Raw genomic sequence first — 110,211 nt, 5'->3', positions numbered from 1 at the left:
AAACACTTGTAACTCTAGGACATCCTTTTGTACACAGAGTTAGTGTGTGACTGATTTTGTTGTTGTTGTGAGATATATCATTTACTGTACCTTCACGAGTTAGTGGACTCCGAGCGGCCTGTGCTACAACTGGCGTAGTCGACACTACTGGCTGACCAGATCAACCACTAAGCTTAAACGTTGTGGTACCGTGACAGATAGTTTGATAACGGTACCTGTTGAGGTCAGCCATTTCACCTGCTAAGTTCTACTGTTCTCGCCGTACTGTTTCTTGTAGAAAATCACTAATCAACTGTACTTGAACCACCGGAATGTCTACTGGATCTAATAGCGTCGTCACTGGCGATGGTGCCCAAGATCAAGAAGGTACTCGTAACCCTGTTAGTCGTCCACTTATAATGCCTGAAGCTTATAATGGGGATCAGAGTACCCGCTGGGACCAATGGATTGCCCACTTCGACAGCGTGGCGCAGATAAACGGGTGGAATGAAGGAACAAAGCTCCTCTGGTTACAAGTCCGGCTGACGGGAAAAGCCCAGACTGCGTGGGAACGTCTCAATCAAGACGCCAAGTCCACTTATGAAAACGCCAAAATAGCTCTCCGTGAGCGGTTTGAACCCAGCTGTAAGCAAGATCTCTATGCTGCCGAATTTCATGCCAGGAAACATCTGGACAAAGAATCGTGGGGTGACTTGGCGGACAACCTCCATAGCCTAGCAGACAGAGCTTTCCCTGATCTGGATGATAAGGCAAGGGAGCAACTGTCACTAAGCCGATTTCTCAGCCTTATTGACAAGCCAACGATCGCCTTATCAGTTCGCCAACGACGTCCAAAAAATTTGAATGAAGCCGTAACGTATACGCTGGAGGCGGAGACTCATCTCTCATTAACACCTGGCCTCAAAGTTGCAGCAGTGACGTCATCATCTGATAACGTGGACGCCAACATAAAAGACGGAAACCATGCTTCTATCGCAACGATCCAAGCAAGACAGGACGCTGTAGTGGAGTTGTTGAAATCCCTATCATTGAGGATGGAGCATCTTGAGAATACAATCGCCTCTCATGTGGAATACAAAAGTCGCGACAAAAGTTCTCTCCCGTACCTGCCACCGACCGCGAACACATCCAAGAAGCAAGAAGCAACAGGTCCACGGCAGCCAATCATATGCAGGAAATGTGGAGTGGAAGGCCATTATGCTAGGGGGTGTGCTACCGGCCGTACGTCGGGAAACTAGCAGCCCTCAGTGCTAAGGGTCAGGCACACGAGGGCTCTGAATTGACCCATAAACCTGATATAGATAACTATAGCATAGATAGTAATGTAGAATTTTCACTTAGTACTGTGTGTAACAATGACGTCATTAATTTGTTGGCGGTGAACCCCGCCAAAGCGTACCATATTGTTGGTATTGTTTCGAAGGTACGTGTTAGTTTCATGTTAGATACGGGTGCTTCTGTGAGCTTGCTTAATAATGAAACGTGGAAGCAGCTATCGGTGAACAACAGTGGCGAAGCAACCGCGCTACAACCTTGGGGAGGAAGCCAGTTAGTAGGCGTAGAAGGCAGCCCCATCGTAGTACAGGGAGTGGCAACCATAGACATCATACTTCCAGGCCAAGTAGTCAGCACCGACATTTTGGTGGCGCGAGGATTAAACATGCAAGCGATACTTGGGCTCGACTTTTTGGAAAAACACCAGTGCGTCATCAATACGGAGCAACGAATACTACACATGCACGGACGTGCCATACCACTGCAAAGTAAGATGAACGAGCAGCTACAACCGGACTCTGGTGTATCCACAATCACAGTTGCACTGCAAAGGACAGTAGAACTCCCACCACTGAGCGAGCTAGAAGTGATGACAGTGACGTCCAGCCCTACTAACAGTGCGCCTACATGGCTAGTGGAAGCATTGCCAAGAGAAAGTCCTATAGTAGTAGCTTCCTCCGTAGTGACACCAGTCAGCGATGGACACCATACAACCATCCCAATGAGAATAGCAAATTTCTCAACAGAGGCTGTTACACTTTACAAGGGTAGCAAGATTGGTAAGGCTTCTCCCCTGGATGATAAAGTTAATATTTCGAGCGTGAAACCAGACTCAGATAGCCATGTCTCCTCCACAGATGAGGATGAGATCCCTCTTCACAAACAAGAGCTCCTGTGGGATTTGGTGACCAAGAGTGGAGATTCACTTACCACAGAGCAGCAGCATGAATTATATAACGCTCTTCTAGGGTATGCAGATGTCTTTACAGCTAATGAAGATGACTTGGGGAGGACTGACGTGCTAAAACATACAATCTCCGTGGGTGATGCTTCACCAATCCGCCAGCCACCAAGAAGGGCGCCACCTTACCATAAGGAAACGGTGCGAAATTTGCTGAGTAGTATGTTGTTGAAAGGTGTTATCCAACCTTCTAAAAGCCCGTGGGCGTCCCCAGTTGTATTAGTAAAGAAAAAGGATGGCACAGTGCGTTTCTGCGTGGATTATCGCAAGGTGAATGCAGTTACTACAAAGGACGCTTTTCCTCTACCCCGTATTGATGATACATTGGATACACTCAGCGGATCCCAATGGTTTAGTACCTTGGATATGTTAAGTGGCTACTGGCAAGTCGAGATGGATGAAAAGGACAGAGAAAAGACAGCTTTTACTACTCACGAAGGGCTTTTCGAATTTAAAGTAATGCCCTTCGGTCTTTGTAATGCACCTGCCACTTTCCAAAGGCTAATGAATGTGGTGTTAGCAGGAGTACAGTGGTCCAAATGCTTGGTGTATCTCGATGACATTATAATTGTGGGAAGAACATTCAACGAACATCTCAAAAACCTTGGAATAGTTCTGCAACGCTTACGAGAAGCCAACTTGCGGCTTAAGCCTAATAAATGCACCCTATGTAGAGATGAAGTTCTCTATTTAGGGCATGTGGTATCAAGACATGGAGTGGCAACTGATCCTACAAAAACAGACAAGGTATCAAAATGGCCAGCACCTAACTCAGTGAAAGAGGTGCAACAATTCTTAGGGTTGGCTTCATATTACCGCCGTTTTGTCCGCAACTTTGCAGTTATAGCAAAGCCACTCTATAGACTGACAGAAAGGGGACGTCAATTCCAATGGACTAAAGAATGCTCCGAAGCGTTTGCAGTGTTGAAACACCGATTAACTACATCACCAGTCCTGTCTTACCCAGACTTTGCCAAGCCGTTCATTCTGGACACGGACGCTAGCTATGATGGTATTGATGCTGTGCTCTCCCAGCAGCATGAAGGGAAGGAGGTTGTAGTTGCCTATGCCAGCCGTACCTTAAGTAAGTCAGAGAGGAAGTATTGCGTCACGAGGAAAGAACTGCTGGCAGCAGTGAAATTCATCCAGCACTTCCGTCCCTACCTACTTGGTAATCCATTTGTGCTTCGAACTGACCATGGATCATTAACATGGTTGCAGAATTTCAAGGAACCAGAGGGCCAATTAGCACGCTGGATTGAGCAACTGCAAGAATATCACTTCGAAATTGTGCATCGCCCTGGAAAACGCCACTCAAATGCCGATTCTCTGTCACGTCGGCCGTGCAACCAATGCCACCGACTTGAGTCACACTGTGGCAATGAAGGAACACATCAGGTGGCAGCAACCAGTATAGCTGAGAGGGAGCGGTCAACTACAGACATCGATCTGCAAACAGCACAGTCACAAGATGACATCATTGGGCCAGTGCTACAGGCTAAAGAAGCAGGTTGTAAACCTATAGCTGACACTCTCAAGGGACATCGTAGAGAAGTAACCCAGCTCACACAACAGTGGGACCAGCTAGTGCTCCAACATGGTGTTCTATACAGAAAGTTTGAGAAGGCTGGCCAGGGTCAACTACACTTCCAATTAGTAGTCCCCAAGGACCACCAGGCCTCAGTTTTACAGGAAATACATGGAGGAAGGATGGGTGGGCACCTGGGCGAAGACAGGACATTTAAGAAACTGCAAGAACGGTTCTATTGGCCAGGTTACTTTCAAAGCTCCAAAGAATGGTGCCAGAACTGCCCACACTGCGCTGCAAAGAAAGGACCAACCCAGAAGCACAGAGGCCCACTACAAAACATCAGATGTGGATACCCCATGCAAATGGTGGCCGCAGATATTGTTGGTCCATTCCCTAGAAATAGCAATGGCAACCGGTACATCCTAGTAGTCTCCGACTATTTTACACGATGGGCTGAGGCCTATGCAATTCCCAACCAAGAGGCCAAAACAATAGCTAATAGGCTGGTTGATAACATGTTCTGTCGATTTGGGATCCCCGAACAGCTGCATACAGACAAAGGGGCACAATTTGAGTCCACCTTGGTAAAGGAAGTAAGCAAGCTGTTAAAAATCAACAAGACACACACCACCGCCTACCACCCACAGGGTGATGGCCTTGTGGAGAGGCTCAACAGAACTATTCTGGCTATGTTGGCTACAGTTACAGATGAACAGGGTGAGGACTGGGAAAGCCACTTAGCAAAGGTGTGTTTTGCATATAACACAAGCGAGCATGTTTCCACTGGGTATTCCCCTTTCTATATGATGTATGGAAGGAAAGCAAAGATACCACTTGACATCATTTATGGGAATCCCAACACTCCTCCAGTCACCCCATTAGAGTATGTGAGCACACTCCGCCAGTCATTAGAGCAAAGTTATCAACTTGCACGAAAGCACTCCCTAGGGGCTGCCTGCAGACAGAAAGAACACTATGACAAAAAGGTACACGGTGAACCATATGAAAAGGGAGATCTGGTTTGGTTATTTACCCCAGTGGTAGGAAAACATAAAGCAAAGAAACTACACTGCCCATGGACTGGCCCGTATAGAATCATAAAGAGGATCTCAGATCTGGTATACCGCATTCAGGACACGGGCAGTAGAAGACGCCAAGTAGTGAACTTTGAACGTTTGAAACCATGTCCTCAGCAAATGCGAGATAGAAGCCAACCTGGCAGTGGAACCCAAGATAGTCAAGTGCAAAATACAATAGAAGAAGACAGCATCAACACACCTCCAGGAACTGTCCTACAACTGGTAGATGACTATGAGGAAGAGGAAGTTGAGGCACCAGAAGTACTGCTGTACCCACAAAGTGAGGACAGAAATAACTTGAGAAGATACCCGCAACGCAGAAATCGACGTAAGCCACTTCGCTATCAAGATGGGGTTCCTTGACATGGGACATGTACTTACAAGGAGGGGACATGTGTAATACTGTGATTACTATAATATTATGCACTACAGTAATGTTGTAACTAACAGATCTTTGTATAGGTATTAACAACTTGCATGCCACTAATAAACACTTGTAACTCTAGGACATCCTTTTGTACACAGAGTTAGTGTGTGACTGATTTTGTTGTTGTTGTGAGATATATCATTTACTGTACCTTCACGAGTTAGTGGACTCCGAGCGGCCTGTGCTACATAATTATATGTAAGTAATTATCAAACGGTACAGTAGTACCAATTACAACAGAAACTCCTCCACAGTTACATGTCCAATCTGCAACGGACATAAACCCTATCATAGTTGACACTAATGGCGTTTCTGAGCTGCTGCAATCTTTGGATATCCATAAACTTGTGGACCTGATGGAATACCAGCCCGTCTACTGAAAGAAACTAGAGAAATTATTTCTCCCTCCTTAGCCTTCATTTTTCAAGCCTCATTACAACAATGTTCGCTACCTTTAGATTGGAAAAGGGCAAATATTGTACCACTCTTTAAAAAAGGGTGATCGTTTTCTTCCTAGCAATTATAGGCCTGTTTCATTAACATGTATCTGTTCAAAACTGTTAGAGCACATTGTGTATTCACATATTTACTCCCATTTTGTTAAATATAATCTTCTGTGTGATCAACAACATGGGTTTAGACAAGGTCGCTCATGTGAAACTCAGCTACTATTGACAATCAATGACTTTGCCGAAAGTTTAAATAACAATGATCAAACCGATGTTGTACTACTAGATTTTTCAAAGGCATTCAACAAAGTGTCCCATCAACACCTGTTCCATAAACTCCACCATTACGGTATCCGAGATAATTTACTTGACTGGATTAAAGACTTTGTATTGCAGAGATCTCAGTGTGTGGTGGTTGAAGGTCAACAGAGCCACTTAACAGCAGTTACCTCTGGTGTTCCTCAAGGTACTGTCCTTGCTCCACTTTTGTTTCTCTGTTTCATAAATGATTTACCAAATAACATATCATCCAAAATCAAGTTATACGCTGACGATGTGTTACTTTATGCCACCATTCGCACAGAACAGGACTGCAATCAGTTGCAGAAGGATTTAGATGTACTGGGAAAATGGGCAGACGATTGGAAAATGGTGTTTAACCCACAAAAATGCGAATTTCTTAGGATAGCTAACAAGAAACACACAATACTAGCTCAGTATAATATTCAAAATAAGCCAATCAAGGAAGTCAACCATGCCAAATACTTGGGTGTAACAATAAGCCAAAATCTATCCTGACATAAAACAAATAACTTCCAAGGCTAACAGAACTAAAGGTTTTCTTCAGCGTAACCTCCACAATTGTACACCAACAATTAAGGATAGGTTGTACAAAGCAATGGTTAAGCCAATTATAGAGTATGCAGCTGTTGTCTGGGCACCTCATACTAAGAGGGATATTGATATGATTGAGAGAACACAACGACAAGCAGCTAGATTTGTGACCAGCAACTACTCCCGTTACGCTAGTGTCACGCAAATGCTTACAGACCTTAATTGGCCTACACTTGCACGGTGCAGAGATGAACTGAAAGCCATAATGATGTTTAAAATAATTAACCACCTTGTTGATATTCCAGCAAATCCGTTTCTGACACCCATATCCACTGCACATAGTACCAGAGGTCATAATATGAGATTTATGCAACCAATGACACGGATTGATTCTTATATGTACTCCTTTTTCCCTTCAGCAGTCAAAATCTGGAATGATCTACCCCAAAATGTGATTGACTCCAATGATATTGATCAGTTCAAACAAAAACTAGCAATTATTTAATTTGTATACTTGTATGTATGTTGTGACCTGTGCACTATACTCTAATAGAGGTCTGCACAGTATTACCATAGATAATATTATCTATGGTATTACCAATAATAATAATAATAATAATACCGTCAGGCGTTTAAGTAGGGATAGTGTTGCAGTGAAATTTTCGCGCGCCGCCCAAGCATAATGGAAGTTAATAGCTTAACTGTGGTTAGCACAAAAAGAATCACGCACGCCTCCAGCCAGTTACGCACGTGATGCAGAAGGCGCCATTTGTTGGCTCGTGTGATCGAACTTCAACTCGTCGTGCGTAAAAGTGCGAGACGGAGAGCAATGATATTTCATCTCTACCTCAAACGGAATGATATCGTGATGAATAATAGGGTATCAACTTCTACTTTTACCCCGCGAACCACAGTGATAACCGTCAGAATGTGACCAGGAAGATTTTCAAGAAAGTTTCCGGCACTAGTTTGATCAATAGTGCTCTAGCCGCGGTGGCACACACAGATCACAACTGATTCTATCGGTAGATGCTCCAGTATCGTCTCGCCGAGTGAGTTATCACCTACCACCGGAAGTCCCCACTAACCAGTCATCGATTTTATACTCATTCTCCTCCCTTCACACAGGAAGGGAGTGAAATATAGTACATCCTGGAGGTAGGCGTAGAGGGTACCTGACCTTTTTAGGGTAAGGTTGCTGCGAGGGTTGCTGGAATTTTCTTTTGAAAGGGATTTATGGATTGGTTGACCGCAAATTAAGCTGGTTGGATTCCATTTTAAAGTATAGTCCCTAGTAGGGAGGGAAAAGGGAAATGATAGCTAGGCCTGGTTCAGTTGGGGACAGGTGGATTGGCAGCTACATCAGTAGCACTCAAACATCAGCTACGTCGGTAGCACTCACATCAGCTACGTCGGTAGCACTCACATCAGCTACATCAGTAGCACTCAAACATCAGTTACGTCGGTAGCACTCAAACATCAGCTACGTCGGTAGCACTCACATCAGCTACGTTGGTAGCACTCAAACATCAGCTACATCGGTAGCACTCAAACATCAGCTACATCGGTAGCACTCAAACATCAGCTACTTCAGTAGCACTCGCATCAGCTACGTCGGTAGCACTCAAACATCAGCTACGTCAGTAGCATTCACATTAGCTACGTTGGTAGCACTCAAACTTCAGTAGCATTCACATCAGCTACTTCAGTAGCACTCGCATCAGCTACGTCGGTAGCACTCAAACATCAGCTACGTCAGTAGCATTCACATCAGCTACTTCAGTAGCACTCAAACATCAGCTACATTAATTGGTATAGATCCTCTGCGCCTTGTCTTTTTTTAAATCTTCAATCACGCTGCTTGTCTTCTTTTTCATCCAACGAAACCATATTGAGGTGTTAATTTCCGTATCAACGCTTTCTTTCAGCAGCATATTTAGACGCCATAGAATTATTTCAGAGCTGGATTTCAGAAACGCTTCAGTCCTGGCGCTACTATGAGAGGTACACTTGCTAGGTATCGTCTGCTACTTCACGATTGTGATCCGGTTCACGATAGGTTTGCGACCACGCCCACTAGGGACCAGCCGATTAGGTATAATTATAAGCATAATAGGTGCCTGAAAGCATTGAGCATAATGCTATAGCATGCATAATAGGAAGAATATTTGAGCCATACTACAAACCCTTGATGGTCAAAATACATATCACAGAAAAAGATTGATATACTCTAACAACAGTCAATAACTCTAATAGAACAATCAGGCAGCTGACTGTTCTATTAGAGTATATCGATTTTCCCTGTCAAATACATATTTTGAAGAGCAAAGATGTTATTTAGCCACTTATTATGTACCCATAACTGCAAATTTATTAGCAAAACATAAGAAATGAGGCATAACTAAGCTTGAGCATAATTTGAGTCAGTATATAAGGCCACTCCAATTGGTAATTATGTTTCTGGTCCACCGCCCGCATCCTTCTTTACATAAAGTGAAATTTCAGAAATACATGGGGAATACGCCCGCATCAGATTTTTGAAAAAGCTGGATTTCAGAAACAAATATTGGGCTGCTACAAACATGCTAAATCTAACTGCTTACGTGTCACTATATGTCTTTTGTCAGTGAAAACCTGCAAGAAATGAACACAGTGCATAGTACAGATCGATATACTCTATAATAAAACAGTCAGAAAATCACTCTAATTGGCAGTCACTTCATTATTGCTTTGTTGCTGAATTCCGCCCGCCCGCATCTAAAACTAAATTTCAGATGACCAGAAACATAAAAACAAATTGGAGTGGCCTAAAATAGGTAAAATTTTTTAGCAGTGCAGTGCAGCATAGCATAATAGGTAAAAGTTTGAGCATAATAGGCGAGTCCCTAACGCCCACCAAAATAAAGATCTATAATAGCGAAAGAGTACTGAGGCCCGACCTCTTAACAATCTAGCTAGCTAGCTATATATTTAACAATAAACAAGATCACCTCAGGTCTAGCTAGCTGCACACCCCTTAGCTGACTCGAGATATATACTCTAACGCAACAGTAACTCTAATACAACAGTCATGTATGATAGAACAGTTCCAAGTTACATTGTTATGGTAGACATAGTTATTTATATAAGAAAAAGAAGCAAGCACAATATAAAATTAAGGAGAACTCCAAACTACAGTGAAGCCTGCCCATCACCACAGAATATGGGAACTCCACTTCTCATTGAGCAAAAGGGCAAGCTGTTTATAAGTGATGGTATCTACCTTTCCCATACCTACAGATGTGGAAAATAAAGTGGACTAATACAAGTTACATTGTAGCTAACTGAAGTAGGGACTTCCCACTGAACTATGCTGTAACACCACCATTCATTTCTTGTTTCACTACTTCTCTTGCTAATAATAAGTAACTTAACTTCACTGTAAGTCTGGTTCTTGTGTTACCAGATAGCGTTTAACATCACTGGCATGCATTAATTGAGTTTCAGCACTAGAAATGATACAGGACCTGTATTTCACCAGATTTTTACTTTTTGTGAAAGGGTGGGCAGCACCAAACTAGGTATCAGCTTTATACATGTTATAGCTGCCCAACCCCAACCCATGGATCCTTTTCCGTGCAGGCGCTTATAATTGGTAATGCATAAACAATAGCAGATGTCCCTGCAACATAATATTTTGCATTACGTTAAGATATAAATGGACATTTTAAAGTTCGTAGTTAGCATATTCCCATTTTGATACATGTGAGGACCACCCTTTCAATTAGAAATGAAGGCATTTCTAATCAAAGGAGTAGCCACGGCAGTCAGAATATGTATGGAAAAATCACAAAATTGAAAAACATCTCGATTTTAGTATATAGGGTGGGTGTGAATGTCTTCAAGTTTTAAGAAGAGACAGCTATAGATCATGTGGTTTACCCATACATACAATCATTAACTATATAAGGGTAACCCTTTCAAATTATAGTTGGGAAAGTAATAATTTTAAAAATGTCAGATATCCTTTTAAAATGTGGAAGAGTTACTTTAAATATTCACATATATAAAGTTGCTAGGGGAAATGGTATTATTATGGAATTTGTCTATTAATTCCATACATAAAACATACAGTTAGGTTTGAGTCTATTATGTTGCATAATCTCTGTCATATTAATGAGGTTATTAGCTAAAGCACTAACCATACTACAGGACTGAGACTCAGTCTGGCATATACCTATACAAAAACACCAATCAATAGCTAGCTAACTATTAAAAAGCCAAGAATCAATCCCAGAATTGAAACTAGATTAATTAACTGTCATTACAAAACATTTTATAGCTACATACTTTGATTCTGCATGGCTATCAATTTACAATTGATAGCTATGCAGAATTAAAGTACGTAGCTATTCGTAGTTCATTGACTACGAATATGGTGAACTACGTTGTTATTCGTAGTTTATTGACTACTAATATAAAGAGTCACATATTGCCATGCAGCTATCAGATACAAACTACGAATATGGTACTATCTCATTTAGTGCAAACCTGTTACCCCTCAGTCTGATGTGGCATTAGCCTAGATACAAGCATTTTTGCAACTTAGTGATCAACTGATCAAAAAAGCAGTAGCATATATTGGATGGACTACACACTGCTGCTACAGTATGTATGTACATGTAGCATAAGCCATAGGTATAATGCAGCTACAGAATTGAGCTTATTCAGCAAATATACTTATTTTAAAAAAATCAAACTTATACAGCTAGTTAATTATTAAATATGTTTTACAAAAAATTGATCACAGCTAGTTTGCATCAAATGAGCTCACATGCAAGTTGAAGTACAAATGCTGTAGTGTTATTAATTGACCAAATTTGAACAGTTTTGTGTGCTGGGATGAGAGAGCAAAGAAAATTGATACAGTGAGTGGCAGACTGACTTATTTTCTGTGCAGATGATAAAGTACTCATGCACTCAATTTTTTTATTCAGATTTCAAAAATCAGATTTCTTTCCATAATATTATGACCAACCTGGAATTGCCAGACTATCCATATTGCCATGGAAAAGAAACCTGAACCCTTTCTGATTTGGCTATATATAGTAGACAATGCCAGTTCTTTTAATGCCAGATCACCTTTGCTAGATTCCTGACAGCTATTAGTAGGAGGAAAGGCACCAGGTCCACTCATCTGATCCATTGCTGAAGCATTCATGGCTGCATGCGCTCCAACAATAATTCCTGCAGTCTAGCTATGTACTGACAGTACCTTTGATCTGGTCAAGGAGTCTGCACACCTCCACAATTTTTTTAATGGGGTTACCAGCACCACCTTTAGTAGCCAAAAAAACGGTAAAAATGACTGATTTTTTTCTTTTGTGTGGGGGTGGAAAAGGGTCTACAACTTTAGGGATTGTTGATTAGTGCTCATGAATAGCAAAAGACTTGCTAATGAATGAAAATGGGAAAATGGTACTTTGACAAGCAAACATGCACTGTTTTCCAGTTTTTTTTTTTTGACAGGCTTTGCTATTATTCATCACCACTAACCAATGCTTGAATCAATGGTTCCCAAAAGTTGTAGATCCGGATACACAATAGGGAGATCCACCAGACCCCTTTTCCTGCCACCACACAAAAGAAAAAAAAAGCGGTCTGGGCATGAGACTAGAAACATACCCCACATCTCCACTGCTATCCTACTTCAACTTTCAACAAGCCTACGTATACACAGCTAGATATGCTACTTACAATACAAAAATTAAGAATCTTAAGTTTGATTATAGGGATCATAGAAATACAAAGTAATGAAACTAGGGAGGAGGTTGCCTACATGTGAAGAAGTGAAGGTGTACTAGTGGACATTAACAGTGGCGTAGCTAGCCCTGAAGGATTGGTTGGGCACCTACAGCAATCATGATGTGCAAAGCACACAGTATGCTTTTGTATGCTATTGCTAGGAGATTTTAGGGCATGCCCCTCCCCCCCAAGGAAAATTTTTGAAGTTAGGTCCTCTAAAGTTGAATTTTTGATAGTTGATCATTTACTGTTGTATTAGGGTGACTGCTCTATTAGGGTATTTTGATCTCGTTTGAATAATTTCTGCAAACTGAGTTGGTAGGGCACTGAAGCTGATTGGTTGGGCCTGTGCTCTACCAGTCCCACCTTAGCTACGCCTCTGGACATTAAATCTCTACTTCAGTCTATACCCACAACTGAATTAGGGATTAAATATCCACTAGTATATCTTCAGGTGTAGGCAATCTCCCTTGTTTCTCTAATCAAACTAAACTTCCAATTTTCCTTATATATTTTTTGTAACATTATTATGACTGGTGAACCCACAAATATGGAAAAATGGCACCCAGCTTATTGTTTTCACCTGAAAATGCACCCCAGATATCAATAATAACTGAAATAGAGACCATTGCGCTTCATATTCAGCTATGTTCACTAATCCCATTACACAGCGTTACAAACGAAGAAGCACTAGGAGAAGGACCTCTGCAATCAATCAGTCACAATGATAAACTTGGCAATTCCCATCAAACGTAGGGAAGCCATCATGTGGCGCTACCATGAATCAACACTTTGCACTGTCAGCAAAGATAAATGGGACAGACACTGGCAAGTCCATGAAGCATGCATGCATTGTGTGTACTGTGGTATGCATGCCAAAAGGCACCAGTCGGGCTGACACAACATCGAACAGTGAAAAAATCAAGCCCATAGCCTTAGCTCAGTGTTATCAAGTTATGCTTGTCCGAAGGCATCAGTCAGTCAGTCAGTCAGTCAGAAAATTCTACTAAATAATTTTTTAGCAACTTTGGAAAGTGTTTCAGGTCATACTGAAGGCTTGGTTATACCTAACCAATACTGCCAAGACACCATGAACGTATTCTGAGGCTGGTTTTAGGGTGATATTTTTGGCCAGAAAAGCCCAAACCTTCATGATCCCCTAAAATACAGTATGATGATTACAGTACTATTGAGCTGTGTGATTATGCTGTCAGATAGTGAAAAAGATATGCTGCAATAAGATGAAGATGCAACAAAAAGATGCAACAAAAAGATATGCTGAACATGGCAATCTCCATTATGAAACACTATCATATTTCCTCATAATAATTTGGCTCACGTGAACGGAAATTCTCGAGGAAATTCCAATCCATCCCGCCCATTTTGTGTGCAGTGGGGTCTTCATAATCTTCTACTCTGATCATTTTAAACTAGATTCTGTACCAAATCGATAATAATGGAAAGACGATTGCAGAAACTCTCTAATTTCAAGAAAGATATAACAGGTGAGCTTCGTTTATATTGAAATATTTCTGCCTACGGAGACTATATTCTATGTAGAATATACCATCTATGGGCAAACCTATCGTGACTGTTGGCCCCAGTTGCAACACGGGGATTTACTCGGGATTTGACATAGCATAGAAAGTTAGTACATAGATAATAGTCTATTATCTATGGTTAGTACAACAACAAAAAAACCCCGAAAAAATCACTTGGGCGCTTAATGAACGGTCGTCATAGTGGGGCAGCAGTTCTACTCTGGTACCCTGTACACCTACTATACCAAAACAACCACCATCACTTGACGGGGGTTGATCACTATATAGTTGTGTTAATGCACCTATCAATATTATGCCCCCTCCCGGGCAAGGGTGGGGGAAAGGTGGGGATTTGACTTTTTCAAAAATCAAATTCCCCACCCGTGGGGTATGACGAGTAGTCAAATCCCCACGTAATGTACTTTGGGAAAGTAGGTTATTCTTGCAGGAGGTGCATAGCTTATAAAGTCAAGCAAGTGCTAAAGTTTTTGAACAGTCAAATGCCCCACTGGTAGGGCGATTTAAAAGGTCAAATCGGATCAAATTCCCCCATGTACGCCCGGGAGGGGGGTAGTGGGGCTTAATATTGATAGGTGCATAAAGTGAGCTACGTTAAACTACCACGGTACCACAACATTTGTGTAGTGGTTTAGTTATGCACCTATCAATGTAATGCCCGACTACTACTGATACGGGCTGAGGGTGGGAAAAGGTCGGGGATTACATTGATAGGTGCATAAGGGCTAAGACAAATAATGGGGTGGCAGTGATAGTATAGTAACCTTCTACAGCAGTCCATGTTGGGGATTATTTCACCCTTCACAGATAAGGGTCGAGAAGCACACAACACATCTACATTCACTGCACACACTAATGTTTGATCATTACTACATTACACCATATACTAGAAATAGTCTAAATGCTAAATCAATCTGCGACATACGCCAGGGTCCTGTACCAAAGTGGTAGTTTCTAGCTACTCTGGTTTTCATAACAACACAATATGATTGAAGTAGTGTAGCACAATAACTTCAGTTCTGTGCCAAAACATTGCTACAGCTAAGTCTCTAGCCATTTCTTTCAAGTGCAGCACTGCTTAGTTCTCGTAGTTCACAGCCAACAAGTGCATAAATCTAGGCCCTGGCAACTAGTACTTTGAATGATTGTGCATTGAAATTGCCTTGAAACCACCCGGGGAAACCACCTTATTTTCTAACAAGGTAAGATCATTTTCTTGCATGAAAGCAACAGAGGTGGTCTTTATGGCTTACTGTCAGAAATTTACAAAGTTACCCCTTATGCATTTTTTACACTGCTGAATATTTTGTGCCATGTCTTACTAAGTTGAATCACTCACAATTTGGTACATAAACACATGTTGCCTGTAGCAAAATTTTGGTGTTGTTTGATTGTACGTTATGAATCCAAACACAGAATATTCACGGAGATTTACCTTATATCTTCAAACCAAGATGAAAAAAAGCTCATGAGTCTAGACGATCTATATTTTCTCTATTATACTCAATATTGATTTAGCCTAGTAAACAGGTCCTTACAGTTCTGGCACAATTAGAGTTTTGGCCTGGAGAGAGACAGACTAAATGTATGACCCAGGCTCGTCCTATTAACTGCACCCTAGCAGAGATAAACCAATCATAGATGGCCAGCCCAAATGCTATCTATGAACCAATATCTCTTGCCGTAGACTATGCATCGGTCTAGTGTTCTTTTTTCTTTATAGTAATATGTCATATCAGAGAACATTGTTATGCTGTTATATATTGTGTGTTTTATGTGTACAGATAACAGTGTACCACTGCTGAAAAACCTTTATGAGAACGTCACTCCACTATATGCAGCTGATTGGTACGAGATTGGGATCCTATTGGGGTTGCCGAGTGGTGAACTGAAAGCCATTAAAGCAGGAAATCCAACTGATACTAAATGGTGTTGCAACAATATGTTAGAAAAGTGGGTAGATGTGGACCCCAGTGCTTCATGGAGGAAAATGTTTGATGCTCTTCAATCACCAGCAGTGTCCGGTAGCTACAGCAGTGATGGTAAAACAATATTGTAAAGATTTTCTGGTGGGCTTTCCATAATCATAGAAAGTACTAATTGTAAGGGGATAAACTGTGATACCCAAAGCTCCCAAACCTGGTAACTTGTTTCTCATTCACACCAGCATCACTTTCCACCCTATCATGATTTCTCACATTTTGTTTCTTTGCGGTCATCATGTACACACTATAATCAAAAAAATGTGAGTTAGCTTTTTGAAGGTTTTTGCTAACTTTGCTAACCTATCTAATGGTAATGGTAACATGAAAATATCTTGTCACTAGAGGCATGCACTTCCAGAGCCATTATAATACATAATTATGACCTATGGACTAATGATATGAAATTGAACCTCCATATTTGGGATGGGAGGTGTGTTGTGTATGTGTGTGTTTGATATGTGTATAGTGTAGTGTATATATTGTAGTGGGTGTGTGCGTGCATGCATGTAGTGATTAATTAAATCAATAGGAATTTAGAAAGTTTCTTACACAAACTTAAGAATTTATTGTGAGTGGGTATGGTAAGCCATAAATAAAAATTCATATGCTATTATATAGAAAGAATGTGGCATGGGGTTGAGTTATTCATAGTGTATGTTATGAATTGATGTGACTGACTACTGTAAACATGGTACTGAAAGATTGTTCTAGATGAGCCAAAGTACTATGCGCTGCTGTCTATGTTTAAGATTAAACTAACAGTAATGTGACTATATACTCTTTCATATCGCCACATTATAGTGTATGAATTTTGGTAATAGCTCAGCATACCCACTCACGACAAATTTGTCAAATTCTTAGTTTATGAAAGGCCTTTTGTGAACTCTTATTGTCTAGTGGACACTCTTCACTTGGACTTGGTCTTTGGTAGCTGCCCATGCATGTACAGTCTAAAAACTAAGTGCCCATGTAGTAGCTAATTAAATTACTTATAGTAGCTACCTGCAGATTTGCTACTCACTATTAATTTTAATTGTGTTACTATGCATTGCTAAGGAAGCATAACTTGAACAAACCAATTTAAACTACAAATTATGCACAGAAGTATCTTCTCAACTGTTTTATATTCTGTCTGTCGTGTTATCTCACGCGAATTCTTTTGAGAAAGCCCCTTTGTTTTTGTTCACATAAATGTAGGGGATACATCCCTTTCAATTCATTTATAAGAAAAGTGCAAGTAAATCTGGACAGCGGCTAATTAGATACTTAGCTCATTCTCAACAATGGAAAGTTCCTTCACGTGTGCACACACTCACTCACACACACTACACACACACACACACACACACACACACACACACACACACACACACACACACACACACACACACACACACACACACACACACACACACACACACACACACACACACACACACAATGACCCAGATGTTGTAGATGTTATTATGTTTGTTATTTGGTATGATGAGATAACGTAAGCTAGTCACCAGTATTATGACAAGGTTTAAAATTAATTGAGCTTTAATAATGATGTTTGAATCTTGTAGACCAAGGGAAGAGTCAAGAATGCACTAGCCATGCATTATCACAAGGTTTGTATCATAATGTACAGTATGTGTTATGTAAAATTTATGGTGCTTGAATTTTGCAGATCAAGTGAAAAACTATGCACTTCAAGAATGCACCACTATAGCGACTTATAGTGATGAAGAAATAAGTGGTAAGCATGTGGGCTCAAAGTTATAATGTAGACTTTTTTGCCCACACTGGTCGAAAGTAGCTACCCCTCTTTGAAAATGACTAGTACAAACAACTTTGGCCCAGCACAGTTGGTATAAAAGTGTCAATATTTTATGTGTTTGTGCTTGAAAAATACTTGAAACATATTTACTTAGTTTAATTTGGCCACTCCTGAGTAGAACCCTCAGTACATATTAATTTATTGCTTGCTAAGCTGTCTGTGTAAAGATTTATAGTTTGCAAACTATATTAACCATCCTTGTATTCCATGTTCTCATCACTTTAAAGGAAGCGATATAGTTTAGTGGTTAGAGCAAACGCTTTATGATAGTGAGGTTTGAGTCCTTGATGTTGCATACCTTTTTTCACTTTGGCAACTGTTTTGGTTACAACTTTGTTCTGTCATGTATAATACTACGTATCCTTTTGTTGCAACATTTTTTACTACTTTTTCATGTTACATTTTTTCTGTACATAGATAATTCACATTCACTTGAGTCCATGAAACACGTATCATACACATTGTATGATATCAAAATTGTAGGACACAGTACATAGTGATAATAATAAAATAGATCGCGTGCTTACAGTACTTACACTAATACATTCATACAGTACTCCTACTGTTACAAGTGCATGCAAGTGCAAGTATTCTATATAGTTCAGTTTCCTATGCCTCCCCCTTTAGCATTGGTGTGGAGGAGTGTACACAATCCTGTCACAGCCAATTTGGGTCCTCAATCAGGTGTGCAGGTGCTCTGTGGGGTCGTTGTGAATAATGCTATTGATATGGAGGTTGAGTAGATGTTTCCTGGGAGGGGTGTGTGGGGGTAGTTGACTTGGACACCTTCTGAGTAGAGTAGGAACACAGGAAGTAGGTGACCAATGTCACAAGAAGTGTTGGTTCCATATCATATGAGGACCCATTCACTCTTGTGTTCTAACGTGATACCTTCTGTGAGGTTCAATGGCGACAACTTTGACGTAAATGTCCCAATATTTAGCCTGTTGGTTTTGCAATGCAAATATTGATGTAATCTCAATGTCTGAGAGCATTGCAGGAACTGCCTTACATGACTTTCATGGTCACAGACATTGACAAAGTCATCTATGATATGCCTGAATCCTGAGAGGTCTTTGAAACCACCAGTCATTCTATGGTTGTAGTGTTTTGCTATGTCCCTTTAGTTCATCGAGCACTGTGAATACCTCATGGCAATGTCAGCCACTGGTGTGGGTGACTGGTACCTCTGACATGACAAAATGGTTAAAGTGTGACATTCGAGTTCTTCTTGGGTGTCACTACAAATGGTGTACACCATGCATGTTGTGGCCTCGGTGACTGATGTGCTGAGTCTCAAGCATAGTTAAGTTCAGCCTGGAGCTTATCCCAGTAAGTAGGTGTATGAGGTGTATGGATATAGAATGGTTTGGCTGTATCTTCTATTGCTATGTGAAACCCTTTTCCCTGATCTGTCTGTCTGTCAAAGGCCATGTCTGTCTTTGAGGGGTCAGTGGAGGTTGGGCTGACTGGATAATTACCTTGGAGTATGCCAAGTGTTTTAGATGCCTTCTACAAGATTATGACTGCCAAGATATCAAAAGTGTGCATTTCTTCAGTGTTGCCTGTCCTGAAGTAAGAAGATAGTGGGACGTGTGTCAGTATGCACACAGTGATATTGGTGAGGGGAGAAGGTTGAATGGATGTTCACCAAGTAGCATCAATAGCCGTGGCCCTGCTGCTGAGATGGTTACTCCAGAGTCTGGCAGAACTGATGTTATGGTGGATCCATGTGCAGTGGTGATGTGTATCTTAATAGTGAGGGCTGGTTCTGCAGTGGTGTCTTGTCTGAGGGTGGATTCTGTGGTTGTGTGGTCTTGGGTGGAATTTGCAATTCTTTCACAGATGAGGTCCCTGGTGGCTGTGGAATGAAAGATTGTGGCTTCAGTATGTTCCTACAGCTGCAATGCTTGGCATACACTGCCAAAATGTCCTACTTTGCTACAATGGTGGCAGGTCTTGTCATACGGCGGACAATGTGCTCATCCACCTATAGCAGCTTGGATCCGCACCCAGGGCAAGGGATAGGAAGCTGCTGTCTTTGCTGTCAGATGGCCATGATTGCTTCTAGGTTGCCATCTTGGATTGATCAATATTGCATCTTGTACTATACATAATAAAATTATAGTAATGGCAGCCTCCAGGGTCAGCTTCTTGCTGTCGAAGCAAGTGTTCCATGGTGTCCTTGTCAATCAGCCCCTCAAAAATCTGGTCTCTTATGTTCTTTTGTGCACACTGGTCAGAGCAAAAGTTGCATGTCTTTATCAGTTCAATAGGGGCAACCAAGAAATCATCAAAACCTTCACTTGTTTTTTTTTTGCCTGTGGCTTCTTAAATTACAGACCCATTGATTTTGCTGTCTAAATGGCACTTTAGCATGCATATGATTTATAGGGCAAGGAATAATGTTGACAAATTACCTTAGGGGATCACTCAGTTGGTTCAGATAAATGACTTTCAACGTAGGTTACAGTGTAGCTGTTTGTAGCGCCATGTAGGAACAGCATGAGGCAATAATAATAAATCACATACTCACAGAATGTACACTAATACATTCATACAGAGCTCTTAATTATACCTACTGTTACAAGTGCGTGCAAGTGCAATTAAGTATTCTATATAGTTCTGTTTCCTACAAAAAAATTCAAATGCGCATGTGTAAATCTAGGCTAGAACTGCCTAGAAGTATGGTGGGCTTTTATTTGTGTAGTTGATTAAAGGTTGTATAACTTGTACCTTGTATCAGAAGCCCCAAATTATACAGTGTAGTGCACAAAGAAACAGTTTAATTGGTGTATTTTTGTTTAAAGTGCACAACATTTTGGTGTTATGCTGTATGGCTTACTATGAATATACTATCATATACAATAGTACTGTATGGTAGGGTTTGCTCTCTCCTGCCAAAAAATCATTCAAAAACCAGCCTCATTTTATTTCATAACAGCTTGGTAGTAGTAGTTAGGTGTAATGAAGTCTGCCTTCAGAGCAACACAAAACACTTTTAACAAATTTCCATGCATGGAATTTTATTTAAAGCTATTTAACCGGATTTTCTACTGACTAACTGAATGAAAAGCTAACTGACTAACTGATGCCTTTAACTTGACTATAGTATGGTGAATGCTATACTGGCTTGATTTCTTCACTTAATGAGGCCCAGGAAGTGCCTTTTTACCTACTGCAGCAGCTAAATGCATGCATTGTCAACTTACCTTTGTCCTCCTTTGTCTTTTCCACTACTACATACTGTAATTCGCTTTATTTTCATGCAAAAAAATTGATTAAAATTTTCGTGTAAAAATATTTTCATATGATTCACATGAATAATTGCTCTATTAGAGTAGTTCGATCTTATGTAAAAATTTTCGTGTAAGAAATTTTTGCACAAGTTTTGCATATGAAAATTGTTTTGCAAGCAAATTACTGTAGATGTTAGTGGGTAGTGTGTCAATACCTTATTGTGCTAATCATAATAGCTTAGTGACTAGATTAATTGTAGAGGCACTATTCATACTCTTCCTTTTTTGTAACACTGCACAACCAGCAGAACATAGCAGAAAATGGAACAAAATGGTCATGTCACATGCTTTTCCATAGCCAGTTAATTGTATTGTCATATACGTACTTGTACCTATTTTACTTTGCAGGGGTAATTACATTCCTAAATGATTGCTTAGGAAAGTTATACATTTATACCAGATTCAACATTGAAAAGGACACTTGGCCACCACAACAATCAAAGCACTTTACCACCCTTGCTTTCATCTATCACAAGAATGAACGCACTCAAAGAGAAGTCATTACAATAGCAAAGGCCATTCAGTCAGGTAATATTGATGATATCATGGAGGCTGTTAGTCCTCAAGCAAAAAAAGCCAAAATGGAAGATTTTGGTCTTGAAGGTAGCAGTGCAACCAAAGACATTTCAGAATTATTGGCTCCACTAGATCATCCTGATAGTAGCCAACCACAAACTGTATTGATTGAAGGCGCTCCTGGTATTGGAAAGTCTTTTCTGTTAAAGCACATCGCATATCTATGGGCAGAGAAGCATGTATTGACGTCAAGTAAGCTACTCTTCCTTCTGTGCCTCAGAGAACCCGCTGTTCAAAAAATGTCATCAGTTAATGATCTTGTCAATTACTTTTGCAAGGAGGAAAAGAGAGCTGAAAATCTTGGTCAAATCTGTGCTGCACATTTATATAAAACAGGTGGTAAAAATGTCACCATTCTGCTTGACGGTCTTGACGAATTTCCAGAAGACTTACAATATAACAGTTTTATTGCAAACATATTAGAACACCGTGTTTTGTCTGCTTGTAACGTGATAGTTTCATCCCGTCCACATGCCTCAGCTCATCTTCATGGCAGTGTTATGCTAAGGGTAGATATCTTAGGATTCACTGAGGAAGACAGGGAAAGTTTCATTAGAGATTCACTAAAAGACAAACCGGATAGTGCTAAGACTTTTAAATTTTTTACAAGATCATCCCACTATTAGCAGCCTCTGTTTTGTTCCATTTATTATGACTGTGCTATTATTTCTATATAGACATGAGGTTGTACTTTTTGACAGCTCTAGTGAATTATATAAACAATTTATTTGTCTGACAATCCGTCGACATCTTTCCAAGTCAAAATTCTGTCCAAAAGAAGACATCAGTGACTTAAACAAGCTTCCTGAATGTTGTAATAGCATTATCAGCAAACTTTCAACTTTGTCACTAAAGGCACTTTCTGAAAACCAATTAATCTTTAGCTTGGATGAGATTAGAACAGCTTGTCCAGAAATTGACAGTGTACCAGGAACAATTAATGCTTTTGGACTTTTGCAAGCAGTTGAATGTTTTAGTGCCACCAATACAACAATGTCATTTAACTTCATTCACTTTTCAATCCAAGAATTTTTAGCCGCTCATTGTGTTGCTAATCTTCCTCCAGAAGAGGAAACTAAGATTTTGAAAAAACATTTCTGGTCAAAATTTCATTATAACATGTTTTCAATGTACATTGGTTTGACTAAAGGACAACGAAGCTCATTCAGACAGTTTCTTGCTGATGGTAGTACACAATATTTGATAGCCAATAAATTTCTTGCTGAACAGAAAAAATGTATATACTTGTACAAGTGTTTTTATGAAGCTGGTGACAGTGAAATGTGCAAGTACATTAGTGAAGCTCCAGTTTTTAGTGGTAAGGCTATTAATCTGAGAGGTATACCATTGCTGCCCAGTGATGTTAGCTGTCTTGGCTTGTTTCTTGTCAAATCACACATTAAAGAGTGGAAAAAACTTGACCTGTTAAGCTGCAATATAAGAGATGTTGGATGTCGCACACTTCATCGTGCTTTAGTCGTACACAATGATTCAGTTACTATAGAGGATATCCACCTATCATCTAATTCTTTGACATCAGTGTCTGCTGATTATATTTCGGAAATCGCAATTTCTTGTAAAGTTACATTACTCTATCTCAATGGAAACGTGTTAGGAGAAACAAATGGGCTATCACAAATGTTGAATAATGCTGCAATAGAAGAGTTATACATGCATGGTAACAAGTTACATACATCTACAGCCATAAGTCTATTTAAAGCACTTCGAACAAGCACTAATGCAAAGTTAAAAATACTCAGTTTGATGTACAATGACATTTATGATGAGGCTGGCAATGAAATCGGAGAAACACTGAAAGTAAACAGGTCACTGGAGTGTTTATGGATTAATGCCAACCCACTTAGTGGCAAAGCTGCACTGAGTATCATGGATGCCCTAAAATTCAATAACACGTTGAAGTTACTAAAGCTCCCATATTATTCATATAACCTTCGTAAAGATATTACAAGGGAAGCAAACAACATAAATAAGAGTAGGATAAGCCAAGGGTGTTATGTGGACCTGTGTGTTGATTTTCAATAATTCTGGTATGTATATTTTGTGATGTATTTTTGTCTCCTTGTGTGGTGAACAATGACGTTCGTATATAATGAGCTGTGTTTGGGTGAAAAAAAGTTCTTGGTATGCAGCTGGTTGATCCTGTCCATGTCAACTCAGTATTCATAGATAAAGAATCATTATGTAGCTAGCTACATACCTTGTGCAGGTGGGTTTCACAAGTTTCGATCATATAAATATCATAGTTTCCTATATACTATATGCAAAAGTAGAAAACGTAAAGACAAGAGCAGCACGGTACAACAAATTTATAGTGTATAGCTAACATGAATCTGTTCACAGGGGTCAGCATCTAAAGGGCTGGAGGCACCAAGTTACATTTCAAAATCAAAATACACTTGAAAACAGCTGTCAAAATTAAGTACTCTAAATAGAACAATTATTGATTTATATTTGAAATTTTTATATAGTGATCACTTTAAGGCGAACAGTGAAATTCCCATTGAATCTAAAAAGAATTTAGAAGCCTTTTATTGCTCTATAAAATCATAACAAAACCCACAGGAAACAGCTATTTTCTAATTTACAGAATAGTAAAGCAAACAGTCAACACTTTACAAGATTGTAAATATGGCTATCTATAGTCTACTGGTATATTATATGCAATTCAAATGAGCTACTTCAGTTATTGTACTAACACCATCTGCCGTGCATAGATTTTACACCTTCCACATCTCAGAATTGCCAAATTGAGGAGATGTGTTATTATTAATTGGTACAATCAAGCTATTGTTATTGGATAGATCGGATCAGGAAAGGCTTCATTTCTCAATTGCTTTTCAACGTAGTGCATCAATAATCTCAACTTTGAGGCATATTTATCATTTTCTGTTTGTTTGAACTGGTATCCATTAGAAAATTTGAATTTCCTTGAACTTGCTAACTTTGAGTGTTTTTCCAGTAGCATTATACTATGTTGAAAAGCAATTGAGAAATGAAGCCTTTCATGATCCTGTCTTTCCAATAGTAATATACTAATAGTTTGATTGTACCAATAATAACACTGTGACGAAACTGAAACTGTTTTAGGGTGCACGTGGAGTTTTGTTGCTACATACCTAATCAATGAACTTTTGATCCATCTGTATTTTTCTTGCAGTGCAACTAAACTTATATAACTTGCCTAGCTACAGTCCAATTGTAAGTTTTAACATGCAGGAATACATTTACAATTACAAACATTTGCATTCATGATAATTATAGACTGAACTCCTGACCTCTTGTAATTATTTGTTCATGTAATTGTCAATTATTATGACATTTGTCTCTCTGTGTAACACTTTTCACACCTCAGATCAAAGGAGCCACCTGAGCTACATTTCGTATGTAGCCCAGCTACTTATGAAATGTCCGAGCTAAATACATCTGGGCAGCTATTTAATATATAGACTTGTGGGATCAATTAATATGTGATTAGTATACATGACTTCCATGACAACCACACAGACGGAGAGCGTTTTGTATTCCTTGCTATCCTACGAGTTGAAAACCGTTGGCTAGGGTGAGAACTAGTGCTATAGTTTATTTACTGATCGTTTCTGCATGTACCTGAATACAGTCATTGACAAAAATAAATAAATACAGACCACACCCACAAAGTTACGACTCTGCACAAAGTAACCTCTCTAAAAACAAGCTTACCTATCTAGGCATTTACTAAACTCCATAATTATTCCATAAACGATTCAATAGCACTAGTTTAAACAATAAACTCGCATAACCACAATTCTCTGTGATATCTCTAGAATTTGTCTGTTCATTGTAACTAATGTAACCAGAATGTACTAGCTGCTGAGCCATATAAATTGTTTCATTATAGCTTAAAAGTTAAAAAACAAAATCTGTAACACATGGAATTCTGGCTTTTGCCTGATATGTATCTCTACCCTCGGCGGCAGCAGCAGTATAACAAAGCAATGCATCATGGGTGTTAAGGTGCAACAATGTCATACCTACTTAACTTTATATGTGGCAGAAAGTTTTGTATGGAGACCCACAGTGGGGTATGACGTTGATATTACATGCATAAGAAACAAAAGTGTTTTCTACATCTCAGTAACATTGGGAACTTTAACTTTCAAATTTCCAATCCACAGTGTATATGATGATGTAACTGTATTAGATGTAGCGAGACCACGCAGGGACCTCTAATACAGCTAACAGCCTGTAGAGGAACTATCAAAAGAGTGTATTGTTCTGCACATTTACATCCATAAATCACAAGGGAAAGTACCAGTTGTGTACAAGTATCATAATGGTAAGCTTTCAATGTACACATACAAATGATGAGTTACCAACATAGGATAGTATTAGGATTTGACAGCGAGTTGACTGTACGTACGTCTACCTGTATGACACTACCAAACACCTATTATGATCACTGACTTACTTTAGACACATATTATATGATATACAAGTATACACATACACATATATTCTCACACAAATGATTGCTTTAAACCAAACAATCAAAGAAATTAAAAATAACATGTAATCTTATAACAGCAGCATCACTTTGAGTTGTTATGTCAAGATTATAATTTAAACACTACATCATAACGTAGGTGTGATAGCCAGGTTTGTATTTTTTGGTTATTTCTCCATCGAAATGCCACAGTGTGACAGTCACTAGTAGGTTCCTTATCAGACAGTAATGTGTTTAACAACTCTCGTATTGATTCATACTTCTTGTCATCTAACAGAGAAAAGTACACAACAAGTCGATGAAATGAAAGATGGCAGTGCTTTAACTTTGGCAGATAACAGACCAGTAAATTGTATAGTACATACATGTCTTCTCCAAACACATTAATGGAGTCACTTATTATAAGAAACTCTAGTTTCAGTAAGCACTCTAGGCTGTAGAATAACTCGTGTGCTTTTGCTGAACTAAAAGATCCATTATTTGTATTGCATAATTCTAACACTACTAGTGTTTGACAGCATGTCAATGTTTCCTGCAACAAAGAGTTCTCCTTTAAAACTGTCACACCAGATAAGCACAAATCTAACAATGAATTGCTATTATAAATTATAATATCAGACAAATCATTGGTAAACTTTAACTTATGATCACATTCTAAATATTTTACATGAAATGACTGTAATTTTCTAGAGGGATGATATGCACTCTTGAAGACACTTGTAAATTGACTAACTATAAACTTTAACCTTCGACATGATGCGACCAATGGTATGTCGCTAGGCAACAAGTCATCAGTTGCATGGCAAACAATTACAACTTCATCCAATTTAGTAGAACTCTTTTTCAACACTGTTAGTAATTCATTAAATCCCAACACAGATTTCAAATCACCGACAACACAGTGAAGTGACCTGATAAGCCCCAAGGCACACAATGAACTGATTGTAACAATGGAAACATCACTTGTATAGTCAACATGTCTTGGCATCACAGCACAAGGATGAGTGTCGAGACACAAGAATAGTTGCTCACAATATTTATTCAGTTCTATCAATACCTTTGTGTCATTTGGTTTATCAACATCACCCAATAATTCCACTGGTGGTTTACCGTGACAAAGATTTATAAATGGCTGCAGATATCCCATACCTAGGTACAATACATCTGATATTCACATGCAGAATTAATGTACACATACAAATGCACTAGGTAACATTATCATCTCACAATCACAAATACATATGCTACCTGGATAGAATAGTACATTACTGCACAACAAACAGCAATATACTATTCTATCCAGGTATCTATTCTTGCAATGTATTTTTGGTTACAACATTTTTGTTATTACAAATTGCAAGCAATTTTGTGTGAAAGGTCACTTCACAATGTGAATGTATGGGTAGGCTATATATAGCTGCTTAACTAACATGCACTAATAATATATAGTCAGGGACACAACCCACACGGACACCAAGCAGTATTTACTACACTCAACGTGTTCTTTATAAAGTATCTGGAGCCATGCCACCCATTGTGAAAATTACCCTCTTGAAATGAACTCTGATTACCCATGCACCGACTGTTCTATTACAATAAATGATTTTTTTCTAGTCATTTTACAGATACAAAGAATTAATAGGATGCACCAACTGAACCCCATTCCCATGTATCCCCAATTTTTGTGTCTATGCAGAAAAAATGCTTGTACACTTGCACTTCAGCAATACCATTATGTAGTGATGTTGAAACAAAAAAGATCAAAAAGAAAAAAATACAGTGATTACATTTAATATGTGTGTATACAAACTATTATTAAAGTACAATATCCACATCACAATGAACAGCAGACATCCAAGTTTGCAAAATGCTCCATTTAAAAGCAACAGTGTCTGAAGCAATAGCAGTTTTCTTGTCTGGCAGTAGTGTATGTAGTAAGTCTAGTATTGGTCCATAGGTGCTGTCCTTCAGTAGGGAATAATGCACAACAAAGACAGAAAATATCAGATGGCATCTTCTCAACTGTGGCAGATGTTGGTGAAGTAAATTATGAAGTGCGAGCACGTCTTCTCCAAACACGTCCATGAATGGGCTACTTATTTTGAGAAATTCTATGTTTGGCAAACCCTCTAAGCTAGCAAACAATTTGTGCAAACCTGAATGACTTAAAAAGTTTTCTTCACTAACTAATAAACTACGATAATCTTCTTCACTAGTAATGAATAACTGTAGTACAACTAATTGTCGGCAGCTCTGGAGTGTCTCACACAACAGGGACATGTTCTTCAATACAGTGACCTCCAACAAGCACAAATCCACCAAGGACTCGCTGTTGTATTTTATGATGTCCGATAATTCTTTGCAAAATTTCAACCTATGGCTATGTTTTATTGAATTTACATGTAGTGATTGTAGTTTTCTAGTTGAATGGTATGCACAGTTGAAAAGACTTGTAAAATGGCTAACCACAAACTTCAACCTTCGACACTGAGCTCCTAATGTTCCATGGTAAGTTGGGCCACCAGTTATATGATTAAAAACTACAATTTCATTCAAGACAACATGTTGTTCTTGTAACACTGTTAGCAACTCCTCAAATTCCAACACAGATTTTAAGTCTTTGATTACGCAGTGCAGAGATCTGATATTTCCCATAGCACACAAAGAGTTGATCACAACGCTGGAATCAGCACTCAAATATTCAACATGCCTCGGCATCACCGCACAAGGATGAGTGTTAAGACATGAAAACAACTGGTCACAATATTTATTCACGTCTACCAACACCTTTGTATCTGGTGAGAACACTTGTTTATCAGTGACAGCCGACTGTTCCACTGGTGGTTTACCATTACAAAGATTTATAAGCAATTGCAAGTACTCCATGTCTACAATATGTAACACAAATAAGTGAGATATACATTCATGTACTGAAATGTGTACATACAACTGTACACACTCGATAAAAAGTACTGAAACAAGCTGGAGTAGTGCACAATATTAAATCACAGTAAAACAACAAGAAGTGTTATATCCCTACAGCATGGAAAATGCAAATATGGTGAAACATATGGTAGCTAGGATCAGTAGATGTAAAGACTCTGCCAAATAGTTATACCAGTAATTAATTTTTTTACTGTATGACAGGAAATTTTGATGGAAGGAAAAGTTGATGAAAAATCCACATTTGAAGTTGACAAACTCATATATTTAAACAGTCAGTTTTAAAGGTGCTCACCAAGCTTAACAAGAAGTCAACAAATTTAACTGCTGTGTCAAATTCATCAACTTTTTCTTTCGTCAAAGTTTCCCTATTTTATGATACAGTGGAGCCTCCCTTATCCGGACCTCTATTATCCGGGTCTCTATTATCCAGGTCTCTATTATCTAGGCACCTCCATTGTCTGGACAGCCCAAATTGGTCATGTGGCTTGTAGTTTATTGGCCATAATGAAGTTTGGTTTAAATGAAAGCAGGAGCCTAAAGGTTGCTGTTTACATGTTTGGTGGCTTGTTTATTCTACTAATAATAATAATAACTACCACTTGGTTGCTAGGTGATAATAGATATTTACAGCCCAGGGAAGTGACCATGAATGTTCTGTAGTGACTTCCCCCTCTGCCCACTAAACTGCATAGCACTAACTGATAGTAACAATAACACTACTTGTATTTAAGTCAGTTACTTTACCACATTAGCATGTTATTCTTAGCTATGGATATTTCTGAGATACAGACAGTAGTATGTACCAGACTGCCCGGATAAGAGAGGTTCCACTGTAATAGTAATTCCATGCAGTTGGTAATTTATTAAATTATTACTTACCGTGTGTATTGTTGCTAAGGAAGTGCTACCCAAACAAACTGCAAACAATGCATAGAACCATCTTCTCAAGTGTTTTTATAATTAATCTATTAATCTATCACATGTTTTCTTATAAGAATTCTCTGTACAATGCCTTTAGTCTGTTCTTCATTATTTGTACACGTACAAGACAGACATGACCCCTTTCACATTGAAGAAACGCGCATCAATTCTGGCAGCCTAAAGGCCAGTGGTAAACAAGGAAAACAAGCAGCTGCCTGTGTATTTCGTCTCTGAAAACATATTTTCATCACTAATTCTATAGCTCATAACTTGCCATTGGCTTAGCACATTTACAGCAGACAAACATCACAGGACGTAGAAATCAATGTAGTTTCCAGTGCTGCTTAAAAACTTGGATACCTCCTTTAGATTCTACTTGACACAGTAGATTTTGCGTCCGTGGTTGTCTGTTTCCCAATGGTTTCTGTACATTTTTATGCCTAACCACAGCATCCAGTGATTGCACAAATGTAATTACAGGTTTTTGCAATTGAATTCGGCGACTTTGCAATTGAATTCGTCCATTTGCAGTTGAGTTCGTTACTTTTGCAATTGAATTGGTCTCGTTTGCAATTGAATTTGTCCCGTTTGCAATTGAATTCGTCAGTTTTGCAATAGAATTTGTCGCTTTTGCAGTAGAATTCATCGCTTTTGCAGTTAAATTCGTTTAACAAGAATGGCAGCTGGAGAAAACACAAAAACATGGTGTAGCAGCTGCTACAAGAACTTGTTCAAGTACAACAGTAGTAAACAACTCTATATAAGGCAATAATTCTTCCTCTACAGCCTATCCAGCAACCACAAGCAAGCTACCAGCTCCAATTATCTTCTAGTGTCTCAAGTGTACTACTTCATGGTGTAATTACCTTCTAGTGTCTCAAGTGTAATTCTCCATGGCGTAAATAATTCATCTCTTAATGAACGGTTGGTTTCTCGGAGCCGTTTTGTTTATGATGAATTGTAATGCAAACGCGACGAATTTTATTGCAAAACTGATGAATTCAATTGCAAAACCGACGAATTCAATTGCAAAGGCGACGAATTCAATTGCAAAAACCTGTAAAAGATCAATTAAAATACTTTCCCTTACATGCAACTGGGCTATCCTGTCTTTATAGTTCATAATATTTTTTAACTCTTGCTGTGAAAAGACCAATAAAACTAGACTCTGCAATTAGGTACAAGCACTTCTACTATGTAAGAAAATATATAGCCTGAGAGTGTGTATAAGGTGATGGTCGTGTAGCTAATCACTTATGGCAATTGAAAGTGGTATTAGAATTAGAACTAAGCTAGTCCAGTAAGGTAGTCCAGTCCAGTCAATGGATACACTCATTTTACTGGTAAGCTCCTATGCTGGCTGGTTCTATGATCATGTGCACTCTGATAAAGGAGTTTGTATGGATGCGTATCTCAAACTGTGCTGCTGCTACTGCTGCTGCTGCTCCTGCTCCTACTCCTACTACTATGTCATTCTACAGTAAACCATGCCATCAGTAATCCAGTAATCTTTTACAGGACAAAATGACAATTTGAAATGATATTTACCATGCTAAATGACAGCCAACACAACAGGTCTTGACTGTTACCATACAGTAAACTACAAGGATATAGTAAACTACAAGGATATAGTAAACTACAAGGATATAGTAAACTACAAGGAAATTTGCCAATAAAAATAGGTAAAACCAACTGTTTTCTCCAAGATTATACAATGGCACACAAACTGATATTTTATTGATGCATTTGAATTTGATCAAGGAGTAATCAAATCACTACACACCAACAAAGACAAGATTTTGCTGTTTGACATGCATGCTTCCTTCTATGGTGTGTTGTACTAAATGTCATAGGTTCTTACAAACACCACATATACACTGATGCAGTAAATTCCAACTTTCTAGAGGTGTTTTATCATAGTGAAGAGTGACATATCACAGTTCGGTTGAACTTGTGGTAATAAGACTGGAATTTTTGAACATTTACACAGTTCTCATCTATCAAGATATCATACTTCTTACTGTTTCACTGTATATGTAACACTTTCACACCTCAGATCAAAGGAGCCGCCCGGGCTACATTTCGTGTGTAGTCCAGTTAGCCGGGCTACATACGAAATGTAGACCGGGCTACAACTGGGTAGTGATTATCAAGACAGACGGTAGTGTGTCGTGCGGCCCAAGAAGCCGGCGCGCAACACCCGTGAGTATATTGACAGGAAGAACAAAAACGCAATTTTCGTACCTACGTAGCTCTGTATTGCTTTTGACAATTTTTGCTGTAGACACGCCCTCCAACTTCAGTACTCCACATTCCAAATTTGAGCGAAATCGCTTCAAGCGTTCCCGAGATATGCGATTTCAAAAGTTGGCTTAGTTTCTTCCTCTTTTCGTACACTTACAAAAACTGCTATAAAACTCGAACACCTAATCCAATTGCCTTGACATTTGGCACACAGAAGGGAGGTATAAAGGCACATCTCTGTACCAACTTTGGCTGGAATATGATGAACAGGCAAAGAGTTATTAGTGATTATTCACGATAAATAACACCAATATGTTGTCACGCCTACAGGGTAAACCGTTTATGGAAAGAAGCTGAAAATTGGTGGGTAAATAGGTTAACTATTGAACCTCAAACCCTTTGTGGTTTGAAAGAAATCGAGCTAAAAACCAGGAAGATAAAAAGAAAAAACCAACAGTATGTAACAATTATGCAATCGAGATTAGCTAATAAAAAATAGAGATAGACCAATACCACTTTTTACCAATATTTCCGATACGAGTATTTGTACTGAAATTATTTGCCGATACCGATACTATACATTGAAGCCTAGACAAGTTTATCAAATTCACTTACAAAGAAACCTTTGGCATATTGATAAACATACAATGCATGCGCTGTTTATCCTTCTGTACCAGTAAAGGTTCTTCATCGATAGTAGGGCTTCAATCCAGGGGCGTGGCAACATTATGCAATATAGTATTGCATAACGTGTACACCTGTGGACACATGTTGCAGACATTGCAGTGCTAAGTGAGCTGTCCAATATTATCAGAGACAAGTGTTTTGTTATTATCGCTGTAAACAAAGGTAGAAGTAAGTGTTTTGTCATATAATATCTAATAATAAGTGTTTCTTTGATTGATAAGTGAGTTTAGTTTTCTGTCAGCAGTTAGACTGGTTTTGATTTTTGATTAAACTCCTCTGTTTGGCATAGCCGATCTTCCACAGAGGAGTGTAAGACTCAGATAGGCGTCTGCGAAATGGGGGTTCCATGGAACCCTTTGAGCCCTCCCTAGATCCACCTCTGCACTAGCTGTTTCTCTTGTTCACTTCATCATTATCCAAACTGGTAGCATGCTTTCCTTCATGACATTCTTTGTGTTTTTTCGCATGATGTGTTAAGCAAACCACATAAAGCTATAGCTATGTGCTACTATTATCACAAGTACACAAAAATTTTTGGAATTTTCTACTAGAGTAGGGACCATAGCACTACGATAACAAGTTGATGTTATGCTACTTCTAAAAACCAGGCGCCAAGCAGCTAGCTAACTCATCTGGAATAACTATAGACAGTATATACTACTATGAATTAACCAACTATGTATTACTACTTTACAATAGGGTAGTTTGATAATATAATTAGCTATTTCTCGTATTTCGTAATTCATGAAATATTCGTAATTCGTTCAATTACGTTGCTATGCACTGCTAAGGAAGCGTTTGTTAAATAAACCGCTTTAACCAACATATTACGCACAAAACTATCTTCTAAACTGTTTTATAGTGTGACTAACGTGTTTTTTCCCACAAATTCTCTCGACAAAGCCTCAAAGCTGCTCTTCATTTTCGTTCGCGTACGTAAGGGATACGCCCCCTTTCAACTCGAAGCGATAGGCTATTCCTGGCAGTGTACGAGGCCTGCACCGTTGTTTTTCAGTTGCTAAATGCCTGAAAACCTTAAGGGGAAGGTAGTCTGAGGAAAGTCACCACACCCGTATTTCAGTCCGCCGAAAAGAAACCACCTCAGAGCAAAGTTCACCTGTGCAGAAGTTTAATACAGACTTCATTTCACTTTTACTTCTTACGTAAAAGCTGCTTTTACCGTTATTAAACGATTTTGCTCACGTGGGTGCGTACGGACAAACATAGGTAGATAGGTACATAGGTACATAGGTAGATAGATAGGTACACACACACACTTTTACGGAAACAATTACAGTAAACCAGGCGCATGCCCGCTGTGGGCGTGCGCCTGGTTTAAAAAGTACTGAAACAAGCTGGAGTAGTCCATGATATTAAATCACAGTAAAACAATAAGAAGTGTTATATCCCTACAGTGCTCAAGATACCACACTGGAAATGCACAGTAGGGATATAACACTTCTTATTGCTTTACTGTGATTTAATATCATGGACTACTCCAGCTTGTTTCAGTGCTTTTTAAATCTAGTTGAAAATTCCAAAAAATTTTTTGTGCGCTGCTTGTTTGTTAACTTTTTTTGTAAATAATTATTATGACTGGTGAACCCACGCATACTGCATCCGAAATGGTGCCACGCACCCCAGCTACATCAGTTATCATCTGAAAAGTAGAGTATCCGTTGTCAGCTATGTTCAACCCGTTACACAGCATTTTGAATCAAAAAGCACCTTTGCAATCCACACATACCAAAAGAAATGGTGCCAAGCGCCCCAATTATCAAGACACACGGTAGTGTGTCGTGCGGCCCAAGAAGCCGGCGCGCCACACCGTGAGTATATTGACAGGAAGAACGAAAACGTCATTTTCACACCTTTGTATCTCGGTGATCACTTATCTGATTGGAACCAAATTTGCTACACAGTTGCCCGCCAGCCAAGGGAGTCTACATTCCAAATTTGAAGGAAATCGCTCCAGCCATTTCCGAGATACGAGCTGCCAAAGTTTCGTTTTTTTTCTTCTTCGTCTTTTCGCACACTTGCAAAAATTGCTATAATAAGCAAACGCGTGCTCCGATCGCCTTGAAATTTGGCACACAGAAAGGGAGTCCAAAGGCGAATCCTAGCATCAAATTTGGTACAAATCCGATGAATGGTTCAGGAGTTATGACCGATTATTCGCGTAAAACAAGATCGATTTGTTGTCACGCCTACAGGGTAAACCGCTTCATGGAATGAGTTGACAATTGCTATGTAGATGGAGTAACCATCGTAGGAGTGCCTTTTGGTGGTTTGAAAGGAATCGAGATAAAGACCATGGAGATATGACACAAAACCCAACCTGTGTCACAATTACGCGATCGATTTTTATGAATAAAAAAGTATTAGTTTTCACGCCTACTAGGCAAACCGCTTAGAGCAATGAGCTGAAAATCGGTATATAGCTGGAATAATCTTCATAGAAAGTCCTTGCAGTAGTACAGTAGAATCGGATTACGAACCACTGAGTTATGATTCGAAAGCCAACTCCGTGTAGCAAATGCGAGATCGAGATACTCTAATAGAACAGTCACCCTAATAGAGCATTCGGCTAATTTATTTACTCCATTATAGAATTTTATTACATCACAAGTTATTCTGTAGGGAGTTCAGCTGCAAACAGTTAATCTTATAGACAGTTCAGCAAGAAGACAGTCACCATGTGGAGAGTTAAGCAAATATACCACTATAGAGATTCAGAACATTACAAGTCACACTGAAGAAAGTTCAGCTATAAACAAGTCATGCACTGTGTAGAGAATTCAGCTACAATTAAGTCACTCTCTAGAGAATTCAGTTACACAGAATTCAGCTACACACAAGTCACTGTGGAGAGAGTTCAGCTACAAACAAATTACCCTTTAGAGTGATCAGTTACAAACAAAACACTTTGCAGGGTGTTCAACTGCAACAAATCAATTACCTTTAGAGCGATCAGCAATGAACAAATCAACACAAATCTACCTGTAGAGAGATCAGCTAGAAACAAATCACCCTGAAGAGAGTTCAGCTACAAAAAATCACCCTGTAGAGACATCAGCTAGAAACTAGACACAATGTAAGGAGTTCAGCTACAAGCAATCACCCTGTAGAGAGTTCAGCTAAAACAAATCAACCTGCAGAGAGATCAGCTACAAACAAATTACCTTATAGAGAGTTCAGCTACAAACAGATTACCTGTAGAGAGATCGGCTACAAACAAATCAACCTGCAGAGAGATCAGCTATATACACACAAATCAACTTTTACAGAGATCAACTACAAACAAATCACCCTGTAGAGAGATCAGCTACAAACTACACAATGTAAGGAGTTCAGCTACAAACAAATCACCCTGTAGAGAGATCAGCTACAAACTAGACACAAAGTAAGGAGTTCAGCTACAAGCAAATTACCCTGTAGAGAGTTCATCTACAAACAAATCAACCTGTAGAGCAATCAGCTAGAAACAAATCACCCTGAAGAGAGGTCAGCTACAAACAAATCACCCTGTAGAGAGATCAGCTAGAAACAGATCACCCTGAAGAGAGGTCAGCTACAAAAAAATCACCCTGTAGAGAGATCACCTACAAACAAATTGCCCTGTAGAGAGATCGGCTACAAACAAATCAACCTGCAGAGAGATCAGCTACACACAAATCAACTTGTAGAGAGTTCAGCTACAAAAAAAATAACCCTGTAGTAGAGCTGGGCGGTATACCGGTATTTAATCGATAATACGGTATTTTACTTGTACCGGTATCGATATCGAGCTATAATTTTAATACCGAGAAACCGGTATACCGTAAAATACCGGTGTACGTTTCGACACGTGAGTGATTATGCGCCATTGTTCTCGCCCTTGTTTTCAGAATGTGTGAACTGGTTTCGAAGGAAAACTCGACGTCATTAGTGTGGAATTATTTTGGGTTTGAAGCGGGTGAAGATGGGAAGCCGATTAATTCTGAAAAGGCCATTTGTCGTGTCACGAGCGGATGTACGAAGAAGCCAGTATTAGCAAAAGGCGGGAACACCTCTAATCTGTTAACGCATCTCAAGAGGCACCACCCGAAGCAGTATGCAGAGCTGATAGAAGCGCAGGAGAAGAAAAAGGCGAAGGATAAAAGTTCGAAAAGATCTCAAGGACAGGCAAAACTGAAAGTTGTTGACCAGTCGGCAGCGATATATGGTCGTGGTAGTAAAAGATGGCAAGAATTAACCGACAGTGTGTCGTACTGCATTGCAAAAGACATGATGCCGATTCATACGGTAGAGAAGGAAGGATTCGGAGCGGTTTGATTCGAAGTACGAGTTGCCTAGCCGAAAATATTTCTCCCAAACTGCACTGCCAGCACTGTATGCCAAGACAAGGGAAGCAGTAAACAAGGAATTAGAAGAGGTGAAAGAGGCAGGATACTTTGCTGCTACCACAGATTTATGGTCAAGTGCTACAAATGAGCCATACATTAGTTACACTGTTCACTTCATCAATCGAAACTGGGAGCTGCGCAGTCGTTGTTTACAAACCATGTTTATGCCAGAACAACATACTGGTGAGAACATAGCTGAGGCTATCCAAGTAACACTGGAGGCTTGGGGCCTTCCAGAAGCACACCAAGTTTGTCTGACTACAGATAGCGGAAGTAATATTATTAGTGCTGCTGAAAGGCTAGAGATGACCAGATTGGCTTGTTTTGGACACAATTTGCATCTTTCAGTAACCAATGCTTTAAAGGATGATCCAAGACTGAGTCGAGCTGTGGGTGTGTGTAAGAAAATAGTGTCCGCTTTTTCCTATAGTTGGAAGAAGAAAAGTGAGCTATCTAGAGTGCAATCAGAGATGGAGCTTCCGCAGCATTCACTGATTACGGTAATATATACAGTGCATACATTTAATAAAATAAATTGATTACAATTGTAAATAGGTACATTATTACATGTTAACAATACTATGACGCACAAATATAGTCTACACATATGTTATGACGTTTTGTAAACCAAGCATGTGAGTCATGTGACAATGTGGTGTGGTTTCATTAGGACTTTTGGGAGTGGTTGGTTTTACTTGTAAAAGGATACATACACTGGTATTTGATTACATGTGTAACATGCCTGGTTTACAAATCCATTGTGCTTAACAGTGTAATAGGTGTATGTGGTAATGTTAGTACTTGTTCCACTAGTCCTGTGCAACAAGATGGGGATCAATGCAAGCAATGGTTGGGCGGGTTTTGGAACAAGAAAAGGCAGTACGTCAAGTTCTCAGCAACGACCGTAAAACTGCTCACCTGATTGCCACATGGCAAGATATTGAAGTTTTGGAGTCGGTAAACAAAGCTCTTACTCCACTTGCAGACCTAACAGACAGCGTCTCTGGGGAAGACTACGTCACAGTGTCATACATTAAACCACTCTTACATCACCTTAACACTGAAGCTTTGGCTGTAAAGAATAATGATACTACACTAACAAAAGATATCAAGGAAAGAATCAAGTCATCCCTCACAGAAAAGTACTGTGACAACGATGAAATCAATATGCTACTAGACGTGGCTACAACGCTGGATCCTCGTTTCAAAGCTGATTACATGAGTGCAAGTAACGTGGCAAGTGTGAAAGAGAGGATAACGGATGAAGCACTAAATGAAGAGGAAGTTTGTGCCTTGCTGAAGCCACAGTCACAAGAAGATTCTGGTGAAGTCACTGACATTGATCAAACAAGTGAAAATGATCCTCCTGCTAAGCGAAGGAAGTTATCTGAGTTGTTAAATAAAAGCAGACCGAAAGATTTAGTGTCCTCAGGAAATGAAGATTCTAGTCTAAGCCCAAAGGAAAGGATTTCCCGTGAACTGGAGAAGTATCTCCAAACCCCTCAGCTTGACATTGATGACAGTCCACTTCTTTGGTGGAAGGGTAATCAACAGATGTTTCCAGTTTTAGCATTGATGGCTAAGAAGTTCCTGTGTATATGTGCATCAAGCAGTGCTTCAGAACGCACATTTAGCACATCTGGGAATATTGTTACACATAAACGTACATGTCTAAAACCAGCTAAGGTCAACATGCTGACATTTTTAGCTAAAAACTTATAGAAGAAGTGACAGTCAGTCTACAGTAAAAGCAATTACATATAATTGATCCTAGTATACTGTTTGTTGTTACACTTGAGATAACTAAACATGACTTATTACTATACTTGTATGAGGATGTTTGTATGTGACTATGTGTTGACAAAATACCGAGATAGCTATTTATACCGTGATATTTTATAAAATACCGTACCGACTTAAAAATTTGTGTACCGCCCAGCTCTACCCTGTAGAGAGATCGGCTACAAACAAATCAGCCTGTAGAGAGTTCAACTAAAACAAATCAACCTGCAGAGAGATCAACTACAAACAAATCACCTTATAGAGAGTTCAGCTACAAACAAATTACCCTATAGAGAGATCGGCTACAAACAAATCAACCTGCAGAGAGATCAACTACACACAAATCAACTTGTAGAGAGATCATTTACAAACAAATCACCCTGTAGAGAGATCAGCTAGAAACTACACACAATGTAAGGAGTTCAGCTACAAATAAATCACCTTATAGAGAGTTCAGCTACAAACAAATCACTCTGTAGAGAGATCAGCTAGAAACTGGACACAATGTAAGGAGTTCAGCTACAAGCAAATCACCCTTTAGTGAGTTCAGCTACAAACAAATCAACCTGCTGTGAGATCACCTACAAAAAAGCACCTTGTACAGAGTTCAGCTACAAAAAAATTACCCTGTAGAGAGATCGGCTACAAACAAATCAACCAGTAGAAAGATCAGCTACACACAAATCAACTTGTAGAGAGATCAGCTACAAACAAATCACCCTGTAGAGAGATCAGCTAGAAACTAGTCACAATGTAAGGAGTTCAGCTACAAGTAAATCACCCTGTAGAGAGTTCAGCTAAAACAAATCAACCTGCAGAGAGATCAGCTACAAATAAATCACTTTATAGACAGTTCAGCTACAAACAAATTACCTTGTAGAGAGATCGGCTGCAAATTAATCAACCTGCAGAGAGATCAGATACACACAAATCAACTTGTAGAGAGATCAGCTACAAACAAATCACCCTGTAGAGAGATCAGTTAGAAACTAGATACAATGCAAGGAGTTCAGCTACAAGCAGAATCACCCTTTAGTGAGTTCAGCTACATACAAATCAACCTGCAGTGAGATCACCCACAAAAACGCACTTGTACAGAGTTCAGTTACAAACAAATCACCCTGTAGAGAGATCAGGTAGAAGAATTCACCTTGTAGAGAGTTCAGCAACAAAGAAACCACCATGTAGAGAGTTCAGCTGCAAACAAATCACCCAGTAGAAAGATCAGCTAGAAGAAGTTACCATGTACAGAGTTCAGTTACAAAGAAACCATCATATAGAGAGTTCAGCTACAAAGAAATTACCCCGTAGAGAGTTCAGCTAGAAGAAGTCACCTTGTAAAGAGTTTAGCTACAAAGAAACCATCATGTACAGAGTTCAGCTACAAAGAAACCACCTGTACAGAATTCAACTTCAAACAAATCACCCTGTATAGAGATCAGCTAGAAGAAGTTACCTTGTAGATAGTTCAGCTACAACAATTCACCCTGTAGAAAGATCAGCTAGAAGAAGTCACCTTGTAGAGTGTTCAGTTACAAAGAAACCATCATGTAGAGAGTTCAGCTGCAAATAAATCACTCTGTAGAGAGTTCGGCTACAAAGAAACCGCCATGTGGAGAGTTCAGCCTCATACAAACCACGTTGTAGAGAATTCAACTACAACAAATCACCCTGTAGAGAATAAGTTACCTTGTAGAGAGTTCGGCTACATACAAAGAAACCACCATGTAGAGAGTTTAGCTGCAAACAATTCACCTGTAGAGAGTTCAGCTAGAAACAAATCACCCCGTAGAGAGATCAGCTGGACGAAGTCACCTTGTAGAGAGTTCAGCTACAAAGAAACCATCATGTAGAGAGTTCAGCTGCAAACAAATCACCCTGCAGAGAGTTCAGCTACAAAAAAATCACCCTATAGAGAGTTCAGCTAGACGAAGTCACCTTATAGAGAGTTCAGCTACAAAGAAACCATCATGTAGAGAGTTCGGCTATAAAGACACCACCATGTAGAGAGTTTAGCTGCAAACAAATCACCTGTAGAGAGTTCAGCTAGAAACAAAATATCCTGTAGAGAGACCAGCTAGAAGAGGTTACCTTGTAGAGAGTTCAGCTACAAAGAAACTATCCTGTATATAGTTCAGCTACATTTCAAGTCACCCAGTAGAGAGATCAGCTGCAAAAAAAATCCTGTGGGGAATAATGAGCATGTAATAAATATATGTATATAATTTGTATAATTACTAATAAAATCAAAAATAATTGAAGTACTAAAATTCTTCTTTAAGTTCTTTTCTTCTTCCTGTAGTAAAGAAAAAAACACATGGGTTAAAAAAGCCCCAAAGCCAGCCATAGGCCGGCTTTGCAGTATACTAATACAAAAAGAAGTGATATCTAATCAAGCTGTAAAAAAAGGTGCGGCCCCCATAAAGGCCATGGTGAAAAAAGATGTGAAATCCAAGGTGGCGGCCAAGAAATGGCTGTGATGGTAGGTTAATGGTTACATTTTAATAACGGCAATTCAGGTGAATTTTGTGCCGCTTGGTCTTGGCACCAAATTCACCTGAATTGTTGTTATTAAAATGTAACCATTAACCTACCATCACAGCCATTTCTTGGCCGCCACCTTGGATTTCACATCTTTTTTCACCATGGCCTTTATGGGGGCCGCACCTTTTTTTTACAGCTTGGCTGTTTTTGATTAGATATCAATTACTGTCTGAAAAGTGAAGTATCCATTATGCTTTGTTGTCAGCTATGTTCAACCCGTTACACAGCAGTATGAATCAAGAACTGTTCGAAAAGCACCTTTGCAATCAAAATAGCCACTATGAAAAATACGGACAATTTCCATTACGAAGGGAAGCCATCATGTGCTACCGCCAAGCTTTTGCATTCATCTTTTCTTTGCCAACTTTTCACTGTCAGCAAAGATGAATGGGACACAAAGGAGGACACTGGTAAGTCCATGAAGAATGCATTGTACATACTGCGGTATGCCAAAAGGCACCTCTCGGGCCAAAGCAATGTCGAACAGTGAAAAAATCAAGCCCGTAGCCTTAGCCGTTATTCAGTTACACTGAAGGCATCAGCTACTCAGTCAGTAGAAAATTCGCTTAAATAATTTCTTTTAAAATTCCATAGCAACTTGTTGCAAGCATTTCAGGTTGATCTGAAGGCTTGTTTGGGCTTAGTTTTGCCTAACCAACACTGCCTCATCCTTGTCAAGGAAATTGACGCTGGTTTTTAGGTGATATTATTTCATGGGCCACGCCTACTCCTTTGTGATCCCTACTATACAGTACTATCGTATAAACAAAGTTAGTAAAATAACTTGATGAACTTCTAAGAGAATACATTTTAGCAATAATAATTATGTGGTGTGTTATACATCAAGACACACGGTAGTGTGTTGTGTGGCCCAAGAAGCCGACGCGCCACACCGTGAGTATATTTACAGGAAGAAAGTAAACGCGGTTTTCACACCTTTGTAGCTCCGTGATTCCTTATCCGATTTAAACCAAAGTTGCTACAGACGTGCCGGCTAGGTAGGGGAGTCCACATTCCAAATTGGAAGAAAATCGCTCCAGCCATTTCCGAGATACGAGCGGCCAAAGTTTGGGGTTTTTTCTTCATTTTTTTCTTCTTCTACTACTACTTCTTTTCGCACACTTTGCAAAATCCGCCACAAAACACGAATGCATGCTCCAATCGGGCTGAACTTTGGCACACTTAAAGGGCTCATTAAGGCGAATATCAGTATCACGTTTGGTAGGAATCCGATGAACATTCACGGAGTTATGACCGATTATGTGTATAAAATAAGGTCGAAGGTCTGTCATGCCCACAGGGTAAACCGCTTGAAGGAATGAGCTGAAATTTGCTATGTAGATGGGGTAACTATTGTAGGAGTGCCTTTTTGTGGTTTGAAAGGAATCCAGTTAAAGGCCATCGAGATATGACACAAAACCCAACCTGTGTCACAATTACGCAATCGATTTTTATGAATTAAAAAACTATTAGTTTTCACGCCTACCAGGCAAACCGCTTAGAGCAGTGAGCTGAAAATCGGTGTGTTGCTGGAATAATTATCATAGAAAGTCCTTGCAGTAGTACAGAAGAATCGGACTACAAACTACTGAGTTATGATTCAAAGCCAACTACGTGTGGCATATGCGAGATCGAGATACTCTAATAGAACAGTCACCCTAATAGAGCATCCAGCTACGTTTGTAACCTACTCCATTATAGAATTATATGACATTGCAAGTTATTCTGTGGGGAGTTCAGCTACAAACAGTTAATCTTATAGACAATTCAGCTACAAGCAAGTCACCCTGTAGAGAGTTCAGCTACAAATATGTTGCTGTAGAGATTCAGAACATTATAAGTCACACTGAAGAGAATTCAGCCACCTTGTAGAGAGCTCAGCTACAACAAGTCTCTCTGTAGAGAATTCAGTTACAAACAAGTCACTGCATAAAGGGTTCAGCTACAAAAAAGCTACCCAGTAGAGAGTTCATCTAGATCATCTACAAACAAGTTATAATACACTTTATGCAATGTTCAGCTACAAGTAAGTCACTCTGTAGAGAGTTCAACTACAAACAAGTCACTCTGTAGTACAAACAAGTCACCGTGTAGCTGGAGAGTTCAGTAACCAATCAAAAAAATCACTCTGTAAAGAGTTCAGCTATACAAACATGTTATAACTTATAACTCTATAGAGAAAGTTATAACTCTATAGAGAGATCAGCTAGAAACAATTAGTGATCCAGTAGAGAGATCAGCTACAAGACATCACCTTATAGAGAGTTTTGTTACAAAGAAACCACCATGTAGAAAGTTCAGCTGCAAACATATCACCCTGTGGAGAGTGCAGCTATGAACAGATCACCCTGTAGAGAGTTCAGCTAGAAAAAGTCATCCTGTAGAGAGATCAGCTAGAAGGATCACCTTGTAGAGAGTTCAACTACAAACAAATCACCCTGCAGATAGTTCAGCTACAAACAAGTCACCCTATGGAGAGATCAGCTAGAAGAAGTTACCTTGTAGAGAGTTCAGCTACAAAGAAACCATCATATAAAGAGTTCAGCTGCAAACAAATCACTGTGTAGAAAGTTCAGCTACGAATAGATCACCCTGTAAAGAGATCAGCTAGAAGAAATCACCTTGTAGAGAGTTCAGCTACAAAGAAACCACCATGTAGAGAGTTTAGCTGCAAACAAATCATCTGTAGAGAGTTCAGCCAGAAACAAGTTCACCCTGTAGAGAGATCAGCTAGAAACAAGTCACCCCGTAGAGAGAGCAGCTACAAAGATACCATCCTGTAGAAAGTTCAATTACAAATAGATAACCATATAGAGAGTTCAGCTAGAAACAAGTCACCATGTAGAGAGATCAGCTAGAAACAAGTCATCCAGAGATCAGCTAGAAACAAGTCACCCTGTAGAGAGATCAGCTACAAAGTAACCATCCTGTAGAGAGTTCAGCTACAATCAAATCATCCTGTAGAGAATGAAGAGATCAGCTAGAAACAAATCATCTTGTAGAGAGTCCAGTTGCAAACAAATCACCCTGTAGAGAATTCAGCCACCTTGTAGAGAGTTCAGCTTGAACAAGTCACCTTGTAGAGAGCTCAGCTACAAAGAAATCACCATGTAGAGAGTTGAGCTGCAAACAAATCACCCTGTAGAGAGTTCAGCTAGAACAAATCATCCTGTAGAGAGTTCAACTAGAAACAAATCACCCTGAAAAGAGTTCAGCTACAAACAATGAGAGTTTCAGCTACAGTTCAGTTATGTAAGAAGTCACCTTATTAACTACAGTATGTGATAATCATCATTCAATGTTAAATATACAAATATTTCATCAGACAAAAGCTATACACACAATTACCTTCTTTCTTCCACAATTCCTTACAAGTTAAAAAGAAGCATCAAATCCATATGGCCAGCTTTGTGGCTTGCAATACAAAACGAAGTGATATCTAAACCAAAACAGCCAAGCTGTAAAAAAAGAGTGCGGCCCCCAAGGTGAAAAAAATATGTGAAATCCAAGGTGGCGGCCAAGAAATGGCTGTGATGGTAGTAGGTTAATGGCAAAATTTTTAATTACAACAATTCAGGTAAATTTGGTGCCGAATCCTAGTGGAGGAGGCAACACAAATTCACCTGAATTGTCGTAATTAAAATTTTTGCCATTGACCTACCATCACAGCTATTTGTTGGCCGCCACCTTGGATTTCACATCTTTTTTCCACCTTGGGGGCCGCACTCTTTTTTTACAGCTTGGCTGTTTTGGTTTAGATTTAACTAATCAGCAACACTTGTGATTCATTGCTTTAAAAAAGCAGTGACTTGAAATACATTACCCTTTTTTTCTAGCAAGTTGCAGTGCTGTCATTAACTATAATTGTGTAATATTGTGACCAGTTTTGTGAAAAGGGGTATTCCCACATGATGTGTACGTACACATCCAATTTACCAACTAACAACTCACAGCTTCAGACAGATTGAAGGAAACTAATGACATCAAATAGTTAGCACCAACATTCAGCCTAATGGATAAAAAAATTTAGTTCTATACCAGCTCCTATATAGATGACCCGTTTTCAAAAATTGCACTACTAAATTTACTACACAGTGTGTTTTATTAGAATTACAATTGCCTGATATACATAAGTGAGTGAATTTACCTCTCAGGCAGTTAATCTGTGCTTCACCTTGCCATCTGGTGTGTGTTCTATTAGAGTACAAAGCTCGGAGACTTTGTAGTAACATGCAGAGTGTTGCAGAAAGCATCTTGCTCGCAGACTCAGTCTTGCTTGCTATGGACTGGGTAAGGTAGTTGGAAGTGAGCCTCACTTGAAGACTTGTTACAGGCACTCCACCAGGACTCTACTTTTATACTGCAGTGTGTAACTACCAGATGATAGCATACACACCAGATCACATGAGCAATTCTTTGGCTAAAAAAGGGATTGATCCATTTTACCACAATCTTTTAGATAATAATTAATGACATCATAGGTTTTCCTTCATAGCAAAATTTCGTATTATTCCGTGAATGTTTAATGGAAATTTGTAGAGAATCTGTACCTCCCATTAAAGGCATACCTCTCCAAAGTGCAAACAATGTTTGAAATACATGTGTCTGGGTGTTAGATAATTTAGAAAACAAGTAGCATGTTACTATAATATAATTATGTAACGAAGTAGTAACTCACTAATTAAAAGGCGTGGCACCCATTTCACTCTCCTGTTTCATTTCGGATGAATACTCATGAGCGAAACAGATGTCACGCTATTTAATTAGTGAGTTTTCAAATCACTCGTACTTGTGCGAGATGACATTGCATTTGAGTGGTACTACTTGTAACTGTAACACAGTGGCAGTAACTATGTTTTTTATTTACTTATTGAACTTTACAACACAAATTGTTTGGCCAGTCCATGTACTTCTGCATTCACTTCAGTGCGGTGGGTTTTCACAACTACTTTGCCCACCATTCAACTTCACTGCAGCTGTTCCTGCCAATGTACGATACCGCTCAAATGTAACGTCGCACTCGCTCATGGCGAGTGATTAAAAAACTCACTATTTAAAGGGCATGGCGCCTGTTTCCTTTGCGAGTATTCATCCCATACAAAACGGGATGAATACTCACGAAGGAAACGAGTGCCATGCCCTTTGATTAGCAAGTGGCCTGCACTATGTATACCTGGTGAGCAACTCCACTGTAAAGAGTTACAAATGACATGTGAAAATCATGTTTTCTTTGTTTATTTCTTTGTTCCTTATAGTAATAACAACACACTGGTGTGGAACACTGGCAGTGTTGGGTAGTTACTTTTTAAAAGTAATAGTACTTTGAGAAACGCGATAGATAAAGTTCGCATATTTTGTGTGTTTATTCTGAATTCCACAGTAACCAATTCAATCATGTGACTAAGGTTACATAATCAATTGTGTGATTAAATAGAGTGGCCATTAGCAAACAAATTGAGTAACAATTAGCAACCAGGCAAGTAACACAGCATCATAACTGCAATCGCATGATCTGATTACCTGGAATTTTGCACACAAAAGGGATTGTATAAATACCAAAGTTGGTGCAAACTCTGATAAAAATCATAGCCGTTAAGTTGTAAAGCTAACACCAACCATGACAGTAAACCATATACTGGCTTCAGCTTTACTACTACCAAAGTACTAATACCAGTGAGAACAATGCCACAACTATTGTTAATTAACATAAATGCATACATACTGTACATGCATTACACACTGTACATGCATTGCACCCACGTATACACACACACACACACCCAACGATGGATGGATGCATACACCCATGTGCTCAATAACACACACGCACACACGCGCGCACACACACATGCGCACACACACATGCGCACACACACATGCGCACACACGCAATACACACACACGCAATACACACAGAGACGCATACACACATCCACAATTATGAATGTACACACATGTACACTTTATGCATGCATGCATGCATGCACACATACACACGCACGCACGCATGCTCACACTACTCACCTAGTTTTTTGTCTTCCTCGTCAAAAAGGTACTCTCCAAGCCCAACCATCGATAGATCAACATGCAACTGTTTAGCTGTTGCTAACTCTGATCCACAATCACAACACCTCAAATACAGTCCATTTGCTATAGCGATGGCCACATCCAATGTCAGCTTCAGCGATGGATCACGTGAACTGTGGAACCAGGAGTGGTACTTTCTCAAGTAGATGTCACCTGTGATGTTCTGTTCATCAAAAAACTTTTCAAAGTCAAAACTGAGTATTTCTGTTGGCCAAAACCTCACCAGTTCCTGTACCAATGACACTATTTTACCAGTGACAGCACGATACATGAGGTAATGCAACATGGGAGGTGGTAGAGTTTTACATGCGCGCTCTCCTGTGCATGACTGTAGTATCACCTTTACACTGAGAGTGAACAATGGAGATATCTTTGCAGATTTTCCTGCCATGCCCTTGTATACAAGCAGTTCAAATACCTCGTCCTATACTTTGACTCCTGAGTCTCCTTCTCCAAAACCATAAAAATAACATTACGCGCAATGTGGCGTGTATATTACGCCGCTCGTATCACGCGCATTTTATCGATCAGTTCACTCTCGTGACCTCGAAAAGTTTGATGTCGATTTGTCTTAGTTGCAGTGAGGATGAGACACGGAGTATTAGTGTTACTGTTACTGCTGCTGCTCACGATACTTTCTGCTGTTGGGCAAGATTGCAGTGATCTTCTACCAACAAGTAAGCCGAGCAGCTATCAGAAGTACACTACCTCCGCATTTATACTCGCACAAAAATGCTTTTGTTGTACATGTAACTCTGGGGTAAGCATTCACAGGGAGTTGATCGGACAAAATTGGGTATTATGAATGATGCTTGGTTGCAATTTAAACCATGTCCCCTGAATGGATCCCCTGGCTTCTGCTCTCTCACAGTGGTTAGGCACTGAAAGTTATTGATATCTAGTGCTGTAGAGAGAGATAAATGTATAATACGTAATTGCCGTGGCAGCACTTATTAGGTCACTCCAAATAAATTCTCTGTGTCTTGTCCTGTACCCAGGCATATTTGCATGCAGGTGGGCAGCCCATTTTCATTATAAGATTAGCAGCTTTTTAAGCCATTATTTGCCTGGTGCAACCATAGCAAGTTGCATGAAAGCATACTTAAGCTTGTACCTTGATCATTTAAGTTGCAGGAATAATGCAAAGGTGAATTTATGCCGACTTGATAGCACACTGACACATAATCAAAACATTTTAGTGCTGACAGTAAAGATGTGGGCCTTGGATGGGAGACAGAGAATTAATTTGGAGTGGCCTTATTAGCTACAGGCTATCCAGCCTTTTATTTTTCTATAAATAATGCCGACATGGTCAATTATTGAGAATATCAGCATTGTTCTCCCTACAATTTTCACTGTCGTGGGTGATAGCATATTTCTTGATACAGTACTAAGTAAAATGAGTAGTGCACACTAATTAGTTACTTGAGACAGATCCCATGCACTAACTGATGATTTTCACACTGTCACTATAGTTGATAGTACATGTACAGTATCTCATTAGATGCCATTGTAGATTCTTTTTTCTTACACACTGCACTGGTTTAGTAGAGTCATATCGTTGGAAATATATAGAACAAATGGCCTATGCCAACTAGCTGGCTCTTGTAATCAATAACTATGTACCGTGGCTGGCAGAGAAAAGTGGCCTATACCTGTGTAATTGTGACAATATTACTATTAATAATGTATAAAGCATCATGAAGTGCATAAATACAGTGCATGACATCCTTGGGTTCCCAGTCTCTGCGGGCTCCTGGTCTCTGGTCCACCTTAGTTCTACCCACTTGTTTTACTGTTGGTCTGCCATCTGGTATGTTAATGAAAGAATGCTAAAAACTAGTAGTTGACCAATTTTGTAATATGAAGCCAAATGACACTTATCCATATATGTCTTATGACTAACATTTGGTCAAGTATGAATGTAGTTAACCTGTTAATGTACACTTGTACCCTGAAACCTTTAATATATAGGAGCTGCACCACGATGCCTTATCAGTGTTTTGATTGCGTACAAAATAGTGCGACTGAAATTTATTGCATTTCATAAATCATAGTTTTGCTATATGAGGAAATCACTGGTTCTTGCGTGGTATAAAAAGTTGATTTTTCCTGTCTTAAAACTGTCTTAATGTAGGTAATGGCTTTTGTTATAATACTCCTACGGATTGATATAAACGCAATGATCCATTTTATGGGTTTACTACAGCTTTTCTGTATAGTAGACAATTTTTTGCACATAATAGATGATGCATGTTTTCTATTAATTTATCATCAATTTCATTATGAACATCAAAATAAAACAATGTTCATTTGGTTCCACATGGGGTACTAAGTCACTTCCTATGGATACAAATACATGAAATTAACAAGGGGGAAAATGTACTGACCTCCTGGCAGTCTCTTGTAAATGTTCGAGCGTGCTGCAGTCCAGTCATAGATTTTTTTTCTCCTTTCTGCAACTTTTCAAACATACTTAATATAACATCTTTAACCAGGCTGTAGGACCAAGTCTCCTACAGACCTTCAGCACTTGTGCTGTAAAGTCTTAATAAATAAAACTCAGTGAGGCATGTGAAGGGACTAAGTTTACTAAATTATACATTAAAACATCAGAATCTTTGTTCACATGCATGCATACCTCCAAGCCTTATAAATTTCCTGGCTGAGCAAAGCAATCACAAGAGGAAGTGACAGACAATGGTTGCTAGTATCGAGATTTACCATTGAGTTTATAATATCAGTGCCACAGTGTGTCATCAGTGTATCAACACCAATGATGATGCCTGTCTTATCCAGCAAATAAGCTAATCATTTCATTTTGGCTTTGCTGATTTTCGTTTAATGTTTAGTAAGCAACCACAGGCCACTACATAGCTAGTAACCTGCCATGTAGTTAGTAACCCACTGCAGGTTTCTATTCTAGTTTAAGCCCCCAGACACCAAAGGCAATTTGTCATAAATTTTTTGAGAAGGTCTTGTAACACTTGTTCATAAAAATATCCTCCATGAAAGGTGAGGGCCTGTAGTGCATATGGATACACACTACTCTAAACACATGTACACACACACACTGTACATATACACACAGCTTCATCCCCTGAAGGTCAATGCTACAATGCAAGCTATGCTATTCACACTAGAGGTGAACACCTGTAGTCTGACTAGTCAGGAACAACTGGTCATGTGACCTGACAATAAATTATTTTGTAGATCAATATTTTATCCTGACATTGTTGGTGGATGTATGTTCCACACAATGCACAAGAGGTGACTAATATATAGATGTCATATTAACTGGAAAGCCTCAAACATTCAAGATTGTGCACCAGTTACGATAATGTGATATGTAGTGCATTTCAGCTATGACAGTAGGGACAAAGAATACCAAGTGTATACAAGAGACAATAGAGAACATAGTTTGTAATAAAGCAAATGAACACTTTTTACTTTTGTTACTTGTGTGCTATTAAATTTCAGACAACGAAGCCCACCAAGAGAAGAATGTCACTCTTTATGTGCAAATGCTTGTTATAGAAAATGAGACCACTACAATAAATGCGTCAGTGTCATATCCTGACTCTGTTCCAGAAGGATCATTCATGTATTATTACAAGTTTAAGGAACGAACATTTGGTAGTAGCACTAATTGGACTACTATTGGTTGTGTACAGGGAAACTATACAGCTGGTACAGTATACCAGTGGGAGCCGAATGTTCCTCAAGCTAGAGAATGTGTAGTAGAGCTGTACTCTCCTGATAAAGTGCTCCTATCAAAAGATACAAAAGTAGTTAGGATAGCAGGTGAGTACAAAGTGTTACAAGGCGCACACGTGTGTAGTTTTCTGTGTGTGAGTTAGTTTTGAAAAGATAAATCTCCTAAGAAAGGATAATTTGAGGTTGTTACTTATTCATAAGTGTGGTAGTACTTAATAGTAGGGATTCCCCTTAACACAATGGCATTCCAAAGTTTAAAAATCATCTTAAGAATTTATGTAACGAGCAATGCAGATTCCTCATGTATCTATCTAGCATTTTAAACAAGAAAGTTTTCACAATGCACTTATATTAAATGAAAATTTTATTTTGCCCAGCCTGATCACGTGCACAGGTGAAAAACTAGAAGTTAAATAACACTGCATACCTTACCATGATAACAAATATGCTTTGTGGGTTCCAACAATTATCTACACTCTGTGGTTTATTCCTTCTTCATGTGCAGAAACTGTGCCAAGGCACATATCGACACTTTCCTTTCAGAAGTGCTTATGCTGCTAGACGTTAAAAGATAGTATGCTACTAAAAGGCAAGAATTGTGACTACACCCCTTGGAAATTTATTGTGTGGGATAGCTTCATTTGAGACTCAGCATAAGATACTCTAATAAAACAGTCACTCTGAGGATATGATATATTCTAGTAAGAACAGTTACAAGTACTATACATTGTAATTTAATACCTTACTAGTAGTGTTATCATACTTATTAATCATAGCATAATACATAAAAAATCATTTGTTGGCCATAATTTGCACTAGGGATGTGCGATATCAGGATTTTGATTTCGATACGATATCGATGGACAATTAGTAAAATATCGTGATATCGATTCGATTTCAATAATTAATTTAATTGTGTGGGTGGATTAATTGCATGGGCGGACGATATTTATAGATGTGCTTTAAATGCAATAGATCTACTAAAACCATCATGTAGTACTACTAGCAAGCCTAGGAAACTATGGGCAGGGCCGCCCAGAGAAATTAAGGGGCCCAGGGCAAAGAGTTAAAGTGGGGCCCTTGACCCAAGTTGTAAGGTGAAAACCAAAAAAAAAAAAAAAAAAAAAAAAAAGTCACAACCTGCTGGCAATGACAATAACTACCCATCACCAACCATATCTCCTTATCTATAAGCTTGCTACACTGCTCCTCTGAAGAATACTGTGACTGCTCTATTAGAGTATTTAGATCTGACTGCTCTATTAGAGTATATCGATCTTTTAAATAAATATTTAGGGGGCCCTTCATGGGGCCACCTGGGGCCCCTTTCAGGCTGGGGCCCGGGGCAAAATGCCCCAGTTGCCCCCCCCCCCCCCCCCTGTGGGCGGCCCTGACTATGGGGTACCGTTTGTACCAAAATTGTGCAAAAATGCCTTATTTATAAACTATAACCATACTTTATAAATCAATGCACTACTTTATAAATCATGGACATATACTTTATAAATCATATACATGATTTATAAACCATATACCTGATTTATAAATCATTGATGTACTTTATAAACTATAACATTGATTTAGATAAATTATACATGTGATTTGTAAACTATAACACTTATTTGTAAAGTATAAACATTAACTTATATATTAATGCACTACTTTATAAATCATCTGTATAGTTTATAAATCATGTGTATAGTTTATAAATCATACACATGATTTATAAATCAATGTACCATTCTGCGTGGGCAGTTCAAAGGCACCGCCAGTGCCATAATTTGTATATTGCACTGCTGCAGACCGTAGCGAGTGCATTATAACTTATAACGCACTGGTTGCGGTTTTGTAGACCACAACGAGTGCATTATAAGTTATAATGCACCGACCACAGTGCAATATACAGATATTGCACTGGCTGCGGTTTTGTGCAGCATAGCACAAGTGCCAGTGGCGAAGATCACTAGGACACCTCACCTAATAGGTGGAAAGACACTTCACAGATCACTCGAATTCTTTTATAGCCTGACATGTAAAGGTCGATTGTGGGCCATAACGTCACCAATACGTATAATGTTTACAAGCAGCCAATGGCGATCAAAAAAGCCAACACGGGTGGCCACAACTCTAGTCTACATATATATAAACGTACTTATACACCTTACTAGTCTGGTGCCATCTTAGCCCAGATTAACTGTAGTCCACTTCGACAATGACTCAATAAAACAAATAATACTAAACTTTACGTTCGATTGTGGTAACCAGTTTTGTCATGCCACCAGATTCGAGTTTAGCCAGTGTGAATAGTAAGAATTAGACTAGTATCGTTTAGTAGTTAGGTTTTGTTTACTTAAATCGTCTATTTAGCTGCTTTTTTTCGCTCGAGAGTCTGGTGCTTAGTCTATATGGCACACTGGCATGCTGAGCACTACATGATGAGAGTCGAACAGCAAATGCAGTTTAGTGATATAACCCATAGCGTACCAGCTTTCAATATCTCAGGTGGCTGCAGTACAGCAGGGGGAACGTCATCGCAACATCTGGCTTGGTTACCCACAATCAATGTTAGAAACTTGGCCTTTATAAGTGTTACAGCTGTCTAGTGAGACTCTCCCCACCTATTAGGTGAGTGGTACATAACAGTTATACAACGTGCACTCGTGCTCTGCCTGTATAAACGCAGAGCACTCATGGCCGTTGTATACCTATATAATATTATACTTTATGAACCATACATGCATAATTTATAAATCATCATCATGATTTATAAATTGCACACGTCAGATTACTAAATCATAAGTATATTTTACAAACCATCATCACGAGTGACTTAGTTTGGTTATTGTTGTATTTTATAAATCATTGTCGTACTTTATAAATTTAACACATACTTTACAAATCACATGTACAATTTACTTTTGTAATCTAGCACTATGATATATAAATTAATAGTGTAATTTAGTAGCCATACGTTATTGTTTAGTATCGATAGTTAGAATTCATATCAATATTACTTAGATGTGCATCAAATGGAAAGCATTTGTGGCATGTGATCCAGCACAGGATTCAGCAAACTTAGCATAAGCTTTGGCAGCTATTGTGAACACTTGCACTATTGAGGGCAACCCGGCAAAGTGGAGTATCGCCATTACCAATGCCCCTGTCATCGTTGTGGGTAACTCCCCTGCCAGTAATTCCACTAATGCCACTTTTGCTGGCTACTCTTACATGGTGTGGGATTTGGGCTCAAGCCAGCCAGCCAGTGACAACAGTGGCATAATTGGTGGAACCACTGGCAGGGACATTGGTAATGGTGATACTCCACTTTGCCGGGTTGCTCTCAATAGTGCAAATGCTCACAATAGCTGCCAAAGCTTATGCTAAGTTTGCTGAATCCTGTGCTGGATCACACGCCACAAATGCAGGGGCGGATCTAGGATTTCAGAAGGGGGGGTGCTAACATGGGAATTTTTATATGTGGCAAGAAAGTTAATACAACTAGTGTGCGGCCCTATCTAGGGGGGTCTGGGGGCATGCCCCCACAGGAAAATTTTGCAAATTTGGCCTATTGAAATAGTAATTTTGAGTGAAAAATGATGTCACTTTGTTAATGTGATACCATTATTCCCCTACAGCTTGTCAATATAACTAAAGGGCACAACCATCTAGCTAAAATTCAATCTTAGACTGACATCTTAAAGAACTAGTAGTGGATACGTATGGGTATCAGCTGCACATGATCAAATTTAGTGTTTTGAAGTATAGCATAATTTACAGTCTCATGGCTCAAACTACACTAGCTGTCCAAACAGTAGAGAGGGTAAGTGTGAGTGGAGAGGTCAAGTAGACTGACTTACCAGTGTGTGGAGTACATGTGCACTCAGCTATATAGAATTCTCCAGCTAGGGGGGGCTCTAGATCTGGTGGCATATATACTCCCGGACTTCCGGAAATTTTTGGAAAATGGCTATCACACAAGATTGAATCTAGAAGCTATTTTTAACCAAATGTGGGTACAAGATGAATGAGTTCAGTTGGAAGTAATTTTAATTAAAAAAACAGAACTATACACTGTTTCTTGTTATTGGATTTTAAGAAAATGTATAGTAATGGCTTGTCAAAGAGAATAAAAAGTGCATAGGTAAGGCCAAGGAGAATATTTAGCACACAGGATTGGATCTACTTCATATATAGCCACTGTTCTGTGGTGCAGGTTGCTATTTCAATCTAATTTTTAAAATGATAGATCCATCCATCAACTAGTCTACAAATACAACCAGTTTTTTCCCCAACTAATCCCCTTTTACCACACAATGATCATGACAACGTAAATGCTGCAGTATCATTTGAGCCGGCTTAAAGTTGGACTTCAAGGGATTTGATAGTGCAAATTCCAGAAGCTGCTAGATTTAGACTAATGTAGCATGGGATTTGATCAAATAAGGGAAACAAAAACGAACAGCTCTCAGATGTTGCAGCCTTGTGAACTTTATAAATGCTAAGAAATTCACTATTATATAAGACTATTGTTTTACTTGCAAGAGAAACATTTCAACCCAAGAATCAAGTTTGTAGCAGAGCCTAAAAAAACTTAAACTGTTTGACAGAAAAGGTTATTTTCAGAATAGATTTTCAATTAATGATGTTTCGTACAATTTATAGTACATTAAGGTATAAATCTTTTACCTAAAGTGATTGGTATCTGGCAGGATATTTGGTATAATGGTGAGGGTAGCAGTGCACAGGTCTAGAAGAATAGGTTAATTTCAGTTTACACTCTGGTAACTTCTTGGAAATTATAGTTTTAATGATGGATGTTCTATTAGAGTAGTTAACTGTTCTATTAGAGTATGTCGGATTTAGCAGCTTCTAAGGTAGACTTACTCCAAAAGTATAATTTTAAACTCTTTTTAGTAATTCTTGGATAAGATTAGCTATTCCCCTTGCTCTTTCCATCTTTTCATTGCCCATACATGTATAGATGCAACTGCACCTGTACTACAGCTTCTAGAAGCTTCCTAGCTTGCTCATTGTAAAATTTTGGAGGGGGTGCTTCAGCCCTCCAAGCACCCCTCTAAATCCGCCCTTGAAATGTTTTCCATTTGATGCACATCTAAGTAATATTGATATGAATTCTAACTATCAATACTAAACAATAACGTATGGCTACTAAATAACACTATTGATTTATATATCATAGTGCTAGTTTACAGAAGTAAATTGTACATGTGATTTGTAAAGTATGTATTAAATTTATAAAGTACAACAATGATTTATTAAATACAACAATAACCAAACTAAGTCACTTGTGATGATGGTTTTTGTAAAATATACTTATGATTTATTAATCTGACGTGCGCCAATTTATAAATCATGATGATGATTTATAAATTATGCATGTATGGTTCATAAAGTATGTTATTGATTTATAAATCATGTGTATGATTTATAGACTATACACATGATTTATAAACTATACACATCACGCAGGGGCGTAGGAAGCATGGGTGCCATGGGTGCTTGGGCACCCATAAATATTTCCAGTTGCATAACTAATGGGTGTCAGCACACTGTATACTATATGTTACTGAAAAGATCAAGATACTCTAATAGAGCATCAGTCAATGACTCTAATAAAGCAGTCACATACACTTGCGACCCTTTTTTTTTGATCTTTAGCTTTAACACTGGGCACCCATAAGTTAAATATCTTCCTATGCCCCTGCACATGATTTATAAAGTAGTGCATTAATATATAAATTAATATTATAATTTGTAAATCAGTGTTTATACTTTACAAATAAGTGTTATAGTTTACAAATCACATGTATACTTTATATAAATCAATGTTATAGTTTATAAAGTACGTCAATGATTTATAAATCAGGTATATGGTTTATAAATCATGCATATGATTTATAAAGTATGTGTCCATGATTTATAAAGTAGTGCATTGGTTTATAAAGTATGGTTATAGTTTATAAATAAGGCATTTTTGCACAATTTTGGTACAAACGGCACCCCATAGGAAGCTGGTAGATAAACTTTTACAATGGCTAAATTGCGCATAACTGACCTTTATTTCTAGCATGATTGCACAATCACAGACCAAAATACTGTAACTTTATCTAAATTTTCTCATTAATCGATAAAGTACCGAGATCAGCATTTGCAATATTGAATTCGATACGATAATAATACCGGAAAATTATCGCAATATCGATAAATTTTTGATATATTGCACATTTCTACTGGGTGGCAGAAACAGGAGTGACAGTGGAGCCATGGCCCCCTACTTTTATTGATCAACAAGAGGTGAAAGAAGCAATGAAAAGTTGGGGAGCTCAAGGTCACAAACAAATTTTGCTAAAGCGCATCAGTAGCTAAGGGCATGCCCCTCAGAGAAAATGATCAATTTTAGCAATACATAAAACTTCTACATAACACCCGACTGCTTTATTGTAATATGTGACTCAATCTTATGAGAATATCCTTCAAAGAGGGAAGATCTGCCTCCTTACTTATAGGAAATGTGTTTTGTTGTCCATATTCTTACATGGAACCACTCACGCTTACTGATTGATTATTAATTATAAAACTTATCTGTTTAGTTAACTTGGTGCACATATCGGTTTTAATTAATCCAGGTCAAATCTGGGTCTGACCCAGATTGCTATCCTGGTTGGTGGGTCATCTGGGTCAGCAGTACTGACCCAGATTCAACACTGGCTGGCGGAAACTGTGTAAATTGAGGCGTGATGGTCCACTGTGCACGCGCTTACAAACCTTGCTTGTCTTTCTTCATTGGTTTCCCATTCTCTTTTAAGTCTGTCACGTTCCCTTCTTTATGTGAGCTTCTCTTCTCTTTCACTCGCAGTTTCAACACTTCTTGGCACATTGCTAGCCATTGCACAAGAACATGCCACGTGCACAAGCTAAAAGCACGAGAACGTACTACATGTATGTGCCACGTACATGAGAATGTGTGACGTGCACAAAAATGGCAGTTGATGGATTTCCGTGTTTTTTGTGTAAACTTAAGGTTATGTGATGGTGGGGCTCGCCCCAATAAATACACACACTTACAAGCAGCATCAACAACTTTAGTTGGAAGCATGGAGACTTGTTACAAGCTGTTACACTTGCTCAAGTACTGGAGATAAAAGCTACACTACTCAAAGGTAAGGAAACAAAACTCATACAGTGGATAGGGGTTGTTACTTATTTATGCAGAAGAAACTTGTAGGTTTGTTTATACAATGCTGATTGGTGGGGAGAAAATAATTACATCACACTGCACATAATGGCACCCAGAACACTGTGCTGATCATTATAACATCTTTGATGATACAATAGTGTTGTTAATCATATTTGCTAACATTGCATTCAAGAGTACGTTGTATTAGAAATTGATTTGTATGCATTTTAATCTTTCACATAAGGCTGCAGCACATCAAATTTAACCATGAATATTCTGAGCAGTGCCCAGTAAGAGAGAAGTGCGTTAGGACCACTACTATATTGCTAAAGGACATGCCATCACAATTTTTTTTACTTCAGTATGCTGATGACACTGTCCACTTTGTGTGGGAGGATCAAAGCAAAAAAGTGTTCTTTATTTGTCATACAAACACAAGTGTTCTATATTGGGCAGGTATAGAACACTTTATAGACCCACAGTTCTATATCAGGTAGTTGTGCCTTCTTTGAGTGAGTGACCACTCACTGTTGGCAACTACAACCAATCAACCAAGCCAGTCTAGGATGATAGCCTGTACTGCGCTGGCTGACCAGTCAGCCCAACCAGTAAGAGGAGAACCACTGGATTTAATTTAGTAATGCATTTGACTTTTAGTTTTAGTTATAGCTGTAAATAGAAAAACAATTTAGTTAAAGTTTTAGTTTTAGTTACCATCATTAATATATTTTAGGTATATTTTAGATGCTAGATTTGTATAGTTTTAGTTAAAATTTTAGTTTTAGTTAGGGGTGAACCTCCCTTGTTTCCCTACTTTTTCTATGATCCCTAATCGACCTTACAATTTCTACTTTTCCTTAAACTTGTTTGTTTACTTTTTGTAACATTATTATGACTGATGAACCTGTGTACTGCTTCAAAAGAGAGTTAAAATGGTTTTCATCTGAACATGCCCCAGCTATCAATTACTAACTAGATGTGAAGTGGCCATTGCTCTGCTTTGTTCAGCCCATTACACAGCACTACAAATGAAGAACAGTAGGAGAAGCGCCTCTGCAATCAATCCAGTCACCATGAATTTGCTCGCCCAAGCTATCAATTACTGACTCGAAAGTGAAATGGCTATTACACTTTGCTTTCACCTATTTTCAGCCCATTACACAGCGTTACAAACAAAGAACAGTATTAGAGTCATCTCTGCAATCAATCTATAGTCACCACATAAAATACAGACAATTCCTGTTTGCAGGAAGCCATGCATCATGTTCCTGTGAAATGACACCTTGGAGCTGTCAGCAAAAAGAAATGGTACACAAATGAGAACAAAGGTAAGTTCATGAGCGACATCGAACAGTGAAGCAATTTAGTCCATAGCCTTAGCTATTATCGAATTACGCTTACCTGAAGGCATCAGGTATATTAGATTCCAAATTTTTTGTACCAACATATTGGAAGCATTTAGGGTTGTATTGGAGGCACTTTTGAGCTTGGTTATACTGCCAAGGTGCCAGGATGGTATTATGAAGCTGGTTTGGGGGTGATATTTTTTGGTCAGAAAAACCCAAACCTCTAATATACAGTAGTACCATACTACATGATTTAAATTCTTGAGTTAGCTACATTCTGCTTGAAAACATTGCAGTAGTAACTTTTAGCATTAAAGCTGATGATTATTAAATATCTTCATAGCAAAGCACTTTTAGTAGCTTTAAAATTGATAGTGTGTGTAATAGTGCTATGTGTTTTTAAGTGTTACTACAGTATAGCATAGCAAAGTACTTTCAGTTTTAGTTTTAAACAAGCAGCAAGTTTTATAATTGTAGGTGGTAAGTACTTTTAGTTTTAGTTTCAGTTTCAGTTATTTGTAAACATTAAGTAATAGTTTTAGTTTTAGTATAAGTTTCAATGTAAAAATTGAGGCACTTTTAGATTTTTGAAAAATCATAAAAATTTCAGTTTTAGTCTCAGATAACTAAAACAACGCTAACACACACTTGAAGATTTTGATGATGGTTGCTTGTGGTCAGCAGCAGTGAATGTTCTTGCTACGTTTTGTTCACATAAACGGGCGAGTCCTAGGAATATCACGGAAATGTGTTTATTAAAGTACCTTACTGGCAATCGAAGACTTTTAGTTATTGAGAATACAGACTAGACTCAGAAAATAACTAATGCAGGTGCAGCACAGTGCAACACAGGCGAAACACAGGCGCAACGCCTATTGTACCGATGATAACACTACTCCGTGAGTTTCTAATTGTTTCGTGTGCCTTGTGTATATCTCAAGTTGACAGTTCTCTATACCAGATAGAGCACTGCTGTGAGTGCTGTACGGGAAATATAGCACGAAACAAGTGGGCGAGAGACAAATATAGCGCATACATATATATACAAAGCTGAAAAGCCGTCTGACTGTCCATCCATCCGTCACGCCGTTTACTCAGCACAAATTGACAAAATCAGTGCTGATAATGAAGCACTCGTCATCCAGCTACTCTAAGATTGTTATCATGATTGCTTTCGTTCATTCTCTACAGTATGTAGAAGGCCAAGGTGGAGAGAAAACTTGAGCAACATTCCTTTGAAAACCACAGCACAAACTGTTTAAGTGGTAGAACGCCTGACTGCCATGTAAGGGGTTGTGGGTTCGAATCCACATGTTGGCCCATTTTTTTTTCTAAACAATACCTTTTGTGCGCACATTTTAAAAGCTCAACTTTTAGCTCATACTATCTTGGCATGCAAAACACGTATCGACACAGGCTTTAGTGAAATTAAACGCCCATCATCTGGCAACTCAAATGTTGTTGTAGCAAATCAATACGTGCTTTTGTTTGCGATGAAGGCACTGGTGTAGGGAAGAATCACTGAAAAGTTGAGTTACATTCCTGTCAAAAACCACAGACAAACATCCAAACAACTGTGGTGAATTGTGCACCTTCCTTAACCCCAAGTAACTATATTCAACCTGGGTTCGATCCCCACCTAGGTCATACTTTTGGGACCTTTTTGATGCACCTCTTTGTTCTATCTGTTCCACAAACTCTTATGCTCACAGTTTTTCAGCACTGGCACATAGACTGCCTTACAGCGTAGGGACTAGCTCTAGCTTATAGCACTTTTGTGGTAGGGCTGGTGAATTGCCAACATATTTGTCCATCTATGTGTTTGTCCAGTGTGTAGGTAAAAGCTTCTTTCACACTTAATCTGTATGACACTTTGTTCAGATTTACCTCATTACTGCTGTAGAAAATAAACAGCTTGCACGATTGCGTAGATACTACTGTGCATCTGAAAAATTAATGATATTAATGGCACCATGCAGATACTGTAATTTACACTGAGTAACTGTGTGTGTAATTGCACAACTATTTCACTAATCCTGCTTACATCCTTTCACTCTAGATCTGCTTAAAGGATCATATATTACCCTAAAAGTAATATAGGAAATTTAAAATTAATGATGATGTTTAAATACCTGAGGTTTTGTATTGCAAGAGGTATGTATCACTACAACATTAAAACTGAAAGTGCATAGCATGAGGCAAGTTCCGAACTGTTGCTTACCATGCAGTAACTATAATTGCAAATTGTGGTGGCCTTAAATTATGCACAAGTTCATTTCTTGACAGTAACTTTGTTGACAGTAAGGTAAATGTCATGTGGAAACAGAAACCGTGCTATGTGTACACCACCTATCATGTAGGTATATATACAATTGCCTTAGCTTGCATGTAGTTTAATTAACCTTGCATGTTCATTATTTCACTATACGTACTTAAAAGATGACATGTATTTTAAAACATCATCAACATGTATGCTACAGAGCAGTAATAGTCATCCAATGTATTATTATGCTACATTAGTTGTCCTGCATGTAAAGTAGCTTTTTTTATTCTTTCCAGCACTAGTAAGGAATGCTCACTGAATAATCGAGCTACATTCCTGTCAAAACTACAGACAAACAACTTTGTCATTAATTTCAGTATACTTGCAGGATGGAAACCAGGATGGAAACCTCATGGTCTTTAAAAGTAACATCACCATGCATGCGTGCCAATGGCGGATCCAGGATGGGGCATTTGGGGCAAATGCCCCCCACCCCCCTCTCACCTTGTGGAGGAGCCAGCCATACTTCTGATTAAAATACTAAACTTTGTCAGGCCAAGATCAGTTTATACAACTCATGAAAATATGCACATTTTACTAGCATTTATTATAAATTCACCTGAAACTAATGCAAACCAAAGTCACCCAGCACCTTCGTGCGACTAAGCGCCTCTAAAAATAATATCGTGTTGCAGCTTTTAAGACTTCACAACCATCTGCAAAGACCAAAATGGCAAAAATCAACAGTGAGACATTACTAAGAGGTGAATATTTGCTGCTTCAAAAATGTAGCAACTAACAAGAGAACCTGGCTCTCCCCAGCCACCTACAACTTGTGTCCCTCCCCTTGCTAGCTCCTGGATCCACCCCTGGAATGTACAAAATATCATGTCTAGCAATGAGAATGATCAGGCCCAACAGTGTATGTAAGGCTGAGTAGTTGTGTGTTTTTAATGCTAGTGATAATATGAGAGGAGTAGCTAACTAACTGAACAAGGATAGGGCAAACTCTGACGATTGCAACATTTGGTGCAAAAACCCAGGAATGAACCAGGAACCTTTATACATAAAGGCTATTCAGCGTACCAGCTCACCCAAATATTCTCAATTCTTCTTTCAGCAATGGATGTACAACCTGTATTTTGTGCCATCTGTAAGCTTCTACTATAGGGTAGTTCAACTATCAACCAGTTCAGTATTGCCAGGAATAACAGTGTTCTGTGGAAGTAGCACATCAGGAGTGTCGTTGCAAATATTGTAACCCAGCAAAAGATGCCAACCAAGAGGAGCCAACGCCATGCAAGCAAAAGCAATGGCAGACCTGTACTTCATTCATCTGCAGAGGGATTTTCTTTCCAAGGCTAATTGCTTCTTCTGTGATAGAACAGTCAAATTTGGGAGAAAAAGAAAACATGATGTCCTTGAAGTGAAAATCATTGGAATAAAGAAAACTATTTTAAAATTGTGCCAAGAATGAGTAGTTGGTCTGATGCTGTGAAGGCACACATTCTACATGTGCACGACCTGCATGCAGCTAACCACCAGACTTGTAATGTTAATTTCTGCACAAAAAGCAGATGCCAATTGCTGCAGAAGACTTCAAGAAGCCAAAGCTTGGACGTCCTCAGCATGACAAGAGGGCAGAAGCATTCTTGGAGGTTGCGAGCTACTTTGAAGATAAAGATGATGAGCAAATCACAACCATCAACCTGATGAACCAAAACTGACAGATATACTGACTATGAAGTATACGGCTACATCCACATGAAAACAGAGCTTATAGAATACTTTGGCGAGAGACCGAGATTAATGGTAAGTCAAATGTAATCACTTTCAGAACAACAGCAAAAGTGGTGCTCCCGGACTACTACAGTAAGCAGCAGCAGCAGCTGGAGAAACAAAACGCTACAGAGGAGAAGATAAAACTTGTACAGACTGCTGAAAAAGTTATCACAGAAGACATCAAAGCCATTGCAATGGACTGAGGTCACAAGAAGCTGGCATCGAGTATCTACCAGATACTTTGACAGTACCATTATAAGAATTGTTTGCTGGGAAGAAAGCTGCAGTGCAAGTAGCTTCAATTGGACAAGCAATGATGCAAGCCACTCAACCTCAGGTCCTGCTACATAGTCTGGAATGGGAATGCAGTTATATCATCACTTCGCATCACAATATCCTTATTGACTCCTTTCATCATCATGGGTTTTGCTGTTCCTACCAAGAAATGCAGTGGTTTGAGCATAATGCTGCTCAGTCACATGGAGCCAATATTCCCAACCTGACAACAGAATTCGTCCAGTATAGAGCTGACAATGTTAACTACAATATCCACACATTGAATGGGCATGGCACCTTCCATGGTATGGGTATCATTGCTGCTGTTACTCCTGAAACCAGTTCAGGGTGGTCAATCCTCAGAGCAAAGGTAACCTCTCTTGACATTGCTATTGTTGGAAGAGTACGGTTAGGAAGAAGTCATGGAATGTCAGCTGTGACCTACCAAAAGCTATTAGATCTAAAGGCTCAGGACTACTACTGCTATGAAAATCTTGATATCCTGTGGAAAACATTTGTCGTGTTTGGATCTCCCATACCTACGTGGTCAGGGAAGGTTCACCACCCAGGTAGGCATCTATTATGTTCTTGCCCATAATAGACATGAATCCCAGTGACAGCACATGCTTTTACTCCATTATCATGTTTGTCAGTGAGCATGTACAAAGGTATGGTATCACCACAATCTACTTCAAACACCATTACCTCCTGCTCCTGAACATCTGGTATAAGTATCAGATGCAACTGCCAGACTAACTGCAGTACACCAAGATTCTCATGCAAGAAGCACAGCATTGAGTGGAATTCCGCTTGTGGTAACTGCAAGGGAATTGGTTGCACAAATGTAGTATCTCGTGACAATGATATTGACACACTTTAGTAGTCATACAGTAGCATTTGCTACTATCTTTTAGTGATATCACCTGGAATTATATTATTACTTATTATGTAACTAGTCCATACATTGTCCCAGGATGATAATTTTAGTACCAGCAGATTCGTCTCTGCGAGAGTTTTTTGAATGGTATATAAAGTTTTGATCTAAGTATTATCCTAGCTGAGATATGACTAAAACACCATAACTGCAAAGGAGTGAAAAGTGGATTTTATTCCCCCTACAAGGATTCTTTAGGACTTTATTTCTGTCATTGGGGACATATATAATAAGGGAACAAAATCCGTTGAGTTTGCCTTTGTTGCAATTAGTGTGAGGATGACTCACATAGTGACTGTACTATATATTATTTGATTGGTTCATACTTGGCAGGCAGCTTTGCTAGTATTGTATGCCCAGCAAAACAAATACAGAAATTATAGGTATAGCTAACTACGTACTAGTATTTCTTAATCAATGGGTCTATAAGAGTGCTTGTAAGTTAGCTGTAAACAAGTCAAAATAGTCTAGCATTGTTGTACGAAAGAGAAAGATTCCGTAATTCACTTCATTTTCGTGCAAAAAATTTTCATGTAAAAGTATTTTTGTATGATTTATGTGAATGACTGCTCTATTAGAGTAGTTCAATCTTGTGTAAAAAGTTTCAAGTTTATGCATACGAAAATTATTTTACAAATGCAAATTATTTTACAAATGCAAATTACGGTACTGGATAAGAACCTGCAAACATACTTACCAGAAGAGATTGGACATGTTCACATGAGCTGTACATTTTCATTGGAAAATCTTTGTTTCAAGACAATTCTATTAAAACTATAATGCATTTGAACATTTATGTATTTCTAAATCTAACGGCGATGAACCCCACTGATTTGGCTGGTAACAAAGCCAGAGTTTAAAGCGCCAAAAGAATAAATTATGCAAAATCCGTTTTATTGAGGAGGGTAATGCAGCAATCTCAATGTAACGCAGTGAAGGGTCATTGTTTCATTATAGAAAATGTACATGACAAGTCTGGTGAAGTTGCATGCATCAAATCACAATTTATTAATTTCACCCCAAATCTCGAGTGCTTTTAGAACGGAACAAAGTATATTACCTTGAAGCTTACATGAAGGACGATCTGAATATCTACCGAACCCCAGTGAACCCCATCTTTTTCAGTTTAGTATTGCAACTATTGAGGATCACGTGAAATACCAAAGAAAAGAATGCAATTAAAAGTAATATATTTAAGTAACACTTAATAGCGTGTCCAACCTCCTCTGCATACTGTATAGCCTAAATATTTTGAGGGGGGGGTTCACTGATTTCGCGGTTTTGGGTGTTATCAGCGAAAATTTTACCCTCGAAATATTTAGACCTCCATATAGTCTAGTACAGTTTGGGAGTGTTTGTAAATCCGTGAAAAATTATTTTTAGCAACATTGCTCAACCTCGAAAAATTTGCCCCTCGAAATATTTTGGCTATATGGCACTTATTAACTATGACCATGCCTCTTAAATTAATTATCGTATGCTGGTATTTAAGACATTTACAGCCTTTTGAACAGCTTTAAGACTTCATAACCATTTGCAAAAGCCAAAATGATAAATTTCAACAGTGATACACCACCAAGAAGTGAATATTTTCTGCTTCAAAAATAATAAGAGAATGTGCTCTTCCCAGCCACCTACAACATAGTCTGTTTGTGCCCCATCCCCTTGCCAGTTCTGGATCCGCCCCTGCATGCTACATAGCTACATGGGCGGTGCTGGTGTTTAATGCTTGGACTCTGTTCCCAGCATTAAAACGTGTAATGTGGAAGTGGTGCTGCACGTAGGGCAGGTATCAATGCTAGTTTGTACTATTCTGAAGTACAAAGACTTTTATGTAAGTATATTTGAAATTACTATCCCAATGGCTATCACCCTACATGTGAAATGCATGCAAATAAACAGGCAAGTGTTATTTTATGGTTCAGACAAAAGTGCTCTGCAGCAATAGTATTCTTCTAAAGGAAGTTTATACATACCCTTGGAAGTCTCATTGATAACCAACTTAATTGGACTGAACACATCTCTGCTGTTTGTAAAAATTATTCTGTTACCTTTTTTGGATTAATACTCATCGTAAGTGGCTATGTGCATCGCAATGTTACTTCACAATCATGTATTGCAACATTGCTGTTCCCTTGGTTGGTTGCCCATTACCTCCCAAGTGTATTATTGTTCACTTTTTGTGTTATGCACCATCAATATTGTCATCCTCATAACATCTCACTTGACTCTCCAATTTTGTTTGGACAACAGAACGCACACTTTGCCAACTGACAGAGATGTGTACTATCCTTCACAGTTCACACAGAAGCTCTTTCATTATAGTGCATCATGTGGAGGAATAACTTACCATTCAACTTACTTTCTGGTCCAGGTCATCATTGATACAATTCCTGAGCCATGTATAGATAGTTTATTTAATTATTTGTCCTTGTTACCTCGAATTGTTTTGTAGTTGTGTATTTAGTATGAAGATGAAATAAAAATTAAATCTATCTGGTAAGTGGGTGTGGCTCATGAAAGAAGCTGTGTTATGGCACAACCAGATGAAAGTGGATTTAAATTGGTAGGCATAACAATGCAGCATAAGGTATGCAGATATAAGTGATCCAAATAATTCCATGGATTATTATTAGATGTCATGGTACAGCCAATTATAGACACTATCCAATAATGGAATGTTTTTATGGTGTGGCTATAAAATAGAGTAGCATTTAGGATTTTGCACTATAGTTGCAATGAGATAGTTACTAGTTGTCAGGTAGGAGTGAATGCAGGAATCATTCTAAAAGGACTGAGCACCTTGACATTCAAGACACCTTGGTCCTGGATATTTGGAAATACCCGTGACCATTGTACATTATTTTAGTTAAACATCTAATTAGTCAACATACCATGTTAATTATGGCTACATTTTTTATGTTGCAGGTCCAAGGGATGGATTGTCAGTGAGACTGACAACACACCAATCAAGTAGTAAAGAATTTCCGTGTTGTTATTCTATTGGAGAAGTAACATTCACTGTTCGTGTAACTCTGCCAAAAGATATCAAGCTTCCTCTGGAATTTTTGTACATGTTATCATTTGGTGATGGCAATAAAGTCCCTATAACAACTGATAATCAGGAATTAACCATTCCTCACAATTACAATGATGTCTGCACTACATGTGTTACAGAGGTTTTTGTGATTATCAAGCCAGTTGACTACTATTACTACTGCAACACTACCCAAACTACTTCTGTTATAGGTAAGCTGTAAGCTTATGTGTGTATTTGGCATTAGATAGCATCTATTTGCCAAGAGCGTAGTGCTGTTACTAGCCTCTCTGTGAGCTAGCTCTTTAGAATTGGATTGTAATTAATATTGCACATAGTTGGAAATATTGAAATATTGTTGAATTGACCACCCCTCTGCTGTTTCAATATTCTTGTACTTGTCTAGAACCAGTCACAGTTAACAACTCTCACACTTCCATTAATAATGGTAAGAAACTGTACAAAGGTCATCCAGTCAAACTTCTAATTACCTCCAATGGAACGTAAGGACTAATTAATTATTCAGTTATACTGTATTATGTAAATGCATACATTTTACTAACACAGACTGCCTGTTACTGTGTGTTGGCATTTATGGAAAATGTGTAACGACTTTGAGGAGAACTGTACTGACAGTCACAGTGGAAGTACCAATGATACTTGTATCACAATGACACGTTATCACTCATGTGGGGTAAAACTACCACTGGAAAGCTCTGGGCAGTTTGTTCTGTTTGCAATATTCAAGAATAATGCAAGCTCTTGTGAGATCAGTCACAACTTAACAGTAGGTGCTAGAAGTGAGTTGAAGTGTTTGGAGATGCATTCCTGTACTTGTGTGTGTCAGGGTTGAATAGTTACCGGTACCTACTGCTGACCTGGATGACCCACTGACCCAGATGACAATCAAGGGTGTGACCCAGTTTAATGAGGCATACATCAGGAGTTACATTTTGGGTGCTGTGCTAGCTAGGGTAGCCAAAATAGTGATAACAAATTCTAATCAGTCCAAATAAGTTTTACAATTAACAATTGATTAGTGGATATAATTCCATATAAGCCTGCAGACAGTAAGGGTGTGGCTTCGTGCATACTGATTAATAGGGTGACTCTACGTATGCTTGCAAACAGTGTCACACATTCCCAATTGGGCATGGCTCAGTGGACTGCAGCAAGGGTCACACATACATACACCTTAACAATCAATAGTGGATGTGGCTCCACATAACATACACAGACAGCAATGGACATGGCTTTGTGTATACCTACAGGCTACTACACACCTTACTGATAAATAGGCATGGCTTCGTCTACAGACAGTAACACACAATTCCAATAAGTAGGCATGGCTCATGAAAGAAGTTGGGCTGCTGAAGGACTACAATATGATGCATACACATGCTTCCACATTGTCAAGCTAACTAATTAATTTCACACATGATCTAATCGAGGTCAGACCGATATCAGACCAGTATGACCCAAAAAAAAGTGTAACCTGATTGACCCAGATAATCTGGATGACCCAACCCTGATCATCAGGGTTGAGTCATCCAGGTCGTCTCAACCAGGTCCAGATGTGTGTAGGGATGCATCAGAATAATTTCAGGAATAATAGGTAGTCAAAAGAATTGGGGAATATTCTGGAATAATCAGATGAGTTCTAGGAATAATTAGTACAAAATTATGTTTTTCTTGTAGTGTGTAATGCAAAAGTCTTTTGGATAAAACACTGAAACAGTACAAGCATAAAAGCAATTGAAAAGGTCGATATATTCTAATAGAGCAGTCACTCACTCTAATAGAGCAGTCACTTGCTCTAATAGAGCAGTCAACTCCCAGTACATAATTCTAATATAGCAGTCACTTTTGCAAAAAGCTCTCACTGATATGCTTTTTGTGCACAAATTCCAGGAATAATTTTGGGAATAATTTAAAAAGAATTGCCAGAAAGAATAATTGGAAGCTCAAAAAGCATAAAGCATAATAGATAATTGTGTGTGTGTGTGTGTGTGTGTGTGTGTGTGTGTGTGTGTGTGTGTGTGTGTGTGTGTGTGTGTGTGTGTGTGTGTGTGTGTGTGTGTGTGTGTGTGTGTGTGTGTGTGTGTGTGTGGGTGTGTGGGTGTGTGTGTGTGTGTGGATGTGTGCTAGCTGGTGTGAGGCAGCACAGAGTATCAGCCCTGTAATCGAAAGGTTCCAAGTTTAATGGCCTGATTATTCCAAGTTGCCGTTGTTGTTGTTGTTTCCTTGAGCAATAAATTTATTCACATTACTCCAGACTACAATGGGAACGTGGTGGCCTGGTGTCAACTGGGGAAGTAGCCCACCCAGCTGTATCATCACAATGGATACCTGGTAGTTCTAGGGAAGCAAATTCCCAACTGTCCTTGTCTTGCTTAGCAGTGTTTGGGTAGTTGTGGAACTTTGGGTTCTCGCTTTGGCTTTGGTCTCTCTCTGTGAGACCTGGACAGTCCTCCTGCAGGTTACTAGTCCTACCCCAGGAGAATTTCCCTCAAGTGCCTGAGTGGTGCACAGTGCTGTAGTCATATTTCGCATGGCTGCCAGAGGCTCATGCTTTGTGTACTAACTGGCCAGATCCTTCTGTGCAGTGTGGCTTATCACTTCTGGTAATAAGTGCCTGTCCATAAAAGAGACTCTGGGGAATCTGGACCACATTCTGTAAACTGTACTGGACTTTGGGTAGGCCGATTACTTTAGGGTGCTGACACAACCACAGTAATTGCACAGGAGTTTTCAATGTGTATGGGTTGGCCACATTGAACAATTTAGTTATGTGGTATATTTACACATTCTTTTCTTTTGTCTAGACAAGATGAAAGAAAGTTCATTTCCCATTATATAAACAGTGCTTGTACTGAAGTTCATTTCCCATTATATTAACAGTGCTTGTACTGCCTGTGTATATACCCTGTACATGAGATGGGCCAGGCCTGTTACACAAAGTGTGTGTATAATTATGCTGATGGTCACCCATCTAAAGCATTTCTGTAATATGCTGCATTATTTTGTGTGAATGTATATAAAGTGCAAGTGACCTATTATTAAATGGTGTGTAATGAATTTGAAGTTTACGATATTATTTTGCAAACTCCTAATGTGTAGTCTATTCTAACTGAACTTTCCAACATTTACTGTTCATATGCAGACATTAAAGCAGTGTTACTGCTTATTATCGCCAATGATAAGGTGAAGTAAAATACCACAGGAATTGTCATGAAAGGACTGTAACTCGAGCATGACTTTCCACTGCAGAATTATTGTATTGATGTATAAGTAGGACTAAATGAGACTCTCTATTGTAGCTCGTGTGTGCATACTTTTATACTTCAGCTACAATATCATGGTACTTCAATTATCATTGGCATTGGTATAAGTTGTGCAAATTTTATTGAGGTCAGCCAGAGAAGCATAGTGTTTGATAATTGGTCTGTGGAAATGTATGTGGGCTCAATAATAGGTGTGGCTGGTGTTCAATGTGTGCATCTATGTTGTGGGTCATTCATGATGGCCAAAAACATATGTGACTGGGCCTGGGAAAACTGGTCTTATCACCCATGTCAGCAGATTTGATTTTTCACCAATAACACAAAGCTACATGAATAAACTATCAAATTTCACTGCCAAAATCAGCTAGACGTGAGTGGTCTGCTTTTGCTGGCTGCTTTTTCCAAGCACAGTGGCAATCCGTACGTGTGGTCTGAGGCCCTAATGGAGTTGTTGCCAGCCTGGGGTTGGCTGCATGTGGCTGTACAGCATCGTGGTGTTGAATAAAGGCCTGTGCTGTAAATGTGCTTCCATTTTAACCAGTTTTGAGACCTGAAAGCCCATAACTTGGCCCAATTCATCCCTACGTCTTCCTCTTTTAAGATTTTAAAACAACCTCTGACCCTCCTCCAGGACTCCCACCCCATTTAAAGCTCACCTGATACAGTCAACCTTGGTTTAAAGACTATCTAAAATGGCAGGAAACTTAGCTGCTGGCTACTTGTACAGTGAATGCTCTGGAAGGTAAGGAATTGGTGTAAAGCGTGTGAAAATTTGGTACACGTAGCTTCAACCACTGGCGAGCTACAACACACTAAATACTTAAAACTGGCATTTCTCAATACTTTTAAATAGGCAATAAGACCGGTTTTCCCAGACTGGGTCACATATGTGCTTTTCCACTCTAAGGATTAAAATTATAGTATTGATTCCAATCCCAAATACGTAGCAGCCATGCATCCTTACTTTTTTGCGTAAATGTTCTTGCAAGGTGAGAACAAACATGCATCTAAAAGGTATTTGATCATACATTGTAGCCAAGTGCAATGTCTAAGTACAATGTCTAACTAACAACTAAATTTTCTATCTATTACAGCTCCTGTTGGTGTAGTAGCTGCTGGAGCTGCAGCAACTTCTGTGGTGTGTATCATAATAGTGGTATTGCTAACATCATTCTTTGGCTACATACAATATCAAAGATACAAGAACAGGCACACAGAAACAGCCAGTTTTAATTTTGTCATTCTGCCTCCAATTGACACTCGCTCATGCTGGGCTCGTTTCAAACGATCATGTCGCAAGAAGTGGTACAAGCTGACTGGGAAAAGATTTCATGAAGGATTAGTGCATACACTAAGTGGAAGTGGAAAGTTTAGTTACTCTGAGTCACTTATTGCTAGCAACTTAAGTTATGGAACTTTGCTAAAAAGTGAAAAAAGTCAGCCTGATGAAGATACACAAGTTGTATTACATGATTACGTAGACAGTCAGTATTTGGAAAATGAGGATAACAGATGAAAGTCTTACAATTATTACACCACTGTTCACATACTCACTGCATTGTACATAACTGCTGAAAGTGTGACATAAAATGTACAGAATATACCACATGTGACATTACGTTTCTACCTCAGTCTTTTGGACCTGCTCATCTACACTCAACTACAAGACTGTGCAATCATAAATCTCTTATGTAATTATATACTTTTGTAATTAGTTTCTTATTATTTGTGCTGTGATTGTGCAGCTTTTTAAATATTACTTGTGTTTTGCATTTGTGTATTGTTTTTGTAGGTATGTACAATGTGTGCTCAAAACATTGATTATTAATCAGATAATTATGCATAGTATACATGCAGCTTAATAATTTTTAGATAATCTTTAGTTTTGGATCACAGCTGTATAGTTTAAGAGAAATCAACACTGTCCTACCCCTCACCACACTGCATAGGCGGTGGAGACAGGGGGCCACTCCCCCCCTCCCCACTTTTATGGGACAATGTTTGCAAGAAAAGATCGAGATACTCTAATAGAACAGTCACAGTATTCATGCAGAGAAGCAGTGTAGCTTGCGTTACTTAGCTATAAGGAGATATTGTTGGTGGAGGGCAGCTAACGTCAGCAAGTAGTTAGCTACCTTTTTTTTGGTCTTCAGCTTACAGCTGGCCTGGCCCCCTCACTCACTCTTTGGTTTGCTCCACCGCCCCTGTCACACTGTGCTTGTGGGTAGTATATGTTTCATCCAGTACTGTACACTATAGTGCATGCATATGATTCAATTACAAGAATGTGTAGTTCACACACAACACACGGATGTAGCTATTTTTTTTTTAACGACCAAACTAGCTATATATCGTATCGTACTTAAGACTTAAGCATGTGCAATGACTGCATGATATTCATATTCAACTGCATGTACATGCAAGATTGAGTTCTCATGCATTCCACTGTGAAACAAGTTTTCTTTTAGTTTAGTTCCTAAACATTGTACTAAAGATATACTATGCATGTATCAGTTGTTATGCCGACATGTACAATGCCTACTTTGAAGCTAGGCTGCCTCTCAGATAATGTATGTTGCCTTAAACTTACATTCCCATATGTTAATTAGCAATACATTATTTTCCTTTTTTTATCATAACGTCATGTCCCTTCTTCTACAAAGTTGCATGGTAGCTACTACTAGCTAGCTAATGACTTGCAACAACAACAAAAAAAAAAAGCGGATTTGCAAGCACCGGCTTAACCGGCCGTCGAGCAACGGATTTACGAACAATCCCAAGTTTAATATATGGATTTTCATTGTGTAGCTGATCCCAAAACCATAATTTATAGCTACGTAATAATCCGCGAAAAATTTAACATTGCTCAACCTCGAAATATTTTCCCCTCGAAATATTTAGGCTATACAGTACTGTAACGTAAGCGCCGGAAAAATAATATTTACGCGTACAAGTAGAGTATCATGTGAAGTGAGCAACGGGAAATGAAATACTGCCGACAGAACTGGATAGAAAGACTTTTAGGAGTTGGAGTGTTTAGTTGAGATGAATTTGGCATTGTGTGTGCTATTAGCGATATTTTCGGTTACGGTCGGTCACAACTGCAGTGAAATATGTGAGTACTGAACGCACCCTGTATATAGCCGGCATATAACGCGTATAAATTTGTAGCCATACATGTGTGCTTGGCACTTCAGCTTAAAATCTATCGCTGTTGTGTGTTGAGGAAAACTGTACGGTTACTGTTTGAGCAGGCTGCTCGTATTGCCATCTCCCACTCTTACAGAATTTTCAATTCTAGAGCTTCCCCGGAGTGGGATCTATTGGACCTCTTGACCTGAACTTTGTTACTGTGTAGTTAATTTTGTACCGTAAGTTAAGTAATTAAGTCTTGCCAGGGCTCCTGCACTGATCACTCTGGCTATCGGTGTATGGTAACCCTGAGTCTAGGCCTCTGTTTGCATACTGTATATTGTCTTAATTCTTAATAATCAATAGACCTTATTCACTGAATTAATTTCATAGTGCTTATAACCCATTGCGAAGGAATTGTCCGCCAATATTTGCCATTTGCAGTACCAAAACCATAGTAACATCACAATTCTCTGCCAAATTCACCATTTGCAGTACCATAACCATGGTAACATGATAGCAACCGTTGTGCTCGCCCAGTTTTTAGAACTCGAAATGGCGTCCAAAAAGCCATCACCATGGTAAATAGGGACCCTTGTATGGTTTCGCGTGACATCAGAGGGCACTTACTGTTCTAAATGAATAAGGTCTATAAGAAGTTTATCATCATCTATAAATGTTTCACATTAACTGATAACCTTCTGGTGCATAGAGAAGGTATTGTCATGGGCGAGGACATGGGTGGCCTTTGGGTGCTTGTCGCTTGTATGAATGGTATCAATCACTTCATAGCTATACTTAGAAGCTTTTCAGGGTAAGCATCAACAGTTCAGCGTTTACTACATGAGACAGGTTCGTATGCAGAGTCATGTACAGTAAGAGATTCATTTGTTTTTAAGGAATGTGTCAGATTGTTAAAGTTGTGAGATTTGTCAGGACGGCATTATGTAACAATGTGTTTATTATTATTAGTACAGCAACAGCACGGCATGTGTAAAACTGTACCAATGGCAGTTTTTACACGTGCCGTACTGTTGCTGTACTAATAATAATAAACACATTGCTATAGTCAGAGTGTCAAGTGGGCTGAATTTATTATACAGAAAAAAGCTAAAAATGTTATATTGTTAGTTGTGCGAAAATTATTTAGTTATAGTATAGCGTATAATTCACCAAATACATTGCTAAGCAAGTGCTTGAACAAACCACAAAATATGTACAAAAGTGTCTTCTATACTGTTTTTGTTTATTGTGTGCTCTTCTCTAGACAAAGCCTCAAGGCTGTCCTTAATTTTTGTACTTATACATAAGGGATATGCCTCCTTTCATCAAAAAGATATACTTTTCCTGGTAGCTGTTTTTTTCCGGTTTTTAAATGTCTGTCATGTAGGCAAGCCCTATTAAGCAGTTTCAATGACAGGCCACATCCCATTTGAGTGTACATGATGAAAATAGTATAAACCAACAGCCTTCATTTGTAGAACTAAATGTTGTGTAAGGTATTGCTATTAATTTGGGTTGTACTGTAGTCCTATATTTGCTGCTTGTCACATTATCTGTAAGTTTTTGTGCTGTGCATGACTTTAATATGATACCATATAAATGTTCAAAGGGGAAAAGTGTGCTTTATATTCCATACTGAGCTAAAGTGCTATATTTTCCATCGTGTATAACGATAAAACACACTTTGTGTGAATGCGACATGACCCACAGAGATACTGGAATGCCCCCACTAACCAAGCTGTCAACAATGTTACCATAGAAATTAACAACAGATTGTTGGCTATGCACACAAATATTTGTAATTCCACTACAATAATTATACCATTCAGTCTTAAATTGTTCACTAAACTGTCCATCATTGTAAGTCCAACTCCTTGGTTAGATTCAGTGGCACACCTTCAGCTTTGTCACATTGATGGCCACGCTCACGAACAACGATTAGATAGGTGTGCAAACTGTCCATTACTCTTGTACATCGTAGCTAGCCTTCCTCAGTCGTTCTTGTCCTCCTCTCCCACTGCCAAGTGAATTCTGGATCTCACGGATCACAAATTGTGTGATAACTCAGTGATAATGGCTACAAATTAACCTTCTGCTAATCACTAATAAGCACTGGTTTTCTCACCACCACTGTGACGTTCCAGGTCATGATAAACTGTATTAAATGGTTAACTTATTCTTGATTGCAACTCTGGATTTATATATTAAACCAGTTAAAGTACTGCTTACACTTGTGCACTACAGAAAATATAGCACTTGGCTTCACCTCGTGCTATATTTATGTCTCGACCGTTGTAGTATGCAGTGTATGTAATTAAAACTGAAAGCAAAATATTGAATTTTAATATTGTCAACTAAATAGTGAAGTTTTACAATAGCCCTTACTATGTTACTAGGCAATTTTGACAATTGATGCCTTTTCATATGGTCTGCAATGGCCTAACATGTTTTGTGGACTGAACTCATGGACCAAGCTATAAATGTTCTCTAACAATGCTCTTGTAAAGACTCCATTATGCTTACAAGTCACAAAGGTCGCACCTGCACAAATATTTACAAAACGTGTACTTGTAGTGGTAGGCTGTGTAGTGTAGATTTAATTCCTAACACTAGAGGTTAGGCTTCAGTGATGGGCCAGAAAGCATTCTTACTTAGTTATGTAGTCTCACGACACCCGCCTGCTCAATTAAACGGTAAGTTTATGGTGCATTCACTATTTATGGTGGCTAAACTGTGTAGGAATAGCCATACACACTCTAGCTCTATACATTGTGAAGAATTTAAAAAAAAATTGGTGTACACGTGACTTTTAAGGAAGAATAGTATCAGCAGTCACAGCTTGATAATGCTGTCTCTAGCATTATGAGTGATAGATATACTTTTCAGCTCTCCAGCTATCACTTGTCTTTTCTTTTTTTGTCAGTAGTAAACAAAAAAAACTTCCACAGTGATTACATATTATGACAGATTTCCATGCTGTTCAATTACATAATAATCATCTCTGTATGATGAAATACACCATCAGCTGACATATCCTGTGTACTTAGTGTGGTAACTAATAAAAAAAAAATTACAAAAAGTCAGTAAGGTTTGTACCAAAAACTTTGAACTCCAACCTAGACTACAGTTGAATGCATTTGTGTCTGTACGTTGTATAATACATTGCTCCTGTAGCATCTCTAATAAATTCAGTCAAGTACAGTGTATATATAAGTAAGCTAACTAGCACTAGCTTATATGTCTAGTTGATAGAGGCCTTGGACTAACAAACGTTGTTAAATAACTTTTCGCTCTCCCCCCCCCCCGTTCCCTGTAGCTAGCACTTACTCCTTGTATAGCTAATGTAACATGCTCCATCAGTGCTTGAAATAAGCAGACAAAAATGCTAGGACATAGCACCTAAACTAAACTATTTTTGATCAGACATTTATAAAACTTGTTCAGACATTGAATACTTTACCATGAAAAGTTGTTATATTAAGCCTGATATGGGCATTACTATTTCAGTGGACTGGACTACTGGACTGACATATTTTTGGTTTTTGCACATTCTATAGTTGGATTTATTATGGAATCTTGCTAGTAAGCACCCTTAGGGAACCTGCAGCCCACTTCTAAACGCTGAAGACGAGCAGTGGAATATGCGAAAACTGTATTTACTACCATTCATTATGCCACTGTACAGCACTTATTCCTTACCCTGGTGTGTAGTAATGCTGCAGGCAGTGCAGGGAATGTGACAGCATTAGTTAACCAGTGATCAACTTGCCTGTAGACAATATATCCTTCAAGATATCCTTAGAGCACTGAAGCTTAAGGAGCAAGCTAGTCTCGCTAGTCTCGCTGCTATAGACTTCTGTTTCAGTGCAGGGACTTATCAATTAAAGATTATAGCTAAGCGCCCGTGCTGAAAAATCGAATTGGTAAACTCCTGCACTGAACTAAAGGTCTGGCTTGTTTAGGATATCTCGAAGAATATTGTCTACTGGCAAGTTGATCGCTGGTTAACTATTGCTGTCACATTCCCTGCACTGCCTGCAGCATTACTACACACCAGGGTAAGGAATAAGTGTTGTATAATAGTAGGGAAATTATTAAGAGACAGCTAGTTTTCGCATATTCCACTGTTCGTCTTCAGCATTTAGAAGTGGGCCCTAAGGGTGCTTAGCTACTAGCAAGACCCCATAAATCCAACCATAGAATGTACAAAAACCAAAATATGTCAGTCCAGTAGTCCAGTCCACTGAATAATAACACCCGTCTGATATGCATTTTAGTTTATACCAATTTTGGTTGGACATGATGTCCGACCAAAATAGAACATGTTCAGACTAACACCAATTTTGGTTGGAAAATGTCAGATGTCTGACCATTATTTCAAGCACTGCTCCATTAACTGCTCATAATCAATTGATCCTTGATTTGCAAAATACAGTATTCCACCCAGAAACCTATGTCTACTACAATAATAAGTGTTTATTTTTCTTTTTCCGAAGCATGACAGGCAATTATTGTGAAGAGGCTGTTTCCAGTCCAGTTCACGAAATACATTTGGCCTTTCACAACAGTATTTGTCAGCACAAAACAAAAAATGGTTATCATAGTTCATGGTTATACAGCTTACTGTACTGCACTGTAGCTACGGGTATACCGTATTTCCTTGGTTAAACGCCACACCTTTAATAGTAGCCACACTTGAACTGTGCCACAATTGATTTTGAAAATAAGGGCTTGAACATCGTTTTCGAGCATCAAGTGGTGGTCAAGTTTAAATAGTCGCTGTATCAATTTTTAGAACTGAGGTAATAATTATGCCACAGCGTTTAACCAAGTAAATGTGGTATGTGCTATCTGACAGCTTCAATAGTAAGTCTTGTTTAAACAAGATGATGAAGCTTATAGGTTCAGATGTATTTGTTCAAGCTTATTAATGGAGTTACGATAGATAAGAACTTCTCATGCACAAACACTGATACTTGTTGATAGTCGAGCAGCAATAGGCTTATCACCCTAGCCATTCATTTACTACACCTAGTTTATCATACCCATTACACTGAAGCACCACTACAGAATGTACTTACAATAATGCACAGACTGACTTAGCAGTTACCACTCTTGGCAAGTATTGCTTGTGTATATCACTGACAGGGTAACATTTTAATGGATTGCTACATAGTTGCTCATAAAATTTTCCTTTTGCCTAAAACTTGACTTAAAAGTACATTGTTCTGTATTTCACTGTCTTTGAGGTAGCAGTCAAGCGGATAACGGTTGCCCCTGGGTAGTAGAAATCTTATAACTCATAACCCACAATATGCATGGTTAGCTTTGCAGGCGTGCGATGGTACTGTTATTTCTTGTTGGGATGCTTCATGTATAGAGAATACATTGTATCAATCCCTCAGTACAAGCTCTTGTAGAATAGAAACTCTCATGCAACGCTGTGACGAACACACCACTGTAAAATCCGAGGTAAAATCCACATTGATTTTGCAATTGAGCGTGTGTTCTACCACTACACCTGCTGAGCATTTTTTTCCCACAATGGCTGGTTGTAACATGCAAAAATTTTGAATGCTAACATGGACAGGTTAAGGAATGTTCCCTTGTGTAACCGTTGCACTATAGTTAGGCTTTTAGCAGTAGGGCTGTCTTTTCTGAACTTAATGTGAGTTTTATGTGCCAATATGTGACCCGCTGAGCGAAACCCGACTTGTTTGTATTTTCCTTGAACTTCATTTTATGACTTTTTTGTCTATATGGAAATGCCAATGGGCTGTTAAAGTTTCAGCCTTATTTGGTAAGAGATTTCAGAGTTACAGCAATAGACAACAAGAACAAAACAATCGATTTGTACAGTGCCTATATGGAAAACAGTACAGGTGCTTGTTTAATCGATCATAAGTCTCAAGTGCAGCGGGCTATGGGGTTGGGGCTTGTGTCATTCTATTCATCATAAACTGGGTCATTCATCAAAGTATAGGTTTTGGCCTAAATACACAATCAAGAAGGCTGTTCAAGCTTAGAAACAGTGACAATAAGGTAAAACTTTTTACGGCAACATAAACAGCACACATAACTCATGTTTGCTTCATGGTACAGAAACAAAACAAAGATATTCGTACTCTCCATAAAGAGGTGGATCCATTGGTGTATTAGATATTTCAATTTGCATCTTCCTTCACTGTTTACTGAAGCGGTTAAAGCATTCATAAAATTATTTATGTAGCACGAGTCATGTTTTTTACCCAATTTATTTCAATGGCATTTATCTCAAAAATAGAATTATGCAAACAAGTCAGGCTTTTTGCTCAGCGGGTCACATACTGTCAAAAACACATAGGAACATGGACACTATTAAGGTTACCAAAAGGAGTAGGGCTGCAATGAATGTCAAATTTAGTATCCGGATTTAACGAACGAATACCAAACTATTTGGTAACATTTTGATTAATACAAAAAGTGCTAAGATTCAGCTACATATTGCCACATACGTACATGTGCTTTCTCTCTGAAATATATGCAAAATTAATGGTGGTTGTCTTTATATGCAATTTTACATGGTAGAAAGTCCATCTTGTAGAAATATAGCTGGTATTAACCAACACCATTTCCACTGTACACTTGTAATTTACTAGTAAACGAATATCCGAACGGTAAATTTGGTATCTGGATAAAATCTTAATGAACGAATATCCAAATATTTGTTGCAGTCCTAAAAGGGGGGGGAATAATTGCTTCCTGTTTGTTTATAACCTTGTTAAAAATAGTATTCTTATAACGAAGATGAAATGGTCTTCCTTTACACAGCAGTAACTCAGGTCTATGCCTCCTTGTTGTTAACTCTGGTAGAATTCCCCTGAACTCTGTATAGAGAGAAAGATAGTGTTTCAAAAAACTTTATTGGTGACTGCCTGACAGCCGCTAGTTCTGAGGTTGGTTTCGTGCCATCATTCATCTTGTGAAAATATTGAAGTAATTCAACATTGATTTGATGACTGAGATCTATAGCAAAATCTTCACACATGGCACCACGGTTGGTTGTGTGATCTCACGTCATAGGGTTATCACATGTGACCAACCTCCTCTGGGTTCTGATATTGTTTTAGTTCCAAAATTAAGAAAATGGAGCATGTCAACAGTGCAGGCTTCACTGAGCACAAATGTGGTGGTACAACAAAACAGACATGTGACTCAGAAATGTTTTGATTGCATTTTTCCATATATGGTATTGCAGCTGCCACTTTAAAAGCCATGATAACTATGCTTGAATTTCAAGCAAATGGGTCAGTTAGGAAGTATAGGATCATGTATTGTCTAAGTTCTTTTGGCTTCCTAACAACCATGCTACACAACATCCTGTTTATGCTGTTTGTCTTTGTTTCAGGTAATGCCACCTACTACAATGAAGGATTCAATTCGACTGGCACTGTCAGCCTTAAAATACCATTACCAGTCATAGAAGATGAGAATACTACACTAAATGCTTCAATATTATTTCCTGACTCACCTGCCGAAAATCAGCAAAACTTTACCTACTATTACATATTCATGCAACGAAATTTTAGAGATGATAACTGGACTACTTTTGCTTGTGTGCAGGGGAATAATTCAGTTAGTGTAGTATCCAGGTGGAGCTCTGATGTAGGCGATATGGCGCAATGTTTAGTTGAACTGTATTCACCAGACTGTAGTCTGATTGATAATGATACGACAACTGTTACAATAGCTGGTAAGTGTACATGTAACTGTGGGTGTTTGTGTGTGTATTGGTACACACTCATACCGTATTTGACTGATTAATAGCCGCGGCTACTATAACTTTCAGCAAGTAAAACCCTGCGGCTACTATGCAAAGGCAGCTACTATCCAAGGGCAGCTACTGTACTATGGGCTTGTGTGGCAGCAACCCATGGCATTTATGCAGATTCATGAGTGACTGACCTTGTTTAATCATCTGTCAATACTGTCATTCATTTTAACTTCTCTCAAAAATGCTATTTCCTGGCTTAAAACAACTCCTTTGCCAGGTTTCTGCTTCAAACGTGTCTTATCAACACTAGCAACAGTATGTTCAGATACAAGCCATGGCTCTTATTACAAAATGTCTAGGTTGTGGAGTGGCTACTATCTGGGGGCGGCTATTATACAAGCCGCAGCTACTAACCGGTCAAATAGGTATACATTGTGTCCGTCTGTATGTGTAAATGTGAATGTTGTTTTTGTGCGTGTTGTTGTGCGTGTGAGCACACTCACCCATGTGTGTGAGGCAGTAGTTAGGTGCAATTGCAAGGCATTCAGGGTCAATGCTTGATTTTACTTAGGTTTAAGAAACTTCTCCTTGTCTGTTCTAACTCAAGACCTGTGTTGTTTAGCAAATTCAGGTTCCTGACTGGCCTAGTGAACACATGTTTTGTAGGTTATCAGTGGCTTCCATACTGACAATTATTGGCTGGCCAATTACTGATCTGTTATAATTTTCAGTGGTTTAGTAGTTCTATGCAGCATATGATACACACAATCATGAAGTGTTGATTATTTGCTGTTACAGGAAACTTAAGTGGATTTTCAGTAGACCTCCGTGTACATCAAGAGGGTGATAAACAGTGGCTATCATATGTTGTCGGAGAAGTGAATTTCAGTGCTCATGTTATGTCACTCCCTGGTGATCTTGTGGAATACAGATATTTGTTTGGTGATGGTAACAAAAACCATTCCAACCATAGTCGGACAACACATACATACGATGGTGTTTGTCTTTATTGCATTGCTGAAATATACGTGATTGTCAAAGAGGGCTTATACTATTACTATGCCAAGGACACTCAGATCATTTCTGTAATAGGTACTGAATTATATTTCTTATAAAGTTCTGTTGTTATTCTGTTTCTTTATTATAGAGCCTGTTACAGTCAACAATTCTAACACTACTATTAATAATGGGAAGAAGCTGTACAAAGAATATGCAGCTACGCTCCGTCTGTTTTCCAATGGAACGTATGTAATATTTGCTTGTTTAGAGCAATGACATCAATACCTTCACTCACACAGGTTGCCGATTAAAGCATGTTGGCGTCTGTGTGATATTAATAACATTAATTGTACTCTAAGTGTTAATTCTTCTAATGGAACATCATGCGTGGAACTAGTGCAGTCACATGTGCGAGAAGTGTCCCTATCATTTAGTAAACAAGGACGATTTCTGCTCAATGTATCTTATGTGAATAATGCCAGCCAGATTAAGAGTAGTTACAACTTGACTGTTGGATCATGTAAGTATAACCAACCATAATTTTTATTTTTATTTTGTTTGCTATTTTTCAATACCGCCCAGTTCTACTGACCATGTCACTTGGTCTCTTTTCTTTTCCCCTATAAAATTGACATAAAATGCAATTCAGTGTACATGTGCAGCTTAACTTTATTTTATTTTTAGTTCCAGTAGGTGCAATAGCTGGTGGAGTGATAGCTGCCATAGTAATCATTGTAATCATAGCCATCCTGGTAACATCAATACTGGGATACATACAATACCAGAGGTACAAGAACAAACACATAGAAACAGCCAGTTTCAACTTTTCCATCTTACCTCCAATTTACAATAACTCTGTTTGGGCTCGTTTCAAGTGGACTTGTCACAGAACATGGTATAAGCTGACTGGAAGGAGATATAAGGAAGGACTGGTTACTAAACTTAGTGGAACTGGTGAATTTACCGACACCAGATCATTTACCTCCAGTGGAGTTAGTTATGGAACTTTATTAGTCAATGAAAATACTAAAGCTAATAAAAATGTTCAAGCTTCAGCTCTTCAAGATTATGTCAGTGGCCAGTTTGTGGAAGACGAAGACAATGGTTTTTAAAATAATATTTATATATTTAATTGGTATTGCAATATAATATTTTGTGAATTGTACATAGTACTATGTACATGTCATGTGTCAGTACGATGTAATCATATATTTATCAATTATTTTTTTAATTATCTCCACAAATCAAATATGAAATTAAAGTATGAGCATGGTTCAATCTCATTTCAACCTCTTGAATAGAATAAACGCTTGTATTTTCTTTGTAAAATACTATACATTACGAGGGGAGGGGTATGGTTATGCACATTTCCACAAACAGATGGCGATACTGCCACCAAAGAACATATACAGTAAATGTCTACAGTCATGTGTGATATCAAATCCAAACCCTTCGCCAACAACTGCATGCCAGGTGGGTCCAAATTTCTTATCCATTGTATCTTTAATCATTTTTGCTGCATTCTGGTGGAGGAGGAATATAAGTATTAGAGGTGAGTGTATGTATGCATTATGTACCTCATTGTTACTTCCATGCTTTTCACAAGCAGTTACACACAACTCCATTGCTTCAATTTTCATTTCTTCGTTCATGTCCGAATGCTAAACAGCGAAGTACATGAAGAAAGCTAGCACCTACTACTTCACAATGGTTTCTTACCTTGATAAGCGGGTAGCTGTGCACCTTACGGTAATCATATCCGGTAGAGCCGGTGTCTGCTCCAGGCGCAGCGGCTGGTTTCTCTCCCTCCGCTGCCGGTGCACCTTCTTCCGCCATAACGCCTGTTGCCTTAGTTACTGTTTGCGCTTCTAATACATTCGCGCTTTTGAAACTTAAACCTCTGAAACATCTTCGATTCAGCACGTTCTAAAATGCTAGTGATATTAACAGGGGAACACAAAGTAGAAATTTCATGTACATACAAAGACAAAATTTTGTTATAATAAGAATTGCAGATGGGTGATATTTATATACAAACACAATTAACCTATTCCTTCTTTGTGCTCATTTTCTTGTGTACCATTGACCTGAACTCTGATAATATTCTGTTTTCTCTCTTCTTTCTTTCTTCGTGGTTATACATTGCTAGAGCATATTTATCATCAGCACTATAAACCTGGTTCTCTTTCCTGATACGGACGGCTTCCATTCTACGATGTCTGCTTCCACTCATCACATAACCTGAGTCCTCAAATAGTTCAATCTCGTCACTTGTTAAACCAATTTCTCCTCTGCGTGGGATTCTCTTACCCTCGGCAACATATGCTGCCATGGCTTCTCCTTCTCCAGGCAACAGCGCACCACCATAATCTAGTCTTCCTGATGATTTTTGAACTGAAACTTCTGGTACAGGGCCTACAAAGGCATCACTTTTACCAGACTTTTCTTTCTTCTCAACCCAGACAGCATCACTATCCTTATCTGATTCTGACGAGTTATTGTCTGATTCCGATGAACTTTGCTTTGCCTTTCTTTTCTTTTTCTTACTTGATCTTTTCTTGTGATGCTTTTTAGATTTCCTTTTCTTTTTTCGTGTTTCCTCTTCAGAGTCACTGTCACTTCCTGTTTCCATTTCTGCTAGAGTCTTGTACACTTCCCACTTCTTCGGTTTTTGGGCTTCTTCCTCATCAGACACTTCTGACAATGGCGGGGAAAGTTCCCACAACTCTGGCACGCCCATGAGGGCTATTCTCTCGCGTTCTGATCGTCTGTGTTGGTAAAATTCTGCCATTTGTCTCGGGCTACCAGCGCGCCCTTTTCTTCCGTATCTACGAGGCGAAGATGACCTGTCGCCATTCCAGTGTCTTCCTTTACCATCATGGTGTCTACCAGAGTGGAGCTCTGGGCTTCTTGACCGACTTCTGCTTCGCGAATAACTTCCGGGCATTATTTAGAATTTTAGTTTATTACATACCACAATCGAAGTGTTTTAATAATATGATCGCTGCGTCAGATAGAGATGCCTCTGATAAAGAGAACGATTTACCCTCAAAAACTCCCCTCAAAGATGACGAAATAGTACGAGCAAAGAAAGAGAAGTGGGCCAGGTATATGCAAGTCCTGCGGACCCTGATTGTAATTGCTGTGTCTTCCTCTATTGTAGTGAGCAAGATGAATTGAAGAAGAAGCTGATTGAGAGAGATAGTGATGAAGTTAATGGTTGGAGGAGCCAAGATGGTTCAGATTTATTTAGGTGTTTAAAACGTATTGGAGGTGTGGACATCTCCTTTGACAAAGCAAAACCTGATCGTGCTTGTGCCATCCTCAGCATTCTGAAATACCCTTCATTAGAGGTGCAGACAACTATGGCGTTGTGTTATTGTGATCTTCTACCCCTCCCAATAAACAACCAACTTTTAGGAATAGGATGAGGGAACAGTGATAAGGCACCATTGTCTTGCTTCCAGTCCCTTAGTGCAGGAAAAAAATATACAGGCAGGAGGTGGTTATTTGATTATTTAATCTGATTATTTTATTGGAGTATATTGGCCACTCTATTAGGGTATCTCAATCTTGAAAGGTGCAAGGTCTATACACCTTACACCACAAGATTGAAACGCTTACCCCCCACCCCCACTTTGCAGAGTGTAGGGGACAGTGCCCCTCACTTTTTCCAATGCCCAGTTGCTAAAGATGCCCAGTTGCTAAAGTATGGCAACTATTGTACCTCTTTTCTTTTTAGTAATTTCTTTGCCTAGGATTTGTGCTAAACCAAAAATGGAATACTACGTAAATCAAGATACTCTAATAGAGCAGTCACCTAAATACTCTAATAGAACATTCAATGGAGGTATATAAGTTGGTTCTGCTATCAATCTGTCACCATTAACAGATGTATCTATAGATTCTATACATAATCAAATATTTGAAATGCCTTAATTTACTGATGTATTTATTTGCACAGTATCTTAATTTATTGATGATAATCATTGCCGTAATATTATAGGAGTATCCTATTCAATTACACATTACCACTGAAAATTCTCTCAGATTCATTCTCAAAGCATTCAAATGTTAAGGAATGCCCCCCAGATCCCCCAGCATTGGCATGCTCTTGCATGACGTGTGCTTACTAGGGTACCATTTAAATACTCTTAACTGACAGCTACCCCACATGACTTGCCCCCCCCCCCCCCCCCACTTTTTGGAGTACTGTTCTCCACCCCTAATTTATGCTTACTGCAGACATGGAAAATTTGTGAAAGCAGCTTCCCACAACTGGCCTATTGGATGTATAAGCACAACAAATGGTATTAACAGGTACTATAGGTTTAACAAAAGTTTAGAATTGTTTGCCAATGTAATTGGTAGCACTTTAGTATGATATTTTAGTGAGAAATCGGTGATGAGGCTGCATTCTATTTAAAACTAAGGCATTGCTATTGGATCCCTAACTCCCAATACGAAATCACTGCTGACTAGTTGACAATATATGTGGCTGGATTTTGGAAAATCAGGCGCATTGTTGATTCAGAGAAAAACATATTTTAATAATTTAAAGCATTGTTACTCACCAGCCTTGGCAGCTACACGTATGGGTTTTTCACCAAAGATGAAGCAATTCACAACCTTTAAGATCACCTGGCAAATCCTTGTAGAGTTTCTCGTAGATAGGTTTTTTTCACCAGTATTGCTGTATCATAAGTCCTCAAAAAGGGGCAGAGGGTGGGGGTGGCAGGGTGGGCAAGAGATAGACTACAAAATAGACGAGGATGGTAGTTGAAGGCACCAGACCACAAAACAGCCTGTCAGAGGCAGGAAATAGACTGAAATGTCACAAAACAAACATCATACATTCAGCTCTGTCCAGAGTGTATAAACCCTCCAAAGCACTTCCCTGTTGTTCACAGTCCTGTACAGATGTCTGGCATGGTTATACAGGCTGCCAGAAAACAGTCCACCAAAAGCAGGCCCAACAAGTTGAAGGAGATGGAAATCGTTAGCCTGATAGTGCAGCAACTTCATGCTGGTGTTATCTCATTTTTGGCTCTTGTGCCCATATGGTTGATTTTGCTAAATCCGGTCACATGTGTAGTCACTGATCAAACCAGACTACTTGTTATCCCCATAGAATCCCCCAAGACACTATTGAGATTGTTTGTATTAAAGTTATATGATAATTGTGATTGTTGTTTTGTGCTGTAGAATCACAATGTCTCATAGAAGTTTGTATATATATGGAGAACCAGTGTTTTATTTTATCCCATATTTTACCAGTGCAGGGTGAGCATAATAGCCAGAGCCTGTACTTGTATTGTATGATATGTAATAGAGATCCCAGTCATAATTGTACTGGATAAAATACAATGACATGCACCATATACTGCAGGTACTAACAGAGAAACATGTAATTGTTGAGATGATGGAGCCTTACATACCGGGTTTCCTGGCCTTCCGTGAAGTTAATCACTTGCTGGAGTGCATCAAACAATTAGATACACCAGACTCAGTTCCACAGGTGAGTGTGGTGCAGTTGCTGTTTAGTGCAATCATTTGGTGTGGGAAATTTTTGATGGATCAGATGATTGAGTAGGGACTTCCCTAAAGAGCAGTATAGCACCACTCTACTCAAAATTCTTTTGATGTGGTAAAAGGAATGTATATAATTAACAAATTGACTTTGATGTTGGTAGCAAATTGACAGTTTTACCGCTCTACTTTATTTTGCTGGGGAAAGCTCTGTTGAGTAATTTGACAAATATAATCTTCAATATTTTTGCGTTATGGAATACCAAAATGTAATAGGAGAAATTTTGACGATCATCTTCATCAAAATTTACCCCTGCTATATACAGTAGTATGGAATGATCATGTAGTGTATAGTGGATTATTATATTTATAATCTTTAAAAATTATAAGTTTGAGACCACACATTTTAGGTGCTTTGTGAAACTTGAACATTGTTTGTGCTTTGCACAAACCCCATTATGTATTTACAAGTACTTATACATGCTGCACAAGTATCCACATGGTGGACACATTTGTAACTATTTCCCTACAGGTCATAATGGTTGATGGTAATGGTGTTCTTCATCCTAGAGGTGAGTGAGTAATCTTATCAGCAGTTAGTAGTTGACAAACAGATATCAGTTCTGTTATATCACAGGCATCAATACTTTAATAGAGCAGTCAGTGATCATCCTATTAGAGCATTTCAGTCATAAGATAGAGAGATAAATATTTTGAATACAACTTGATTGGATGCTGGTTACTTTTATACAATTTCATGAGCAGGGCTGAAACAATTTCTAGTCAAATTATGAGAGCATTAGAAAGTTTTAATGTCTCAAATGGAAACATTGTACACATAGAATCCAAGATATTGGTAAAGGCCCACTGCTAAACATGCAAACCCTTGATTCTATAACTGCACACCATTAAATTTATATGTATATGTTGTATTGGAAGTGTAAATGGCAGTGAACACACTAGCACTTACTAGTACAATGTTGACTTTTGGTACAGTGAAACCTGCATACCTTTGGACCATCTAATATTTATCAAGGAAAAGATGTCCAAATTAGTTTATGAATATAAGGGATACTTGACTTATCTGGGTTATTCAGTTTAATCATTAAACGTCCACATTAAACCATTCAGTGATTGTTTTGAAAGGGTACATCAACACAGCACAACACAGTAAATGCTGTCTATCTCATGGTAGGTTTTGGCCTGGCCTGTCACCTTGGTGTATTAACTGGCATCCCTACCATCGGAGTAGGGAAGAATCTACACTTCATAGATGGCATGAACAGAGATGATGCCTTTAAAGAGAAGGTTAATAATGTACAGTAGTCATTGAGAGAATACTGTATGTACTTAGATTAGGAGTTTGAAGAAGAAGGGTGACTCTTTTGACCTCATTGGAAGATCCGGAAGAACATGGGGAAAGGTATTTATATGTATGGTACAGTGAAACCTCATTGATAGGGTCACCAATGGGACCTGAATAATGAGGTGACACATTATTGAAGTACGCCTGAATCCTACTGTAATTGACATGGCCACTACAATGAGGTGGTCTTTAATACAGTTGTAATGTATGCCTTAGGGACCTAATTTACATGCACTCAGTCAGCAACCAATTGAATATATGTACTTTGTTACATTTGGGACCTAATAGGTTCACTATAACTAAGTGGTTATATTGTTGAGATAGCCACTCTGTGAGGTTTCTCACTGTAAATTGTAATGTTTTTTACAGGCGATCCTAACATCAGATAGAGCAATTAATCCAGTCTATGTATCTGTTGGTCACAAGATCTCGCTAGACACTGCCACTAAACTTGTCATCAAGTGCTCAAACAGTAGAGTACCTGAACCAACCAAAGTGGTAGGTTTATGTGTGCCGTGTAGTGCACTGTGTGTGCGTGCATGCGTGCGTGTGTGTGTACATGCATGAGTATGTACATTTGTGAAAACTGATTCATTACACCTCCTTATCAGCTGTTTTTCAATCATGTGTTTACATAGCTCTGTATACTCCAGCCTGACTGGTTTACTTCTTCATCTCACACTGAATTTATTGACTTGCCTGGTGCTGCCATGTTTCATACATCACTTTTTATAACCACTCAAACCACCAACAAAATACTCTGTGTTATTCCTCACAACTCAGAAACGATAGACCCCTTCTCTCAAATCAGTCCATCCCACCTTAATTCAAATGTTGATCTGAATGTTTCATAACAAACTTCAATCTCAGTCTCAAACAAATCTGATGCTTTTGTCAACAAAAATATAAATAGTTGTTTTACGAGCGTGACCGACCACACTATGACTACAAACAAGCTGCATGCTGTTTCATTTAAACCATGCCCCTTTCTTGTATTTTGTTATTTTGCACTCACTTTGTCCTGATTTCTGTTACTATTTTTATTTATACGCCGAACTACCAACCCTGTACTCTTGAGATTTTTGTCCATAAAGCAACTGATCAAGTTGAAGTGGCCTAATTAATTAGTACTTCCGTATTTTAGTTTTAACACTTTTCCGTGAAGGTATGTTTTATCATGTAAGATGCTTTTTAATGACAGTGTTCTGGCAGGTTTCCTTTATTTTTGGGGAGATCCCTACTATTGTACTGTATGTATACGTGACCTACTTCCTGCTAGTACTCTTTTATGTTACACGTATTCATAATTGCAGGCTGATTCTAATTCAAAAGTGTACCTTCGTGAGAAGCCTAAAAAGAAAAGACATAGTAGGGAACCTCCCACTACTAAGCCAGTGGAAGTAGAGGAACAAACTTTACCTTGTGAGCTGGTTAAGGACATGAAGTTGACTGATGAACAGCTACCAGACTTGCTGGGTGATTTGTCCTTAGAAGACCACAAGTGATGAGAGAGAGAGAGAGTTGTGTGTCACCCTGCAGGCTCTGCTACCCTTTCCCTTCTTGTACATAATAGATTGCTATTTTATTTTTATATATTAGTACAAATAATTTTAACGTTGTAGTTTGCTCAGCCAGCCATATAGATGGTATGTATTGTGTACGTAGTTTATTTGGTAGGGATTATTTAACGATGTACCCATAATATTGGCAGATGTTAGTGCATACGTTGCTACATAGATAACATCCTATGGTTGCTAGTTAGCAATGGAGCCATAGATATAGTGCAGGCATTGCACCCCAAATTAAATTCCTTACATCCGGTTTTGGGCCCGCGCTAATAGCAATGCGCACAAGACTGGCGGGTGTGCCAGCCGAGGTGACAGAGCTATAGAAGTTTCTTCAATTCAACATGTCTAATAACGTGGATGATGGAGTGGAAGGCTCGAAGCCGTTGTCTGACGAAACAGATAATCGTCAAGATCAAGAATTTCCTGACAGGACGTTTGCCAAGATTGAAGCTAAGTTTCTGGTAAATAGCTACTCGATAAATTTTAGTTACAGCTTGCAAGCAGCTATGTAGCCACTGATTTTGGCTTTACTGACTGGCACAGATCGGCACCTCATGGCTGAACCGCTGTGTTCTCAGATGACGTGCTCATTAGATTGCAGAATATTTATATAGGCTACCTGGGTAATCTGATGTTTATACTTTGAACTGAAATATACATGAGCATGCAGTGATGAATTTCCAAGCTGGCATGTTCTATAATCTCTGCTATTAAAACACGTGTACTACCAAAACACGTGTACTACCAGAACTTGCTATAAGCTACGTATACGTAGATTTATAGTCAGGAGTGTCACATGATTAATATATAGCTATGCTAGATCTTGAGTTTTTCTATTTTCGATTCAATTTGGATGTGCACTTGTATGGCTACATATGTAGATCTTGGCATGCAGACACCTACAGTATCTCAAGCTCGTGATCACTCTGGGCCATATAGCTATAAGCCAAGATTACATAGGGGACTTCGTGTAATTCACTTGCTTTAGTGCAAAAAAAATTCCATGTACATACTTATATACTAGTTATGCATACAAGCATGTATTGTGTATGCTGAGATCATTTTGCATGTATGTGAAAGTACGTCCACTGTGCAGAAATACAAAGAATACAATTATTTGATCTACCTGTCAGCACTGATGATAGTCCTCTGCTTTCCACTGGGAGTAGCTGCTATGATAATGGCTCTTCAGGTACAGCAATGAAGTGTTGAACTGTATGTTTGTTTATGTGGATCATGCATAAACGGGTTGGTCGTATTAATATGTAACTAGCTAGCTTTAATCATGCACACTAGTTAATAGGAAATAGATCAGTTTTATAGCAATATTGTTAAACTCAAAGAAAATGTGAGAAGCTACAGTGAAGGAATGATAGTCAATAATCTACATGTAATACATGTACAAGTCAATGTTATTTCTATTATACGTACATGCAACTATACCCTTTGATGCATATGGTGGAAAAATGTTCTAGTCATTTTAGATTTGAAGAATTTGTTGATGTAGGATCATCTGCATTGTAAGGATGGTAAGATAGAATCAAGAGTATGTAGTATTCAGGATCTAAATGCTAAATCTGGATAATTTTATCAACAAAATTGAGCAAAAATGCTGTAGATGGCACTAAAAACCGTTACATCTATAATAGCTTCCATACACTGAGCAATCTTTAACTGTAGCATATTATATATTCAGCAATAGTTGATGTTTTGATTTTGTTATAGTTCAGTAGTGATTATGTATTATGTGTGATAGTCATCCAACAGAATTCTATATAGGATCATAGTTGTATGCTAATAGGTTGCATATGCACTAGCATTTGTGTATATACGGTCAAGTTTTTTTGGTGATGAGGCCAAGTGAAACACATCATTATACGATAAATTTATATGCAGATATCACCATATCCAGGCATATAAACAACATCATGTTGGATGGAGACGTGCTCTTCTGTTATAACAAGTAGTAAAAAGGGGTCAGTGAATATAGAGTTCATGCAAAAGAAATCCGATTACAATTCAGACTGAACAGGTACTTAGACACCATCTAGTACACTTGTTGGAATCTGTATTGACAGATGGTGTCTGAGCTTTACAAGAAACCCTTGCTGTCTACAAATTGGCAAATAGAATGACATCTGTTTGTTTGTGATAGTTCATTGCATGGTAAATTTTTGTAGCTGAGTAACAAAGGAATGGTGGTGAGACCTTGGTCATAAATCAGTGTTAGTTTTCATGATCAGGTGTTCTCATAAAGTGGCAAATGATGTGTTCTGTTATCATACAGTACTGTGTTATATTAGGTATCACGGAGGTTTGCACCTTCTAACAAAAAAATGTTGACCAGAAACCAGTCTTACAATTAATACCCTTGGCAGTATTGCATAGGAATAAACAAGTCCAAATGAGCAGAAAATAAAGGAAGAATATGGAACAATGCAATGTTCAGTAACTATAGATGCGGGCGGTGGATGGGAAACAGAGAATTGGAGTGGCATTATGTAGACGATCAATCTGATGAAGTTACACATGCGAAAAAGTGGTTTGGCTACGTGCTTTTACAAAACAAAGTATATCTCCTTAAAGCTAGTGATCTGAATAGCAAGTATACCCCACTGTTTGCTTATTTTGTATTGCAACTATAACATGAGGGTCACATGAAATATCAAGGCAATAATTTTAGATGGCACTTAAAGCGTGTCCAACCTTCTCTGACGTGGATCAGCTTTGCTGCTTTGTCCTGTTTTCTATGGCCCTCACTCACCTCGCTTAGCACACAAACCAGGTATAAAAATACAATTCATACCCAATGAACAACTTATTGGCTCCAATTTGCACACAACTATCAATCACTGAAAAGTGAAGTGACTATTATGCTTGCTATGTTCAGCCTGTTACATAGTGCTACAAATAAAGAACAGTATGGGAAGTGCCTCTGCAATCACTAAATCCAGTTGCTACGGAAAGTATGGATGATTCCTGTTACAGAGGTAGGGAAGCCATCATGTGTTACCATGAATTGACACCTTGAGCTGTCAGTGAAGAGAAATGGGATCAGATACATAGGAGGATAAAGGTAAGTCAGTGATGTGTGCATTGTATGTACTGTGGTATGCCTGTTGAGCTGAAATGACATTTAACAGTAAAAAAATCAAGCCTGTAGCCTTAGCCGTTATTGAGTTTCACTTGTCTGAAGGCATCAGTCAGTTAGTTATTTAGTTAGTCAGTCAGTCAGCAGAAAATTCCACTGGATAAAATATTGGAAGCATTTTGGGTCATACTGAAGTAGCATATTCTTGCATACTGTACAGGCTCAGCCTAACTATCTTGTAATAACGTCAGCTCACATGTCAATATGCTGACTAGTTGGCACAAATTCACATTGGTGCTATTTTTTGCAACTTAAAATAGGAAGGTACAAGCTTAAGTATGCTTTTATGCAGCTTCAAGTGTAACAGGCTGTCTAGCCTCACAAATTCACCTGTTAATAATAATAAGCTTTTTATGGTTGTGCCAGGCAAATAATTTGAAAAGTTGTCAATCTTATAATGGAATAATGGCAATGAACCACCAGCCCGCATGCAAATATGCCTGAGTCCAGGATGGGAAACAGAAAATTTATTTGGAGTGGCCTAATCATAAACAGAATAATGATGATGTCTTGCTGCTTTGTATCGACACTAGTGTTCACTCCACCCCATACTTCATTTAGCGGTGCTTAAAGCGTGTCCAACCTCCTCTGGATTCACCTGGTACTATGGATCTGGAGATAGTACATCCATATGTTTATTTAATTTCCCTGATGGTTTTGCACAATAGTGATTCATTGTTTTCTTGTACTTGTTTGTTTTCTAATAATTATGACTAGTGAACCAGTGCATACTGAATCAGAAAATTAAAGAATGGCACCTAATGTTTTTGTATGAACATACATCCAAACAAGCAGCAGCGAATAGCGTAGTAACTTAAGTTTTTGTGTGACAACACCTCAGACATCATACATCCTTTGTAGCGCACCAACCACATAGGCTTGTCAATTTAAAGAGCTATGCAAGAAGCTTCTAGTCTAAATCTGAGGGATCCGCAAGACACCTGGCCTGAAATGTGTTGTAGATCACTGGACTAGTTACCGATAATTAAGATCTTATGAAAATATTGAAATCTCACTTGAAATCTTGTCCCTGAGTTTGCTGATCCCTCGTCTGAATCAATGAAGTATCGCTAGATGTAATACACTACTGTGGTTGAATGAATTTATTGCTATCACTTTCGTACATCAATAGTTCATCAAGAAGTGAGGAAGACCAAGGTGAACAGCAAACATCCCCATAACTTTTGAATAAAGTGCTTGCGGAACAACATGATCCACATGTTTCATTTGTTAACCTCATCAAGAGAAGCCTAATGGCACCTTGTTTTTAACCTATGAATGAAGTACACAGCAGTTAAAGTGGTAACAACAAATTCGCACAGCCACACAAGACAACTACAGTATCCCTTGGTGCCCCGAGGGTTAATTAGGAAGTTTAATTCTGCAATTAGGGATTACAAGTAGTGAACCAAGAGAGTTTGTCTACACCTGAAAAATGCACTAGTGGACATTTAATCCCTATATCCATGACTGAATTAGGGATTAAATTTCCACTAGTATATCTTCAAGTGTCTCCCTTTTTTATATTCTCTAATTTAACTTAAAATTCCTAATGTTTCCTTGTACTTGTGGTGTATGTAGGTTTACAGTTGGACTAATTCTATGTCTACATATGTAGTGAAGACAATTTGTAGTACTTGTACATTTTGTTTCAAGATATGAAGTGACTATGTCTGGGCCACTAACTTTATTAGCATTCCAATGAGTTTCTTGTGAAATAGTGTCAGGCATGTACCTTACGCCCCAGGGGCCATCAGCAGCATTGCTTTAGTTTTGGCTTTAGTTTTGGCTTTTCTCTTTTCATCACAAACAGGTTGACCATCCATTACCACTGTGAGGATGTTGTGGTTATTGCAAAGATGAGCTGTTGAAGGGGGATGCAGTTACAGATAGCAAGTGCAAGATATGTTGAATATAGAGGCTGCAATACAATAAATTCCTCCTATTACTACTTGCATTTGGGTATTATAATTATGTTATATGGGTTATATTGTATGATGCAAGCATACCCAATAGATAGTGGTACATGCATGTACAGATAGAAGAAGTTTTTTACTGTTGGATAGACTTGTAGAGTTTAAGAATTCCAGGAAAATTGCCATCACATTGTCTTATGACGCCAAAATTATTTGCAAAATTCTGGACAAATGTAGCTACTGCTAAGCTTCAAAAATATCTTCCCATTTATGTGACTCACTTTACACAGCCACATGAAGTAATCAACTGATGGTGGTAGGTGTACAGGGCATGTTGAAGGTAAACTACAAGATTTCTCATTTTGCAAAACCTATAAAAAGACCTTGTACTATCACACGCCCAGCCTGTCTGGGAGTGGAGATTGGAGTCCTAACTAAAGGTGCAATGTTTTTTCAACCCCAAAAAATATTAAACTATTGTTTGATATTTTGGGTGGGTTGGGAGTTTAAGAGTCAGCAAGTCAACTGGGGTGACTATGCAATGCCCACAACTTGGCACTCAAAACCAGATCAACTAGTAATGTTGGCACATGCGGTTGTGAGTAGTGTAATGATACTTTGAATACCCAGTACAAACATCAACAAGCTGTTCACCAATTAAATTAGTTTACTTCATTAAAGAGTTCTAGCTGCATGGTGTGTTTTTTCCTCAGCTATAATAGTTAATGCACTTTCTGTATCAGTAATTGTAAAAATCAAAGTTAAGTATTTATCATATAGTATACAGTAGACCCTTGGTTATCCAAACGCTGTTGTGTCTCAGGCAATGGTAAAGGCGTTCAGATAAGTGAATAGTTCAGATAACTGAAGCCCACACATTTATATACCGAGCCCTATTCAAATACTCTAATAGAACATACACTTGTACTCAAAATACTCTAATAGAACAGTCAAGTCCAATTTCAGATAAATGAGGGTCGGATAACCAACGGTCTACTGCATTGTAGTACTAAATATCAAAGATCACCAGTTTACATTTCAATTATATCATACAGTATAGTAGTACTGTATATTAAGGATCACAGAGATTTGGGTTTTTCTGGCCAAAAATATCACCCATAAACCAGCTTCACGATACCTTCTTGGCACCTTTGCAGAAATGGTTAGGTATAACCAAGCCAAAAAGTGCCTTCAGTGCTACAAAATTTTAAATTTATTCGTTTAATGAAATTTTCTACTGCCTGACTTACTAATGCCTTCAAACAAACATAACTCGATAACGACATAAGACTACAGGCTACTGTTCAACATCGCTTCAGCCCAACAGATGCCTTTGGCACACCACAGAATTCATCATGGACTTGCCTTTGTCCTCCTTTGTGTCATATTTCTTTTTGCTGACAACCCAATTTGTTGAGTCGCAGTAGCACGTGATGGCTTCCCTATGCTTGTAAACAGGAATTGTTGGTATTTTCCGTGGCAACTGGATTGATTGCAGAGGTGTTTCTCCTACTGCTCTTCATTTGTAATGCTGTGTAATGGACTGAACATAGGTGAAAGTAAAGTGTAATGGTCACTTCACTGTCAAGTCAGTAAGTGATAGTTGGGGCATGTGTTCAGACAAAAACATTAAATATGGCATCATTCTTTCTGTTGATATGGTTAACCAGTCGTAAAAATGTTATAAGTTTGATTAGGAATCATAAAAAAGCAGGGAAACAAAGGAGGTCACCTACACCTAGAGATATACTAGTAGACATTTAATCCCTAATCCAGCCATGGAATATAGACTAAATTAAGGATTAAACGTTCACTAGTATAACTGCAGGTGTGGGTAACTTCCCTTGTTCCCTAGTTTTTCCTGCAATCCCTAATCAAACTTAAAATTCTCTTGTATGACTCACATTTCCTTCATAGTGATTTGGTAGTATTGGTTGGCCTGCTTATAAGACTTCATTTTAAGTGACTGGTTGATTGACCAACTATCTGTTGCCATCAGACAAACATATCATCATAAATAAACGTAGCAGTCTGCCTAGTGCTTATCTGACAATCTTCACTGCAGCAGAAGGAGACCCATTTTTAAATCCCAGACCACAATTACCTTACCCTGCATGTCCCCCCCCCTCCCCCCCAACAAAAGCTAGTCATTGCAACTCACAGATGTAACAAAATGCTTTCTAGTACTTTTCCCCCCTTTAAAAGTAGGAAATTCAGTCCTTGAAACATTTATCTATGGACATATGATTGTTGTAAGTTTTTGTAGTATTAATCCACTGTTCTATCCAGGGGCGTACCAAGGGTTTCAGGAAACCCCTTTGGATTTTACACACTACTTGAAACATTAAGAAATTGAAACTACAGGTTTCCAGAATCTGAAATCTGTCATGGAACAGGACACATTTTAAACTTTTATCTTAGTTAAATAATAGTTTATAACATGATAGCAACACTTATAGCATTGTTCTGAATTATGATTTTGGTGAAAATATCGAGATACTCTAATAGAGCAGTCAGGTATTATAAACTACTCTAATATAACAGTCACTAGCTGTAGTGGAAACCCTTTTTCAAAATTCCTGTGTACGCCCCTGCTATCCTATATCCTATGTTCTTCTCCACCACAACACTTAGTAGGATTGCCTTGGGACTACAGTTTACTTAGGAATTCAGTGTCAATAGCATTACATCATTGCCTCAACCTAAGGTTGTCCTGCATTAATTTTGGTCTCAAACTCAGTGGCCACATCAGCTTTCCTAAAATCTCAGCAGTGCAAGCTCGCACACCCCAACAAATGCAAGCAGATTGGACTATGAGAATGAAAGAGGGAAGGAGAGGGGTTCTCGAAGTATCTTAACACAAGTCATAAAGCCTTTTAGAAGAATCACATAACATAAAACTTTGTGTTGTATTATTGTACTATAGTTGAAATGGCTATGTGTGTACAGTATACCAAATATAATTGTTGGTTTGTTTTCACTTAGGCACATGAGGATGCAAGCAAAGGATACAGAGTTAAAGCCAAAAGGAAAGCAAGAATAGTTTATGTGATCATTGGTGCAGCAATTGTGACTGATATTGCCATAATAGTGATTGTAGTACTTGTAACAAGAACATAATTTGTAGCCACTTTCTATATGCGTAAAAATCCACCAGCCATGTATAATATTGGAGTTTTGACAATTTTGATGTTGTGAATCTTGCATCTTGTGTACCTTACATAGCCACAAATTATGAATACAACCAATCGTTATTATTGTACAATAAACCTCTCAGTTATCCGACCCTTGTTTATCCATACCCTCCCAAAATTGATAATGAAAGTTAGGGACCCGCCGATTATGCTCATAATTTTACCTATTATGTTATGCTGCACTGCTCAAAAATTTACCTATTATGCTTAATTTATGCTCAATACTTACCTATTATGCTCAAATTATGCCTAATTATATATGCCTCAGTTCTCATGCTCTGCTAATAATTTCCAGTTTATAGATAAATAACAAGTGGCTGAAGCATAAACTTACTTGTCAAAATGCATATCACAGAAAAGATCGATATATTCTAATAGAACAGTCAGCTACGTATGTGATTGTTCTATTAGAATTACTGACTGTTCTATTAAAGTATATCGATCTTTCTATGATAGCTATTTTGATTTACAAGAATTCATACTATTACACAAATTTTCTACCTATTATGCTAGCATTATGCTCAATGCTTTCAGGCACCTAGTGGTGAAGCACCTCGTACAGGCTCTGCCTTCTGTGCAAACCCTCCAGTGCCCAACTGGTACTCAGTGGTAGACTTGATAATAATAAATAATAGTAATACCTATTATGCTCATAATTATGCCAGCATAATCGGCGGGTCCCTAATGAAAGTTCTATTAAAGTATTTTCAGTATGAGTGTGTGCTCTATTAGAGTGTTTCTGTATTGGCTTCAGTTATCCAAATAACTCACTTATCTGGACACTTTTACAATTACCTTAACTGAGGGTCCACTGTACTTTCATATTGTAGTTAATAAAGCATGCACTTGTACACAAGTTAAGAAATTTTATACTAAGGTATTTTCAGGAGCCCAAGAACCGGCATTCATACTGGCTGGTGCTGCATGGTCTCTATAATCTTGTCTATATATAAGAAACGCTTGTACATTAAAAGTGGTTCATTAGTACACCCTAACAGAGGTAAATCCATAAACTCACTTGGAGGTTCTGTATGAGATGTACATGTACTCAGTATAAGGCTTTGGATTGGAAAGTAAACCACATGGATTTCACACAAATGCAAAGTGGTTGACACAACAATTTTATCATCATCATGATTGCCAACCTGTCTGTACAAAGCTTGTGAATACAGGGAGTCAGAATTTACCTAAGACACATACTGTCACGTGTCCACCCACCCACACACACACCCAAACAACACTTGATTTGTGTGACAACACAACACACAGTTCATATTATACACCTGACTGTGGCTATGCCTAGAACATGAATAACTACCAAGAATCAGTTCACTGTACATGCAGAATGTGTCTAACTCTGTACCATTAACTTTATAGCTACACGATACTATAGGTTGACAGAACAACAACCTCTATCAGTGAGAAGTCATGGATGCTATTGATGATTTCTTCTGTGTTTCTTACTAAGAATAGTCTACATGATATCACACGTTTAGACTGCAGTGCACATTCATTCTCTCTGAATGTTATTAACTTCATCACTTGTCTCTGAAGGAAGTGGGACTTGCCACATAAATGCCTTAGCCCATCTTTAAACCACTTCACTCAGAGTGCCGATTTCACTAAACAGCAAAACTTCCACAGTAAACTGTGAGCAATGAACAGCAACAAATCATTATTGTTACCATGATGCATAGATGCGCTACATGGATATGTCCACTTTTTAGAATAATAGCTACAATACTGTAGTTATTATTCTGAAGTTTCTATAGCAATGCATGGTTGATAGTTTATGTAATAGAGAGTTCATGGTTAGTTATTGGACTGGCATAGATGAAAAATTGGATGATTTATGGTGGTATGAATCCTGGAATTAGAGATAGCTATTTTTCCTGTTTTATTTTTCTCATTGTAGTATATATCTGTATATGAAATGCTGTTTCATTGTTGTCAGATTATTATGTAGTGCTTAAGATATTCAAAACTCAATTATTTTGATAAAAGTTTGATACTATAATTATTTACCATGTCGTTGCAAGTACTTCCTCATAGATACATTGTGGAATCTCACTATAATAAACATTTTGGGACCAAAAAATTTTTGACTGCAATTAGTGAAAAGGTTGTCCTTTTTCAGAGGCAAAAATGTACAGAGCTGTACATGTATACTAGGTCTAGTGGTCTTTCTCCTTATTATAAAAATTTTCTATTATGCCCTTACTTTGGCATGTTGCGCATTATGTTGCTCACCCCCATTTACTCTGTTCATATCAGAAAATTTTTTGTCCTAGCCCAGAACGACATCCTGGAAGTCCTATATGAATTACATTTGAATTGAGACAATCCCTTCTGCTGATATGAATACTACAACTCTATGCACTGACAAGGGACTACAAAAAAGTAATGTATACATTATGAATAAGTAAATGTAATGACTTTATCCAGCATCAAAAATCCACATGCTTTTTACATTTTACATACATATACGTATAAACTCATAGTTATGATATATTAATGTTGATGACATCATGTCCATTTGAGATAATGAGTCATTCTCTAGCATGAAATTGACTGCCTGGCAGACTCCTGTAAGTGTTTGAGTGTAAATTGGATGGCTGTAGGATTGAGACTGGGTACAATCATAGAGTTCTTTAAACAGGCCGTGGGAGACCAAGTGTCCCACAGACATTCAGCACTTGTGCTGTAAAGCCTTAATAAATGTACATTGTGGGTAGAACCACTAGCTGGTAGTTGATGAGTAAATAATTTTAATGCTGAAAATCCTTATTATCAATACCTGACTTTTTTTAGTGCTTATAATTACTGATACAAATGAGTTGTGATAGTTTGAAAATTTAGAATTCATTCCTGCACAAAACAATAGGTGTTTGTGGAGTATGCATGACTTGGTTGTCAGAATATGGTTCAAGTTTAAGCTACAGAGGTATGTTGTACCTGGTTATGTGCAGCTACATAATAATACATGTACATAAGTAGCCAACTATAATATATGGTAGCTAGGCTGGTTTAATACAAGTAATACAGTATGTCATATACTGTACCTGTAAAGTGGCTGTGCATCAATCACAAAGGAATCCATTGTTCATTTATGGATAACTACATATTGCAGTAATGTTGTGGTAACTATAAATAAGGTGACAAATAGGTGTTAATAACAACAAGTGAATGATTTTAAAGTAACAACTGCGACTGCCTATATCAGCTAGGAGTTTATATATAGAGCAAAAGTTACAATTCAAATGTACGTACATTTTTTATGCCATGAGATATATGTAGATATACCTTTAGAAGTGATTGTCCAAGCTAATCTTGTATACCTGCCTGTACACAGGTTCATCACCTACTGAACAGGTCAACAATTCATGACATTAAATCACTGTAGTAATCATCCCCTGCAGGTGGGGTAGCTATAGGCAAACACCACATGTATGAGACTTAAGGATGTAAAGTGCTTGCGAGCACCATCTACTGACTATAGAAATCTTAAACAATTAATCCTTCCCCTAGCTGGGACCATGTCCTATTATACTATCAAATCATGCTGTTACTGGTAATGATATATAATAAAATTTGCCTGTGATTACAAAATCAGACTGCACATAATTATATGAGCATTGACTATGCATGATTTCAGCTTGTGAGATTAAATATAATCATGTATGCATGACCTGTCACACAGATTTTAAACATCAAGTTTTTATTGGTGATATGATAATTTGAAAAGGCAGTGCAGCAAATTGTGCTTATGCACCCAATGAAAAAAGTAATGATAAAAATAATTTAAAAGGATTGGGGGAAGTCATTACATGTAACTAGTTAAGGTGCGTGCATTAATTTGTTATAACATGAGAGGAGTAGGTAGTTCGTTCCAATCTCTGACAGTTCTGTAAGAGTAACAGCTCTTTTGATAACTGGTGGGTTGGCAGGATGATCTGAGTGGGTGAAATTGTCTGGTGTTGGTACCTTGGTGGATTGTGGCAAGTGAAATAACTTGGTATTTTAAAGAGTTGGTTCTTGTTGGTGGATAGTAGGTATAGCGACTAGCTGCTGTTCACAAAAAGTTAATTATTTCTGAGAAATGAGGTCATCACGTTATAGCCAGACAATGTTTTGGATCAGATGCAAACTTTCTTATTCATTGTTCTGCAGTGATATGCTTACGAGGGTCAAGATCAAGCCATAGCCCATCACAGATGTAATTTGTAAGATCTGACTGGCATGTTTCTGCAGTTTGAAACTTGAATATGGCTACAGGTGGACTGTCATAGCCAGTTCTTGCCTCTTCTGGGATATTAGAGGGCAAAGGAGCACCAATGTCCATTGAGGCTGCTGCAACTGGGTAACCATTCCAGGACTATTACCTTCAGGGATAGGTATTCTCAATGTTAGGTTGTAATATGAGTCCTCATAGGATGACATTGAGGCATGCGCAGTATTGGTCATTCTGTATGTAAGTGTGTGTGTGTGTGTGTGTGTGTGTGTGTGTGTGTGTGTGTGTGTGTGTGTGTGTGTGTGTGTGTGTGCGTTTGTGAGGAGAGAGGGAAAGAAAGAGAGGAGATAATCACAATGTGAATGAGATTAAACTGGTAGTGTCAAGAGTACATGAGTGATCATAATGAATTTTGTGTTTATGTTGCATATGAAAAAATTAAATGTTTGATACACTTAAAGATGTTGAACATTCAAAAACCATATGACTGAAACCAGCAGGACTAGTATGTATACCCTGCAGGAACTGGCTGTCAGGGGCGGATCTAGGATTTATAGAAGGGGGGCTAACTCAGGTACTAATCTCTTGGGTAGAGGTGTGCAAAGCACACTTCCCAGAATGCGAAGCATGCTGGAACTAGGGGGGTCTGGGGGCATGCCCCCCCCAGGAAAATTTTGAAAAATAGATGCTAAAATGCTGCAATTTGGAGACATTTCCACATAAAATTCATACCTGTAGATATTTTATATACTGCCTTTAGGTTATAGGTAGCTATGGCTCTCTGAAGCATTTTGCTAATGGAAAAGTTTGGGTAGGTACAGACAACCAAGTACATGATGCACCCCTCTCACAATTGCACAACACTGAATAGTTGCATTTTAGAGTAAGAATGTTGAAAGTGGAAAATTTTGAAATTTGAACAATACAAGATTGAATCTGAGAGCAGTTTCAATGGAAATTGTGTACCTGAATTAAATATTGCCACACATATTAACTACACAAGTAAATGAATGAAGCCCTTTAAACAGACCAATGCACTTCATTGTATGTATAGGTGCAGGCAGATTTGGAAAAATTCCATAACAGAACCAACTACATGTTTCCAGTGAATGTTCTATTAGAGTAGTTAGCTGACTGCTCTATTAGAGTATCTCGATCTTGTACACCTCCAATGCTGATCCAGGTCCTTGTTGAATAAACTTTAGCATAAATCCACTGATAATACCTTGGAAAGATGTTTCTAAGGTGGTTTTATGAGTATTTGTATTATTAGTGATCATATAATTATGCTAAGACAAAATTTCATTATAATACTCAGCATATTGATCAAGTAAAGCCTAAATATGAAGGGGGGGCTTCAGCCCCCAAAGCCCCCCCCCCCCCCCCCCCTGGGATCCGCCCCTGGCTGTATCATACCTCACAGATGAAGGTGTGGGAACTTCAAGTACAATCTGAATCTAGACATAATCTGAATCTTTTCCTCAGTTCACACCGGCCCACTGTTTACAGTTGAGTAGACTGGAGCAGGCAATGTGATAACAAAATTTCTTGCTCAAGGAAACGACAACAGCTCTGGGCATCAGTGAGTATTGATGTTACACTGTGATTACCAAATAGACCAGGGCTCTGATCTATCAATGATATGCATACAAAGAAATGCGATGTATCTTGAGCTTGTAATTTGTAATACATGATGGCACAGTGGCGGAGCCAGGGGGCGCGCGGGGGTACGTGCCCCCCAACTTCCTAAAAAAATTGCATACAAGATCGAGATACTCTAATAGAGCAGTCAATCACTCTAATAAAGCAGTCACAGTATTCATGAGGCAGTGTAACGTAGCTTAACTACGAAGCTATGAATAAGGATCTGAATAAGGATCTTTATATATTTTATAGTAAAGATGTTTGGTAAAGAACAACCATTATTGCTATGATCTTTATTTTTTTCTGTTCTTCAACTTTTTCAGCAAAGTGCACCCCCCCTTTCCAAACTCCAGATCCGCCCCTGTAGCACATCATCATACACTACTTCATACAGAGATGACTGATATGGTTATGATATGGCAACCCCAACAGAAGCTATAGTAGTTAACAAGGCCTGGGAGTCTGGGACAAGACAGCTAGGCTGATATATAGCTAAATCTCATATACTTTGATTCAGCGGTGACTATGTTTCAGCTGCACAAAATTAATTGCAGTTTCAGGAGATGTCATCATATCTTGCATCATAGATGTTTCTGCATGTACACACCACAGACATGGAAAAATCATTTAAAAGATATTGTATGTTGATATATATTTACGGGGTGCCGTTTGTATCAAAATCATAACAATATAATAAGTATAAAAAACTAGGTTATATATTATTGCTGTACATGGTTTGTACATATGTACATTTTCATAAATAAATAATGACTCTTAAAATAAATAATTTACATTATTTAATATATAATGCTCTAATGACAAGACAATGAAAAGCATCTTCTCTATTATGTGCCATTTGTTGTCCTGTTACACATTTTGGCACAAAACCTGAACTTTGAGATACCATTTGTATCAAAATTTAGGTTTTTAATTGCATTGCCAAAAATAGAAATGGAAATAATTTTCCTTGATATTGTTTACCCAAAAATGTGCAAGATTTCTATAGTACTTTTCATTATTTATTAAATCATGAACATTATTTGTTAAACCATTAAATTCTTTACTTAATGTACCGTTAATCTTAACAAACCTTGCAATCAACATCTACAACAGGCTACACAACATTACATGAGGCTACACAGAGTTACATGAGGCTACATTGGGTTACATTAAAGCTACAAAGAGTTACATGATGCTACACATGCATAGTTACATGTGGCTACACTGGGTTACATGATACTGCACAAGGTTGCATGAGGCTACAGGCTTTACAGGGTTACATGAGGCTACACTGGATTACATGAGGCTACACAAGCTTACATGAAGCTACACAGAGTTACCTGAGGCTTCTCAGAGTTACCTGAGGCTACACAAGGTTACATGAGGTTATACGCAGGGTTACATGAGGATACATTGGGTTACATGGAGCTACACAAATTTACATTGGGATAATTATATGAGGCTACATAGTTTTGCATGATGCTACACTGGATTATTATATATATGAGGGTACACAGGGTTACATGAGGCTACACAAGGTTACATGAGGCTATATATAGGGATACATGAGAATACATTGGATTACATGGGGCTAAACAGAGTTACATGAGGCTACACAACATTACACCATATTGGGTTACATGAGGCTACACTGAGTTACATGAGGCTACACTGAGTTACATGAGGCTACACTAGGTTACAGGGTGTACATGAACCTAAACTGTGCTACATGAGGCTACACAAATTTACATAAGGATACATAGGATTACATGAGGTTACACAGAGGTTATACATAGGGTTACATGAAACTACACAGGCTCACATGATGTTACACAGGGTTACATGAGGCTACAAAGGGTTACATGAGGCTACACAGAGCTACACAAGGCTATACATTGGGTTACTTGAGGTTACATGACACTACACAGAGTTACATGAGGCTACACAAGGTTGCATATGAGACTGACAGAGTTACATGAGGCTACAAAGGGTTACATTAGGCTACACTAGGTTACATGAGGTTACATAAGGTTACACGAGGTTACACAGAGGCTACACAAGGTTGCATGAGACTGCCATAGTTACATGAGGCTACAAAGGGTTAAATGAGCTGCACAGAGTTACATGATGTTACATTGGGTTACATGAGGTTACGCAGCCTCAAGTAACCTTTTGTAAACTCAATGTAGCATCAGGTAACTCTGTGCAGCCTCTTGTAACTCTTTGTAGGCTCATGTAACTCAGTGTAGCCTCATTTAACCCTTTGTAGCCTCGTGTAACCCTGTGTATTGCCTCATATAACGCTGAGTAGCCTCACGTAACCCTGTGTATTACCTCATGTAACTCTGTGTACCCTAATGTAACCCAATGTCTCCTTATGTAACCATATCATGTCTAGCCTCATGTAACCCAATGTAGCCTCATGTAACTCTGTGCAGCCTCATGTAACCCTTTGTAGCCTCATGTAAGTTGCATTGGGTTACATGAGGCATGAGGCTAAAAAGGGTTACATGAGGCTGCACAGAACTACATTGGGTTGCATGAGGCTACACGAGGCTACAAGGGTTACATGAAGCTGCACAGAGCTACATGGGGCTACAAAGAGTTACATGAGGCAATACAAAGGGTTACATGAGGCTACACTTGGTTACATGAGGCTACACAGGGCTACATGAAGTTACATCAGGGTACAAAGAGATAATTATACAGGTTACATGAGGCTTCACGAGATTACATGAGGTTGCATTAGGTTATATACAGCTTTACATGAGGATACATAGGGATACATGAGGATACATAGGGTTACATGAAGCTACACAGAGTTACATGAGAATACATTGCATTACATTCGGCCAGGAGGCTACAAAGGATTGCAACACAGGTTACATTGAAGGCTAAACTGGGCTACATGTTGATACACACATTAGGGTTACAACATGGTTACATGAAGCTACACAGCATTACACAGGGTTACATGAGGATACAAGAGGCTATTGTTATACATGGAGTTCTTCGTTATATGTGACCGGATTTGCGAAAAAGGGATATTCCACACACATCCAATTTACTAACTTTGACAATTAATAACTTATACAATTGGAAAAAGATATTGACTTGAAATTTGGTCAGTAGTGAGTACCAACATAGTTCTCAAGTTCAGAGAATTGGATGTGTGTGGAAGACTCCTTTTTGCACATCTGGTCACATAATGTGACCAGATTTGCGAAAAAGGTATTCCATACACATTCAGTTTACCAACTTTGACAATTATAACTTCAGCTGAGAAAAAGCTAGTTATTTGAGTTTTGCTCAGTAGAGACCCAGCATGGATTAATGGTTGGCAAGAAGTTCAGGCTTATATGTGATCTTCACAGTTCATAGTATTGGATGTGTGTGGAAGATCAATTTTCAATCACATATGAAGCTACATGAGGTTACATGATGATACAAAAGGTTAAATGGTTACATGAGGATGCACTGGGTTACATGAAGCTACACAGTGTTACATGAAGCTACACAGAGTTACATGAGGCTACACAGGGTTACATGAGGCTATATACACTGGGTTACATGGGGATATATACACTCAGTTACATACATGAGGCTACACAGGCTACACCTGGTTACAGATACTCAGGAGATTGTGTATATAGTGTATTAAACTGTGTTTCAGCTTTAAATATTTAAATGAGCTTTAGGGGTTCTTTAAAGTCTTAAAAAAATGAGTAAATTTATCAAGGGTTGTGGTTATAAATTTAAAGTTACAAATACCTAATGGGTGATGTGATTCCACATACACTACATAAGCTTTCTTGTGTATTGTTGTGTACTGTAATTTGCCTTACTCATATTTGGGCTTAACATTTAATATAAGTGATAAATTTTTCATCTTTTTACTAAACAATTTACTAAATATCTTATTGCGGCTTTTACATGACTATTATTTACATTAAAGTTTTGTGATAGATACAGGTTGAGGGGAATAACCAAATCAAAAATTAAGTGAAGAGTAGCTATAGAGTTGAGGTTGATCATGGATAGACTGTGTAACTGGTCTATTAGAGTAACTAAACCTTTTCCACTAGTGTAGCAAGCGTACATAAATACAAATCTGTATTCTTATTATGTACTTGTTTAGTAACCTGCCAAAGCCTTACAACATAGAGCATATGGAAGAAACAAAGCCATATATCTATATAGTTGTGCT

The 110,211-nt window shown here is 38.5% G+C and overlaps 10 protein-coding genes across 11 annotated transcripts; 7 read left to right on the top strand and 3 right to left on the bottom strand.

Moving 5' to 3' along the window:
- The first annotated feature begins 13,703 nt into the window (after positions 1–13,703).
- LOC136250523 (uncharacterized) lies at positions 13,704–23,664 on the top strand. Its single transcript, XM_066042742.1, has 5 exons — positions 13,704–13,845; positions 15,684–15,941; positions 17,453–17,497; positions 17,557–17,625; positions 21,354–23,664. Exons 1-5 carry the CDS (start codon positions 13,797–13,799, stop codon positions 22,205–22,207), a joined length of 1,275 nt encoding a protein of 424 aa, XP_065898814.1. The 5' UTR covers positions 13,704–13,796; the 3' UTR covers positions 22,208–23,664.
- On the top strand, positions 22,575–23,624 carry LOC136248441 (nucleotide-binding oligomerization domain-containing protein 1-like). The gene has a single exon (XM_066040222.1). It carries the CDS (start codon positions 22,575–22,577, stop codon positions 23,622–23,624), a length of 1,050 nt encoding a protein of 349 aa, XP_065896294.1.
- Positions 23,665–26,114: 2,450 nt separating the features above from the next.
- LOC136250514 (uncharacterized) lies at positions 26,115–48,146 on the bottom strand. Of its 2 annotated transcripts, XM_066042731.1 has the most exons (3): positions 48,100–48,146; positions 47,619–48,028; positions 27,813–28,973 (listed from the first exon to the last, which is right to left on the bottom strand). In XM_066042731.1, the coding sequence occupies exons 1-3, from the start codon at positions 48,141–48,143 to the stop codon at positions 27,901–27,903; spliced, it is 1,527 nt and encodes a 508-aa protein (XP_065898803.1). In that variant the 5' UTR covers positions 48,144–48,146; the 3' UTR covers positions 27,813–27,900. The 2 variants fall into 2 exon arrangements, with proteins under 2 accessions (XP_065898805.1, XP_065898803.1); XM_066042733.1 differs by lacking the exon at positions 27,813–28,973 and adding an exon at positions 26,115–27,238 and having other exon boundaries at positions 47,623–48,146.
- Positions 36,609–39,206, top strand: LOC136250524 (E3 SUMO-protein ligase ZBED1-like). The gene is made up of 2 exons (XM_066042743.1): positions 36,609–37,768; positions 38,082–39,206. The coding sequence occupies exons 1-2, from the start codon at positions 37,427–37,429 to the stop codon at positions 38,988–38,990; spliced, it is 1,251 nt and encodes a 416-aa protein (XP_065898815.1). The 5' UTR covers positions 36,609–37,426; the 3' UTR covers positions 38,991–39,206.
- A 31-nt stretch (positions 48,147–48,177) lies between the features above and the next one.
- LOC136250516 (uncharacterized) lies at positions 48,178–73,354 on the top strand. The gene is made up of 6 exons (XM_066042735.1): positions 48,178–48,358; positions 51,162–51,485; positions 68,126–68,446; positions 68,641–68,737; positions 68,802–69,034; positions 72,613–73,354. The coding sequence occupies exons 1-6, from the start codon at positions 48,268–48,270 to the stop codon at positions 73,032–73,034; spliced, it is 1,488 nt and encodes a 495-aa protein (XP_065898807.1). The 5' UTR covers positions 48,178–48,267; the 3' UTR covers positions 73,035–73,354.
- A 1,083-nt stretch (positions 73,355–74,437) lies between these two features.
- Positions 74,438–84,636, top strand: LOC136250518 (uncharacterized). The gene is made up of 6 exons (XM_066042737.1): positions 74,438–74,633; positions 82,041–82,385; positions 83,205–83,498; positions 83,554–83,650; positions 83,705–83,925; positions 84,090–84,636. Exons 1-6 carry the CDS (start codon positions 74,564–74,566, stop codon positions 84,515–84,517), a joined length of 1,455 nt encoding a protein of 484 aa, XP_065898809.1. The 5' UTR covers positions 74,438–74,563; the 3' UTR covers positions 84,518–84,636.
- Positions 84,637–84,698: 62 nt separating this feature from the next.
- Positions 84,699–85,291, bottom strand: LOC136250547 (dynein axonemal light chain 4-like). Its single transcript, XM_066042765.1, has 3 exons — positions 85,125–85,291; positions 84,983–85,066; positions 84,699–84,928 (listed from the first exon to the last, which is right to left on the bottom strand). Exons 1-3 carry the CDS (start codon positions 85,239–85,241, stop codon positions 84,764–84,766), a joined length of 366 nt encoding a protein of 121 aa, XP_065898837.1. The 5' UTR covers positions 85,242–85,291; the 3' UTR covers positions 84,699–84,763.
- A 161-nt stretch (positions 85,292–85,452) lies between these two features.
- Positions 85,453–86,196, bottom strand: LOC136248439 (NKAP-like protein). The gene has a single exon (XM_066040221.1). The coding sequence runs from the start codon at positions 86,194–86,196 to the stop codon at positions 85,453–85,455; it is 744 nt and encodes a 247-aa protein (XP_065896293.1).
- A 35-nt stretch (positions 86,197–86,231) lies between these two features.
- On the top strand, positions 86,232–91,921 carry LOC136250527 (endonuclease V-like). Its single transcript, XM_066042746.1, has 8 exons — positions 86,232–86,512; positions 86,569–86,758; positions 88,795–88,923; positions 89,467–89,506; positions 90,130–90,242; positions 90,289–90,357; positions 90,670–90,798; positions 91,614–91,921. Exons 1-8 carry the CDS (start codon positions 86,247–86,249, stop codon positions 91,803–91,805), a joined length of 1,128 nt encoding a protein of 375 aa, XP_065898818.1. The 5' UTR covers positions 86,232–86,246; the 3' UTR covers positions 91,806–91,921.
- Positions 91,922–92,133: 212 nt separating this feature from the next.
- On the top strand, positions 92,134–100,125 carry LOC136250551 (uncharacterized). The gene is made up of 3 exons (XM_066042769.1): positions 92,134–92,329; positions 92,965–93,060; positions 99,921–100,125. The coding sequence occupies exons 1-3, from the start codon at positions 92,210–92,212 to the stop codon at positions 100,053–100,055; spliced, it is 351 nt and encodes a 116-aa protein (XP_065898841.1). The 5' UTR covers positions 92,134–92,209; the 3' UTR covers positions 100,056–100,125.
- The last annotated feature ends 10,086 nt before the right edge of the window (positions 100,126–110,211 follow it).

Source organism: Dysidea avara, chromosome 3 (assembly GCF_963678975.1).
Source record: "Dysidea avara chromosome 3, odDysAvar1.4, whole genome shotgun sequence".
NCBI classification, from domain to species: domain Eukaryota; kingdom Metazoa; phylum Porifera; class Demospongiae; order Dictyoceratida; family Dysideidae; genus Dysidea; species Dysidea avara.
Note: the sequence above shows the minus strand (reverse complement) of the source record. Positions and strands in the feature narration are given on the sequence as shown.

Coding starts and splice junctions, on each gene's coding strand:
- LOC136250516 (XM_066042735.1), top strand. CDS start 48,268: ATGAGACACGGAGTATTAGTGTTACTGTTACTGCTGCTGCTCACGATA. Junction 68,447..68,640: donor CCAAACTACTTCTGTTATAG/GTAAGCTGTAAG, acceptor GTACTTGTCTAG/AACCAGTCACAGTTAACAAC. Junction 69,035..72,612: donor CTTAACAGTAGGTGCTAGAA/GTGAGTTGAAGT, acceptor TATCTATTACAG/CTCCTGTTGGTGTAGTAGCT.
- LOC136250547 (XM_066042765.1), bottom strand. CDS start 85,241: ATGGCGGAAGAAGGTGCACCGGCAGCGGAGGGAGAGAAACCAGCCGCT. Junction 85,067..85,124: donor ACAGCTACCCGCTTATCAAG/GTAAGAAACCAT, acceptor TTCGCTGTTTAG/CATTCGGACATGAACGAAGA. Junction 84,929..84,982: donor AGCATGGAAGTAACAATGAG/GTACATAATGCA, acceptor CTCCTCCACCAG/AATGCAGCAAAAATGATTAA.
- LOC136250518 (XM_066042737.1), top strand. CDS start 74,564: ATGAATTTGGCATTGTGTGTGCTATTAGCGATATTTTCGGTTACGGTC. Junction 83,499..83,553: donor TCAGATCATTTCTGTAATAG/GTACTGAATTAT, acceptor TCTTTATTATAG/AGCCTGTTACAGTCAACAAT. Junction 83,651..83,704: donor CGTCTGTTTTCCAATGGAAC/GTATGTAATATT, acceptor TCACTCACACAG/GTTGCCGATTAAAGCATGTT.
- LOC136248441 (XM_066040222.1), top strand. CDS start 22,575: ATGTCATTTAACTTCATTCACTTTTCAATCCAAGAATTTTTAGCCGCT.
- LOC136250551 (XM_066042769.1), top strand. CDS start 92,210: ATGTCTAATAACGTGGATGATGGAGTGGAAGGCTCGAAGCCGTTGTCT. Junction 92,330..92,964: donor AGATTGAAGCTAAGTTTCTG/GTAAATAGCTAC, acceptor TCCACTGTGCAG/AAATACAAAGAATACAATTA. Junction 93,061..99,920: donor CTATGATAATGGCTCTTCAG/GTACAGCAATGA, acceptor GTTTTCACTTAG/GCACATGAGGATGCAAGCAA.
- LOC136250514 (XM_066042731.1), bottom strand. CDS start 48,143: ATGGTTTTGGAGAAGGAGACTCAGGAGTCAAAGTATAGGACGAG. Junction 48,029..48,099: donor GAGTCAAAGTATAGGACGAG/GTATTTGAACTG, acceptor GTTCACTCTCAG/TGTAAAGGTGATACTACAGT. Junction 28,974..47,618: donor CGAGGAAGACAAAAAACTAG/GTGAGTAGTGTG, acceptor TACATATTGTAG/ACATGGAGTACTTGCAATTG.
- LOC136248439 (XM_066040221.1), bottom strand. CDS start 86,196: ATGGCAGAATTTTACCAACACAGACGATCAGAACGCGAGAGAATAGCC.
- LOC136250524 (XM_066042743.1), top strand. CDS start 37,427: ATGTTTATGCCAGAACAACATACTGGTGAGAACATAGCTGAGGCTATC. Junction 37,769..38,081: donor CGCAGCATTCACTGATTACG/GTAATATATACA, acceptor TTGTTCCACTAG/TCCTGTGCAACAAGATGGGG.
- LOC136250523 (XM_066042742.1), top strand. CDS start 13,797: ATGGAAAGACGATTGCAGAAACTCTCTAATTTCAAGAAAGATATAACA. Junction 17,498..17,556: donor TAGCCATGCATTATCACAAG/GTTTGTATCATA, acceptor TGAATTTTGCAG/ATCAAGTGAAAAACTATGCA. Junction 17,626..21,353: donor TAGTGATGAAGAAATAAGTG/GTAAGCATGTGG, acceptor TTTACTTTGCAG/GGGTAATTACATTCCTAAAT.
- LOC136250527 (XM_066042746.1), top strand. CDS start 86,247: ATGACCTGTCGCCATTCCAGTGTCTTCCTTTACCATCATGGTGTCTAC. Junction 86,513..86,568: donor AAGAAAGAGAAGTGGGCCAG/GTATATGCAAGT, acceptor CCTCTATTGTAG/TGAGCAAGATGAATTGAAGA. Junction 90,799..91,613: donor TACCTGAACCAACCAAAGTG/GTAGGTTTATGT, acceptor TCATAATTGCAG/GCTGATTCTAATTCAAAAGT.